The following is a 144,179-nucleotide window of genomic DNA, read 5'->3' as shown; positions in this document are numbered from 1 at the left end:
TTCTCCACCTCTCTCTCTCTCTGTGTCTCTCATGAATAAATAAAAACAAAAACAAAAAGCCAAAACACACCTGTAAATACAGAGAACAGATGGATAGCTGCCAGAGGTGAGGAAGTGGGGGGGATGGGTAAAATGGGTGATGGGGAGCAGGAGGTTCAGGCTTCCAGTTATGGAGTAAGGGGGATGAAAGGCAGAGCACAGGGAATATATTCTATGATATTGTAATAGTGTTGTATGATGACAGATGGGAGCTCCACTTGTGGTGAGCACGGCATAACATGTAGAAATGAATGTAACATTGGGTGTCAACCATACTTCAATTTAAAAAAAAAAAAGCCTGGGCAGCGCCAGTGGCTCAGCGGTTTGGCGCTGCCTTCAGCCTGGGGCGTGATCCTGGAGACCCGCGATTGAGTCCCATGTCGGGCTCCCTGAAAGGAGCCTGCTTCTCCCTCTGCCTGTCTCTCTTTCTCACTTTCTCTCTCTCTCTCTCTCTCTCTCTCTCTGTGTGTGTGTGTCTCTCAAGAATAAATAAGTAAAATATTTTTTAAAAAGACCAAAAAAAAAGAAGAAAGAAGAGGTCCCAGTAGAGGGGGAGGCCACTAGTGACCTACAGTGCAGAGGCTAAAGTAGACAAGGAACAAGAGTGTCAGTTTGCAATTCGAAGCTCACTGATGGTGTCTCTTTTATACTATCATTTGTGTTGATGGGTTCTTTTTGGTTTTGCTTTTGGATTTCACATGGATAGCTTTTGTAGTAACAACAACAACAACAACAAAAATTACTAATGATTTCAAAGAGGTATAAGTCAGATTGTAAGGGCCCAAGAGAGACTTCAGTGTTAGGAAATATAAGCAGTGATTGTGGATCGCTCCTTGAGAAGGTCTACAATACAGAGAAGGAGAAAGATAGCTCAAAGTTAAGGGCAGAATCAATGGAAGGTTGCAGCGATGCCCCAGAACCCTCTACCTTTGGGAGAGCTGGTTATTGAATTTTCAGGAGTTATGTGAGCTTCTTGTTAAACTGACTTAAAATACTCCCACAGTGGATGTGTTTACACTACAGACACCAGCAAATACTAGCCACCGGCCACCTGCCCTCACCCCCAGCCAGTGGTGAAACACTTCACCTCTGGTAAGATGGAGAAGGCAAGTGTGTTTCTAGCCCAGGAGATTGAAAAGTGGATTAAGTAGAGGGCTAGGAGGTGGGGAGAAGGGAGAGGAAGCAGTTGCAGGGGCTTGGGAAGTCCAGATGCCTCCATGCCAGGCAGGGATATAGAGACTGTGGAGGAGGACAGCATGTTGGCAGCATCACTGCATGATCTCTGAGGGAAAGAGCTAAGAGACTGTCTGATCCACCTGTCTCAACGGAGCTGATAAGTATCACCTCCATATTGCAGCAGCTGAAGGAAATTAGTCAAATGACAACAACAAAAAGACCCAAAATATATCCTTGAGGAAAAAATCATTTTAACTGAGGTCGGAAAACCACGCATTGTACTTCTTTGGGTTGTTGAGCTTCATGTCTTAGAAGTTTCATCAACATTGAGCCTGTGTTTTGTAGGATAACTCAATCTCATGCCCCATGAGAGTGTTTCAGTCATCCCAAACTAGAACTGGGCAAGAAAGTACATTATGAATTTGGGTAAACATGACTCCCAAATATAACATGCTCTGTGTTCTCTTACTCAGGAGAAAGTGAACAATCCAGCTAAACACAGCCATCATCATTGGAATTTGGGGCTAAAATTTGAAACTTAGTTCTATAGGGGCTGTACCCTCAAAACCAGATTTGAAGGTTCTTTTCTCAAATAAGATGTTTGAGATTCGCTCTTCCCTGATGCTGCTGTGATACATTCCTGACCTTTCAGAATTTTAATTTAAAAGGAGTTACCACAAAAGTACATTTTATCCTAAACATATTTAACCTTCATTATAGGTTTTATTAAAGTTCTGTGTGGGTACACACACAAGAAAAGAAAGTACAAGGGAGGGTGGCAGAGAGAGAGACAGAAAGATAGAGGGAAGGACAGACAAGAATGTGCTTGGCCGGCTCTCGGGGCCCGGAACCAGGTGTGATTTAAGCATTCTGTAATGACCCGTTGTCCCACATTCTCAGGGCCCCTGTGCTGGCTGTCCAAAAACAACGGAATTTCACAACATTTCAGGGCTGATTGTGGGAGAGAGCTACCAGCTGCTTCCTTGCTTAAGACGGCAGTCCCCCAGGCTCCCTTGCAAATGTCAGAAATGTCAGACCTACTTCCAGACAAATATCTCAGGAAAGACATTCTCGGGGCAGCTGAGGACACTTGGTGCTATTCCCTTGTATCAATAGCGTCTTTGACTAATGCACTCGGCCCTTGGCTGCTGAGACGTCCAGTGGGAAATTCTTTGCAACTCTATATGATACATCATCTGGCCCATAAATAAAAACTTGCTTTTCTTTCCTTTGAGGATAAACAGTGTCATCAGTGGGCTGCAGTGAGAGTGGGGGTGGGGTGGGGAAGGAGGGTTCATTCTCAAAGTTGGACAGAGCCCCAGATCTTGGACTCAAAAATAAGGAGGGGGTCACTCTCTCTGGCTGAAGGTTTAAATTAAGGAGACTTTCACTATCACAGCTCAGTGGGAATTAGCTTGGAAATGTGACATACTGTGGAAAGAAGTTAAAATGACACAGCAAAGACAGGAATAATAGTCATGACAGAATCTAAAAAATGTGAGGTGGGTAATGAGAATTTCTCAATATGTCCCTGGCACTGTCCCCACCCATAGTGTCTGGTCTGTTTGGTACTCTTATCATGAACTAATAATTTGGCATCCAGGTTTCTCAAGTGGTATGAATCTTTTCACCAGGACTTGAATAATCTAGGAAATTTCTGAATCTATTTTTAAAAAAAAAATCAGGAAAAGTGACAGTTTATATATAAAGAGACTTTACTGTGCGCCAGGCACCATGCAAAGAGCTTTGTATACATGGTCTCATTTGGATGTCAGAACATTATCGCTTACCTTTCCATTATACTGCCACCTCCATCATCACTCCCATGTCATAAATAATGAGACTGAGGCTGCAAAAGTTTAAATAACTTGCCTAAGGACAGCAGCTTGTAGCTGGTAAGTGGTGGACCTGGAATTTGAGTCCAGGGTTTATCTGGCTTTGAAATCCGTGCACTTAATCACTTCCTGAGATCCTGAGGCTCAAAAGAACTGGGTGTAAAGACACAGAATAGAAAGAGACTGAGGGTCCTGGGAGCTGTGAGCCAGGAACGATGGACAAAGACCAAATACATATTAGAACTATATATCCTGGTCATCTGAATGACCAAATATATATTTGTTATAAATTACAATATTGCAGCAGCCAACTCTGTTGTGACATGATTATTCTTTGATGGAAGTGTGAGAGAGCATAGCAGGAACTAACAGAAGGAGCCACTATGTGTGCCTGGGAGAGCCAGAAAGAGCTTAAAAAATGAATGGAAGTAGCCAGACAGAAATGGGGAAGGCTCCTTCCAAGAAGACATGAGAGCAAATGCAGGGAGATAGAAAGAGCTAGAAGAATCTGAGGAATTAACAACAGTCTGAGACAGCTGAAAGGCAACCTTGGGGGCAGTGGTTGGAAGACAAACAAGAGCGGGGGCTGGTGAATGTGTCACTAAAGGAGGTCACTAAAGTGCATGCTGTGGAGTGGACTGTCATACATAATATGTGTCTCTCCTATGGGTCTCTCCAGCTCTGATGGGCTGTTATTCCACAAGTAACACATGAGCTGAACTCTGTATTTCAATTCAGTTGAATAAATATCTATTGAGGGACCTATAGGTATAATCTTCACCCTTTCCTAAGTCTACAGGTAAAATCTTTGCCCTTTAACTTAACCATAAACAACTATTTCCAGCAAGTGGGAAAAATCCTAGAGGCTCTGCAATCCTCCTGGGCAGGAATCTTTTCCGGGCATGATCCCTGGAGAGTTTCCTGTTCCTCCTCCTCCAGGACATGAGCAAAACTCCCCAACGCATTTGTTAACCCTAAAAATAGAAACTGCCAGTTATTTTACCAGTAAAAGATGGGTTCATTCGGGGATGAAAGATAATTATAATCTGGGACAAACAAGCTGTAGCAAAACTGTATGCAAGTTCGGGGAACAAAAGAGAGCCACCTGTTTTTAAGGAGAAAGGGGGTAATTTAAGAAGCCTGTTGGAGTTAACTGGAACTCCGAAGTGTGTTGGCTTTTCACTGGGGAACTGTGGCCTGGAGGAGTCCAGTGGTATCCACATGCAAGGTCAAGTCCGTGCAAGATCAAGTTCAAGTCCATGTAAGGTCAAGTCTGGCTACTCCTGTGGGGTCTGCAATTGGCTACAAGCGGTAGGGGTGAGTGTCCCCCTGCCAGAAAACTCCCACATCCATTGTAGTGAGGTTCTCCATTACTAATCTTCATGTATTCTGTTTGGATCTAAGACCCCTAAAGATCTCCACATTTAGTTGCCCAGAACGTTGAGGCCAACAACACAGGCCCCTGTCTCTCATCCCCGCCATCTTGTCATCAGCCCAGGTGTGGGCCTCCAAGTGTCCTCTCTTGCCCAGACAATGCAGTGCTTCCTCTTCCCTCATTTTTCCAGCAGCTACTCCCTCCCTTCTAACAGATACCCTGCTATCACCCAGATTAGTTATATCCTCATCTCCAACTCTTCCACCTCCTAGCTTTTCAGGAAACTGGACTGAACCCCAAGAAAATCCCCTACCCACTCTCTGAAGTGGAGATCCCGTTTTCCCTTATGCCTTGAATGTCATAGAGTCCTCAGCTGGCAACAGCACCCCTGGTCTCTACTACTTCTTTCAGACCATTACTCTCCTACTCTCAGGTACAAACCTTGAGGTCCAGGTCACATTCACCAGACCTATGGCTGTCAGCTTCTGGCCTTATACTCACTTCTCTCATTCATTGAGGATTTTGATGCCTCACTCATCATACTCCCTTTCTACCCACATCATCCTGGGGACTTTAGCACTCATGGAAAGACTCACGCAACATCATAGATTGGGCACCAATGATCTTCCCTCTCTCTCACTTCAGGCTTCCACACCTTAAACATTGGCATTGCCCAGAACTGTCTTCCCTCTGAAGTCCTACACCTGAGGATCTTACTTTTGACTCTCATCTGCTATCATCCTGCTCTATCAGTTTGTTTGCTCACCAGAATCCCCTAAACCTCTGACCTGTTTTTCTGCCAATTTTACCAACATACCTCCACTTTTGCTCCGTTCAGTCTAGTTCCTGGGGTTCATCACTTACTCCATTCTGTTAAGAAGATGCTGGGATGCCTGGGTGGCTCAGCGGTTGTGTCTGCCTTCAGCTCAGGTCATGATCCCGGAGTTCCAGGATCGAGTCCCACAACGGGCTCCCCGCAGGTAGACTGCTTCTCCCTCTGCCTGTGTCTCTGCCTCTCTCTCTGTGTCTCTCATGAATAAATAAAATCTTTAAAAAAAGGGGGGGATCCCTGGGTGGCTCAGTGGTTTGGCACCTGCCTTTGGCCCAGGGCGCGATCCTGGAGACCCTGGATCGAGTCCCACGTTGGGCTCCCGGCATGGAGCCTGCTTCTCCCTCCTCCTGTGTCTCTGCCTCTTTCTCTCTCTCTCTCTCTCTCTCTCTGTGTGTGTCTATCATAAATAAAAATAAATAAATAAATCTTAAAAAAAAAAAAAAAAGAAAAACGGCAGTCCTGGTGGCCCAGCGGTTTGGCACCGCCTTCGGCCCGGGGTGTGATCCTGGAGACCTGGGATCAGGTCCCGTGTCGGGATCCCTGCATGGAGCCTGCTTCTCTCCCTCTGCCTGTGTCTCTGCCTCTCTCTCTGTCTGTCATGAATAAATAAATAAAATCTTAAAAAAAAAAAAAAAGAAGATGCTAAGTGTCCTCACCACCTTGCCTTCTACCACTTCCATCTTGTTACATCCATATCTTGGGTCAATCCAGCAATCTGTTTTCCTGGTAGCTACACATAGGGAGTTCAGTGCTGATGCAGGAAAATCATAACGATTATAGACAGATGACACTATGGACATATAGTATGACCTCCAGTGTCCTTGTAAATTCACAGATTTACTCCCTTTCCAATATTTTGTAATGGCATCCAACTTTCATTTCTTTTCTCAAAGCCATTGAGAAATGAATCTTCAGCCACAAACTCCCTCAATTTCTTTAAAGTTACCTCTATTTGGACCTGCCCTCTATGTCCTTTCTGAAGTCCCAGAGGAAAGGGTCCTCTCTTCATATTTCAGTCCTTTTCATCTCCTTCATGGCTACAATCTTTCTTCATTTGTCCACTCTTCCATATTTTCAACTTCTTCCATTCCACTGGTGTTTCCTTAACAGCCTATCAAATTTGACATTTTTTTCAATATTTTTAAAAATAAGTATTTTGATCCTACATCTCTCCCTAGCTACCCACTACTCTCTCTGTGTTCCATTTCAGAGCCAAACTGTCTGCTCACTGCCTCCATGTCCTTCCATCCCATTCATTGCTTGGCTTTCTAGTCGGGCCCTGCCGCCACAACTTCATAGCAACTACCTTGGCATATAACACCGACAGTTTCCCATTTGGCAATTCTAATGGACTCTTTCCTGTCTTCATCATGACTGACTTAGAAGTGGCATTTGGCAGTGTTGACCATCTCTTGCTCTAAAAGCTCACTTGTTCCTTCGCTTCTCTGCACTACGTTCTCTTGGGCCATCTCCATCTCTTTGACCATTATTTCTCAGCTTCTATTAAGGCTTCCTATTCTCTGATCATCCCTTCCATAATTACAAGCCCCCCTTGTCACTCTGTGTGATACCCCTCATTCACTCCTTGGCTTCAGGTGCCATCTGTGTGAGCATTATATTGAACCACACATCTAGTCTAGATCTCTTCTGAATTTTACTCTTGGGTATTCAGTGTCCTTGTAGACACTCCACCAGAATGGACCATATAAAAGACAACCATGAACTAAGCCAAATTCATCTTTCCCTCCCACACTTGCTCTTTCTTGGATCTGCCATCTTGAAAAATGTCATCACAGCCACCCAGAACCCAAGCCAGAATCCAAGGAGTCCTGTTTGACTCTCCATCATTCTCTAGGCAGCATCCTCCAACACAACCAGCTAGGTTCCCTTAATACCGGTCATGCCTCTTACCTCAACATTACTCCACAGACTAAAACTCATGGTTTATCTTCTATGAGTGACTGCAATAGTCTGTTAATTGGTTTCTTAGCCTCAGATCTAGCTGCCACCACCTTCCAATCTGTCTTCCAGCATATTTATAAAACACCAAACTGAGCCTGTTTATCAGAAATTATTTTTCAATAATTTCTCTTTGTTTATAGGCTGAAACTTGAGTGCCCAAGTATGTGGTATGAGACCCTCAACATTTTCATCTCCAGACATGCTCTTTCTGGAACCTTATGTTTTGACAACTACTTGTATTTCCTGGAACATGTCTAGCTATTTCCAGCTTGTGAGGTTTTGTTCTTGGGTTCTCACTGCTTGGAATTGCTTTTCTCTCCTTTATTACTTGGCAAATTGCTACCTATCTTTCAAGATTTGTCTCAAATACCATCTCGCTTGCTCTCCCTCCTATGGTGAGAATCAACTTCTTTTTGTTCTGTGTACAGTCTCTGTCACAGCATTTTCAATAATATGTCACACTTATTTTTTTTTAATTTACAAGCATTGCAGGTAGGCACCATGTCTGATTCATCCTGATATTGTTAGCATAGTGCCTGGCAAGCCAAAGACTCCAATATTTTTTTTGGTCAGCTTTCTTAAAGTATAATTTATATACAGTATAGCTTCCCAGTTTCAATTAAACTACTTACTGAGTTTTGACCAATATATACAGTTGTGTGCCATTACTGCAATCACAACATAGAATATCTCCATCTCTCCAATAGTTCTCTCAGGCTCCTCTGTATTTAATCCCCACTTCCCACCCCCTGGCTCTTGGCAACCTTTGATCTGCTTCCTATCAGTATAGTTTTGCCTTTTGTAGAATTTCACATAAGTGAAATCAAATAATATATAGTCTTGGTGTCTGGCTTCTTTCATTTAGTATATTTTAGCAATGCACACATTCTAGTAGATATGTCTCTAATTCATGCTTTTTTCTTTCTGAGTAGTATTTCATTGTATGGAGATGCCATAATTTCATAAGTTGTTTATTCATTCATAGGAGAGATGTGTGTGTGTGTGTGTGTGTGTGTGTGTGTGTGTGTATACCTCAACTATGGTTATCTAGTTGCTTTCATTAGTTGAAAGATTATCCCTTCACCATTAAACTGCTCTGTTAATTTTGTAAAAAGTCACATGGCCATATATATGGGGATCTATTTTGGGATTTAAGCCTCTATTTCATTGAACTACTTGCCTAGTTTTACACTGATATACTATCTTGATTACTGTTGCTTCGTAACCAGGGACTGTGAATACTCCAAGTCTGTACCTCTTTCTCAGAACTGTTTTGACTATTCAAGGTCCTTTGCATTTCCATGCAAATTTTAAATCTGCTTGTTGATTTCTGTAAAAAAAGTTTGCTGGCATTTTGATTGGTATCAATATTGCATGGAATCTATACATTAACTGGGTAAAAACTGACATATTTTTGTTGAATATGTCAATTCCTTTTCTACATGTAAGGTTCTTAAGCCCATTCAATTTGTATAGTGCTCTATAGTTTACAAAGCCAATTCCCATGCATGCAATTCACCTAACAACCCTGTAAGTCAGAGCGAAATGCTGGTCTCATTTTACAAATGAAAAGACTAAATCTCTGGAGACTTGACTCAGGTCCACTGGTGGGTGTACAGTGGTCCCAGCTGGCCTGGTGTTTTCATTTCGCTTCTACAGTGTATTTGATGCTTACTCCTGCAGATACCCATGCGGTGTATCTAAAATACTGGCATGTAGGCCTAGACAGAGAAGACTTGCCAAGACTGCAAATTCAACCCTACACTTTCACTCAGGTAAAGAGTTACTTGAGACCCATCACCCCTGCTTTCACATCAGCTCCAGGGGCTAAGCTCCAACCTTCTCATGCATCACAATCATCTGGGGAGCTTTACAAATGTCATGACCCCCAAATTTTGATTCAATTGTCTGGGGATAAGGCCTGAGTATCAATAATTTATAAGAGCTTCCTGGGTGATGCTAATATATAGCCAGGATTGAAAACTGTCACTCTGGGGTTTCCAGGAAAGGAAGAGCCAGAGTCAGAGAGGAAATTTCTGAGAGTTGGGCAAGAAGTGAAAGGCCCATGGGTCACTGGCATAAAGGGTCCCTGAGATGGGCAGGAAGGAAGATGAGAGAGCTGGCTGGAAGGTCTCACCAAATTCCATAAGCAGATTTAAGAAAAGATATTAAAATTATGGTAACTCCCCTTTGGGGGAATTGATCCGTATTCCTTCAAAAAATATTCTTACCCTTACTGAATAAGAAATTCAACTGGCATAGAATCAGATAAATTCATCACAGAAAAGGGCTAGGGATTATTTTATCCAATTTTTGTGTTTCACAGATAAGAAAACCAGTATCTGAATGCTGACACAACTGACAGCCTGTCCACCCACTACAAGCAAAGTCAAAACTGGAAGTCAGAGCCCTGGCTCCCTAGGGGGTTCTTTCTACTTCTCTGTGTGGCCTAGGCCAGTGGCTCACTTTTTTATGGGGAAGTAAAGGTTAACTGGGATGGAGAGCCTGATTTTCCAGTTCATGGGCCATTCCCACCAATGGCTCCCAAGTTTTGAAGCCATCAGAATAACCCCTCTGAGGAATTTAAAACAAAGATTCCTGAGTGCGGCCTGGAATCCAAATCTTTAGGTTGGGGATTAGAATTTGATTCTAACCATTCACTTCTCCCTCACTCCCTTTTGGCCTGTTTTGTTTAGTGTTTGTGAACTCCAGGGTCTGGTGAGGTCTGACACCAGAGCCCTCGGAAATTCCTAGGTTTGGTGATTATCTGTGGATTTTACTTATTGGAAAGTCTATGCCTCACTGCATAATTAGGAGTGAACAAGATTTGTAGACTTATGCAATCAAGATTTTTTCTCATTTCCACGAGCTAAAATACAGACATAGCAATCATTTTAAGGCCACCGAAAAGCTAACTCCAAGACCAGAGCTTTGGGCAACAATGGAAAAACAGGATCTGCCTCAGTTCCTGTGAGTCTGCTCTGCAGGGCAGGCAGGGATATAAGGGAGGTAGGCACTGCTCCCATTCCCCCTGCTCCCACCCCAGTGCGTGCATCTGAGACCCAGGTTTGAATCCCATGCTGCTACTGCTCTGGGGTGTCAGCTCTCAGCGCTCCTTTTTCCTTACCTGCCGAAGGGAGAGCTTACAGCCAGTTTCTGTGATGCTGCACAGCTTCAATGAGTCAGCGCTTGTGAAGCTCTGTGAGGGCCTACGGACAGACAATAGGGCTTGTGCTGGAGACACAAGGGCTGTCAGCATGAGTGTTTGCAAGTGCCCTGTCCCCTGGTCTCTGCATGTCCCCGAAGTGCCCTCCTTGCAGGGGTGTCCTGATTGTCTGCTCTCGGCCGCCCTGACCCCCTTCCCTGCTTTCCACTCTCCATTTGGGGGCCTCACTGAACTCCCTCCCTTCATTCTTGACTCACTCCTTCAAATCAGTGGTCCTCAATCCTTGTGCACATTTGAAGAACCTGGGGAGCATTTTCAAGTGCACCAATGCCTTAGGCCCCTCGTTACATGGCTTAGACCAGAATCAGGGGAAGGAAGGGGGCTCCAGGCATTGTGTTTTAAAATATGCTTTCTGGGCAATTATAATGTACAGCTGGGTGAGAACCAGCGCTTTAGACCTACAATTTCTGGGAATCCCTTGCGGGCACAGGGAGACCATATGCCCAGGGGCTTCTGGCCTCTAAGTTCCTGCTTCCAGGCCCAGAAATGAAAACCTTCTCTCACCCTCCTAGACACACTCACGCAATGATGGGGTGGTGGGAACCCTGAGAAGAGGTTTACATTACACCAATGCAATGACAAACTCAAGCATCTTAGTTCTTAAGTGGCTTTCACCCTGCACCCCCCCCCCCACACACACACATCCCTGGGCCCTGTAGCTCCACTAGCCGTCCTCCCCTCCTGCCTCTCTGCACCCTTTCTCCCACCCTCTTCACACAAGTCTCCTACTTGAGACTCTGCCCCCTGCTTTGTGGCCTCTGCCTCACCTTCCACTCAAGGGCCTGAGCAGAGCGGTTTCCTGAAGGCAGCTCCCTCCCTAAGATGTGCCAGCTCTTAAGGGAAACATTCACTAATGTCCTCTTCTGTGTACTCAGGTTCCACCCGAGTCCCTCGCACAGGCTGGGCTGGCTGCTAGGCCCCTCCTGGTGCTTCCTGAGTGCTCCAGGCCACCCTCGCCTACTGAACTGAGTTGAGAGCCTCAGGGAAGGCAGACAGGCCAGCTCCAACCTTCAACCTTCTGCGGCCATCACAGTGTCCTCGGTGCCTGCCCTTGAAAATGCCTGGCTAAGAGTCTCAGGGCTTGCACGTTGTGGAAGCAAAGAATGATACTCTCTCCATACCAGGCCTGAGACCCCCTTGCCCCTAACTAAGAAGCAGGTTAGACTACCCACAAATTGCTCAGAGTCTGGCAGATAGGCAAATGTATGGACAATTACAATCCAGAATATGGTGCTGTAGCCAACAGGCTGATGGCCTGGAAGCAGGGGTGGGGTAGGATCGCTGGTGTCACCAAACAGAAGTAACTGGAAGTGTTTTAAAGCTCGACCAGAAGTCTTTAAGGCAAAGAGGAAGGGCTGAGGGTGAGCATGCTAGGACTGTAAGTGTAAAAGGGCAGATTCCTGAGCGCGTCTGGCATGTTCAGAGATGCTGCAGTCACTGGTTTGGCTGGACTCGCCACTGCTCTGCCTGGCCTGGAAACAATCCCTCTGTCCTGTCAGGCTCCGCTGAACCAATCAGAGCAGCTGAAAAGTGTATTACATTTAAGAATGCTGTGATCTTTTATCTCCTGGGAAAACCAAGCAAATAAATGGTTTAATGAGACCCCACAGCACCTAGGAAACAGTCGGTGGGAGATGGCCGAGGATGCAGGAGATGTGAGCAGTGAGAGCCTGGGACAGGATGGGGACTCTGAGCATTTCATTCTTTGATTTGAGGCACTGGATCCCCGCAACCCTGAGAGTCACACAAAAGGGTTCCCTCCATGACCCATTTCGCCTAAAGAGAAGACTATCCAGCTGCCTGAGCAGCTGCAAACATGGTGGAGTTCTTGCGCTAATCCTGGTCTGCCTCCTCTCTCACCTCACAGTCAGATGGCACAGTATCATCAAGGGAGCCTCGTCCACACATTCCTTTCAGGAACTCATAGGTGGTATCTGTCTCAGCGTTCTAGAAGCCAAGATTCAGGAACTGTGTCCTGACCGGAGCAGCAGGGCGGTGGCTCCAATGCTCATCTTCTGAGGGCGCTCCCCACCTGCCTCTCAGGGGCTCAGCAGTCACACCCCCCTCAGGTCCTCTTTCCCTGGGCCCGTGTGCAAGCACGGCTTTGGAGGTGGCTGTACACAGAGGAGGAGCTGGGACATGGGGAAGCCGGCTTGGGACCTCACGAGCTCCTCAGGGCAGCCCTGAGGTAGGAGCCCGGGAGCCCACTCCCAAGGTTCTGGCCTGATTCTCACCAACCCACCCGACACCTGCCTGCCCACTGTCAACCTTAAAAATAAACTAGCCAGTTATTTAACAGGCAAACACGAGTTTACTCAGGAAGAGCAGAGGAATTATAGCTCAGGGTATGCAAACCACAGGGAAACCGGCAGAACAAAGGAAACAGCATCCTTTCATAGAGGAGAGAGAGGCATTGGAAGAGGTGCTTCAGAGTAAGAGTTCCTTAGAGGAGAGCCAGAGTTCTGGATTGTGGTGGCTCCTTATTGGCTGAGTCATTGCCAAGTTAAAGAAAACTCTCCTTCCTGCCGGGGCCTGTAAAATAAGCTACCCTTCATTGCTTCCCAACTCCATCTGGAGTTAGGTAGGTGTTCTTAACTCATTGTCACACTTCCTGATACCCGTGGCTGCTGGCTGGTGGAGGTCAGTGGTGTGGAGGGCCCTGCCTGGGTGTGGCTGTGCCATGGCCTTCGGGAGAGCCTCGGGACAAAGACAGGGGCTGGCTAGTGTAGTTGAGGGTCAGTCACGTCTCAGAGTGTGGGCCCAGGTCAAAGTGGGCCCTGGGGCCACATCCAGGAGCACCCCCTGCCCCCCGGTCAGCGGCTCTACACACACCTGGTGCCTTCTCTCTACACAGTGGAGGCAGCATTTGACCGCTCTGGGCTGTCGGTGGGCCCCAGGCTCAGAGGCTGCCTGGACCTCCTTCCTGCTCCAGTGCTCTAACCTCACTTCGTCCGGAGTGCTTGCCTTCTCTGGGTGGTAGGACCTATGTAGTGCTAAGGTGCTGTGAGGGTGCTCTCCACAGCCTCCGGCTCAGCACCGGCCAGGGGTGGTCCGGGCAGAGAAAGTGAAGGGTTCCTACGTGCCTCAGGATGGGCTCGGGAGGCTGGCGGTGTGGATGGCCCGTGGGGCTGGGCAGTGCAGCAGCCTCCCCATCTTCTCTGGCCCGCACCCCACATCCAATCAGCTAGGGCGTCCCACTGATTGGACCTCCTTACTATTTCACTTATTTATGGTAAAATATACATGAGTATCATCAACCATTTAAAAGTGTGCAACCATCACCACCATCCTTCTCCACAACTCTTTGTAATCTTTCCAAAGAGAAACTCTGTCCTCATTAAACACCAACTCACCCCACCCCACTGGCCACCCCCGTTAGCAACCACTCTCCTACTTCCTGTCTCTATAAGTTTGACTTATAAGACAAGAAAGACTAATTTCCATAAAATTTCTATTGATGAACTTTAACACATACTAGTGTAAACTAGACGGGTGGCTGGATCTAGGGCCTTCTGCTTCCTCTGGAGGAGCTAGGTGTGTGGCCTCAGAAGGTGCTCACTCTTCACCCCAAACACAGCAGACAGAACACCCAAACCAGGTAAGCTAAAGACTGTGCCCCACACAGGGCGCACACAGAGGATGGAGTGCTGCAGTTGGGCTGAGCCTATGGTTGTTCATTGGTCTTCCCCTTGTCTTCCCTACATCTACACTTCTTAAACTTTCCTAGTGCTTAGAAACTACTTGGTGGTGACCTTGCTGAGAGGCAGAGTCTGTGTTCTGAACAAGTTCCAGGTAATGTAGATGTGCTAACCCAGGGACCACACCTTGTTAGGCAAGGCCCCTTCCACCCAGGAACCCTGATGTCCAGGCCAAGCAGAACCTCTCTCAGGTTGAAAGAGCCCAGGGTCAATTCTTTGTCATCTTCTTCTTTTTTAAATCACTCAATATATTAAAAAAGAGATGCCAAGGCAGTCACAAAAATATTGGCATATTTTAAACATTCACAGTTTAACAGATTAGTGAACTCGTCATGCCTGCACAGATACAATGCTGTATAATTGGGTCAGTCACAAAATGTCTTAATTCCTGGTGCACCAAGGGCCGTGGCCTGGGAGTAGGACACAATGCAAAGGTTGTGGGATGAACATCTGCTCTCGTCCGTTTTCTCTGGGACTGAGTATGTGACAGATGATGTTGAAGTGTCTGAAATGAGGCTCCTGGAGTACAGGGTAGCCTGATGCTCCCATAGGCTCCAGTGTACGGACCTGAGTGAGTAAAGCTCTGAGACCTGGAGACCTGGCCTTTCCAGGAGAGCCCGCTGTCCTTGTCCTGGTTTGGGGCCTGCCTCTTGCCAGATGATTGTACCAAGGAAGGTCTAATTCCTCCAGGGTATTTTTTTTATAATAAATTTATTTTTTATTGGTGTTCAATTTTCCTCCAGGGTATTCTTACCCTCTTTCATCCACAGAGGTATGGGCCCACTGCATGACCTTAATTGGACATGGCAGGACACATCACAGTGAGTGGGGAGGTTCATGCAGAACAAGCCAGGAAGAGGACTTTGTGATGCAGGAAGTTAAAGGTGCCATCCTGTCATTCTCCAGGAGTTGAGTGGGATCTGGTCCCACATCTGTAGGGCTCCTTTTAAGGAATCTGAGAAGCTGAGTCTAGCTGTTCTAAGGCTTCCTAGCTCCTCAGATGTTTTTTGAACCCCCAATGTTTACAAACAGGATGACTTTGAATTATGTTTTCTCATTTTAGGAAAGGAATTACAACAATATTCCTTTGACTAAAAAGCTAGTTTAATATACTTAGAATATAAGAATATACTTATATTTTCCTTTTCCCACCCATCCACCCAACAAACATACACACTTACTCTCATTAATCCTTGGAACCTAGCACAGTGTCTGGCTGGCACACAGTAGGTCTCAGTGAATGAGTGAATGAAGTTTTAAGAGCAGTCCTATTAAACTCTAGTATCACAGCTGTGCCTACAATGGCCCTGTGTGAGCCCAGCTGAGCTCAGGGGACAGTGCCTTCCTAAGTTCCTGGTATATCAAGGCATATCAAGACTCCATGGGCCAGGTCAACTTTCTCAGTCAAGACTCTACCAGGCTACTTGTCCTCCCTGACACACCAGGTCCTGTCATCTTGTTCGGTGGCAGTACCTGTCCTTCTAGTGAGTTCATCTAAGCCAAAGTACTAGGGAAGTAATCCTCTGTGGCATGGGAGCCCCGTGCTGTCTACTCGCGGGTGCTGTGGTTGCTGTGAAGGCCTGCAGGCACCCAGGTCACACACACCCTGGGCACTGTTCCCTCATGATTGTTGTCCCTCCTGCCCCAGCTGGGGACAATTATAGCTGGGGACAAGACACCTCAAGTGTCCCCATTTGGGAGCATTCTGAATCCTTGCCTGCCCATCTAATTTCCCAGGCAGGCTGTGCAGATTCCTTAGTAAATAGGTTGGCATGACACCAAATCCTCACAGCCTTTAAAATCACTTTCTTCCAAGCTAGAGTTCAGTGGTGCTCACCTGGCTGTGCGATTGCCCTGCAGACTGCTGCTTCCTCCCATCCCTGGGGCTGGTAAACAAATCAGTGCTTCCTGGTAGACTGAGAAAGTGGACTCTGTTTAAGCATAAGAGCATCATTTAGACATAATCAAGGATGCGGAAGAGACTTCATCTTAGACAAAGACAGAGCATTTCTAAACCAGCCATTGCTCTCCGAATGTGGGAGACTCTCTTCCCACAAGGCTGGGATTGTGCAGCTCTCAAAGAAATAAATTAGCTTGGAAGTGAGTGATAAAGGGCTTTGTGATCAGAGAGTATGCTTGCAATGCACCATCAAGAAATAAATGTTACCTCTTTCTCAATGAGAGAGCCAGATACTTGCATAAACTCTTAGGGGCATGACATAAACACAGAAGTTAAATGTTGAAAAAAGAAAATTGATAAAAACAAAGGCATGTGAACTCATTTTTAAAAATCAGAAAGCCAATTTATTGGCATCTGAGTTCCAACTGGTACATGATAAATATGAATTAAAATTTCATTAAAGACTATGTTCCTACAGAAAAGAAGTATATCTGTAAGTAATTAGTAAGCAGAAAGAATCCCAGTGGGTGAAAAATCCCAGACCTAGCTTATCCAGTGTATCAATGAGCACTTTCCACTGCACATAGAAAAAAAAAAAATCAACTCAAAATGGCTTAAAGAGTGAGGATATTTATGTAACTTGAAAATCTAGAGGGGGCCAGACTTCTAGGCTGGTAGGTTGACATCCAACCCTGACTTGTGATGGTCTCTGCTCTGCCTCCCTCAGCATCAGCTTCGTCACAAGATTGCCGCTCCCCTTCTCACCTCCCTTCATTGACCTAATGTAGCAGTGTGCATTCACTAAATCACTGTGGAGGTAAAGAGCAAAGCTGTAGAGGCAGACGGGCCTAATTAGAATCCTGGCTCTGCCTGAGAGCTGTGTGTCTTGGACAAGAGGCGAACCACTTAAGTACTAGCCTCCTCATCTGGAAAATCAGAATAATAATATATGGGTCCTAAGACTGTAGTGAGGATTAAGTCAGATGGTGAAATGGTAGCTGACATATAGCAAGAGCTTAGTAAATTTAAGAACTCAGCCCTTGTCTTTATGGAATTTATTAAATTTATTAAATGCTTACAAGTCTAAGAGCACACAGAGAACCAGGCTGATTTGCCCCAATGTGCCCCAGGAGCCCACCTTAGGTCAGACTACAGTTCCACACTTCTTCAGAACCCACCAGTTCCTCAGGCTAGGAGATAATGGCCCATTTTTAGTTTGATTAAACCACACATCATCATTCAGTATAAAATACAGTGAAAGAAATCAAGAAAGACCATCGGGCATCTTTTCAAGTTGGCTTGGTAGTTCCTAGATGAGAGAGGATACTGTAAACACCTTGGCTCCAGGTGCACCTGCCCTTAAGAATGGGAAAAGCCAAGCCTGAAGGGAACGTCATTTGTTAAATTAATGTTTAAAAAAATTATCTTTCAGGATGCTCAACTCAGCACACGTGAAATTTTTCCTGTAAAAACAAACTAATGTGGGTGCAGAACTGGGTTGTGGGCTGGTCAAGCTCTGGTTCATATCAATGGTTTGGCTGATGGAGAAAGCATTGTTCTGGAAGGGAAGCAAGGGTGTTCTTTAGGGATAGGAATGTGCTGGGAGAAATTCCTTTTAAGCCAGGGTATAAAGGAGTTGCTGGAGCAAGCACTCTTGACCTCTCCATTACATCAGCCTCAAAGGCAGAGAGCGCTCTCATTTCCCTTGGAACAGCGGAGTCATCTGCCAACAAGAGCAGCAGCTGCTTTTCTGTGTCAAAAAGAAAGAAAGAAAGGGGAAAATCACTGACTTAAAGAGGGCAGTGGATATTTTCACTGTGCAGAAAGGATATTTTCAGCACATCTGGGCAGGATTCTAAACTTACCAATGGCTTAATGTAAGATCCTCCTGCCTCCTAGGGATGCTTTATTGGGTTACTTCCAAGTTTTTATCACTTTATTTCCAATTTGTATCCTTGGGGACAGAACAGAAATGCTTTTCTGAATCATAGGAAATGCTTCAAGCTGGGTACAATTTGATATTAACTGAGGATATCCAGGAGCCACAAAGGAACTTAACACTTTTTCATAGATTCTAAAATAGGATCCAAAGTAGCAACCGTTATTTTCCCCCCTAATTTAATAAAGTGACAGAACAAGTTAAGTTATTAAAGATCTGACACCCCACCAGGATTCCATAGTACTGAGCTAAATTGAATTACCCTTTCTAAATAATACAGCAGGGGAAAATGAAAGCATTATTGTTACTATGCTAAAAACCAATGAAGAAAACACATTTAGTTTTATGAAGAAATTCACTCCTCGAGACTTCTGTATTTTTTTAAACAGTCGATTTGATCAAAGGGATTCTTTAATCATAGATTTCTTTGTAGACACAACCATTTGCCATGTAAATTGCCTCACAAGCATGTGTGGCTTAGGGGTTACCTACAATCTGGGGGGTCAGGATGGTAGTAATAAAGATAACATTTACCTCTGAAAAATGCTGGGATGCCGAAAGACTCAGAGAAAATAAGTCCAAGAATGTGAAAAGAAAAATGAATATACGCATCTAGCCCAAACCCATTTAATGAATATCATAATTACTTTAATTAGTAAAGTGGGTTCTGGTGGCATACTCAGAAAATTGGTGAACACAGTCTTCCAATATTTGGTTCTCTGAATCAACAACCCCTCCCCTGCTCCAACCAAGGGAAGATACTTGGAAATATAGTCAAGACTGCTTATGGTATTACAACTTAGAAGAAAATGGTGAAAATTACTGCTATGCCCAGATATAAAGTGAGATTGTCTTTCAATATTATCACTCAAAAGAGAAGGAATCTGATAAGCAATATCTTATAAAGATTATCTGAGGAAGACATGGATCTAAAATAGGTTGTATCATCAACAGATGAATGGTTGAAGATGTGGTATATATATATATATATATATATATATATATATATATATATATATACAATGGAGTATTACTCAGCCATAAAAAGAATGTATGTCCAGTTAAATATGAATTTCAGATAAATACCTTTTTTAAAAATATAAGTATGTTCCATAAAATATTTGTGGCATTTTATGCTAAAATTTATTTACCATTTATCTGAAATTCAAATGTAAGTGGACACCTGTATGTTATCTTGCAACTCTAGTCTAAAATGATCTTAAAATGTTAATCTTGGATGATTACAGAGATCATGTGATGAAATGGATTTTTAAAAACAGAGACAAAGAAATTGACCAGGTTTAGCATTAAGTAATTATCTTTGGTGGTATGATACACCCAATTATAATTGTTGGATGTATGGTCAACAAGCCTTATAAAAGTCACTTACAAAAGCCACAAAGTAAGAGTTTTGCATGTGGTGATGCTAAATGAAAACAAGTTAACAAATAAACAAAAATAAGCACAGGATATAAACAAATAAACAAAAATAAGCACTTTTCTTTTTCTTAATCTTCTCATTGGGAAACCAGAGGATCACATTATATACCAGACTGCCAAACCAGATGTTTGGACATATACCTAAGTTTTAGGAAAATATATTGACTGTCTTATCAATATCAAACTCACTTATATCACAATGCTAATAAATCTTATGAATCTGCTTTATGTTTTACCCACCTAACAAACTGTATCTAGCTGTGACTTCTGCTTCTGGCCACAATAGGAAAATAGGACCAGATTTACTTTTCCTCCTTAAACAATTTGAAAATTGGACCAAATATATCCAAAAATTGGTTTTCATACATCAGAAAATAGGCAGCACGGTATGTACTGTGATCCTTGAGAAACAAAGTGAGTTTTACTCTTGCATGGACTTACTGCTTGAAAGCAGTTTCCAACACAAGAAAGGGGAATCCAGATAAAGTCCACTGGTCTTGGTGTGTTGAGCAGATAGAAGCTGCACTAGACAGATGCTAAAGTGGCTAGAATTTAAGGGCAATGTATTGGAATGAGGGACTGAATGGAAAGAGAGGGAGCCTGGAAGATCTATAGAGGAGTCCCTCCAAATCTTGCTGAGTAGTGATCTGTGCATGGATTACCTGAGGTCAGAGAAAACCACTTCGTGGAGCTCACATGGCACTGAGAATAGTCTATGTTCCCAGCAATCAGAGCAGTTAGGTGGGGCACCTGGCAGTATTTTCAGAAGGACATTTCTTTAGTATCACTACTTAATTAGCCCTAGGCAGTTCTGGACTGGACATATATGCTTAAAAGCAAGCATCAAAAGGATCCAGTTTATTTAACAGTATGCCAAAACAAAATCCAACATTAAATAAACATAACAAGTTCCACCTACCAACAAAGCAAAATTCATAGTATCCAGCATCAAAAAAACCCAAAAAAACAAAAAAACAAAACTTAACAGGTTGAGAAATTTATTTATTGAAGATTTTATTTATTTACTCATGAGAGACACACAGAGAGAGGCAGAGACACAGGCAGAGGGAGAAGCAGGCTCCCTGCAGGGAGCCCGATGCCAGGACCCCGGGATCATGACCAGAGCCGAAGGCAGACACTTAACCACTGAGCCACCAAGGTGTCCCAGGGTAAGAAATTTAAAAAGCAATCTCATTTACAATTGCATGAAAGGGAATGAAATACCCAGGAATAAATCTAGCCAAGGAAGTAAAAGACCTATACACTGAAAACTATAATACTGATGAAAGAAACGGAGGATGACAAAAATAAATAGAAAGATATCCCATGTTGGTTAAATGGAAGAATAAATATTGTTAAAATGTCCATACTACCTCAGAAATCTACAGATTTAATGCAATCCCTAATCAAGATTCCAGTGGCATTTTTCACAGAGATAGAGAAGACAATCCTGAAATGTGTATGGAACCACAGAAGACTCCAAATAGCAAGGAGAAAGAATGACAAAAATGGCATCACCCCTCCTGACTTCAGTTTATACTACAAGCTCAGAGTAAAATGGTGTGGTACTGGAGAAAGAATGGGGCCAAGAGGATTTTGAAGGCACACAAGAAGAGTCCAGTGTAATAATTTGGTATAGTAAGAGCCCCTGATTAAATCAGAGGAAATTGTTAGTTGCCTATTTTTGGCTACATAGAGCGTCTTTTCTGCCAATGAAGAAACTCAACTGGAAAAGCAGCTACTGCATATGAATCAACCCGATTTTAGGCTCTATTAAGCCAGCATCAGTTTTTATATCCATTAGCACTGTTAAATACACTTTCAACAGATATTATCGGTTAACTGGTTAAGATGCAAAGTTTTTGTACTTCATAACTTAAATGAAAAAACACCCTAAGATATAACTTTATATATTTATAAATAACAGTCCTCACTGGGAAGCCACAAGCTTATGAATTTCATCTCTGGCTATTGCTACCCAGGACAGGTTTTGTGCTCTGAACAGAGTGGCCACTTCACATCATGTATGACAATCCTAGCCTTACTCCCTTCTCTGGGGCCTGGAAGCTGAGGCAAACTGACTTTATCACATAACTGATTGACTTTGAAGAGGGCATAATCTCTCCAAACTTCATTTTTTTTCATTTGTAAAATGGGGAAAATAATACTTAACTCCCTCAATTTTTGTGAGGAATAATAACGTGTAAAATGCTTCACATAGGGCCTACAGTGTGGTAGGCAGTCCATGTTACTTTACGGTCCAGCTGAGATAATAAAGTTAATTATGCAACTTTGAATGCTCAGGAAATGTGAATTCAGTTCTATTGCTCTCTCAAAACACATTCAAATTATGAGAAAATTCATAGCTGTCCCTAGGTGAGATGAATATTTTGAGGAGAATTAATTGTTCGGTGACATTTTTGAAAGGCAGGAGTCCCTAACGTTCATAGAATTTAAAAAGAAAAAACTGGGATCCCTGGGTGGCTCAACGTTTTAGCGCCTGCCTTCAGCACAGGGCGTGATCCTGGAGTCCGGGATTGAGTCCCACATCAGGCTCCCTGCATGGAGCCTGCTTCTACCTCTGCCTGTGTCTCTGCCTCTCTCTCTCTCTCAGTGTCTCTCATAAATAAATAAATAAAATCTTAAAGAAAATACTTAATGAAGAAGGCTATTGAAGTCAGAGGGTACCTTTAAATATTTCAGCCCTGTAGTTACTATGTCTAGCATTCTGCTTGCGCTCATTTAATTGCTCTAAGTTGATTCATGAAAGGCTATGAAACATCTGGTCATGAAATGACCCAGAAAGTTCAACCTACCTGCTAGAACTAGGTCATATTGTAAGTCTTCCGAACAATTTTATCTCCATATGGAGAGAACGCTAATAATAGCTAACTTTAATGAATGCCTACATGCTAGGTGTGTGCTAAATGCTTGATGAATTATTAGATTTTAAACAAACTGACTTTAAGGCATCATTTACATACAATACAAATTGCCAATGTAAAGTGTGCAGTTCCATGAATTTTGAAAAATGTATACACATACCCATGTAACAACCATCACTACAATCAGATTCTACTGAGCATCCATTTTTTCTGCTGAGTAACATATCTCACTGCATGGATGTACTATAATTTGTTTACCTATTCATCTGTTGGTAGACATCCGTTTTGGTGCCGTAATAAATAAAGGTGATCTGAATATTGTGTGGACATGTTTTCATTTCTCTTGGGTAAATACACAAGAGCACAACTGCAAGGTCCAATGGGAAATACATGTTTAACTTTACAAGGAACTGTCAACTTGTTTTCCAAAGTGGCTGTTCTACATTATACTCCTACCAGTAATGTATGACAGTTCCAGTTGTTCCCTGTCCTAGCCAACACTAGATGTTGTTGGTCCTTCAGTCCCCCTTGTTTTTTTTTTTTTTTTTTTTTTACTATGATAGTGTTTAAAATCACTAAAATTCACCTGCAGAATTCTGTAAGTTTTGACACATACATTTGTGTAGCTATGACAAAAATACCTACATGTTTCAGTCGATCCCTCTCCTCCCTCCTGCCCCTGGCAACTAGTGATGTTTTCTGTCCTTCTAAGTTTACCTTTACCAGAATGTCATATAAATGAGATCACACAATATGGAGTCTGAGCCTGACTTCTTTCATTTAGCATAGGGAGCTGTGAATCATTCATGTTACGTCTATCAGTAATGCACTTCCTATTTCACTGTATCCGTTCACCATTTGGAGAATGTATGGATAGGTTTCTGGCTTTTAACAATTATAAATAAAGCCCTAGTAAAGATTTGTGTACAGATTTCTGTGTGAACATGTTCTTGCTTCACTTGGGATGGCTGAATTATATGACAAGAGTATGTTTAACTTTAAAAGAAACTGTTAGCCTTTTCCAAAATGACTGTCATTTTGCATTCCCACTAGCAATGTGAGAGTTCTAGTTACTGCACATCTTCACTGGCATTTGGTGCTCAGTTATTTTTAATTTTAACCATTTTAAAGGTACACAGTAGTATCTCATTGTGGCTTTAATCTGCATTTCTCTAATTAGCAATGATGTGGAGCATCTTTACATGAGCTCATCTGCTGTTTATCTTTTTTGATGAAATGTTTGTCCAAACCTTTTGAGTTTGAAGGGTTCTTTGTGTTTTCATGTGACTTGAGTATCTTCTCCCAGTCAATGCTTGTCCCATTCTCTAAATAGTCCATTGAAGAGCAGAAGTTCTTAATTGTGATAAAGTCCAACTTACCAATTCTTTTCTTTTTCTGCATCATGTTTTTGATATTATATCTAAGAAATTTTTGCCTAACACAAGGTCATAAGGTTTTTCCTGTTTTATTTGGCAGGTTTTATAAGTTTGTTTATTTATTTATTTAAAGATTTTATTTATTTATTAAAGACACAGAGAGAGAGAGAGAGGCAGAGACACAGGCAGAGGGAGAAGCAGGCTCCATGCAGGGAGCCTGACGTGGGACTTGATCCTGGGTCTCTAGGATCAGGCCCTGAGCCGAAGGTGGTGCTAAACCGCTGAGCCACCCGGGCTGCCCATAAGTTTTTAGTTTTAGATTTAAGTTTATGATCCATTTTGAGTTAATTTCTGTAGGAGTGCAAAGTCTGAATAGAAGCTTTGTTCAGTTGGTTTTTGCATAAGGATATCAAATTGCTCCAGCATCATTTGATGAAAAGACTATCCTTTCTCTGGTAAAATGCTTTCACGGTTCTGTGGACAATCAATTGCCTTTATATGTATCAGTATCTTTCTGGACTTACTGTATTCTATTGATTTATATCCCCATTCTTTTCCAATACCACAATGTCTTGATTACTGTAGGTTATGCATCTTTTAGGTACTCCCTTATCCTAGTTCTTTTGCTTTTCCATAAAAAAAGTTTATTGATATCTACCACCTATCCTCCTGGAAAAACATATAACCTCCTGAAACCAGGGAAAAACAGAAAATTTGAGGGACTGTCAGCAATAAAACTGAATTAGTAATAAAAAAAAAACTCTCCAGAAATAAAAGTCCAGGACCAAGACAATTTCACAGGTGAATTCTACCAAACATTTAAGGAAGAGTTAATATCTATGTTTCTCAAACTATTCCAAAAACTAAAGGAGGAAGAAAAGCTTCCAAATTCATTCTGTGACGCCAGCTTTAACCTGTTATCAAAACCAAGTAGACACTACAGAGACAGAGAGAGATAGAAAGAGCTAGAGAGAGAACTACAGGCCAATATCTCTGATGAACATAGATGCAAAAGTCTTCAACAAAATATTAGGAAACTGAATCCAGCAATAGATTAAAAAAATCATTCACCACAATCAAGTGGGATTTACTCTTGGAATGCAAGGGCGGTTCAATATTTGCATATCGATCAATGGGATACATTACATTAACTAAAAAAAGGATAAAAGCTGTATGATCATTTCAACAAATGCAGAAAAAGTGTTTGAGAAAGTACAACATCCTTTCATGGTAAAAACTTTCAACAGAGTAGGTTTAGAGAGAACATACCTCAACATAATACAATCCCATTTACATTTGCATCAAAAAGAAGAAAATACCTAGGAATAAACTTAACCAAGTACTCCAAAAACTATAAAACACTGATGAAAGAAATTGAAGAAGACACAAACAAATGGAAAGATATTTTATGCTCATGTACCGAAAGACCCAGTATTGTTATATATGTCCATACTACTCAAAGCAAGCTACAGATTCAATGTAATTCCCATCAAAACATGGACAGCATTTTTTACAGAACTCAACCCTAAACTTTGTATGGAACCACAGAAGACCCTAAATAGCCAAAGTAGTCTTCAAAAAGAACAAAGTTAATGGTATCACAATCCCAGATCTCAAGATACATTACAAAGCTATCCTAATTAAGACGGTATGGTACTAGCACAAAAACAGTGTTCAATGGGACAGAAAAGAGACCTCAGAAATAAACCCATATATGGTCAATTAATCTTTAACAAAGGAGGCAAGAATATGCAATGAGAAAAGGTAGTCTCTCTAACAAATGATGTTGGGAAAACTGGATAGCCATATGTAAAAAAATGAAACTGGACCACTTTCTTATACTATACACAAAAATAAACTCAAAACGGATATAAGACCTAAATGTGAGACCTGAAACCATAAAAGTCCTAGAAGAGAACATAGGCTGTATTTTCTGACATGAGCCATAGAAACATTTTTAACATTTTTCTAGATCTGTCTCCTGAGGCAATGGATACAAAAACAAAAATGAACTATTCGGACTACATCAAAATAAAAAGGAAACAATCAGCAAAACTAAAGATAACCTAAAGAATGGGGAAAATATTTGTAAATGACATACCCAATAAAGGACTAGTGTCCAAAATATATAAAGAACAATTACAACTCAATACCCCCAAAACAACCGCACTTAAAAATGGGCAAAGACATGAATAGCTATTTCTCCAAAGAAGACATTCAGATGGCCAACACACACACACATGAAAATGTGCTAGACATAACTCATCATCAGGGAAATGCAAAACAAAACCACAATGGGATATGACCTTACACCTGTCAGAATGGCTGAAATAAAAAATACAAGAAACAAGTGTTGGCAAGGATGTGGAGAAAAAGAAAGCCTCATGCACTGTTGGTGGGAATGCAAACTGGTGTAGCCACTGTGGAAAACAATATGGAGATTCCTCAAAAAGTTAAAAATATAATTACCATATGATTCAGCAATTCTACTACTGGGTATTTTACACAGAGAATACAAAAACATTAATTTGTAAAGACACATACACTTTACTGTAGCATTATTTACAATAGCCCAAACTATGGAAGCAGCCCAAGTGTCCATGGATAGTTGAATGGATAAATGCGAGATGTACATACAAAATGGATATTACTCAGTCACAATGTAATCTTGCCATTTCAACAACATGGAGGGTATAATTCTAAGTGAAGGCATAGCGAGAGAAATGAAAGAGTCTAAAATAATTGGACTAGAGTCATCGGTGGGGAGAAAGGAAATGAGATCGGAGAGGAAGCTAACAAACTGGAATATTTTAGGCAATGTTGAGAAATTCTGACTTTATTCTAAGTGTGACAGGAAGCCATTGAAGGATTAGGGGCATGTACAATGAACATTCTAGTTTATTCTTTAAAAGGACAACAAAGTCCTTACTCCATGGAGAAGACAGACAATAAACACACACAAAAAAGCATGTATGTATAAAAATGTCAAGTAGTGATCACTGTTCTGAAGAGAAAGGATCACTGCTATGTGGAAGGCAGGCTACAGAATGGTGTGAGTAGAAGCGTGAGAGACCCAGGAACCAGTTAGGAAGCTAGATGATGGGTAGGGAGTAAAGATAAGAAGTTCTCTTTCGAATATGCTGGGTGTGAGATACTATTTGTCATCCAAACACAAAGTCACTTAATTACTCATTCACTCAGTAAATATTTATAAACACTATTGTGTACAAGGCACTCTTCAAGTTGCTGGGATTATTATAGTACATAAAAAGCCTGCCTAGAGGTGTTAGGTAACTGGGGTGGTAATCATGTTGCAATACCTACACGTATCCAATCAACACCTCTTATCCATTAACAGACACAATGTTACATGTTGATTACATCTCAAGGAAGAAAGGCTGCCATTGTGGAGCTTATCTTCTGGTAGGGTGGGGAGAAACAGCAAGCAAGCGTAAATTAGTGGTGCTCAATATTAGGAGGGGAAAGTGAAGCAGGGTAGAGGGGATAAGGGATATGGTTGGGGTGGGAGGTAGGGAACAGGATACTATCTCAGAGTGGAAAGGAAAAGTCTAAGAAGACCTGAGCAGGCCTGAAGAAGTGAGGGAGTGAACCCAGAACTAGCTGAGGAGAGTAGGAGACAAATGCAGACAGAATGAGCCTCAGGGCTGTGAGACAAGACGTACTTGGCAGGCTCAAGGATCAGTGAAGGCCAGCAGAGCCTCTGGAGTGAAGCACATGAATGGTGACATAAGAGTCATAAGAAATGAGAGGCTACGATACGCAGATTTGCCTGGCTTTCACACTAAGCCAGAAGCCCTGGAGAAGTGCCATGACCTGTGTTCAGTGTTACTTGGGCTGCTGAGTCTGTGTCTAGGAGGCTGAGAGAGTTTAGGGTAAAAACAGGCAGGAAGTTTGTGACAGGCCAGGGAAGAGGTAGCTGTGGTTTGGTGTAGGGTGGCACAGTAAAGGTGGTGAGGGCAGTTGGGCTGGAACTAAAAAGGGAAAGCACCCAAGATTTACATATGGAATGGACGTGTGTGTGAGAGGACGATGCCAAGATTCTGTGTGGCCTGGATGACTAGGACATAAGGGTTCCTAGTCACCGAGACAATGAAGTCTGTAAAAGGAGCAGGGTGATGGTAGAGCAAGGAGTCCACTTTAGGTATCTTCAGTCTAGAGACAATCTGTATAATGAGTCAGATACAGCAGGTAATTCTGGATAGGAAATCTGGGAACCATCAGCCTCCCCAAGTCCCAAGCCTGAGTGAGATCACCTGGGGGCAAGTGGAAAGAGGAGAGGCTGAGATGGAACAGGAAGCTTCCATTCTACAGGGAAGACACAGAAAATAGTCAAACAGGTGACAGGTGCAATGTAGAGAAATAAAGCCAAGGCATGTCCTAGAGGATGATGGTTGGTGTGTGTCTGGGTTATGTTATTTATGTGTCAGAGATGCAATTAAATATGTGAATCTGGAATTATATATGAAATAGGCTCGATATGTAAATTTGATGGTCACCAACAAGTTGAACTCCTCAAGACCGTCCAGGATCACTCCAAGAATAGGGGTTAATAAAGAAATTTTAAAATCTGAGAACTGAGCCCTTGGAGTTTCCAACAGTTACAGTGGAACTTGTAATGGGCTCTGCTTTTAAAAATTTATGCAGGAGGGGATCCCTGGGTGGCGCAGCGGTTTGGCGCCTGCCTTTGGCCCAGGGCGTGATCCTGGAGACCCGGGATCGAATCCCATGTCAGGCTCCCGGTGCATGGAGCCTGCTTCTCCCTCTGCCTGTGTCTCTGCCTCTCTCTCTCTCTCTGTGACTATCATAAATAAATAAAAATTTAAAAAAAAATAAATAAAAAATAAAAAAATAAAAATTTATGCAGGAGAAGGTGGGTTGTCAACAGGGCAGCCATCTCTCCAAGCCACTGACAGAACTGCTACTGTCTGCTCAATCTTTAGAGCAGCTTGAAGGTGCTCTTCTTACTGTGTTCCACAGGCTACTGCATCAACTGAGGAGCTTGTTAAAAATGAAGATTCCAATTGAAAAAGAAAACCAGAGCCGGGGCATCACAATGCTGGATTCCAAGTTGTACTACAAAACTGTGACCATTAAGACAGTGTGGTACTGGCACAAAAACAGACACATAGATCAATGGAACAGAATAGAGAATCCAGAAATGGGCCCTCAACTCTATGGTCAACTAATATTTGACAAAGCAGGAAAGACTATCCACTGGAAAAAGGACAGTCTCTTCAATAAATGGTGCTGGGAAAATTGGACAGCCACGTGCAAAAGAATGAAACTAGACCATTCTCTTACACAGACACAAAGATAAACATAAAATGGATGAAAGATCTAAATGTGAAACAAGAATCCATCAAAATCCTAGAGAACACAGGCAACACCCTTTTTGAACTTGGCCACAGAAACTTCTTGCAAGATATATCTATGAAGGCAAGGGAAACAAGCAAAAATGAATTATTGGGACTTAAGATAAAAATCTTCTGCACAGCAAAAGAAACAGTCAACAAAACTAAAAGACAACCTACAGAATGGGAGAAGATATTTGCAAATGACCTATAAGATAAAGGGCTAGTATCTAAGATCTATAAAGCACTTATTAAATTCAATAGCAAAGAAACAATCCAATCATGAAATGGGCAAAAGACACGAACAGAAATTTCACTAAGATGACATACACATGGCCAACAAGCACATGAGAAAATACTCCCCATCACTTGCCATCAGGGAAATACAAATCAAAACCACAATGAGATACCACCTCACACCAGTGAGAATGGGGAAAATTAACAAGACGGGAAACAACAAATGTTGGAGAGGATGTGGAGAAAGGGAACCCTCTTGGACTGTTGGTGGGAATGTGAACTGGTGCAGCCACTCTGGAAAACTGTGTGGAGGTTCCTCAAAGAGTTAAAAATAGATCTGCCCTACGACCCAGCAATTGCCCTGCTGGGGATTTACCCCAAAGATATAGATGCAGTGAAAGACCGAGACACCTCACCCCAATGTTTATAGCAGCAATGTCCACAATAGCCAAATTGTGGAAGGAGCCTGAGTGCCCATCAAAAGATGAATGGATAGAGAAGCTGTGGTCTAGGTATACAATGGAATAGTACTCAGCCATTAGAAATGACAAATACCCACCATTTGCTTCAACGTGGATGGAGCTGGAGGGTATTATGCTGAGTGAAGTATGTCAGTCGGAGAAGGACAATCATTATATGGTTTCATTCATTTGGGGAATATAAAAAATAATGAAAGGGATTAAAGGTGAAAGGAGAGAAAATGAGTGGGAAATATCAGAGGGTGACAGAGCATGAGACTCCTAACTCTGGGAAATGAACAAGGGGTAGTGGAAAGGGAAGTGGGTGGAGGGGTTGGGGTGACTGGGTGATGGGCACTGAGGGGGGCACTTGACGGGATAAGCACTGGGTGTTATGCTATATTTTGGCAAACTGAACTCCAATCATAAAAATAAAAAAATAAAAAAATAAAAATAAAAATGAAGATTCCATGTCTCTCCCTATTCCCCTGACCCAACCTCTGGGACTAGACCCAGAGGCCACAAACCGCAGATGATTTTCATGCCCAGTAAGGTTGGAAGCCACTGTATCAAAGGCAGGGAGGAAAAACAGAAGACAATTTGAGTGAAGGGAAACAAGAAGACATGGTTAGGGTAAGATTGGCAAAAATGAGACTGTGACTCAGTCTGTGATCAGAGGGGAGCTCCTGACTGTGCTGAGAACGAAGCTCTAAGATCAGATCCATGTGCTGTGTGGAGGAGCTGCGGTGGGAAGACAACGTGGAAATTCAGCTCCTAAATTATCCCTATAGCCAGAGCTATAGTCAGACTTATCAGGACTGGAACTCTTCTGTGCTTCAAATGTTTTAGAATGTTTTTATATGAATGAGTTGAATTTTTAAGAAAAAAACTATGTTAGCCTTTTTTTAATCGTCTGTGTCTTACGCTGAAGGAGGGAGGAAAAGTAATTATTTGGGCTAAAAACAAACTGTTCTCAGTATAACACAGAATTAGGCCTTATTCTCGAAATGGAAGGTTCATCATAACTCTTTCAATTAGAAAGGTGTCTGTTCCACATCTATTATAGAACTAAGTGCAAGAGAGAAAAGAATCCATATCTAAAACATGTAACTCATTACTCCACTCTACTATGGAGGCAGAAAATATAGACATTATTAAGGAAAACAACTGAAGAGATTTACTTAGAGGCCACTTGGTAAGACATGCTTTAAAATAAAACACGTTTGTGTATATAAAAATAGAACTGACTCCATATTTTGATTTATGAAAAATAAATTTATTACATAACACCTTGTTTTTAACAATGTTCAATTTTTTTTAAATTCAGAATACTTGTGTCATTCATGTAAAATAGTTTGATACAGTACATTGTATGTTATAGGTTTTTTTTTTTCCTCAAAAATTCTAAGGCTCTCCTACACTTTCTCCTTTGCTGAAGTAAGGGCACCCTAAACAACGTGCGAACAAGTTTTAAAAAAGAAAATTAACTGAACAAAATTTTAATAGCACTACACCAACCAGCTTTAAAATCAGGACAAAATATCTGAATTGGATGCCGCACCTTTCAGAGGAAGTTATCATTCATGCTTTTTTCGTCTTAAAGCATGCTCACTAATCAGCAACACCAACAGGAAAAATAAAACACTGTCTATGACAATCATTTCAGTTTGTTTGCTGAACCAAACAGGTTTATATCAATGACAACATATTTAATTACTATCAAATAGCAGCTTTAATACCAGTCAAGTCATAGATTGAAAATAAAAACAAACTTATAAATTGGAAATTAATCTTTGGGAGTTTTGAAACCTTTCTGGAAAAACTATGTGGCGTTTATACTTTCAAAAAAACCCAAGCAATAGTCTTGGTCGAAAAACACTGATTAATGTAGAAAATGAATCAACCCACTGATAAGACACTAAAATGAAGGGTGTACCAAAATAATCTCATTTTGAGTCTTGATTATTCTGTTGAGTTAACATATACTGTGTATTTCAAGTACCAGTTAAACTTTTGTGTGTGTGTGTACTATTGGTCAGATAATGTTGTTACACTGAAAGAATTCACCACATACAACGACAAAATGCTCGCCCCTAGCACATTTCACAGCTTCAACTGCTACAGACTGTCACTGAAAAAAATGCATTGGTCAGTCTGAACCATGTCAAGTAAACTATGGAAGTAGCAAATCCACAACACAAACTGTGCTAGCACTTTCTTTCAAGTCTAACTCCAAAATAGGTACAACTTGGAAGCCACTACCCCGATCTGTGAAAAGTGGTGGAACTTGGCTACTGGACAGTTTGAGGATGTGGGTGTACAGTACATTCCCATGGCCCATCCCAGGTTCCCGCAGAGAGCTGCACCGTCAGAGTCCTGCAGCGCTAGCAACAGTGCATTGACAACAGTCCAGCGCAGCTCAGTACCGGTGTGTCTGATGTGAGTACTGTGGAGGCTGCTGGGAGGTAGTTGAGTATCCCATGCTGCTTTGTGGCTGTGATGTGCTTGGTCCAGGGTTGGGATAGGCAGCATGTGGATTGGAACGCTGGGGAAGAAGAAGGAAGGAGAAATGAGAGTCAGGTGTTTTTACAAGTTGGCTCTACCTCAAGCTAGCAAGGTGTAGGTTTGAAATGTCATTTATTTCAAGACAGTGAGAATTTAAAAGTCTTGTGCCATGTACTAGTTTTAGAATGAAAATGACAAAAACCCCAAATCTTTTAATACCAGTTTTCTTTAGGATGGTCAGAAGTAGTGCCAGTAAACAATACTAAGCTGAGTTTCATGACTCTGCTGTGCAGTTCTTTGTTTTTCTACAACAGTAATCCTCCCTTTAAGCTGTTTTGTAACTACCTGATAAGTAATAATTAATTCGGTTGAGATGTTTATACATGAACTTAATGATACATACCCTAAGAAATTCAAAGCTAACTTACATGCTAGTTTCTTCAACAGAAACCTCCCAACACACGTGTCACTAAAGGATAAAAATGAACAGGACAAGGAAAGGTACCGCAGAATCATTTGCTTTGGCATTAAATATTTTTATGCCCTTTAATGAATCTTATTTTCTGCTACAAATTACATACAAAATAGGTTTATAATTATAGAAATGTAAGAAGAATGTATTCTCAGTTCTAAAAAGAGCACAAAGGGAAAGAACAATGTGAGTATAAGAGTCCCGTGATTTTGGTCTGTTACATTGTTATCCCCATTCCTGCACCTCTCGCTCATATAAAGACAAATATGATAACTGATTTACCATAATTTATTACCTTCCTCTTTTAAAGTATATTCATATCATATAATTCTAAATTCTGCCAACTCTAGCAAAATAACATTTTAAGAAGAGTGGACACATGAAATTATAGTCAGAAATACTTTTTGGAATCACCTACAAAAACCAACCATAATGATAACATCAAGAAACAAAGAAGCAGAGCAATTTTTTGGTTTCAGAAGCAAAAGGCCGAGCACTGCTCTGCTTCATTCTAAGGATGCCATGACCTTAGTGTGCAAATACATTCTTGAGCCAAAAGGGATATACTCTTCCCATCTGGATAGGGAGAAAGAGATGCCAGAACAAACATCAACCTCCAGAGATGTCTGTCCTTGATTACCTTGTTTAGTTTCCTGGAAGAGACTTACTACCCAGGCAGACAAGAATTTCATGGTTTGGTAGACTGGACCTCTCCTTAACCAAAGCAAAGAGTTAAGATTTGACTCCTGATGGGTAGGAGCAAGCTCTGGGAACCTTACTAGTTCAGTAAGATCTTTTGTCTTTCAGTAGGTAAATAACTCTAAGTGGTCAAGTTTTCAGTGTCCTTTCCACACTGAGATCCGTAAGTTGGCAATATGGTTAGAATTAAGCAGGGAGGTATATGATTTTCCAAGTTGTGTTTCTGCAAAGAAACTGACAATACCACTTGATGGGATCCACAGGCAGGCAACAGAGCAGTCTTGGTTGTCAGATCTGAGCCTGTATCCTGGGTCTACCCCCAGCTCAACAGGTAAATATGTGATAGTTCTTTAACTTCTCTGAGCATCTCTGATATGACAATAACCCTTACTCACAGAGTTCCCATAATGATCAAAGGAAATAATTTAAGTTTCATGCTTAGTAAAAAAGCTGGCATAGTAAGCACCCAACAAACTCTTATTATTAGTTATCACCAGCACCACCACCACCACTTAGTAAATGCTTACTGCATACTATGAACACTACTAATAATTTTGATGATAATGATAATAAAAATGATAAAAAGTGGTAACATCTGTTAAGCACTATGGCATGCTAGCCACTGTGCCTTAGCGTACGTCCTCTCATTTAATCCTTGCTACCACCTCACACTTGCCATCATCACTTCTACAAATGAGAAAACTGAGAACATCTGAATTACTTTACTCAAGGTTACCCAAAGTCAGTGGCTAGGCTGGGATCTGAAAGCCTGTGTTTTTTTTTTTTTTAAAGATGCTATTCATTTACTTGAGAGAGAGCAAGCAAGAGAGAACATGAGCAGAGGGGAGAGGGAGAAGAAGAAGCAGGCTCCTTGCTGAGCACAGAACCTGATACGGGCTCAATCCCAGGACCCTGGAATCATGACCTGAGCCAAAGGCAGAAGCTTAACAGACCAAGCCACCCAGATGCCCCTGAAAGCCTTAGATGTAGCTTTCTTAATCATTCTTGATATACTGTTGTTTCAAAACAATGCACAATACTGATTGAGCTCCTACTATATGTCAGGTGCTAGGACTTATCATGTCTATTCCTATAACAACTACAAGCAAGGCTTGGCTAGTCTCATTTCACAGGTGAAAAGGCCAGGAAATTTTATTTGTCCAAGGTCACACAGTTCATAAATGGCATAATTTAAGTTTGATCATTCCAGGTCTGTTTAGTTCAAAAGTCGGCCCCCTGTCCGGTACCACAGTCAGTACTCTGCTGTGCCAGTAACACTCACATCACTATATTTTCCCGGGGACATGAAAGTCAGCATTTTCTTAGGTCACAAACCCATCTACAAATACTGATATGGCCAGTCAATACACAATGAACTGGAAATACCTGATAGTCTGAGGTCATGATGAGTCCACCTGAGGTAGTGGTAGGAGGAACAACTCTCACTTTTTTCAATGGGGGTCCCTGTGTATGACTGCTGTCTTGATTCCCTGGGTGACCGGTTCCATTAGTATGGTTATTGCCCTGCTGCTGCTGCTGGTTCTTCTCAATTGGTTAAACAGAAAAATAAAGTTCAACTCAGAAGGAGAACCAAATACAAACAAGAAAATGTTACGGTAGATGGAATAAAACAAGCAGCAGCCAAATGTACTTTAATACTTACTTTGTCTCCTTTGTCATCGGGTTCTTCTTCTGTTAAAAATTCTCGTTTTGGGTAAGGGATTTGACAACCGGCAAAAACGCTGCTCACAACAAAAAAAGAAAATTTCTAGTATGCTACTCAGTATCTCAGATGCTTCATTTTAATCTTTTAAGATGGACTTTGTGTCCTTATTTGTAAAATGAGTACCCTTCATGCAACTGTGCCAAAATGAATCTTTTCTTCTAACCAGGGACATTGTAGCAGGCCATGGGAAGGTTTTTCATTGTGTGAAAATAATCAATAATCATCGAATATGACTCAACTTGCTTTAATCCCAGACTCACTCTTTTATTATTACAATCCAAATATAGATTCCAGTGGAAATGTCACTATTTGAACACAATTTTTTTTTTTTTTTTTTTTACTCTCCCTTCTACACATAAGAGATGACATGGGGAACACAAATTTATTTGGGAATGGGATTTTGTAATTAAAACACAAAACTGTAACTGTAAGCAGTGGGCCATCTCAGTGAGTCTGAGTGAGCTACAGCATGCATAATTAACCTGTCACTGAATAATTGGGGCACGGCTGAAAATAAAGCTGGTAATGTTTCATAAAGCAAGACATGAACAGGAATGCCTTTTCACTGTAAAAGCCCTAAATGACACCTCAGTCACCATAGCTCATGTCACTAGGATTCCCCTAGGTCCCCATGTAACGCGAGTGGCAACTTGGAGTTGACAACTCAAACAAGCACACTCCAGAAAATTCTATCTTGCTGGTGAGTTAATAAACTGATCACTTACTCTGATGTAGGAAGTGGATCTTCTAAGAAATAGGGATCCTGCATAGCCTGTTCTGAGGTAATACGCTTTATTGGGTCCATAGTAAGTAACTTCTGAAGCTGAAATCATAAATCATAAAAACATTATTGTGTTACTTCTCATAGTTAATCCTTGGCCATATGTGGGATATACATGTTTTTTGATGAAACACTACAATTTGAAAGGTATTTATTCCCCCAAATTAACAAGAGAAAAACTGGATTATTACATTTAACATAGTAATTCACATTTAGTAATTCTAATAATCAAGATCTTACTTGGTTCTAAGAAGTAAACAAAACCTTTACCTTATTCTAAACCAATGATCTATACATTATGCAAATTGTTTTGTCCAATTTAGAACAAGACTAAACTCTTATATTTTCTATTCTTTTTCTATAAAGGGAAAAAAACTATTATAACACAAATAACAGACTAGTCACATGTGACTATTTAGATTTAAAACCAAATTAAACTTAAAAAAATCAATTTCTCAATCATATCAGGTACATTTCTAAAGCTCAAGAGCCACATGTGGCTAGGAGTTATCCTATTGCACAGCACAGATCATCAGAGAAAGCTCTCCTGGCCAATGTTATCCCCGTCTAAATAAATATGGTGCTTGATACAGAACTTGTGAAGTACAGAGGGGTTATGAATGGAGACTCGAAGAATACTACTTGGTTCAAGTCTTGACTTGACCTTTATTATCTGAGTGACTTTGGACAAGTTGCTTAATCTCTTTGCAACCTCATTTGTTAAATGGAGATTAAAAATAGTGCCAACTACCATAGGTTTGTTTTCAGAATTAAATGGGTTAATATATGGAAAGCAATTCTAAGGGTACCTGACACAAAGAAAGCACTATGTATTATTATTTTGCTACCTATAAAAATGTCACACTAATGTGAAAATTCAGTATTTTTTTGGTTAAAACATAGTTTATTTAAGACTTTATGAACAAAAATATTTGAGGTGATTTTTTATTTTATTTATTTATTTCAGAACATTTGATTTTAGTAGGGGATTTAAGAGCTAATCTAAATAGTGGTCTCTTAGTTTGTCCTCTTTGAGCTAACATGGTGATTTTCAGACTTCAGAGTACATCAAAATCGCCCCTGGAGCCCTTCTGAAACAGTCTGCTAGGCCCCACTCTCAGAACTCTGACTGGGATATCTGGGCAGGAGTCCGAGAAGCTGCCTTTCCACCAAGTACTATGGTGCTTGGACTAGGACCACTCTTGAACACTCACAGATGTGTTGAGACTCGATGGAAGAAGATACAATCAGAGGACAGAAGGACATGAAATATTTAAAAATACAGAAGAAATGATGGGATGGTGAGATTTAAATTTAATTTTGATGATCTGATGTTTTAGTGGAAGCACTTTATTTTATTTAGAGTTGAAAGGAAAAGCATGGATTTGCCATTTAAAATGCTCAACAGTTTTAATGGAGTTACATTAGAGCTTTCAGATGGGCCCACACAAGATAGGTAACCCCAGTAAAAAAGGAAATAAGCTGTGAGGGAATCTCTGGAATGTCAATATTGATGGTTGTGATCCCTTTAGACTACACTGAATAGCAGGTAAGTTGGGAGGAAGTAAGAGGAAGTCCCTTGAATTTTGACTTTCAGTCTACCACTATTATCGTTATTTTGTTAGAATAAATAAGTCCATAATTTTGAAGGATCTAACTTACTTTCCTATTTGGGTCCTGTTGTAAGCATACTAAAAGAATCCATTATTTGGATAATATATTGTGTGGTGATAAGGTAGGTTAGGCACTGCTTTTTAAGTTGTGATAAGATATGAAATATACGACATGATATAAAAATAAATAGAAGGTGTAGAAGCAGTAGACAGAGAAAAAAAGCAGAAAGAGAAGCAATGTTTGCAAGAGGCCTGGTACTGTAATAAAGGAAAATATAATACCTTCAAGGCAAAAAAAATTCCCATTTAATGAATTCATTTAAAAATACTGAGAATAAAGGATTAAAAGAATTTTAAACCAAATACAATACAACCAGCTCCCTGAAATTTCCCCATTGTATGTTATATAACTTTTTAAGAAAACATAAAACCAAAAATCATTTTTAACTGTTAAAATATAAAAGTGGAAATTTTATTGTAAACAAGTTTAAGTTGGCAACAGTTGAATATAATCTCATAAATTACAATAGTACATGGATTCATTTAGATTCTAGGTCAAACTATTTTTTCATTATACAGTAATAAATACTGAATCTCTCATATTCTTACAGAGAAAGCAAGTAACACACACCATCACTGACAGACTTCTAATACCCAAGCTTGTCAGAGTATCATAGGGGTTAAATATTTTATAAACAATCTTTCAAAGAGTTAAAATACAAAATAATCTGTAAAACCTATTTCTGAGTAATGGGATGGTTTTCTTTTAGATTCTTCTCTGAAATATTTGAAATTTTTAAATAACTGATGAAAACCAATAAATATAATTTTAAAAATATTCTTGACAGACATGGTACAATAACTATCTTCTAAAAATCAAATGACCAAACATTAGTCTGTTAAAAACCATGTTATGGGTTTGGAAAAACAAGTATTTTCATGCCTTTACTAATATGTACCAACAAGATGTCCGCATTAAAGTACTCTAAGAGTGCTAAGTAACCATGTAAATGACCCAAAAAACCTCTGGTTAGCTAACCAGGGGAAAAAAAATTTATTATTGTTCTCTAAAGCTTACCAAGTGGAATGCTTTACTATCTGGTTTAACTTTATGTTTTTCCATATACTTGATAAGGCTGCAGTTGGTATACCTGAAAGAGAAATACTATGAAATATCTATATTAGATTTTGAAGTTAATTTTACATTGGCTGAAGGTTTTACAAACAATTATTTTAATCACAACCAATACAGAATATACATATTGAAAATGGAATAATCAGCATAGCATTATCAGTTTCATATTTCATTCAATATTCACACTAGTCACTTATGAATGGATGCCACTAAGTAAAGACAAGATAATTTAATATATAATGTATACTAAATAGCATTTTTTTTATATGACTGCTATTTCAAAAATTCTCTTAAATAACATATGGGTTAGATGTTTAATTCAGCCTTACTAGGAAGTTTAAAATAAATGTAAAATTTTAAAAAATTTGTTATAGGCCTATAAACTATCCTCTCCCAATGTTCTGATCTTGCATTGTAAATAAACAAAACATTTCTTCTTCTCTATTACAACTTGCTTAAAATGACTACACAATTCAGGTGGGTGGGCAAGTAACTATTAGCAAGGCTGCTTATTCTAGTCTAGTCTAGTGATCCTTTCCACTGATGTTCACTTTCAGAAAGTAATAAATATGGAAAGTTTTTTTTCTCATATCCAAATCAGCTGCTAAAATCAGCTGTTTACCTTCTTTATATATCATTTAAACATCTTAAAAAAGAAAATATTTGTTAATAAATAAAATTATTTATTAGAATAAGCTTATATTCAGTATTCTCTTGAGTGTTCAACTTATATTGAATATTCCAGAAAAGCAAAAACCAACAAAGGATCTACTTTATTTCCAACTTACGTATTTCTTCTGAAATCTTTCATTAATGTTGAATGTTCAGGCATCTTTTTTATATCTTCCCAATCTTTATCTGTGAAATACATTGATAAAATTTTATGTTGTCTAAGTTCCTATTCTCAAGAATTTTAACAAAAGTTGCCTCAATTTTCATTACATGTCCTATATACTTTGAACCTCCAGGAAAACACAGACCTCAAATAAATAATTAACTATAGTAAGCATCGTATCTTGACCTATAAATACAATTCTGATCCCTGGTATAGCATTAGATCTCTATAAGTCTATCTTTTTAGTGCCTACTTTCTATGTAATTTACTATAAGTTACCACAATTTCTATAAGTAGAGAGAAATAAGTTATTAATAAGTATTTCTATTACTAAATAATTCCACTTTTGTTTGTAAAACCACTTTTTCCCCCTTTCCACCCAATTTCTTGGTTAAATCAACATCCAGTCTCTTCAAAGACAAATGTAGTATCTTTCCTCTCCATAGGTGTAAGTTGCCCTTTTTTTTTTTTAAACATGGCTCTCCTTACTTTCACTTTACTAAATATACTGCTTTACAACAGCAAGCAATGTAAGAAGCAAAAACTGGAATAGAACAGGGCAGGACAGAACTAGTATGTAAATAAGTCAGCTGGTGGCTTGGCTAGTTTCAGTAACATTAACAAAAACAGTCCCAGCTCCTTACATTAGGTAGAACATGTTTTCAGTTAGTCTTGCTGGCCTTAGAGTTGCTCATGCTAGATGGCTGCTTTTCTCCATTACTATCAATGGACTTGTACTGAAAGACTACCTGATGCAGTGGTACAACAACAGGTAGCTTAATTAACCACACCACTAGCCTTTAAATGGCCTTTAGAGGTTTGCCTTCGAATTACTTATACAAATACGTGCTACCTCTCCCCCAAAGATATCACACTGTAAAGTCAACTGAATATATACTTTAAACTCCTTGATGGGGCTTTCTCCTTAATTATTTCCATGCTCCAATTTCTCTATTTTGTCAATTTCTCAAGCTAGATTGAGCAATCTTTTACTTTTCCCTCAATTATATACTTCCTATTAAAAAAAAAAGTCCCTATTTGTCCTTTATTCTCCATCTCATTTATCACTTTACACCTGGAGTACTGTTATGCAGGCAAACAGCTGGCTTCCCTGACTTCAGTTACCTCTCTTTAATTGATTTGTACCTACCATTACCATAGTAATCTAAAATATAACAAACCATGTCACTAGTTCTCAAGAACTTATCATGGATTCTCATTCTTCTGCACATTAAATCTAAACCCTACTGTCTGCTTTTCAAATTTCTTATAAGCTGAGCCTCCCCTAACTGTTGAACTACACATTAAGAATTATCCCTACAGAGGCCACCCCCTCTTCCATCCCCTTGTAAACCATGTTCCTTTCCCTCGGGCCTTAGAAATGGTGGACACATTCAGAAGTGGAAAGAAAAGGTCATTCTTCTCCATCTACTCAAACCATAGCTATTATTTAAACATTTCTATTTAGAGCAGTACAATATAAACTCCAAGAAGGCAAGAATCATGCCTGTTATATCAACATTATTTTATGCATAACACAGTGCCTGGCACATGATGGCAGGTCCTCAAATATTCAGTGAACAAATAAAATTCTCATCACAATAAAGTAGTCTTCACAGACCCATTGACCAATTCTGCAGAAAGGTAGTATCTGTGTTAACACTCCTATAAGGGAATATGAAATTATAACTCCCAAGTATTTCTGTATTAGTCTAGAGTTATTCTGACCCGAGAATAATTCCTAGTAAGAAACAATTTCTAATAAATACCTGGCTAGCCATTTTCATTATTCTAGACTTCTGGGGAGAGTTTTGGTGACTGATGAACTACCATGCTATGGCATAACAAGGGACGGGGATATAGTTGGAGAGGTCTAACGCCTGTGATGAGACACCTAAATAACTTTCTCCCTGCTGCCAATCAGTACAGGCAAGGTGGCTGTTCTAACAGAACACTCAAAAGAATGTTCTTAGCAGCAAGGGTTATAGGATAAAAAATTCTATTATTCAATATAATGTGATTCTGTACAGTGCCCTAAATATAAAAAATGTTCAAAATTTGTATTCAAATCCCAAATATTGGCATTATTATATGTGTTGCCAGACAGAAATACGTACTACTGAATTTTATTTAGTTTCCTTTTGTAAGAATTAAAGGCACCTTTTAATACAGAGATCGTAAATATTTTATCATTTCAAATATTAAACAAAACAAAACAAAAAATAAAATGAAACAAAAATATACTCCTCAAATTCAGAAAACCCATAAATATCTTTATGTTAATATGTGAACTCTATAAATTTTGCTATTCCTAAGGATCTTTGATTAATGCAAGTCATAAATATAAAGAATTGAGTAAGAGTAGCTTCCATTAGCTAAAGATATACACCTTTCCAATGAAGATATCTAGGTTCAAACAACAGTGATTTAAAAACAAAAACAAAAACATAATGTGTACCTGCAGGAAATCCCATTACATTGAATATTCTGTCCAGCTGGTCATGGTGATAAGGATTACTAGTTTTGATGTCCTCTTGTCGACAGTGAAATATTGGTTCTGACGTTAGTAGTTCTGCAAATATACACCCTATAGCCCAAATATCTTTAAAAAAAAAAGAAAAAAAAAAGAAAAGAAAAAAAAAAGGAAAGGAAAAAAGAAAAAGAAAGGAGGAAAATAAAGTGGTTCTTTCCAAAAGAAAATGCATTTTTATCTTGGTGGGGAGTGTTTTTTCTTTCTTTTCTTTTCCTAATAAGTCATATTAATTTCTAAAGCAATTATAATTAAAATATCATGGAATATTATTTGTAAATATATATTCCCACCCAACCCACCCCAATTTTTCATTCCCTATTACATCTCCATTATACCCAGTGGCTTCATTCCAAGTTCAAATCAAATTTATTAGCTAAATTTTTGGCAATTTTTAAATGCTTCAAACATACCTTATCTATGAAATACACGCAAAGTTGCATATGGAGCATAGGAACCACAAACAAACAAAATTAAACAAAAAATAAAACCAAAACAGAAAACCCAAATAGCCTTTGAAATTGGGCATACTTGCCAAAAACAATCAGCACCAATTTTTTAAGGTAGAAATATTTTTTCTTTAGTTTATGTACATGCTAATTTGTAAAGTCTAATAATTATCCCCTCATGCTAGCACTAATTAGCAAGGTGTTATACCAATAGGAGAAAGACAATGCCTCACCTAATCAAACTGCATTTCTACTTGAACAGTTTTTCCTTCAACGTATTTCTTTATGATACGATAGTGTCAGGTTTTGCAATTTAATAAGGACAAGAAAACAGGGAGCAAAATCCTACCTTAAGACAGGTGGAAAGGGTACAAATTCACTAGACTTACTTATAAAAAGCCAGGCAAATGGATTCCTCTGTAGTACAACAAACTGCTTTCATTCACTTTAAGATTTAAGCTAATTTTCATTCATATTAAACTTTTACTCAATAGAACTGTTATTAACAGAGGAAAGATCTACATGCCACTTTAGAATTTAAAACTGAAATTACTCAGTTTCTACTTTAACAAAGTCCTAAACCAACAAAGTTAACTTCTCTACACTAAGTACAATGGTGTGCACACAGCAGAGATTCAATGAGTGTGAGTGTGTTTTGACTGATCTAACCAAAACCTGTGGTAAATACAAATAACTATAGAGGGAAAAATAAAAACCACTATTTTATTAAAGCGAATTACCCAGGTCTGTTAATAACTGTCACATACATAGAAAATGAGAAAAAAATGTTAATTTATAAAATAACTCAGAATTCCTAAACTCTAAAATTAGAATATAGATCTTTAATGTAAAATTATCACATTTCTATTTAATACTAACAAGTCAGTAATCTTTTTAGTAAGATTAAACACCCTGACCACAAGCAAGTGATTTTTAAAAAGGACACTGTGTTTGCATATCAGTTTTCTCCCACATCAGAGAACCAAGTTAGCCAATACCATCATATGGAAAAGTATCAAGAGATACAAGCCAAACTATTTTGTTTTTAGTAACAGAAAAATTATTTTGTGATTATTCTTTTTACATATGTACCCCATATGATAACTTGACTTATGATAATCTTACTTAAAAGGTAAGCTAAGGAGCATCACAAAGAGAGCCTATGGGTCAGTTTGCATGTTTAAAACTCTACTCCTAGCACCCAAAAGACACCATAACAACACATTCTGGTTAGCTACGAAAAATTCTAAAGAAGAAAACTATGTAAAAGCAGATGAAACGTAAGTGGTGTAACTATCCTTAGAGCGATATTGCTTCTAAAATAAAAGGTCAGATAATAGGAAGAAATTAGTTTATTAAATCTTGCTTATTAACCTTGCCCTCATAACCTCTTTCTCTGCATATTTTTTATTATCTCTTACTTTTAGCAATCTCATCATTCTTCCTTTCTTCAAAATCCTGATCCAGACATTAATCAGGAAGTTAAGTTAGCTAAGCAGGCTATTATTTCAGACAAATTTTTAAATCTGTGTACATTAGTCTCTCTTTCCTATCTTGCCTATTTTTTTCCAGAATGTGCCAATTTCATGGTAAAGTCCTTCCTTGTTCACCTGCCTACCTCCTTCAGGAAAAGACTTTCCAAAATAAAAATACATAAATCTCATCTATTTCTCAAAATCTGGGATGCTTTGTGTAGCTATTGAGCTAACTAGGCAAAGTAGACAGCAATTAGCATGCTATGTAGATCCAAATTTGGCGGGGGGTAGAGCTTGATATTTTATAGTATACTTCCCACTTAATAGAATGCCACATAATTAGTGGGCATTCAGTTATTTGAGAACAAACATCTGAGTTTAAAAGTCCATAAAACTTTAAAACTGCTTTAGTGATGATTAACTAAAAACTGAAACTCCTCTTTCAGCCTCTATGAAGTCAACCAAACAAAACCCCAAAACACTCAAAACTGAATTAAACTTTGTTACTGGGAGTACAATGTTTACTAGCCTATTATTGACTCTCTTTGGCTTAATTATTTGGCTTGCAGTTTGGTACAAGTGAATAAAAAACCGCAGCACTAAAATCTGTTTGTAATAGAGGGTAGGAACATTTTTCTCCTATGCTCTTTCCGCTGCTTCTTAGTAGCCTCGGTTTATCATAATCCACTAAACTCCACTAGCAGATTTCACTCTTCTAAATGATGCTATTAAAATCAACTACTGAACAAGTAATCTGTGCATTCAACTACAAAGGTTCTTCTATCAGCCACTCAAACTACACAACTATCTGACAAGTAAGTAAAAATGCTAAGCAAGTTCTTGATAAGCAGCTTTCACTGTGGCTGGGGAACTTTAATGCACCCTCAGGCTACTTACATAAGTAATACGCAGAATGGGATTGTGTGGGAGAGACTGGATTTAAGGAAGAAGTTTCATTTTTATTCCTTTATTCTGTTTTTAAATATTTATATTAAAAATGGTTTATGTACAATTTTTCTCTCAAAAAAAGTGATTTAAAAGATATTTTTGACATTTTTGACAAATGTCTTCATAAAAGAAAAGTGCTTTCAAGACATTTTTGAGCCAATGTCTTCATAAGAGAAAATGCTTTCCAAGATTGCTCTTGGCCAAGTCAGGTGTACATGGGGTGGGGATCACCACTGCAGAGGGTCTGATTGGTTTCAATCTGCACCCTAGTGTCCTCTGTAATCTCTCTACCTCAGAAGCAGTTGTTTTTCCAAGGTCACAGAACTTTTGAAGTTAAAGGGGATCTAAGAGATGACTGAAGCTAAATTCTCACTTTCAAAAAATGAGGCTAAAGAACTAAATGGTTTGCATGAGGGTGAGCATGCGTGTGTGCACACACCCTCAGTGATAGAGCTAGGGCTATAAATCAGATTAATTTGTGTACATTTCAGTTTCTCTTAAGTTTTAAAAAGTTTACCTAATAGTTATCCAATAAATTTTGATGAGGAAGAGGAAGAGAGGAAAAATATGAAGAAAGGGCTTCTCTTTTCCAAATTACAAAGCCATTTGAACAAGGGGATCTACTAAATTGCTGCTAGTTTAGCTTTGTGAGAAAGAGCCCCACATCAAAAATGCCACACTGCAGATTGTCCTAGTGAATAACAAGTTATAGGAATTTCAATATTCAAAATATAAGTTTATTTAGAAAAAGATAAACAGAGTCACAAGCCTCTAAGATGGCAAATTTTTTACTTAATTTAAATCAATTCAAAGTCTCAAGTTTTCAAGTTAATAACAGCTAAGATTAAGCAATCACTTCCTTATCTTTGTAGTCTGTTAATATGTCTTATCAAAAGTAACAATGTTTTTAAATACTCACTTTTTTTTTAAATTTTTATTTATGATAGTCACACAGAGAGAGAGAGAGAGGCAGAGACATAGGCAGAGGGAGAAGCAGGCTCCATGCACCGGGAGCCCGACGTGGGATTCGATCCCAGGTCTCCGGGATCGCGCCCTGGGCCAAAGGCAGGCGCTAAACCGCTGCGCCACCCAGGGATCCCTTAAATACTCACTTTTAAGTGGAAAAAATAGTTATACATCGTATTAGTTTATATGCTAAAGACTTAAAATACTTTTTTTAAGATTTTATTTATTTATTCATGAGAGACACACACAGAGAGAGGCAGAGACACAGGCAGAGGGAGAAGCACGCTCCATGCAGGGAGCCTGATGTGGGACTCGATCCTGGAACTCCAGGATCATGCCCTGAGCCGAAGACAGACACATAACTGCTGAGTCACCCTGGCATCCCTTAAAATATACTTATAAAAAAGATAACCAAATGTATACACAGGTAATTATATGTATTCAAAAACAGGACTAGTTTAATAATTTTCACTTTTCCTTCTGGTTGACTTTTTAAAAAATAAGCATTTTATTCTGGAGTAATTTTAGTTTTATAGAAAAATTGTAAATATAGTACAGAGAAGTCCTGTATCTAACTGACTTAACTTTATCTACCTTTACTTTTCTATAAAATGAAATGTGATCTCAAAGTAGTTATGAAGATTAGTGAATATAAAGATTTTCTTAAGAAAGACATGTTGGGTTCAAGATTAAGATGGGGGAATGAGGGCAGCCTCGGTGGCTCAGTCAGTTGAGCATCTGCCTTCAGCTCAGGTCATAATCCCAGGGCCCTGGGATCAAGCCCCACATCACATTCTCTGCTTAGAGCTTGCTTCTCCCTCTCTCTCTGCCTGCCACTCTGTCTACTGTGTTCTCTCTCTGCCAAATAAATAAATAAATAAATAAATAAATGAATGAATGAATAAAGTTTTTTTTTAATGGGGGAATGATCATAAGTATTTCTTCTTTTCCCTTCTTGGGTATACACTGAAATGGCAGCAAAATAATAAAGGCATATATCCATAGTAATAAAAAGAACAGGAGGAGATTACTGAGGACAAGATTCATTCATTAATTCATTCAACAGAGTACTAAGTTATCATTGTGTACCATGTAGGCACTGGCCTAGTAGGGTGACCAGCGAGGCAAGGTCTATCTATTTTACTGGATTTTAGATATTATTCAATGCTGTTAATGCAGTAAGATAGAAGTGGGATAGGGAAGGCAGGATGACTACTTTAGACTGTGATCACTAAGATTCTCTCTGAAGAGGTAGTATTTTGATTAAGATCTGAATGAAAGAAAAAAAAAAAGAGACTGGCCATATGAAGACCTGATCTAGGCAGAGATACATAAGAACACTTTACTTCAGGAAGATGGAAGGCAGACAGAATAGCTCAGAGAAGGCCCTAGACACAGTATTATCACTAAGTGTGAAGCAGGATTGTCCTGTACAATTTGGAAGATTTTGTCCTTAGAGGACCAGCTATAAAGTCTGTGTTTTGAACAGTTGATCCTTCCCCAACGCTCCCTTCACCGCCCTGGGGCTACCAGGTACATGAAACTTAGGCCCAAAATTGGAAGACTCTTCCCTTAAGGAATCTGAATGTCCTCAGGACAAAGACTTGTGCATGCTAAGCATTTGGGGATCCCCTCATTAATGGTATTCTCTGCTAGATCATGAGAAAATCTGCCAGCCAACGAGCCCTATGATCTATGTACACAAAGCTCCTAAGCACTTTTCTGTAACCTGATTCTTAAATATCAAGAGACAATCAAGGGTCAAGAAACAGGGGAAGAACACTTGCCACGTGGAAGGGAGAAACCAAGCCATATAAATAAAAAGAGAGCCTATAAAGAAAACACAAAAAATTATTCCAGGAATACAGCAAATTACAAACAATTAAAAAACACTGTTACCACTGTCCTCACAGACCTCTGAGAAGCTTTTCTTTACATAAAATAATATAAAAAACTGATAGAGCATAAGAAGGGGTTCTTTAAAAAAAAAAAAAAAAGGACAGAAGAACATAAGAAAAGTGGTAAAAAGGGTCAACCTGAGGCATCCAACATCTGCTCACACTCAGTTTAGGAAAGACAGACATAGAAAACAGCAGGAAATCAAAAGACTAGTGTAGGAGTTTTCCACAGACATGGAATATGGGATATGACCTTCAGACTGAATGTGCCTACCAAGAGGCCAGCACATTACTGTGAGATATAAAGATAAGAGATCCTATTTGTTTTTAGAAAGAAAAACCACCCAGGTAGTCCATCAAGGAATAAGAATAAGATTGGCACGAGTCTTCATTAGCAACACTGATGCTACAAGACAATGGAAGAGCATCACCAAATACTGAGGGAAAGTCCTTTTATACTTAGAATTTTAAACTTGGTCAAACTGCATGATATAGTAAGACAAAGGCATTTTTCAGAAATATAAGAACTAGGAAATTTACCTCCAACACACCCTTCCAAAGCAAGCTGAGATATTGTTATAGCAAAATAATAAAGCCCAGAAGGAAATATATCCAACTCAGAGGAATTAAAAAAAAGAAAAGCCAGGATAAAAATAAATCCATAATTCAGCAAACCATAGAAGACTTCAGGATGGAGTTAACCAAAAAAAAAACAAAAGCAGGCTCAATGCCATTCTGGAGAACACAGAACAAGTTAGGTAAACAGTAAAGACATACAACACAGGGAAAAAGAAAAGCAAAGCACTTAAGTATGCAATGATAAAGTTCAATGAAATAACATGAGGCAGAATAAAGATGTTAGTAATGGGAAAGATGCGGTAAAAGGACTGTGGTAGTTGAACACCGAATCCATTACAGTATATAATCTGAGTATGAACTGTGGGAATTACGGTTTGCAAACAGAAAATAAATGTCGTAAACATTAACAAAGTAGTAGTAATGATAATAATGATGACAACGATATTTCTCACATAGCTTATAAATTGAGAGGTAGGTGGGGAAGTAAAAGAGTACTAATTTCCTAATTCTTCCTAGAGGGAGGTAATCAACACAATCAAAAATTGAAAAGTGAATTAAGATATCCTAAATTCCTACTGTTTCCCATAATTTCCCCCCCTTAACTCTAAGGGGATCTTTTAGAAATAAATATTTCTTTTGGTGAAACAAACATCAGTCTGCAGTTTAATGGCTTAGAAATTTTACTGTGCTTATTTCTCTTTCAAGTAAAATTTAAAATACATTTTTACTTAGCATGCATCGTATGATCCCATATATTTAAAAAGCTTTAAAACATCTATTTATCTATCAGAGAGAGATGCCTGGAATAATACACTCCTAACGCTAATAGTGGTGTTTATAGGCAGTGGGATTGTAGGACAGATTTTGCTTGTACTTTATAACCTTCTGTATTATTTGACTTAATATATAGAAATATGTGTATTTTACAACAACAAAGTCATTTCTGAAAGGTGATAGATTTTTTGTGAGCTGCACTCACCAATAGCTTTGGTATAGTGTCTTGCCCCCAGGAGTAGCTCTGGGGCTCGGTACCAGAACGTCACAACCACCGGATCCAAATCTGCTAAAGGCTTCAAAGGTGAATTAAATAACCGGGCAAAGCCCATATCAGCTGGAAAACAGATAATAATAAGGTCAAGTCAACAGATTTTACCAATACAATTAATTTTACCACTACTATTTAGGAAGATGGGGAAACTGCTGAACTCTTCAACCTGGTTTATGGACACGCTCTGCTGCTAGAGGCAGGGTGACCCTTTGCCTCTGGGCAGATTTCTTCCCACCTGTCATGCCACTACTGGAGACAGGGTAGTTAAGGTGCGTGTCCATTCCTTGTACTGGTTGCAAGCACTGACAAACTACATCCGTTACAGTACAGCTTCCCATTATTTGAATCAATAAGCCTGTTCGCCAGGGAATCAGACATTGACTATACAGTAAGTTAACACCACTATCTCCCCCCATTTATTTGGGTTGAATACTATTAATTTTAAAGAATCATAGTAAAATTTTTAAGCTGGAAAAGACCTTTTAAAAGATCATTATAGTTCAATCACTTCCTTTTTCTAGAGGAAAAAAAATTTTCTCAAAAGAAGAAATTAAATGATTTGACAAATGTCACAAAACCCTAGCTCACAACTAGAGCTGTGGCATTTGACACAGTTTAATATATAGTGTAGTTATTCAGGCATGGCTGTTCATCCTATTACACTGTAATCTTAAAGGCAAAAACAGTCTTCATCTTAGTATCTAGTGTCATTACACATTGCTTTTATCAAATACACATGAATGAATAATCACTTATTCATACCATCTATCAAAAATTTCGAGATTCATCAATCATTTGTTTCGTTTTGCTTTCTTAATATGTATTTTTAATGAAGTAGGCCCTCGTCTAATCTACGTAATTATAGAGGTTAAAAGAAAAACCACAGAAATTTGGTAAAGATAAAACCATGACTCAGATTACTAAATATTGGTTTATATAAAAAATAGTATTTCTTCTTAAATGTGAATGCTTTAAGCATTAATATCCTCCCAAACCTAACATCATATGCATTACATATAATTCCAAACTAGATTTTGTTGTATAAAATTTCCTCAAATCTTATAGTAAAAATACATCTGTAACTACTGTTTGACTAGGTCTTTTCCAATTTGCACACTTTGAACTTACATTTGAACTTGATGCAACCAAACTGGACTTTTTAAAAACACAAATAAGGACTTAACAGTCATCTGATGACTCTAGAGAGTAAGTACTGACAGGGCCTGGCTCTCAAAGGGAGTCAATGACCAGGAGTACTTTGAGGTGCATCAAATTTTTGTGATATTTAAAATTTGCAAGGTTGTATGATAAAAGAGTATTCTGAGAGTCTAAGTGGAAAGTGAGATTTGGGAAATTTACTGGGGAGGAGGAAGGAGGCGTTAGGAATACCTAGGTTTTTCTTTGTTGGGGAAGTAGTACAAATTAGCTGATAATTTGAATTTATATTCAATGTTGCAATCAGAAATTACTTTGTAAAAATACTCCCAGAATCCTGCTGCCTTTAAATTAACATAATTTCGTTACAACATTTCTTCTACCCACACAGGAAACAAACTAAATAAATGTGACAGACACAACTTAGAAATGACAATGGAAAAAACCAGTTAGAATAAATAAATTCAGTTCTATCCTTATAGGTGCCAGGCCAGAACTGGGTAAAATTTTGTTTTGATATATAAAGAAACAGAGCTATTAGAAAATATGCCAAGGTACAGAATGTTTGTTATTTTCTTTTCCTATTAGGCAGAGGCCCTCTATCAGCAGGCTCATTCACACTTGAGAGTCTATACCTATCCAGCCTTCATGGTTTTCCTAGTTTATAATTTCCAATGTTGACAAGGTCAACAGAAGTACATGTTCTGATGTAATCTGGCTCAGGTGAACAGAAGTGATGCTATAATCACTAATGTGCTGTATAAGCCCTTGTGACTAAAGGTGAGGCTGGCCTCTAATGTGGATAGAAGCCACTAACCTTGATAGGCTATCTTTAATGAAGGCAAAGGTTTCTAAGAAACATCCACAGCTTGTTTTATAATTAGAACACTTCAAGCCCTAAAGATTGTCTGACACCTTTTAAGAGTGTGAAACATTTTTCATTTTTAACATAAACTCTTTAGAAATGGCTTTGATCAAGCAGGAACTACATGAATATACACATATTATTACAGCAAAAGTTAGAAATGATACAGGTGCCTGCAAAAGTTTTACAAGAGTGCTACACTGTGACTTATCAAAGATAAAACATACCAATTTTTACTCTTCCTCGCTCAGGACCTTCACCCATAACTAAAATATTAGCAGGTTTCTGTGGAAACAAAATAGTGATTTTTTTTTCAGTAGACAGTAGTGGTTTCTTTACAACAGAAAATATATCAATATAACATAAATCCACCTTTACAAAATCTCATTTACTCAAAAATTAAAATCAAACACAGGAAGTCACCAAAGAAACTTTATGCAAAGCGATATTCAAACTTCATGAAGGCCCAATGAGACAGGACTTTTCTCCAGGTAGAGTTAATAAGGCTTTTCTTGGCCCTTTTTTCAGTCTGTGCTCACTACTGTGAAGCATCTGACAGGAAGCTATAATGTTGTGGTTACTTCCAACTCTTTCAATTATATAAAATGTCCTGCAATTTTAAGGGAAAATGTATCTTCACAAATGGCTTAATTCTGAATAGCGAAGGATGGAGCCAGCTGGTTATCCTTTTATTTTTGGAAATGCAAAGTATGCACCTATGTTTAAACAAATAAATTACAGAAAAATCAATTTATTAAAGTCTTTTCTAAAGGGATTAGTGAAGAGGAATTTTCTATGATCTGGTTTTGAGATTTTTTACGTTTAAATAAAAAAAGAAGCTAAAACTTAAAATAAGATTTTATAGAAGTAAAATTTCAAACAGTGTTAAAAGTCTCTAAAAATATACAGGATTAACTATCATCTACAATCTGCTATGTGGTACCTACTACACTGACATGTGAGATTTTTTTTTTTTTTTAAATTTATGATAGTCACAGAGAGAGAGAGAGAGAGAGAGAGGCAGAGACATTGGCAGAGGGAGAAGCAGGCTCCATGCACTGAGAGCCTGATGTGGGACTCGATCCCGGGTCTCCAGGATCGCGCCCTGGGCCAAAGGCAGGCACCAAACTGCTGCGCCACCCAGGGATCCCCTGACATGTGAGATTTGTGCCCTCCTCAGCAAGAAGGAAGAAGAGGGAAGAAGAGAAGAGGGTGGGACAGACAGATAGGAAGTGGTGGGGGGAGAGCAACCCCCAAAACTTTCTCACTCTGCTAGCCTGTTTACTTGGTCTTTAATTCTACTAATCTGCTAAATAACAGTGAAATTAGGTTAGAATGCCCTTCAAAGCAACCTTAAAATTAAAAATGTTAATGAAGACTATCTACAGTGGTAACTAGTTCATAGGCTTCCCTAGCCATATTCAGTAACAGCCTCGATGTTATTACTGACAAAATGTAACTTACAGATGAAAAAATTTTTTGTACCTAGCAAAAAAAGCAAAGAATTGCTGAAACGGTAGCATATACATTTCAGAGGTTACAAATTCCTACATTTTTCAGGGTGAAGAAACTGGGCACTAGAGACATTACATGACTTGCCCTGTAAGTATAATCATCTATAAGAGTAGGCAGCAGCAGAATCTACCCCATGTTTTAAGTCAAGTGCTCCCTTCCTAATATATCATTTTGAAAGTAACTTTACATAGCAAGTTTTTCAGTCAACAACAATAGTTTCATTCAAAAAAATTTTGAGAACCTCTATCAGTACTGTACACACACACACACACACACACACACACACACACACACTCCTGGCCACTAGAATAACTGGCAAAATACCTAAAGGAAGTACAGAATTAATGCTATTCCTTGTGGGCTACCTGCAAGTGCTGCCTAGCACAAGTAAAATTGCTTTCGTGCACTGTGTCAGTCACCACTGGGTTAGACTCTGCAGAGACTCTCAGCTCAGCCTACTTCAAAATGAAATCATATCTCTGAGACTAGTGTACAATATTGAAGGCAGAGGAGGGCTTTCCAAAGAGGCATCTGGCAGCATTTCTATTCGGCTGAGAAACAGAGCTTGCTCTCAACCACCAATGTGGGATCAGGGGGAAACTTCCATTTCTCTGCTAGAACTCTCTTCTTATGGTCTATTGGGGCAGAATTCCCTAAATATCTCTTGAACACATTCTCTACTCTTTAAACCCATTACGATTCTTCTCCCATCCAAACTATCTTCTGTAATGTTGCCAGGGTAACATTTCTAAAAGACAAAGCTGATCATATCACTCCCTTGCTTAAAAACTTCCATAGTAGTTATCATGGAAAATTACTGAAAGATTGAGTGAAAACAGAACACAAAATGATATACAGACTGTGATTACCAATAGGTTAAAAAAAAAAAAAGTACCATGAGTAGAAGAACAAAGTTAGTGAGAGTGGTATGGATGAACCTTTTAAAAAATGTCTTTGAATGCTCTTGCTATGCTTTATTATTACTAAAACATTATTTCTACTTTAACTGGTCTCTCACCACCTGTGAATAAGATCCAATGTCCTTCTGAGGGGATGCAAGGCATCTGCAAGCTTATTCCCATCAATTTGTTCCACCCCCCTGCCATCACCCACACCCCCCTGCCATTTTCCGAGTCCTGTGACTAGACCTTTCAAAACCAAGTCATTGGTATCCCATTATTTCTGCCCCCAAAGATCCTTCCTCTGTGTTACTTGGCATAATTTGATTCTCTGTCCCCCTACTTAATGACATAAATAATACTTGAATACATTCTGATTATAAACAATTCAAACTATAAAGTCACATATAATTAAAAGTTAAAGACCCTTTTGCCACCCATTGCTCTTCCACTACATCCCAAATCCTACTCCCTTCTCCAAAGGTGTAAACTTGTTAACTGGTTTGCTGTGATGGACTGTTCCAGGACTTAAGTGCTCAATTCTAAAATACTATCTCTGTAGCTGGCAAGAGCAGAGCACAACATGGATATCTCTCTTCTTTTCTGCTTTCCTACTCATTCAGTAGTGGGGCCCATATCGAAGAAGCCCTAGGGTGAGTGGTATAGATCAGTTTACTACGAGGTATAGGTGGAAAACTTCTCTTGTTCTTCCTTTTGTTGGGTAACTTACCAGACTGTCAAGTTCCAAAACAGGGTTTTAGCACTGGTTGGGGGAATAAACAGTTTCTCTGTCAAGGATTTGGGGCCAAAGAGCTAGTTAATAGCTAAAAATCACTTTCCTAGGCAACTTGCTGCCTTTTGTATGATCTGAAGCAGAGCTCAGGGCTAAAAGCCAACACCAACACCACTTCTATAAGTGAATTTAAAATTCAGTTTGGGCATGTTATATAGTCACAAAGGAGAATGGTGCTATGTTGTTTCAATGACACTATTTATAAACAATGGGTCCCTCCTCCTGTTATTTTCATGGCATGCAGCAGTGATGGCAAAGTGGTTTCATTTAAGGGGTCAATCCTGACTTAAAAAAAAAAAAGTTGGGACGCCTGGGTGGCTCAGTGGTTGAGTGTCTGCCTTTGGCTCAGGTCGTGATCCCAGAGTCCTGGGATTGAGTTCCCCATCAGGCTCCCTGCGAGGAGCCTGCTTCTCCCTTTGCCTATGTCTCTGCCCCCCGCCCCCCCCCTCTCTGTGGCTCTCATGAATAAATAAATAAAATCTTAAATACTTTACCACATTAAAAAAAAAAGTTAAGGACTATAGGGAGCTCTATCTTGAGAAAAATAGGAACTGGGCTGATCAGGAAGCCACCATTATCAATCAGAAATATCTGACTTAGGTGCAGAAGTGGAGAATGATGGCATACAACCTAGATAACTACTAAGACCTTTTTATTCTGGGAGTGAAAATGGGGTCTTCATATGTGCACTAAGGTGTCAAGGCAAGATAGAAACTTCGAGTCAACAGGAAAATTTCATTCTTGATAGATCTATGAAAAAAATAGCAATCCATAAGAAACCATTATTAGTGCTGTTCTCTAAGATTTATTCAGAATTTAACTTTCACAAACATTGTAAACACCACAATCTAGTGGCACATTTTCTAGATACTCAGTAAATTTCAGTTTGGTTGTTAATCATTTTTTACTATCATACATGCTGAAAAAAATGAACTGTGATACATACATATGAGAGATTCAAACCTGGGCAACAAAGACTTAAGTAGGCATATATTCAGTAATTTAAAAAATTGTTTTAATGAAATGTTCTAAGTAGTTGAGTCAGAAATTTGGAAACCCAGTGAATGAGATCTGGAAGATATCTTTGTAATAGTTTTCCCTTATTCTTCTGATCTATGAATTTCTTGAGCTATGAATTCTGAGCTATGAATTTCACCTCTAATACTAAATTTATAGGCACAGCCATATTTATTCCTAATAAAAATGTGCACATATTAATATATACATGTATATTTTCTTGTACATAGAAATGTATTTTCCAAGTTAGATTTATTTAATTGTATTTTGTAAAACAAAAATAGGTGTAAGGTAAGGTATAACACAGTTCAAGCAAAAAATCTAATAAAATGTCCACTAAGAAAAAAAAAAGGTAACTTTAAGTAATCTTGAAGACTAGAAAGCTGAATAATATTGAGATCACACATCTCAAGGGAGAGAGATTAAGTGGCAGAGACAGGCTATCAAAAATCTCTTAGTTTTCAAAAAAAAAAAAATCTCTTAGTTTTCAGAACAGTTCCAGTGTCATTATTAGGAATTTAACCAAATTTTACCAAAAAAATTATAGTTTGTATTCAAATCTGAAAATCACTAACTCCAAAAACTATTCTAAACAATATTAATTTATATATTTGCTAGTATAACAGTGATGAGTGAATAGTACAAACTATTGTTTGTACTGTTTTGTGTTCTGTCTTCTCAAGTATTATTTTCTGGACAAATCTGGATGTTTGTACATTACTTTTACTAACTAAATTGTATTCCTCTATTACTAGACAGCTGGTTGTATCTCCCCCAAACCTCCACTTCTGGCACCAACCCTGACTATGCTCTCATTGACAATATTTGTATAATTTATACTTGCCTCCCTGTTACCCCCAAAACACCCTGACATATACACCAGGTAATTTCCTTGAGATGAAATCCCAAAGCAGAATTATCAGATAAAAAAATATCAATAGCATTATTGTTCTAAAACTAGAAGTTTGTTTTGTTTTTTAAATTTCAAAAGCGGGTATGTGCTCAATGGACATAACCTGGGAAATGAAGAAAAAGGACAATGTGCTTGATAACAGATGACTGAAAACAAAGCATCTATAGTCTCTAAACTAACAGATGACCACCTCAAACATTTCAAATTACCTTTTTGGTTTTTTTTCCTCTTTATAAAACTAAAAAATAGCATGATACTAAATAAATTGTTTGTACCCCTTCGGCACTAGTATATCATGAAGATTTTATAATTTGGAAATTACTTTTCTCACATAATCCTTATGAATCCTATGGATTCACTGTAACTTACATCCATTAGCTCCTATTAAATGTTTAGGTTGTTCCTAGTTCCTTATTAAAAGAAAAATAATGCCATAACAAACATTTCTGAATCTGCCTATGATTGATTTCTAGAAAGTCAAATTGCTTTGTAAAGGTTATAAACATTTTTAAAGTTTTTTGATACACATTAACAAATTTTGCCCTTTAAGGGTTTAAGTATCGGTTTTTTTTTTTTTATTTTTTTTTATTTTTTAAGTATCGGTTTTATAAACATTCTTTTATAAAAACAATACCATTAAGTGTGATAAAACCAATCTGCAAAACCAAAGGCAATGTGTACCTGTAAGATTTTATAATTTTTATTAGCTTAAGTGATACATAGTAGTAACTTAATCTAGATAGTAAAGTTATAGTTATTTTTGCCACTTTTCTAATATATTGCTTTCCTCTTCCTAAAAACTGTACATTTTATATTCTCTAAGAGTATTTTTACTAGTGTTTTTACATTTCAGCAGGTCTACTGTATCTTTAGTAATAGTTACAAATTTATTGTTAGGAATTTACCTCCAGCTAAAGCTAGAATAAATACCCTAATTTTTAAATATACATTTTACATCCTATGATCTCTATGGGTTTTAGTGTAGTTTTAAGAAATAAGTAAGAAAAAAAATTTGTTATAGACAAGAAAATACTTCTCCCTACTATACTAAGGAGTGATGCCTTTGTTTATTGTAAATAACTTCTGGTTTATTACATAGTAAGTTCTTATAACAGTGTGAATGTATTCATTCAATTTTTTAAATACTTTTGATACTTAAGAAAAACACATTGTTTTCCTTCTAGAATATATGATCTTTTAGAAAAGTTTATTCTTTTTCAAATATGATTAAGAAAGCACAATTTACTATCCAGATTTAATCATAATATATTGGTACATTTTCTTTTGTTGATGTATTTTTCATTGAGTATTGCCACTCTGTTGTGGTCTGCTTTTTCTTGTAACAACATAACAATATTACTTAAACTTACCATAAACATAATTTTAAATGGCAACAACAGTTCATCTTTCCTGCATGTAATAATTTGCACAATTATTTTCTGTTAGACATGTATTTTTTTTTTCAATTTGTCACTATTATCAATAATGCTGGGATGGCCTTTCACCATTTTTTATAATCTCCTTAAGAGAGTTTATTAAAAGTAGGATTGCTAGATCAAAAGGAATGAATATTTTTTAAAGCTCTTGATAGATTCTAGGTTTAACTCATGTCATAGTAGTTAATGTTCATTCATTCAACATACTGAGGACATATCACCTATCATGCACTATCCTTGGCATGAGATAGTAAGAAATAGACATGGTCCGGGTCTCTAGGGAAGTCAGACATTAGATAAAGATCAACAAATACATAAAAAATTAGAAATTTACCAAATGCTATTTTTAAAAAAAGCAAAAAAAAAAAAAAATGCTATTCCATTAGAGAGAATGAGGGTCCTATTCTGAATAGGTGGTGAGGGAAGGACAAATGGGGGCATTACTTTGGATAGGATGGTGAGGGAAGGCCTTTCAAGGTGACACTTAGGCTGGAATTTGAAGGATGAGAAGAAAGGATTATTTATGTAGGTGTTATGTTATGAATGAACTTTGCAGTTCAAAGGAAAAACAAGAAGTCTCTGAGGTAACTCCATAGCTTGGTTTATTCAAGAAAGCATTTATTTCTTTGACAGAGAAACCACAAGCAGGGGAAAGTGGAAGGGAAAGGGAGAGGGAGAGGAAGAAACAGGCTCCCCACTGAGCAGGGAGCCCCATATGGGGCTTGAGCCCAGGACCCTGGGATCACGTCCTGAGCCAGAGGCAGATGTCTAACTGACTGAGCCACCCAGGCACCTTGAGAAGGCCTTTGTGAGTAGAGTATGATAAGCAGGGGCAGACTGGCAGGAAAGGTAGTTATAAAGGCAGGTGGGGGGCCAATTAATATATGGTCTAGTTTGCAGATAAAATATCTTTATCTCTAAAATGACAATAGTATTAGAAGCAACAGTATGACAACAGCAACATACACGTTAGTTATATGCTAGGTCCTCTACATAGATTAACTCATTTAATCCTCACAATTACTCCATATCAGCATGTATTATTATTCCAATCTATAAATGAGATGACAAAGGCTATAAAAGCCTCAGCTGAACTGAGTTAGTTCATGTTAACCATTTCATACTGACTTGTCAATAGAACACGAGTTAAAATACAGGTAGTTTGGTTCCAGAGTCTGTCCTCTTAAACCACTACATTAGACTGCTAGTGTACAACTGAGCACTATTATTTGATAGGCAAAAATGGCAGCTCCTAAATATTGTTGCATTACTTTCCCAGTGAAACTGGACTCTTAAAAATGTTTATACACACACTTCATATATCTGTGTGTTAAGTATGTATAGTGAATTAACTGCTAATGTCATTTGTGGTCTGATTTTTGGTTAATCTTGGTGTTTTTAACTTATATAATGTTATTATTACTCACTTTTCTAACATGTTTCTAAAGTTCTTCTGGTTTTTTTATTTGCCTTTCAAACAATTGGTATGAAGCGATATATTTCTGCTTGCTTGTATGATTTCAAAAATTCTGACAGTGACTGTGTCTTGCAATCTGCAATGGATGTATACATTTAACTCAAGAATATCTTTTGTACTTCCAAATTCTGTGTTTTAAACAGCATATTTTTTCAATTGATGATGTCTAATAGTTAAGGAAATATAGTTCTGGGTTTATTTCTAACTTTATCTTATTGTGTTCTCAAAGACTGATGCAGAATTTGTGCCTTTGTAAGTACTTACCACAAATCTTTATCTTCTAGTACACACTGGCTAGAAGTATAATTTTGTGAGTGAATGTTTATTTAAAAAATATATATTTTTAGGCAGTTCTAATTGCCAAGCAACTCTATCACATCACTTGCTTTATTCTACAATATTTGTTCATTCTTTACTTTTCTCATAATCTGAGAGAAAAAAGGCAAGGTATACAATTATATATATTTCTATATCTTTTTGTACAATTGTCAAATTGAACAAACCATAAATTCTTTGCTGTATTTTAATCACTGTGTCATTAAAAAACGTGTTTCAATCTTTTGAAATAAAATATACTTTATCTGATACTATAATTTTGTTTTTGAACAGACACAGATTTGAGACAAATGTTTCTCAACTTTTTTTTTCCCCCTAAACATTTTCAGAATATGATAGATTTCTTTAGAAAATGAGGAAGTGGTTAAGAATAAGGCTGAAAAAACTGAGGGGTGTCACCAATCATTAAATTGTGTGTCCTTAACCTCTACTTCATCATTTATAAAATATGAATAAAAATAATGACAACTATCATTGCAGATATTAAATGTAACAAATGTTCATAAAAGGCTTATAAGCATGATGCCTGATATGTAAGGTCCTAAATATATTATAATGAGAATTACGATGGCAGCTAGCATTATAATATGTCAACAGTGATTCACTGCTATAGTGATTCTGAAGTAAAAATTTCCTGGGGTTGGGCTGCCCTTCTTTGAGTGGACAGTGCCCCCAAAGTTATTTTTCTAAATGGCCCTATGAAACACCCCTGGTAGTTTTGATCTTCTAGATTTTAGTCATTTATACCTTTTAGACATTAAAAAAATGCTTATTCTTAGTATCAGCTTTTAAAAGTTAAAGTAATAAAATACAGTGTTGTAGAAAATTAAAATATAGGATAGTAGAAAGGAAATGAAATTTACCTGAAATCTCATCTTATAGAGTTAAACCATTACAAACATCTTGATGGACATAATTCTAGATATCTCTAAATCTATATTATTTAGATTTAATACAAATATCTTATAAAGGCTCTTTTGCTTCCTGTTCACTGTCAAGTGAACAAATAATAAATGCACAGTACTACTGCATTTACCCTATTTTATGAAGCTTCCCCTATAAGAGTTATCTAGGTTATTTCTGGTCCAGAACAGCTCCAGAACATTGTTAAATGAGTAGTGACAGAAGGTCAGAAGGTTAATGGCTGTTGATTTGATATACGTACTTCTCGTGTTTGGAGATTTCCTTCTTTTATTATTTTATTATTTCAATCAGAAATGAATATTAAATTTTGTCAAATAATACTCCATACTGAATTTTGCCAAAGTTTTACAACTATTGAAATAATCAGTGTTCTCTTAGCACTAGTATTTTGAACTCTGTTAATAGGTTTCCAAATACTAAATCAACCTAGCATTCTTTAAATAAGCTTCATTTACTTAGAGCATAGTATTCTTTTAATGTCGCTCTGGATCTTATTTGCTAACAATTTACTTAAGAAATATGCACAAATATTTACATGACACTGGTCCAGGGCTACATGCATTATCTTTACCAGCTTTGTGTCAGTGTTATGCTTTCTTCCTACAAAGTTATTAAGGAAATTTTCTTTTGCACTACTCTAGAATAATTTATACAGTGTAGTATTAGCTGTTGCTTGAGGGTTGAAGCAACTGTGAAACGATTCACAATTGTATTTTATAGAGATATTCCTGTGACAAATGTCTTTATTTCTTCCGTAATTATTGGTCTCTTTAGTTTTTCTACTTCTTCCAGTGTCGATTATGGTAATTTGTATTTATTTTAAAATGCTTATTTAATCTAGGGCTTTGTAGAACACTAGAATAGTTCAATAACCATTAAAAAAATTTAAATAGTAGTCAAAAGTCATCAATCACCATTTCAATGCACCAGAATTGGAGTTTTACAGATGACTTTCACCAATCTTTCAAGAATAAATAATGCCTACAATGCACACACTATCCCAGGGACTACAATCATTTTCTGAAGCTGATAATCATGAAAACAAAACAGAACAAAGACAATATACAAACAGATAATTAAAGATCAATCTCCTTGTCAATAAAGATGAAATAAAATATAAGCAAAGGGAATCCAATAGTGACTGAAAATACAGTCAAGACCAAGTAGAATGTAAAGATGGTTCAACTTCAAAAAGAACCAAAACCATATAAATATTAAGTTTCTAAAATAGCTACTAAAATAGCTCTATTTCCATCTCAAAAGGTACAGAGAAAGTACTAAATAAAATCCATTTTTGATTTAGGAACAACTTAATTAGATATAGAAGTAAACATCTTTAACTTGATAAAAGGTATTCACAGAAACTCAGAACAAACATCACATATAATGTTGAAACTTAGGAATTCCCACTAAAGACTGAAAAAAGTCACCTCGATTATTTGCCACTGCACCAGTAAATAGATTCTAGCCATTTACCATTACCAAATAACAAGGGGAAAAATGTATTTCATACATTCCAATTTTTATGTTCCTTTAAAATTTTAGTGTCCCATAACTGGGTTCTATCTTATACTTTCTGTGTGACAGTCACGTTGGCAAAATGTTTTCTTTCTTAGTGATATATAAAACAATGCTGAAGCTTTCTGCTTTCCAGTCTGCAGTACAAAGACATAATATGATATGTGAAGGACAGATTTTGTGTATCAGTCTCAGAGATAGAAAGCTACAGAGGCATTTTAGGTAGTAGAATAGGATTTGATTTACTTTTTATAGGAATTATTCTCACGGCTATATTAATATTAGACCATATAAACCACAAGACTACAATGTTAGATTGCTTGGGAGTTTTTACAGTAATCCAGGCACCCTGCATCAGAACAGCAGTAAAAGAAATGATAAGAAGCAAAGCCACAAGGCAATAAGTGGAGTCCAAAAAATTCAATAGTGTAAACTGGAAAGTCAGGTTATTGTGGGGTAAATAAACAGAAATTAATGAAATAAAGTGAACCTATACAACTAGCAGTCCTGGAAGTCCACCTAGAAAATCCAAATCCATGTCCTGCCAGCAAAGAATTTTGGAATCTATTTGTGGCTCCTGATTGATCTAGAGATAGCTGAGCTACAAGAATGCAGAATCTCTGCTGAATTTTGCCCTTCCCTTCATAGTTAATTCTCTCCACAACTGCTTCTCCCTGACAATAAGCACCAGTTTACTCTTCTTTGATAAATGGCACTAGTCAGATGAGTGGGACCAATGGCCAATATGCTATATTCAAATCTGAGTTACTAGACGGTCTTATTGTAGTTTGATCTAAGATATGTTTGAAAGGGGGACTTGACAAGAATCCATTTATTTACTCAATAAATATTTATTGTGCTATTCTGGGTATTAATCATATAGCACTAAAGGAAATGGATAAAGTTCCTGCCCTTAAGGTATACTTATATTCCCAGGGCAACGTGATGATGAATTGGAAGTAAAATGTAGTAAAATGAACATTATTATGTGTCAGTCACAGTCCTAACTTTAAATGAATCTCAATTTACAAGAGATAAAAATAGAGGTTTGGCTCCATTTATAAATGAGAAAGTAACACTTAGGTTAATCTTACCAAAGTTACATAATTAAGTGGTGGAGTCAAGATTCGAACAAATTTTAGGCCCACAATAATAGGGGCTTAATTTTTTTAGGAGGCATAACCCAAGATCCCTTATTGGTTCTTGCCACATGCAACTCATTCTTATTTTTCTTCTTAACTTTTCCTGTTATTTTTTACTTTTTCCTACCTTTTACCTACTTTTTTTTTAACTTGTAGACTCCCCTCTTCCTCCTTTCCATGAAGGCCCAGACAACATCTGATTTTACCAGCTGGTGTTCATCAGATGGGAGAAAAATAAAGGGGAGATCAATCAGAAGAGAGGGGCCAAAGAATGAGTGTTAATGCATTCCAAATATTTTACCTTATCTTCTAAGGCATACATCTGTGTAATAACAAGTCTACCATAATAAAAACACTAGTCACTCTTGGCAATGTTGAATGGTGACGGGATGGTTATCTGCTACAAGCATTACCAAGAATTAACACACCATGTAAGGAATGGGAATGGTCAGTTCCAAGAGGCTTTCCAACTTTACGGTCTACTAGTCTATGAAATTAGGGAACACCAAGAAATGGTCTTCATTTCAAATGGTACATGGTATTTACATAAACACATTTTAAAACTAATGATTAAAAAAAATTAGCAGTCTTCTCTCCCATCATTTACATTTTTATTAAACAGGCATCTTAACAGGCACTGACCTAAATTATACAAGCCTGTCTACAATTTGAGAAGACCATACATTCTAGAGAAAAGAAATGAATCTTAGAAATTCAGACATCTATTTTATTTTTTTAAAAGATTTATTTATTTTAGGGAGACAGAGAGAACCCATGTGTCATGTGAGTGGGGGTAGGGGCAGAGGGAGAAAATCCTAAAGCTGCCTCTCTGCTGAGCCTGGAGCCTGTAGCTCCATCTCTCCACCCTTGAGATTATGACCTGAGCCTGCAAACAAGAGCCCAGATGCTTAACTGACCACCACCCAGGCACCCCTCAGCGATGTATTTAGCACAGAGTTAGGAATCCTCAGATTATGTAACTATTTAAGAGTAGTATATCTATGACATGGTATTTATCTGAAGGCAAATTATATATAAATTAAACAATAAAAACAGACATTGGTAATTACAACAAAGTGATACCCTATGAAGAAAAAGTAAAATCCCAGCTGTACCGCAAGTAAGAAACTTTAATAAAGAAATATTTTTCAAGAGGATCCCTGGGTGGCGCAGTGGTTTGGCGCCTGCCTTTGGCCCAGGGTGCAATCCTGGAGACCCGGGATCGAATCCCACGTCGGGCTCCCGGTGCATGGAGCCTGCTTCTCCCTCTGCCTATGTCTCTGCCTCTCTCTCTCTCTCTGTGACTATCATAAATAAATAAAAAAATTAAAAAAAAAAAAAGGAAAAAAAGAAATATTTTTCAATAGTTAATTTAATAACTATTGCTAACAATATCTTATTCTACCTGAAGGAACTTTCATTTTTACTAAAAAATTCCTATGTGTTGATTAGAACATTTACAAGCATTTACATAAAATCTTGACCTTTTATGTTGAACTGACTTTGAAATGTGGCTAACTGCATATGCTTATTTCTTTAGGAAGATTTCCTCTTCCCCTCCGATAAGACCGCTTCTCATCTGCTTATATCTGCTAAAGACATACAGTTGTCAAACTGAAAAAGACTTACTTAAAAATATATGTGGCCACAGGAGCCTGTGATTTAAACAGGTTTATAGTAACAATTATAGCTGACATAAGACAAAACTTTATATAATATATTCTATCTTTAAAGCTTAAAATACTTTGGTAAATCTTCACCAGTCTAGAAAACAATTTAATACTCTAATACTTCAAGGCCTGAGTCTACAATTAGAAAATCAGACTGGAATATTAATTTTCATATGCTCTTTCAAAGTATAATTCAGAGAACTATGAAACTTTTTTTTGGAAAAGCTGTTTCTTGATATTTTGACTACAGTGTATTTGTCTCTTCCACATGTAAAAGTCTAAAGGCCACAAGCGAAAAAAAGTAGGAATTCAACATTAATACTACATACAGTAGTAATAACTTATATCTGATGCAGGCCGAGACCTGATAAATTCTTGTCTTTAATATGATTCAAAAGTCCTTTAAACAAAACCTTCCCAAATCTGTCCTGTTTTTGGAAATACACTGCTCTGGATGATAGTAAATTTTGTTTATAAAAATGGAAGTGGTTATATTAATGATATAATGATTTATCACATCAATTATGTTGAAAGTAGTGAAAAGATATTTCTGACTTAAAACTGATGGTCCTCTACTTCTACTAAATTTTCAGGATCACTCAAAAAGTCTCACATTCTAAAACAAACAAACAAATGACAACCTTAATGAGATTATTTAGAATAACCATTCTTGATTGGTGAGAAATTTGACTAAAAATATTCTAGTAGTGTGTTGATAAAGTGTCTGAAAGGACTCATTCAGAATCTAAGAAAAAGTAGTCTACAAGCAAGATGCAAACCAAATAACAATATTTTTATTAACAACTTGTAACCTGCCCATATAAACATGTGTATTTGCAGTTGTGTCATTTAGTAAAAATAAATAGGCTACTTTTCATTATTTATGAAAAACTGAATACAGTCCATTGGGTATACTCAATATTAAGAACAAAATTAAGCAAATTTAGCATTTGTCAAGCAACCAAACAGACTGTTTACAATCAAATATTTTCAAGGAAAATTGCCCAGTTGGTCATTTAAGTAAACATACTTTAGAATAAGCACAAAATTCACAATATTAATTAAAATCAATGCAAACCTCATTTAAGTTTGCCTTAATCAGTTATCATCAGTAAAACTCATGTTTTATCCTCAAGCCTAAATTTCATGGATGCAAACTTAATGCTAAACAATTAAACAAACAAGAAAATTAGAGTAAATCCTTGGTAGTTCCCAATAAACGAAGCAAATCTCAAGCAATAAGCATGATTAAACCTGACATTTCCCAAAGTATTTTTCTTCCCCAAAACTCTGGGTTTTTGGTTTTGTTTTGAAAGAGAGAGACAGAGAGTGTGCAGGGGAGGAGAGAGGCAACAGAGGGAGAAGGAGAATCCCAAGCAGGCTCCATGCCCAGCATAGAACCGGAAGGGGGGGAGGGTCCATCTCACCACCCTGAGATCATGACCTGAGCAGAAATCAAGGGTTAGACCCTTAACCAACTGAGCCACCCCTCGCAAAAGTTCTGTTTTAAAGAAATACACTTAACATCTCCCCCACATTCATCTTACAGAAGCTAAAGTATACAGAAGGGGCAAAAAACACAACAGAGGCTGTGAATGCCAGCTCCTTTCTTCCCAACTGTTCAATTATTTTGTTGCTTGCCTGTTCTAGCATATGAGTAAATCTCAGAGTCCTTTCTGCTTGTTCCCCATCACCACCAAAGAATTTACCCACCCAAGAGTGCCTGGGTCGCTCAGCTGGTTAAGCATCTAAACCTTCAGCTGGGGTCTTGATCTCTGGGTCCCCTTGCTCGGACTCTGTCTCTCTCAAATATATAAATAAAATCTTTAAAAAATTGAATTAGCTGGCCCTTCTTTTTAGGCAGAAAGAAAACATCACACTTAAACAAAAACATCCCAAGCCACACTGAATAGCATGTGTGAACTTTTAATAAGACTAAATAGACATTTTCCTGTTTCTAGTTCAGATGACTTTTTTCTCACTATAACAATAATATAAGTTAACTGCAAACTATTCAATTTTAAAAAGTTATTAAAGAAAGTGAAACTTGCCTGAAATTCTTCCACCCATAAATAAACCCTACTTAGAAAAATTTATTCCCAAAAGGCGACTACTACTTAAAATAATTTAATCATCACTGTCAAGAAGTTTGTGTAAAACTTCAGTTTGCACTAAGTATTTTCTAAAGATTTAAGCAAGTTTTTTCTTCTTTTCCTAACTATATCAAATACCTTTTGGGAAATTGTATAGCGCAGTGGCTTTCAAACCTTTATTAAGACAACCCACAGGAAAAAAATCATTTAATATTAAATGACAATATTCACATATAAATATATATGAAACAAAAGTCTCATGACAATAACTGCCCTTAATATGTATAATGTACTCTGATATTTTTTATATTCTATTCCATTAAAAAAATAAAAAATAAAAAGGCTGGCTGAATTGTGTGCTTTCCTGATTCACTTATGGCTTACAACCTTCAATTTAAAACTCACTAACCTAGAAGAAAAACCCCTACATTTAGGGATCCTGCTGTGTTACAGTTCTCCAAGTAACCAGAACCGAGGTATTTAACATCTTTGCTTCTTAGTTTCTCCACTTATTAGTGACAGAATTCAACAGACAATAAAACATCCACCTCAAAACAAACCGTATCACCAAGAGCAAATATTAGTATTGGTAAACAAAACTAAGAAACCAGGCACTCTTTCTCTCAAATAAAGAGAATCAGACCCAGAATACCCCCATAATTCATTATGCTACCATCAATACATGATAAGATGCCTTAATAAAGAAGGCTCTCTGAAATTGAGTTTGAGTCCATGGCTCACTCAGAGATTTTGATCTTATATGACTGTTGCTAGGAAACCAACCCATCCTTCCCCAAGAACAGAGGAAGCCCCACCAATTGATTCCAAGTTACTGGGACTGCAGGGCAGCAGCACTATTAGACATTTTTTTTTAAGTCATATTAAAACTTCGAAATGACTTGCACCTCTTTTAAATATGTATATACAGTGGCCCACTGGGCTATTTCACTTCTCACAGTAGCACATCTCCATTGGCATACTCCTAAAGGAAATCTCTGTAGAGATTTATTTTCTAAGAAACTTTAGGCATAAAGAACTATTCTGAATTGGTTTAGGGCAGGAGTGCTTACAGCTGACAGTTGCAATACTACAACAAAGCACTCCAAATTTCATATACAGCCTTGTAATTCAGCTTGAATAATAATAATAATAATAACAATAATAATAATAATAATAGCTATGATGAAAAATTACAGAATCTCTCACTTAATATTACACTTCACTTAGTCCTGTTGGGATGAAAATACAACCTTTATGTGCCTGGTAGTTCCAAGTTAATTACCACTATGATAAAACCATTAAAGTCTTAATTAAAATGAAATTCTGAGTATCAGTTTTTTTTAAAGTGGGACACATTAATGACCATATGAGAATTTGATACACACTTAACAAAAATTAATGGTCAATTGGCCAGGCTTATTAACTACTACTCTATTTTCCTATGTTCCTTTGCAAATATGTTTAAAGTCCAGGTCTTTAGAGTCCAATTTAAGTGTAAACCACTTCTATAGTGTGTCTGATATAGCTGGATGAATTTTTTTTTTTAAGATTTTATTTATTTATTCATGAGAGACACAGGCAGAGGGAGAAGCAGGCTCCATGCAGGAGGCCTAATGTAGGACTCCATCCCGGGACTCTGGGATCACGTCCTGAGCCAAAGGCAGATGCTCAACTGCTGAGCCAGCCAGGCATCCCAAGGATGAATATTTTCAACCAAAAGCATAAAATTCAGCCAGCACTGAGTGCACTAGAAAATTAAAAATGAATAAATATTAGCTAGAAATTAAAGTATTTACATTGTGACTAGTAATGAACTGTGTTAAATGTAGTATAAAAGTGAAATAAGAGTTGCAAATTCAGAACAGCTGGTTTGTTCAAAAGGCAGGTACTGCTGCCTTATCTACAATTAAAGAATAATTCACACAGAAGGGACTCTTAAGATGTTTTTGAAAAAACTAAGGGACCCATGATGGAGATGTTCTAACATTAAGGTTAAAGAAAAACATTTGAAAAAACAAATGACATAAGAAGAACGTGAACAAACAGGTAAATGGTCAGGAAACAGGTTTCACTGGGTGTAACAAAAATATTAGGTAGAGGAAGAGTGTGATAAAAAAGAAATCAACAGATCAATATCATTAGCTGAATGGTCTTTGGACTGACTGATAAGAGCTGAGTTCTTTTAGGTAGAAAGAGGTAGGCTCCTGAAAACTAAAGATGTAGTATGAGAAGTATTTTTGGACAGCTCCACTGCAGTAAATCACAGTAGCGCTAAGATGGTGGGCAGTAGAAAAAAGAAATGCAACAGAGTACGCACATGTCTGTATCTACAGACAAACATCCAGCAGCAGAAATAACCTATAGAGAATCACCTTGGAAGCCACTTTGTTTCTGTTACAAATGAGCTAATTTGTCCATTCAACAAATATAAGCAGTATTGTATACACTGTGTATTTTGCTAAGTCATTGGGAAGGATACAAACATATTAAGCCAGTCTCTGATCTCAGGAACTTATAATCAGATAGAAAAATTAACAAAACTAGTTTAAGTACCCATGAGAAGTTCCAAGTAACTCCTATAGGACTTTAGATATATACACTCTCACTTCCAGCCAGGGTGATATGGGGGGACTTTATTGCTGAGGTAGTAGGAGCAGAGCTTTAAAGGCTGAATAGAATTTTAAACACTAGAGAGGAAGGGAAAAAAGGATTCGAGTAGGCAGGGCAATCTCTGAGTTAGCTGGAAGTAGGTATATTGAGTGAGAAGGAAGAAAAAGATTAAAACCAGCTATCACTTCAATTCATATACTGGCATGCATATACCTGATAGATTTTCAAATTTTAATCTAATCACAGAACTCTTAAAAACAAAAAAAAACTTTCAAATTTATTTCATGACTGTACAAAAAAAATCCTAAATTTAGAAAGTTATATAAAAAACAATCATTTCTACTGAAAGAAGTCAGACAGACAAGCGAGTGAACTGGCTGGATGTCCTAAAATGGTCATAGAAGAGGCACTAGTAGTGACAGCTTCTCATGATCTTGCCAATGTGCTTTAACTCAATCAAGGAGGACTACCATTTCAGAGGAAAAACTTCAGACACCACTGCCAAATGAAACTCTGGCTTCTACACAAAAAAAGTATCAAATACAATTTTGATTGTTTACTGTCTTTTTATTTGTGCTCAGAAAAAAACCCAAACTCAACCCAATCAGGCTAAAAGACTTCAAACATTTCCTTATTTTGAGTCACTTAAATTTATTATCTTTATTTGAAGTTTTCATTAAGATTTCAAACTTAGTTCCTCTCTAGAGTAGTAGGTAAAAAACTTAATATTCCTTAACCCAACACTCTTATTTTATAAAAGCAGATAACTGGGGGGTAAAAATGAATTAACTGGTCCCATATTGTTTATCTATCTATCTATCTATCTATCTATCTATCTATCTATCATCTATCTATCTATCTATCTATGAGAGACACGGAGAGAGAGAAATAAAGGCAGACACACAGGCAGAGGGAGAAGCAGGCTCCATGCAGGGAGCCCGATGTGGGACTTGATCCCAGGTCTCCAGGATCATGCCCTGGGCTGAAGGCAGGTGCTAAACCGCTGAGCCACCCAGGCTGCCCGGTCCCATATTGTTTCAATTTTGCACCTGTTTACTCATTTGTATAGGATGGTTATTTTACATGTCAACCTGGCTGGGCCATGGTGCCCACATATTTGGTCAAACTTTTTTTTTTTTGTCAAACATTTTTCTGAATGTTTCCATGAGGGTGTTTCTGGATAAGGTTAACAATTAAGTTGGTAGACTTTGAGAAATGCAGCTCACCCTCCATAGCACTGGTGGGCCTTATACAATCAGTTGAAGACCTTAATAGAACAAAGACTGATGCCCCTTGAGCAAGGAGAGAGAATTCTGCCAGCAGACTGCCTCTGGACTTGACTGCAACTCTTCCCTCCAGGCTCCAGCCTTCTGGCCTATCCTGCAGATTTTGGACTTACGAAGCCTCCACAATTTGCATGAGCAAACTCCTTAAAATAAATCAATCTCCCTCTCTGTCTACACACACACACACACACACACACACACACACACTTTGTTTCTCTGGAGAATCCCAATACATATGGTAATGACAGAACCAGGACTATGGCCTGTTGGTCAGACTATTTTCATTTCCCATGGAGAAGAGAATAAAAGAAAGGGAAAGAGTGTAGCCAAGGGAAAAATAAAGCAAACATCTTTGTTTTTATTTATCTGTGCTTACAACAAAGTATAAATGTAAACTAAATTATACACACATATTTTAATGTTCTAAAACTAAAAACGTTTGGCTTAGATTCATAAATTATCTCACAAAAATAAATATTGCATGTGCTTCCTTTCAGGCCCAATCTTCTTAAAACATCCACACACACATATGCATTTATTATGGACTTCAGTCCAACCACAGTTCCAGAGTTTATGAATCTCTATTTCCTTTTTTTTTTTTTTTTTTTTTTATGAATCTCTATTTCCTACCAAGGATGAGACCCCAGTTACTAATCTGCTACTATGTGATGATTAATAATGACAAAATGAATATTTATTATATAGGATTATTGTTAAAGTTCAACTGCACATATCAAAGAATTTTGTAACTATCATCTCAAACCAGTATGTCTATTAATAATGAAAACAATTTTACTAAGCAAAAGCTTCTAAAACATTCTGGGGCATTATTAAAATGATGTTTTTAGAGAGTCTGTGGCAACTATCCATCTTACTATGATGTTTCTTTGGCAAGTCAGCAATTCAACCCATTGGTCCAATTCATGACGTTAGAAATCTATATAGGTCTTTTAAGATCAATATTGGCACATTTAATCTAAACCAGACTGAAAAGCAGCAAGGAATGAAATTAACTATTAATTATATTTGTTCTTATAGGGTACATATTTCATCTGCAAATAATAACAAGTATTTGAGGTACAATTTTTTTTTAATTTTTTTTTTGAGGTACAGTTTTAAAAAGTGAAGTTATACAGCTTCTGAAGAACATTTTTCAAAGTAAATACTTTTTTGCTATATAAGTATATATATGAATTTTTAATGTAATTACAGTTGAACATCATACAACATCAAAACTCCAAAATTTAGTTTTCAATTAACAGAAGGTAGGCACATTTAAAAAAAAACAAACCGTGATAATGAATCTTTCTTTCAAAACTTGAGAACATATTCAAGAAGCAAGCATCTGAACCAGTAAGATCCAGACTGGGGGCAGAGGAAGTTACCACTTTAATGACACAATGATTCAATGTGCTGCTATGTGCCTGCAATGCACAAAAGATTTAGGTGTAAGGAGTCACACCCAGACAAAACAAGAACTCTCACTCCAAATGGGGAAATCAAAGGAGGTAGCAGTACACAATATATTACAGTTCAGAAAATATTTTTGATAAATTGACTATCAAACAGATAGCAGTGGCAAATAAGGGGGATAACAGGGGTGGGAATGGTTTGCTTAGTGAATAGGAATATTTTATCTTTGATATTGTTCATAACTGCCAGCATATCATGCCAATAGAATGTAACTATTTTTCATCTGTTTCTTATTTATTTATTTATTTATTTATTTATTTATTTATTTATTTATGAGAGAGAGAGAGAGAGAGAGAGAGGCAGAGACACAGGAGGAGGGAGAAACAGGCTCCATGTTGGGAGCCCGATGTGGGACTCAATCCCGGGACTCCAGGATTGTGCCCTTGGCCAAAGGCAGGCGCTAAACCACTGAGCTACCCACGGATCCCCTATTTATTTATTTTTTTAAAGACTTTATTTATTTATTCATGAGAGACACAGAGAGAGAGAGAGAGGCAGAGACACAGGGAGAGGGAGAAGCAGGCTCCATGCAGGGAGCCCAACGTGGGACTTGATCCCGGGTCTCCAGGATCAGGCCCTGGAGTGAAGGCGGCGCTAAACCACTGAGCCACCTGGGCTGCCCTCATTATTATTTTTAAATCATCTACACACATTGCATCCCTTTGATACTGGCATCTTGAGTGCACTGCTCCCACTGCCGGCCCCCCCACCCACCCCGTTGGCACACAACTGACAGAGACCTTTGAAGTGACATGTCCTACACTATCCCTAGGTCAAAGAGAACTTGTTTAGGCTGTGTCAATAGAAAGATTTCCCAAAAGAGAAATAAAAAAACAAATTAAACTTTATAACTATCCTCAGTACTGTAGGTAACATTACTGTAAGTGGTTGAAGTCTAATATACATTAACTTATTTTAAATGCTGCTTTGTATTATCTGCATTCATCTAAAAGACATACATATTTTAATGATATAAAAGAAAATGTAGTGTCATCTCAGCATAATTAGGGAAAAATGCCAGAATTTATTTTCTTAGCTATCACAAGCAATGGTCAGCAGCTCAAAAGTAGTAATAGTGGTTTCCCTAAGTTGACTCCACCCCTAAAGGTTGAAATTTACTTTCAGCTTCATAAAGAGCCAACAGATTTGTCCTACTTCTGTTCTATAAATTCACTGTAAATACTCTAATAATATTGAAAATAAATTTTACAAGGGAAAAAGTTCTTTCAACTATTTTTTTTTATTGGTCCCAATCTAAATGCTTTCTAGGTATGAGAACAGGAGATAAAATAAGTACCATTAAACATACTGAAAGGAGATTTATTGGAGGCAGATGAAAGAACGAGAAACTATGAAACTGGAACATCTGATTTGAAGGTATTAAATATACAGCAGCTTGGAAAGAATATGTGCAAGGGGCAGATCAGCGCTGCCTCAAAGTCTACAGGTTTTTCCTATGTAACACATATGATTAGAGACCAAATCATCATTTCCAGCATTGTGTCTATAGTTGTTCAGAATGAAGGTATTGTTATAAACTTTACTATACCATCTTTACCATCTCTTTACCATATACTTTACCATCTCTACAATGAAAAAAAAAACAAAAGGGCAATGTACTTACATTCAATAGGGGAATTTGATATTTTAATTAACTTACATCCATGAAGATAAATGAACAATGCACAACTTAATGCTAGATAGGTTTTTAAAAAGGCATAAATTATTCTGCCATGTAAAACAAAAAATCAGAAAGCCAATTTCTGAAGTTTCTAAATTCTCAAAAATTTAATGGACCTTAATATGGCAAGGCTTCTGAATAATGTACTCAATTATGATTAATAAATGTACTAATATAGTGAGGATTAAAAAATAACCAGATTGAATTAGCATCTCCTCTTCTAATATATGTAACTTAGTATGCAGCAGGCTCCAAAAGTTTCATTTTCAAGTTATTCATAAATATATCAATTTCTAGTGTTTGCCTACCATGCAATCATCAATGTAAAGCAAGTCAATACTTTATTTGTAGACTTAAAAGTAAACAAAAGCTTAGGGAAATCAATGTGCCCTTTCACCTTGTCAGTGAACACTAGTCAGTGTATGTCCAAGTATGCATCATATAAAAAAGCACAAGGCTATACTATGTTATGAGACTACAGCACTCTCACTCTAAGGTTTGCAGTTCTATGCAGCACTAATATCTAGAGACAACTAGAAAATCATCCAACTATAAATGCATCTTTCTTGCTTAGACCAAGCTACATATCAACTTACCAAATCCCTGTGCAACACCCAGTTAGCATGCAGGTAGTGAATCCCATCTAGGATCTGATATAATAGTGACTTCACCATTCCCCGAGGTAACTGAACTGGCTTCTTGTTTGCTTTAGAAGCTCTGTGAAACTTGATTATATGCTGAAAGAAAGAGAAATATCACCAGAAGCTTAAAAGAGAAAAGAGGGAAAGATAATTTGAAGTATAATAATTTCCTGACAGAAAAAGAAACACTCAGGGATTCCCAAAGATGTTGAAAATATAATTTCACATTCTGCTGGATAACACAAATTTACAATTTCCTAATAACTGGAGCTAAAATTTCATTTCCTAAGCATATGATCATGTCTCAGAGAATAAATGACTGCAACAGAGAAGTAGAGAATAATGTGATTTTATTTTGAAAGTATAATTAAAAATTTCTTTCAGAATTTGACTGTTTACCTGGTGAAAATTTTCAAGAATATTATCTTTTTTATCTGTAGTGATTAAATGAAAAGAAAAAGAATAGAACAAATTTCAAGATATACTTCGGTTGGCTGATCCAGCATAGATATAGTAACTATTTATAATACAAGGGTTACAAACAAAAGCAAAAAGGAAAATTATTTCAATAAAATACATAGAAACCTAAAGAATAACATGTAAATGACCAGTTCACAGTGAAAATATTAGAAATATGAATCAGATGAGAAAAAAACAGCCTTGTACTATCCACTAAGAGCTTTCTAGGGATAGTATCAGTGGACATCTGGTAAACACAATACCACTTTATTTTTTTTATTTTTTTTTTTTTTTTACAATACCACTTTATAAACAGAAAAATCACTTTATAAATAAATATACCTCAACAGAAATCAGATCCAATGTTTCAAACTCTCTTGACAGGTTTCTTCATTTTAATTAAAGCACTTTTACTGTAAGAACACCTAAAGTCAGCTGAAGTCAACTCTGCTGTAACACAGAGGTATATATGTGGCATCTTATGTGAACATGAACAGACTCTTGAGCAGTATTTCTGAGTGAAAACATATTCTTGAAATTGATAAACATAATTAAAAGAGTGACATATTTTATATTAGAGGTCAACATTTCCACTTCCTACTTTCTTTTGAAATAGAAAGTAGAACATGGATAAGGAATAACTAATAATGAGTGAAGAACTTTTACTTTCCAAAGAAAAAATATACAGCAAAGACTACCTGGTGGGAAGGTAAAATGTATTATTCAGCATGCATGCAGTATGATTAATCTATACTTTAGTACAGCATTACACTATTTTAATTTTCTTCTCAGTTATTTTTCCAAAGTGTTTAAAAGCAGTCAAACAAAACAGAACTACAACTCAATAATCTAGAATGTTCTGTCACCTATCCTAAGAAATGGTATGACAGTAAAGTCTGTTTACCTTAATAAGAACCAGTGATTCTCAGAGCTTAATAAAAACAGCTTTTTAAAATTAATTTTTAAAATTAAAATCTGCCAGAATAAAATAATATGTAGGGGAGGTACAATAAATAATGCCATATGCATTTCTTCAGTTAACATTTTCATTAGGATTTAACAAAATACTGTTTTATACTAATATTTTATAACTACAAAAACTACACTGGGTAAGAAATCTCTTACCCTCATTTTTATTCCAGGGCTATTTAACAAATATGTGATGTGCTCACCATGAAATTTCACCAGCACTTTAGTGATTTTTTTTAAAAGGACTCCTTTTACTAGAACTGTTTTGTTACCCTCTGCCGCCTTACCCCAGTTAATTCATTTCAATATTCCAATTAAAATAAGAAAGTAAAATGGATAAAGGAGGTTTTTCAATAAACTGAATGATTTTTATTAAAATGAACATTAAAAGTACTTACTTGACTCAAACGAGTATTAATAAGATGACAATAAAGCCAATGAGGACTATGTGTTTGTATCTGGCAACAATGCATGTAGCATAATTTGTAAAAGCATAAATATTATATACCTACATGGAAAATTAGATATCACATATGAGCCTGCTAGGAATTATACTGAATATAGTACTATCTCTTATGTTCAACTATTACAAATCATGTTTTAATACAAATCATGTTTATCAACCAGCCTAGAAAATTTCTCATAAGTTTGGGTTGTATCAATATTGGCACCCTAATTTAAAAATTTTTATCAACAGAATCCCAATTCAATTTGATTAGATTTATTTTAGAACAGAAGCTAACAACAGTAACAAAAATATTTACAACCAGCATTGACCTTGGACAGAAGTTTCATAAAACAGAAAATTTGATGTCTATTTTCAGTTCTAAAAATTATTTCCAAATAACTTATAAAAACAATTTGAATCAAATTGCATTTACTTGTGGAAAACAGGCATCTACAGAGTGAAAATACTTCTTGTAAACCTGAAAGTATATGAAACCCATATAAGTTTCAATCTCTGAAATCTGAAGTTAAAATTCCGTAAATGAGGCTAATTTTGGACATTAGTGAGTTTAAAACTATTTGACTGTTTTTAGAAGATGAACTTACTTCTGAGCAGTTTTACTGGACTTTATACTAGTTTTATTTCAAATTTTATATTTCTATTTACAAACTATAGCTGAATGAAAAATGTAAATTATTTTGAAGATATCTGAAATTGAGCCAGAATATTATAATCCCTTGCATATCAGTATCAATGGTTTTGATTTATAATGGTTCAACTTGTGATTTTTTTACTTTATTATGGAGTAAAAGCAATAAGATTTCAGCAGAAACCATACTTTGAATTTTGAAATTTGATCTTTGCCCAGGCTGGTGACACAGTACAATACTTGCTCGTGATGCTGGACAGCAGCAGCTACTGCACCCAGTAAGGATAAACAACCAACACATTTTCAACCATTCCATACTCATACAACCAATCTGTTTTTCATTTTCAGTAGTGTATTCAATAACTTACATGAGATATTCTAACACTTTATTATATAACAAGCTTTGTATTAGATGATTTTGTCCAACTGGAGGTTGATTTAAATGTTCTCAGCACATTTAAGGTAGGCTAGGCTACCCTATGATGTTCAATAGGTTAGGTGTATTACATGTATTTCTGACTTAATTATATTTTCAATTTGTGATGAGTTTATTACAATGCAACCCCATGTAAGCCAAGGAAGATCTGTACATATGTTTTCTTTTTTATTTATCTCAATAAATACACAACAAATATAAATATAGACTAGTAAATAAAACATAATGAAATACTTCAAGATCTTATTAAATTACTTATTAAATACTAGAAAAAAATATAGTTCACAGAAGTGAAGTACTTGCTAATTAATTAATTCAATGTAATACTGGTTTTTACTTGTTTCATTTTCTAAACTATAGTCTGTATTAACATATTCTTTATATAAGACTAATCAGGATATAAGTTTTGTGAATATATTTCAAAATTATTTTGGCTATCCTGCTATAGATTTTCATTATATATATCATAAACTCCCAAGATGGTATTTCAGACTTTCAAAGAATATAACTGTTACATTTAATAAAGGAGTAAATTTTATAGTTACCCAAAACTTATGTAAATACAAATTTTAAAAACAATCCACTGAGCAAATGCAAAGCACTGTTAACTGTCTATAATTCAGCTATCTAGCCAAAATAAATTCTCAGTTTATAATAATTTTTATCAGTGTAACATTATTTTTGTCATTATATTAGGTAATCTAATAAAACTAATCTACTAGGCTGTAATTACTTGACTTTGAGAATCAAGGATTTAATAGGGGACTCTCTTCCAAAAATAATTCTTCCTATACAAGAATATGCTCAATTCAAGTAAGTACAATATTGAATTTCTGATGGAAATAAGAAATACATTAGAATATGGAGTATTAAGTGTAAATAATATCCAATAAATGATTAATAGTATGCTACATTTGTATAGTACACTTACAATAAAGTTTTTCAAATACAAGTTGCTTTTCAGAAAAATCTCATTAAAAAGCAGGAAAAGTATCACATTTTACAGATGGGGATAGGAGAACTACAACTTCAGAGCTATTAAGAAACTTGCTTAATATCAGATGACAAGTAACAGAACCATTAGACCTCAGTCTAGTCTTCTAAATATATTTGTCTTCCTACACAAGGATATTATTTTCTCATTTTATATTCCTTTATAGAAGTAAAAAGAAACATGCTACTTTGAAATTCTCTAACAAAACAGCTATAACAGTTACTTTTTAAAATTTTATCAACAATCTATAGCTAGGAAACAATACTGAATTGTTTATACTCTTCATATTCTACTATTTTCTGTAGTATGTTACAAAGTTCAAACTGATACGATCAAAATGTAATAATACAAGGCAAAATGCCCTAGCCTTGGTAATTCATTAACCACATTCTATGAGGTACTTTTATTTTAAAAATATAAATCTCACAGTAAGATAAACTCCTAAAATTGTTTTTAGTCACTCTTAATCCCCGACTGAAACCAATGGCTCAATGTCTACCAGTAATTCACCTTACCCAGAGGTCATGTTCAGCGTAGTCAAACAGAAGCCATACTTTCCTATCAGCATGAGACAGAAATACCTTTTGAAGAGAGATGACATTTGGATGCTTAAGCTCTCGAAGTAACTGCAAAACAAGGAAGATCCATTAAAAAATCTTTGCCATGAAAATAATGTTAAATAAACCACACCATTTATAATTCACAGGCAATACAAACCTAATGGTAATATCCTAAAAATCTAATATGCACCCAAACTGTTTTGAAAGTGTCCATATAGGTGCTTCAGTAACAAATGTAGGCAAACTCTGAAAGATATAAGTGAGTAAATCTATTTTGTTATTGTTTAGTTGGTTTTTTGTGATAAAATATACATCAAAAGCACCATTTTAACGATATTAAGTGTACAATTCAATAGCTTTTAAAAAACTAACTGTAACCTCAGAAAATATAACCTTTGTCAATACCAAATATCAGATGAGAATTTAGATCTGTAATTCTGTGAGATATTTTTTTCAGGCACTTAAATTTTACATTTCATTAAAATTTTGCAAACTTTTAATAAAAAAATAAAGAAGTTACAGACAGAAGCACCTAAGTAGAACACATTTTAGGGTTTAAGTTTTCTCATTTCCTTTTTTTTTTTTTTAAGTTTTCTCATTTCCTAAAAGGACAATCTTCTATTTAAAATCTTTTATCTCCTTATTTTATTCCATTTACTAACCAAAGTGGCCCTAATAATCTATCAGTTAAAAAGTATTCCAACCCCACTGAATAAAAAAAAAAAGAAAGAAACATTAGTAAAAGTAAAAAAAAAATTTCTCATGAGGCCTCTGAGATATTATGTCTTTATCAGTTAAAACTGACTTACATATAGTGCCTTCCAAATGTGTTCCAAATACATGACAGCCATGTGAGAAAGTCAAGGTCTTAGAACTTACGACTTCAGTACCTTTTATAAGAACACTGCTATCAAAACAAGAATATAAATGCAATGTTAACAATATAGCAGGGGATCCCTGGATGGCTCAGCAGTTTGGTGCCTGCCTTTGGCCCAGGGCGTGATCCCGGAGTCCCGCGATCAAGTCCCACATCCGGCTCCCTGCATGAAGCCTGCTTCTCCCTCTGCCTGTGTCTCTGCTTCTCTCTCTGTGTCTCTCATGAATAAATAAATAAAATCTTAAAAAAAAACACAACAATATGGCAAGGACACTGAAATGAATTTAGCCAAGGAAAGACTATGAATGGACTACCTATTAAGTCATTTATATTATTAACAATTATTCTCTGGAAAGTAATAATTATTCAGGAGCAAGATTAAATTCAAGTTATATATTTCTGCTTTTAGAATTTCAAACTTACGAGATTTTAGAGATTATACACAAAACCTCAGAAACCTAAAGGCCAGTATCTAAGATTAACCATTTCCTCATAAACAAACAAGGCAAAGAATCTGATAGAGAAAGTCTAGACTCCAGGATCACCTAGGATCATCCAGCTGGCTCCAGAGCTAAACCTAGTGCTAAGTTCATCTTACTTCTGGGTCAGTGTTTTTCTCCATTACCTCATGATTGGAACACACTTCCAGGCACTATTTCAAATCCTTTCTGGAAACTGGCAGGGTAGAAATTATAACAAACTCCAAAGCTCTGGCAAAAGTTCTTTCCAATTATTAGAAACCTACATATAAAGCTATTCTTAGATGCCTCTTCAATTTCACCTCCAAGATGAGGCTTAGCTCCTGTGTTGAATAAACAAAACAAAACAGAACAAAAAGCCCAGCAGCAACTATTTTATTAAGTTCTTCCTAAGGGCCAAGTATGGGACTAAGCATATGGCGTGCATTATCTCACTTAATCATGAACTGCCCTATGAAATATTTATATTACTTCTATTTTATAAATGAGGAAATAGTGGTTTGAGGAGATTAAATAATTTGCTTATGATCATAGTCCTAGACAGTGGTTCAAATCAGAATTTTAATGCTTTTAAAATTAACTGACTTTTAAAATACAAAGTCAGTGCTCTAAGGTCTAGTACCAACACTTTCCAAGACATAATACCTGGGGAACTATTTCTCGTTTCTTTCCAGAGGCACAGATATTTTAAGTATGTACTAGGTTGCAAAATGGACAATAGCAGGCACCATGTTTTGCTCACAATGGCACTGCTACCTTCTAGCACCCTGCCTGGGCACCTGGCAGGCACACATTAAGTATTTGGTGAATAATTAATTTGTGAATAAACAAAATATACAAATTAAAAGGCATCATACAACACACCCTTTGGCTTCTGATCTGTAGACTAAGATCACTGCTTTCCTCATAAGAACAATCCACTTCTTTTAAAAAAAATCTATTTCTTAAAAAAACTAACCCACATCTATTTTTAAAACATCCATCTGATGAGTCAGACAACAAATCTCTGAGGATAATGATTTAGTAATATACCAACAGTAAGAGATAATCATTATCATAGTAAGTAATAGTGTTATAGACTGATTTATGTTCTCTCCAAATCCCTACGTTGAAGCCCTAACCCCCAGTACCTCCAAATGTGACTGTTTTTGAAGATAAGGCCTTTATAGAGGCAATTAAGTTAAAACAAGGTCATTAGGGTGGCCCTAATCTAATTTGAATGGTGACCTTATAATGAGGAGGAGGTTGGGACACACAGAGAGATACCAGGGCAGCTTGTACATAGATGACCACTAAAGAGGCCACAAGAGGGTGGTTGTCTGCAAACCCAGGAGAAGCCACAGAGGAAATCAACTGCAGATTCTCTGATCTTGGACTTATAGGTTCCATCCCTGAGAAAGGAAGTTTCTGTTGTTTAAGCCACTCAGTCCATAGTATTTTGTTACAGCAGCCTTGGTAAACCAATACAGTAAGTAACTACTATTATTGAGTAAGTAAAACACACTATGCTGGGTATTTTTTTAAGGGAGATTTATCAGGAGATGGGTCACCGTGGGGTCAAAGATGGAACTGAGTCTCGGTGGGGAATCAGGTCCAAGTAAATATTTCTATTGAAGCACTTCCAAAAAACCAGGGAGCTGGGCTACATTTAGCAGGGCTAACATTAACCAAATGCCTTCTCCTGCATGCCAGTCACTGTGGTAGAAGTACTAGGTCCTGGGATATAAAATGTGTTAAGTAAGACTTGCTGAAGTCCTCTAGTAGGAGACAAATTCAAGTAAGCACACAATCCTAATGCGGTGACTGCAGTAGTGGTAACTGATTTTTATTGAGAGTAGCTAACATTTACCTAGGACCCTTCTAAGGTTTTGGGGGGATGTGGGTTTTTTTTTTCCTTTTTGAAGATATTATGTTAAAAAATAATTTAAAGAAAAGGTTTGAATTAAAAATTTTTAAAGATTTTATTTATTTATTCATGAGAGACACACAGAGAGAGGCAGAGACACAAGGCAGAGGGAAAAGCAGGCTCCCTGCAGGGAGCCCTATGTGGTACTCGATCCCAGAACCCTGGAATCACCACTCAAGGCAGACAGAGCCTAAGGCAGACACTCAACCACTGAGCCTTCCAGGCATCCCAGGTTTAAATTAATTTAAGCAATGGTTTCCAACACAGAAACCACCTAAATTCTTCTAATTCTACTGGGAATAAAATCTTATAATTTCCTGTATTAAGATCACTGCTAAAAATACAAATGTCTTAATACATCATTCATCATAAACTTAACTCATTCTAATTGTACCATATAATATTACAACATTTAATCTGAACTCTTAAAGTACAAATAAATAAAAAATAACATAATAACATTTAAAACTGTATCTGAAGGCAGATAGCACCGCCTTCAGCCCAGGGCCTGATCCTGGAGACCCGAGATGGAGTCCCACACTGGGCTTCCTGCATGGAGCCTGCTTCTCCCTCAGCCTGTGTCTCTGCCTGTCTCTGCCTCCCTCCCTCTCTCTCTCTCTCTCTCTCTCTCTCTCTCTCTCTCTCTCTCTCTCTCTCTCATAAATAAATAAAATCTTTAAAAAATAAATAAAATAAAACTGTATCTGGGGGGGCCCCCTGGAGGGCTCAGCTGGTTGGACATCTGCCTTCATTCAGGTCATGAGCCCGTGGTTCTGTGATTGAGCCCAGCATTGGGCTCCCTGCTCAATGGGGAGTTTGCTTCTCCCTCTCCCTCTCCTCCCACTTGTGCTCTCTCTTACTCTGTCTCTCTCAAAAAAATAAAATCTTTTAAAAAATAAATAAAACTGTATCTAGTCAATAAATATCACTTAGAGCAAGTGAGAAAATAAGAAAGAAAACCTCTGATATCCTCTAAATGACACTGATTTCTAGTATTAAAATTTTACAACATGACAAAAATAATATTCTGAATTTATGCCATGGTATGATGATAGCTAAGTTGAAATTACCACAAAAGTATACAGCATATTATTCTTAAATTATTTCAATTATTTTGTTAAAGCTGTGGAAACTTTCTTCAATCAAATTTTTACAAGTCGATAAAAACAAAACTGAAAACAAACGCTGAGGTGCCTAAATTAGAGTAGACGTGAGCCTTAAAAGTAAAGCCTGGAGCTTTATCTCTCTGCTCCCTTACCCTTACCCCAACTACAAGGCTGCCTCTTAGAATACTGACAGTCCACCAAAGCAGTTTGAAAAGCACTATGCTAAAGGGATTGTAGCTCACAAAAGATTGTGGAAATACCAAACGAACCACTTACAATACAATGAGGATGAAGATATGCAATGCTCTTTAACTTTAGAAGAAATGCTCAAGAGTTCTTTCTTCCTTCTATTTTACAAGGATTTACTGAGCAAAGACTTTGTCATGCCTGGTGAAGAAATGAGTTACAGTCTAGTGAAAAGAGAAAACAAACTAACAAAAAGAAACACCTTATAATTTTCTATAAGTGCTATGAAAGAAAATAAACTGGGGCGGACTGTAAGAGAAAAAAGGAAATGAGTGGTGGGGAAATATCTTTTCTTCCTTCTCAGAGGTAGATTTAATAAATGGAAGGGAGAGAAGACTGATAAGATATGCCAAAATAGATGGCATATCCTTTTTTCTTTTTAATTTTTTATTATAGAAAATTTTCAAAAGTAAATAAAATAGAATAGTAAAACAGACCCTCCCCCATGTATCAACATCCACTCTCAGTCTATCTCATTTATTCAACATTCATACCCACTCCTCCCATCTCACCCCTGGATTATTTTTAAATAAATCCTAGACTGATATGATTTCACCTGTAAATATTTCAGTATATATCTCTAAAATATAGGATCTCTTTTCTCTGACCACATGGAAATAGCAATCAATGACAATAAATTATTTCAAGACTCACATGTTTAAAAAAATGTTTTTATTAAGTATTTTATTATAATTCCAGTATAGTTAACATACAGTGTTATATTAGTTTCAGGTGTACAATATAGTGATTCAACAATTCTATACATTACTCGGTGTTCATCAAGGTAAGTGTACTCTAATCCCCATAACCTATTTTCCCCATCTCCAATCTACCTCCCCTCTGGTAACCATCAGTTTGTTCTCTATAGTTAAGAGTCTGTTTCTTCGTTTGGCTCTCTCTTTTTCCCCTTTGCTTATTTGTTTTGTTTCTTAAATTCCACATGAGTGAAATCATATGGTACTTGTCCTTCTCTGCCTGACTTACTTCACTTAGCATTATACTCTCTCGCTCCATCCATGTTGGTGCAAACAGCAAGATTCCATTTTTTTTTAATGACTGTATTCCTCTCTCACACCAATACACATTCCACGTCTTCTCTATCCATTAATCTATTGATGGACACTTGGGCTGCTTACATAATTTGGATATTGTAAATGACATTGCAATAAACAGAGGAATGCAAGCATCCCTTTGAATAAATGTTTTTGCATTTTGGGGCAATAGTGTGATTACTAGATGGTAGGGTAGTTCTATTTTTAACTTTTTGAGGAACCACCATACTGTTTTCTACAATGGCTGCACCAGTTTGTATTCCCACCAACAGTTTTTTCTCCACATTCTCACCAACAGTTGTTTCCTGTGTTGTTGATTTTAGCCATCCTGACAGGTATAAGGTGGTATATCTCACTGTAGTTTTGATTTGCATTTCCCTGATCATGAGTGATGTTGGGCAATCTTTTTTGTGTGTCTGTTGGCCATCTGGATGTCTTCTTTGGAGAAATGATTGTTCAGGTCTTCTGCCCAACTTTTAATTGGGTTATTTGTTTTTTGGGTGTTGTATCAGTTCTTTATATATTTTTGATATATTAATCTTTATCAGATATATGATTTGCAAATATCTTTTCCCATTAAGTAGGTTGCCTTTTAGTATTGTTGATTGCTTCCTTCACTGTGCAGAAACTTTTTATTTTGATGTAGTCCCAATAGATTACTTTGGCTTTTATATCTCTTGCCTCAAGAGACAGAGAAAAATGATGCTTTAGCCAATGTTAGAGAAATTAGTGCCTGTGCCCTCTTTAAGGAATTTTATGGTTTCAGATCTCACATCTAGGTCTTCAATCCATTTTGAGTTTATTTTGTGTATAGTGAAAGAACATGGTCCAGTTTACCCAACATCATTTGCTGAAGAGACTTTTTCCCATTACATATCCATTCCTTCTCTGACAAAGATTAACTAACCATATAATATTGTGGGCTCATTTCTAGGTTTTTCTATTCTACTTCATGTTTAAAAATAAATTATATTTAATTAATGTATTTATCTGAGAAAGAGAGTGAGAGACAATGCACAAACTAGAAGGGCAGAGGAAGAAGGACAAGCAGACTCCACAGTGAGCAAGGAGCCTGGCACAGGGCTTGATCTCACAACCCTGAAATCATGACTTGAGCTGAAATCAAGAGTTGGACATTTAACCAAGCCACCCAGGCGGCCCTAAAAATTAAACAATATATTTCTAAACAATCTAGGAATAAAAGAAAAAAAAATCACAAAACTGAAAATATTCTGTACTAAATGATAATGAAAATACAATGTAATAAAACTTCAGAATGAAAGTAGAATACAGCTTGGAGGGAAATTTATAGTTTAATTGTTTATTGAAAAGAATAATATAGGGCAGCCCGGATGACTCAGTGGTTTAGTGCCACCTTCAGCCCAGGGCCTGATCCTGGAGACCCCGGGATACAGTCCCACGTCAGGCTCCCTGTATGGAGCCTGCTTCTCCCTCTGCCTGTGTCTCTGCCCCTCCCCCCCATCTCTCATGAATAAATAAATAAAATCTTTAAAAAAAAAAAAAAAGAAACGAATAATTTAAAATCAATGACCTAAAGTTCTACCTTAAGAAGATAAAAAAGAACCGTAAGCCAAGAATAGAAGGAAAAAAATAATAATAAAGATTTAAGAGCAGAGATCAATGATAGAGACAGAAAACACAAACCTGCAATAAATAGGACATCATTACAGAAGTTACAGATGTGAAAAGATTAATGAAATATTATGAACAATTTTGTGCTAATAAATTCAACAACTTAAACGAAATAGACAAATTCCATAAAAAATACAATATATCAAACACAGGATGAAATATAAAATCTGAAGAGCTCTTTATCTATTAAGTAAATAATATTGGTTGGTGAATTCTATCAAACATTTAAGGAAGAAAAACTACTATTCTTACAGAAATTGTCAGGGGATGCCTACATTCTGACAATTGGGAATGCCTAGTGTGTTTCATGAGGGCAGCATAATCTTGATACCAAAGACAAAGATATTACAGTAAAGATAATTATAGACCAACATCCTTCAAACTCATACTTAAAACCCCTTAATAACACACTAGTAAATCAAATCTAACAATATATAACCAAGTAGGGATTATTTTGAGAATGCAAAATTGGATAAACATTAAAAATCAATGTAGCCTATCAATGTAACAGAATAAAAGAGAACTATAGGATCATTTCAGTACACACAGAAAAAAGCATCCAATAAAATCTGATACCACTTATGAAAAAACTAGAAGGAACCTCCTTAGTCTGACTGATGCCATCTATAAAAAAACGTAGAGCTGGCATTTTACCTAATAGTTAAACACTGAAAACACTTTCCCCATGACTGGGAACAAGTCAAAGACCTTCATCGTCATTATCTTCAACATTTTTTTTTTAAGATTTTTAAGATTTTAAGATGAGAGAGAAAGAGAGAGAGAGAGAGAGAGAGAGAAAGAAAGAGAACACATGCATATAACCAAGGGGAGAGGCAGGCAGAGGGAGAAGAAGAAGAAGAAGGGGAGAAGAAGCAGGATCCCCAATGAGCAAGGACTTGATCCTAGAACCCTGGGATCATGACCTGAGCTGAAGGCAGACGCTTAACCGACTGAGCCACCCAGGCACTCCTACCCTTCAACATTATATGAAGGCCCAGCCAGTGCAATAAGAAATAAAAATTAAGAAGTGGAAAACAGTAAACTATTCCAAATCACATGACATAATTTTTTATGTAGAAAATCTGCATATTATCACCTAAATCTACCAGTGAATTTAGACATACAACATATATGAAATGTGTAATATTTTAAAAATTGTTTCCTTTTTTAAGGTTCTATTTCTAAATATAGAAGCAAACAAATAGGAAATAAAATTTTTTAAATAATCCCATTTACAATAGCGCCAGAACGCATGAAGTCCCTAGACATGAATTTAACAGAAGGTATGCAAAATCTCTACAACTAAAAACTACAAAACATTGTTGAGAAAAATTAAAGAAAATCTTTAGAAATAGAAAGTATATCTTTTTAGATTCATGGTTTGGATGCTTCAAAATTATTAAGATATCAATTTTCCCTGAACTGATCCAAACTATAATCCCAGTAGGCATATTTTAGAAGTAAAAATTGACTAGCTGATTCAAAAATTTCTATGATAATGCAAAGGACCTAAAATAGCCCAAACAATCCTGAAATAGAAGTATAAGGCTGATGGCCTTCAAATCTTGCTGTAAAGCTGGAGTGACCGCAGACTGGCGTAAAGATGGACAAAGAGATGGAACAGAATAGAGACCAACAATAGTCCATACTTACATAGTCATTTAAGTTTTTACAAAGGTGCCAAACAAATTCAATGAGGAAGAATCTTTTTTAAAAAATGATCCCACAATTGTACACTTACATAGGGTGAAGTGGGGGAGAAGCTCTAACCTAACATTACACCCATACAAACAAAACTGAATTAAGTATAACATAAACTAAAAAGTAAAACCAAAATTACCCAGCTATTAGAAGAAAACATGAGAAAATTTCTTCACAATCAATAAGTAAAGATTTCTTCAGCCAGACACAGAAATTAATAGTCATAAAAAGGAAAAATTAGTAAATTTCATTAAAAATAAAAATTTCTGCCCCTTTTAGGTTAGAAGAGCTATAATCAAACACATTAAAAATAAGTTTTCATATTTCTTTCTGTGCTTAATTGCATTTACAGTTATCAACATATACATGAATGTCTGTTCCTAAAATGAAGAGTTGTTAGTTTTTAAAATATTTTGTTGAAATTTAATAAACAGAGATAAGCACACACACCGTAAGTGCACAGCTCAGTGAGTTCTCACACAATAAGCCTATATAACCAGACCCAGAACAAAATCAAGAAACAGAACATTACTAGAATCCTGCAAGTTCCCTTGTTTCCCCTTTCTGTCACTCCCTGACCCCTCCAAAGGTGATCTCTAACAGGACATCTAATATCACTAACCACGGTGTGATGGATTTTAATTCTTTAAAAGTAACTAGAATATGTAGAACTGTAGATGTTGAAGAACTGAAAAGGTACAGATATCCTTCCTCTAGATTCAAGAGCAATAAAAATCTATCAATTACATGAAATACAATTTCCAACATGGCATACCTTTGGTTAAGAAAGAACGCTCTCCACCTCACCTCTACTCTGCCCTCATGTAAGTAATTCTTATGTATCTTCCAAAACATGCAACCTTCTTTGATTCTCTTGCTTAGATGTAGATCACATTCTTATTCTCACACACTTTTATCACTGTGATCGGTATATTATTATTAAAAAATTGATTAGTGTTTTTTTTCCTCATCGGTGTGTAAATATTTAAGGCCAGGGATCCTCACTTGTTCTGTTTTTCTTACTTTTACCTACTCTACTTCCCATCAATATGACACACAACAAATGGCTACTAAGTGAAAACCCAACAGCACAGATTCTGTTAAACAGGTAAAATTATTCAAATTAATATATTAATTAATTCAATCAAAAAAGCCTATGATCTGTGGATAGATACAAGGGCTAAAAGCCACAAAAGCAAAGATTATAATATATATTCTAGAATATTTTGATTATAACCAGAAAAGATAAATTTGGATCCATAGTGTTACAACAGTAAAAACTGAAGTAATATCTCATGGAAGCAATACTCTGTTTAAATGTGTGAATAATTATTTAGTAATGCATTAACATGAATATTTTCCTTTGGAATCAAAATGAAATTCCACAGCTACCACATGGAAAGCTGTTTCCAAAAGAAAACAGCACGTATTTTTACATATTCAAATGAACAAACAAATACAATGAAAATCAAATAATACAATCTCATTTTAAGTATGACATAATCTCATCTTATTAAAATAGAAATATTAATTTTAATGAACTACATATAGATTCATACAAATTTACTTTTATTGCACCTAATGAAATAATAACTGGACCCTTCATATTCAGTGACATTTATTGGCAAAATATACATTTATATAAACAACTAAGATTGACTTACTCCCAAATAAATGATTTATAGATCTTTTGATAGAACTATATACCACCTTTACTTCTCTTAGGAAACAAATATATTTTTCCATAGTCAATATGAAAAATATTTAGCAACTTTCAATTAATGTGTATATGTGACAAATACAATTCAGAGACTTACACAGTTGACACTCGTAAGTCAATTGATAATAATGATTATAAAAAGAACTTCACTTACTGCTATTTCTCTACATGCCGACATAGAGATCCCAGTTCCTTCTATTTGTTTTAAAGCATAGTCTTTATCATCTTTCCTGTAAAAACAAAGTTATTTTAATATACAGACAAAACTAAATTTATGTGCATTTTTAATACATAAGTAACATTTAATACATTTCGGATGTTTTTCATATGTAATCATATGGGGAAAGTATTTATTTAAGGAAAAACGTTTTTAGATAATCTAGTTCAATTCCACTATTTGATGAAGAAAGTTAGATTCAAAGTAATAAAAAGAATTGTTCAAGGCTCCATGGTTTGGGAAGTCAAAGATTCAGAAATAGGTTCTTTCTGCTCTAACATGTACACATTTCCTTTCTACATATGCTCATGTGTGTATTATACACTATGCACTGAACACAAATACACACACACAAACACACACACACAGAGCTTAGTTTCTAAAATCCATTCAGATATTGGTGGGTCAAAAAAAAAAAAAAAAAGAAAGAAAGAAATGCATTACTATAGTACAAAATGGTTATAATTTCAAACATGTTATAGTCCTCATATCCCCCAAATACCTTTGATGAGAGTCGCTCAACATGTGTTTTTTTTTTTTTTTAATTTTTTATTTATTTATGATAGTCACAGAGAGAGAGAGAGAGGCAGAGACACAGGCGGAGGGAGAAGCAGGCTCCATGCACCGGGAGCCTGATGTGGGATTCGATCCCGGGTCTCCAGGATCGTGCCCTGGGCCAAAGGCAGGCGCCAAACCACTGCGCCACCCAGGGATCCCTCAAACTTTTTTGATTCAGGATCCCTTTACTCTTTTAGATATTACTGAACACCTTCAAGAGTTTTTATTTGTTGTATCTATCACTATTTACCCTATTATATCTTTTAAATGAGAACTTTTAAAAACATAGAATGCAAAAGCATGTATCTATTAGCCACCAGAGCAATGACCTCATCACGTTATGATATCTTTGGGAAAAAACCCACTGTACATTCATGAGACAATGAGAAAAGGAAATACCACTGACCCTTGAACAACATGGGTTTGAATTGCATGGTCCACTTAATACGTAGATTTTTTTTTTGATAAATACAATTCAGTATTATAAATGTATTTTATGATTCTAATATTTTTCAAGCTTACTTTATTATAAGAATACAGTATATAACTCATGTGACATACAAAATATGTATTAATCTACTGTTTATGTTATCTGTAAGGCTATTAGTAGTTAAGTTCTCGGGAAGTAAAAGTTATATGTGAATTTTAGACTGTAGTCATAGTAGTGGGCTGTCAATACTCCCCCAGCCCCCACACTATTCAAGGGTCAACTGTAATATCATAGCACTACTATGAAAAGTATCAACTTTATGGACCTTCTGAAAGATTGTGGGGTAACTAGCGGTTCCCAGATCAGATTCAAGAACTGCTGGTGTGTGTGTGTGTGTGTGTGTGTGTGAGAGAGAGAGTGAGAGAGAGAGAGAGAGAGAGAGAGAGAGATGAGTTTAGGGGGAAACACAATGTGAAAACAAATGAGGTGAGAGAAATCATTTGAGGGAGAAGAGACACAGAAAACAATGAGGCATGTGGCTGACGACGTTAATTAGGAATCAGAACATAAAAGTCTTTTTTACTCCAAGAATAACAGGAAGCACTCCATTAAAGATTTCTTTAAAAAGAAAATATTAGTTATATTTCGTTTGAAAAAAAGTATCTTTGGTTGCCTTTTGAATGCTTAAGGGGAGTAGCCAGTTAAAGGCAGAGGCAGAGAAGCCAGTTAAAAGTAAGCAGCATTAAAATTACTCAGGTTGAGAGATGATGGCGGTAGCTGTAGAATGGTGGTTGTCCCACAGGGCAGACAGACTGGAACAATATATGTTAGAACCAAGAGCACTTGGTGACTGGATATTGGGCAGAAGAAGGAGTCAAAGAAAATGATTTCTGCCCCAGCAACCGGTTAACGGCAATATTACTACCTGAAATAAAAAGCAGCAAGAAGAAACGATCTGAGGGAACAAGAACACAAAAGTCTGTTTTGTATAGGTTAAGTCTGCAATACATATGAGACACCTAAATGAGGATGGCAAGCTGAATAAACACGTGTAAAGCTCAAGAAAAAGCTGAAGACACGGATTTACTATAATTAGCATATACACGGCAATCAAAGCCATGAGAGCAAAGTGACACCAAAAAGGAGGACCGTCAAAAAAAAAAAAAAAAAAGATTTTGAAAAAGGGCAGAATAGTAAATAGTATCAAAAGGTGCAAAGAAGGCTAGTAAGGTGAGGACGGAGAAGTGTTCACTGAATTTAGCAATGATGAAGTCACCAGAGAGTAGACTAGGCAAAAATAGTTGGGAGTGATGTTGTGGCAGAGTCTATTGCAGAAGGCTGAGGAATGACTAGGGCATAAAAGCAAACTAAGACAATAGGTGTAGGTATTTGAAGGGGAAAAAGTACAACAGTAGCTGGAATCATACACAAGGTTAAAGAATTACTATTTTTTTTAAGATGGAAGAGACTTGAATAGGCTAAGCATTGACAGGAAGAACCCAGAGAAATGGAGCTGCTGCTACAAGAGAGAGAGAGACGTAAAAAATTAGGAAAGCAAAGACTGAAATGCTGGAGGAAAATTAGATAGGGCTAGAAGGAGAAATGCTTTTTGGAAGAGTTCTCATCTAGATGGACTTCCTATTTTCCTGATGTTGGAAATTAGGTCATATACTAAAAGTAAGGGCAAAGGTGGTAAAGTTCAAGATCTGAACAGAGTAAAAGAAGGTTTGGTTGAATAACTCATATAAAACCAATTCATTTAAGTTCATTTAATACTACATTATCTTAAATTATTAAGACTCACATAGCTTTATCTTTGTTTCTACAACATATTTACACCAAATCCTTAGCTGTGGAAAAAAATCCCAATACCAACATTATTTCTCTGAAAAAAGATTTGTTGTACCACAACCAGCTTTACAATATATTTTCTAGTAAAGCACCATGGGTACTCATTATTTTAAAACTACATTAAGTGAATCTATGCTTAATGTTCACTAAGTCTGAATGATTTCTGAAAAAGTTAAAAAAAAAAGTTAAAGAGGGTGACACAAAAATAAAATGAAGTCGAGGGGCACCTGCATGGCTCAGTCAGCTGAGCAACTCATTCTTGGTTTTAGCTAAGGTCCTGATCTTAGGGTCATGAGAATGAGCCCTGAGTGGGGTTCCACAGTCAGTGGGAGGTTTGCTTGAAATTGCCTCTCCCTCTTCTTCTGCCCCTCCCCCTGTTCTCACACATTCTCTCTCTCAAAATAAATAAATCTTTAAAAACAAATAAATAAAATGAAGTCAGGGTCAGAATAAGTCTATTAGACACTTTTACGTGCATGTTACTGATTTAATCAGATGGTGAACCCAGGAGCGTAAGAGACTGTTTATATGTATTATCTGAGGATAGCATCCTAGATCTGAGCGCCCTAAGGAGAAAGAGAGTGGTGGGGAAAAAAATATTAAACCAAAGGCTTACCCATTTACCTACTTCCTTAACAATGACCCTGAATTTCTCTTACTTAATAATAGCCAAGTTGCTATATGCAAATGTCTTCTCAATGAACTGAAAAATTCTAATCTGCATAGTCCTCTCCCTCATCCCAAGCAATTGTATGTCTTATATTTTATAAACGTAAATGATGAGAAAGAAAGGTGAAATGGGAGAATAAAAAAGATGTTTGATTAGCGAAAAGGCAACCTCCTCTTGAAAATCACTGAATATAATTACCATCATAATATAATAATGCCCTGTGATTTATAATACACATTTACTTATATATCCATCCACACAGTCACTTTTTAGTAAAAAGGCACATTGGAGAGGAAAAGGATTTGTTCCCTAGTTTCAGTCATGATCCAGTTGAAGAAGGTAGACTGTATAAATAAATAATTGCAATATAGTGTTCTAAGTGCTATAAATAGAGAGGATGAACAACTATAGCTTGAAGGGTTGAAGCAAGATGAAAGCAAGCTTCAGAAACAGGCTTCATAAGCAGAGATTCTTAAGACTTCAGAAGTTTGTCAGGAAAGGAGGGAGGAGCTGGGGAGATAAATCAGTAGTTAGAGCAGACATCCCAGAAAGTAGGAACAACATGTACAAAAATACAGAAGCATGGGGAAGGTGAGACATACTCAGGGAACAGCAGAGAGTAGCAGTAGCAATTTAACATCATGAAACATGCTGACAGCCCTGAGGACAGATGTGATTTTAGAAACAGGCAGAAGTAAGATGGGAGGGGGTCTTCTAGGTCAGCTGTCTCCATAGAGGGGGATAGAATATATGTGATAGCTTCACTTCAGGGAGAGTAGAAAACATATGAGAAGAAAATATTACATTAGAAAAATAATAAATAAAGCTGAGGAAAAGTGTGTTATGTGAGAAAACCAAAAGAAGAGAAGAGGATGGAACCATGATGAACACTTGCCTTTAATCATCAGGAGGAGTAAGTCAATTATATAAAATGGCTGTAAAGTAGTCAAAAAAAATGAGCAGTGTTTTGGTAAAATAGAGTATTGAACATACGTTATGAAATTTCACTTCCCTCCTAAAACCCTGCTAAAACTATGGTAAAGAAATGTTTTAAAGATAGAAACTCATATGGATAAAAAATGGAAAGGCAGTGGCATAAAATTTTGGAAACTCCAAAGTAAGTGGACAGACACTAATTGATTGAGAGGATCCAAGAAAACTAACTCAGAAGCTGACAGTGAAGAAAGATGAGAACAAATTAGATGTACACAGCAAAATCCTCCAAAAGTAGCAAACGAAGAAGATATCTCTGGAAGTAGAACTGGTTGGATGGAAGATAAAATTGAAGAGATATTCTAGAAAATAGAACAATAAAGTAAGAAAAACATGAAAGAAAAACAGAAAAATTAGACAACCAGTCCATGAAATCCAATATACAAATAATTAAGAGTTCCAGAAAGAAAGAAAAAAGAAAGAAAATTTATAAAGTAATTCAAGGAAACTTCCTAAACTGAATGACAGGGTTTATAAAACCGAAAGGGTCCAATGAGTTCCCATCACAAACAGCTGAAAATAAGCCATCCAGACACAATATTTAGACATTTCAGAAAAGTTGAGATGAGTAGATTTTACAAGCTTCCAGTGGAGATAGGGGAACAGGTCACTTAGAAATAGTAAATATTACTCAGCTATGACAGAAGGAAATCCTGTCATTTTGTGACATGGATGAACCTGAGGACATTAAGCTAAGTGAGAGAAATCAGAGAAAGACAAATACTGTATGGTATCACTTACATGTGGATTTCCAAAACTCATAAAAACAAAGTACAGGGTGGTTACCAGGGTCTGAGCTCAGTGGAGAGACTTGTTTAAAGGTACAAACTTGCAACCAGCAGACAAAAATGTCCTGGAGACCCAATGTACAGCACAGTGATTATAGACAACAACACTGTATTATACACTTCAAAGTTACTAAAAGACTATATCTTAATTTTCCCCACCAAAAAAAGAAATGATAATTATGTGACATGACAGAAGTGTTAGCTACATTACAGTGGTAATCATATTGCAATGTATATATTTTATCAGTCAAGTTGTACACCTTCAACTTACACAATGCTATATGTAAATTATATCTCAATAAAACTAAATTTTAAAAAAGGATCAGAAATCAGGATATCTATGGACTTCTCAATAGCAGAAGTTAGAAGTTCTAATCTAACTGGATTACATGAAATCATGAATATTGATTACAGTGTCAATAGATGTGGTTTGGAGGGGATCCCTGGGTGGCGCAGCGGTTTGGCGCCTGCCTTTGGCCCAGGGCGTGATCCTGGAGACCCGGGATCGAATCCCACGTCGGGCTCCCGGTGCGTGGAGCCTGCTTCTCCCTCTGCCTGTGTCTCTGCCTCTCTCTCTCTCTCTCTGTATGACTATCATAAGTAAATAATAATAATAAAATATATTTAAAAAAAAAAAAAAAAAGATGTGGTTTGGAGTTTAAGAGTCTGTTCTGGAAAATTATACTGTCAGCTGCAATGACAGGAAAATATTATGGAGTAGTCAGCCAGATCAAGGAGCTTGAGCCAGAATATAAATCAGTGCACTGCTTCCTTCATGGAAAAAGTCATGCTTTAGGGGGGAGAAAAAAAAGAAAAAGAAAGAAACCACTGAACTAATCACTATTTAGTTATGTAGTTAAAATTGTGAATTACATAAAATCTAATGTGTTAAAGATGTAATTATCTTTATTATGCAATAATTTGGAAGCAGATCATAAGCAACTATCATTGAATGCTACAGTTTGATGGTTACTGTGGGGAAAACGTCTGGGAGGATGCCAGACTACACACAGCATGGAATCTTAGTGATTGTGCAAGACAACAAGTTTACCCGGCCAAATGCTATAGAGATGTGAACTCAACAACCTAACTTGCTTTAGTGTGACATCTTAGGTATTTTTAATAATCTTAACATTTCCAATTCGGGAAAGAATGCTCTTAAATATGTATCATTGGGCCATAACTATAGTTTAAATCATTTTTAATAAAATCTACTTTAAAAAGATTAAAGGTCCTAATAATTACTGTTCCTATTGCTATAGGAGTTTCAAATATTCCTTAGAACTACTTTTTACCTTTAGATACCCTAAGGTTCATGTATTATTATCATTTAAAATTCTTGATTTTATCTTTTGTGAACTTAAGTCCCAAAATCAAAATAATAAAACTGATGGCATCTTTTACACTTAAAATAACTTTGTATTTCCTATTCTGAAAACTCAATCTCTAAATTGATTTGACAAATCCAAAAGAAGTTCAATCTTTATAGATTAAATGCAAATAAAATATATTCATGTATGTGTGTATATATATTAAACATATTTATATGAAAAACTGATACAATAACTTTCAATTTCATTTTTGTTTCTAGGTTTTAATATCCTTATCAATCAGGAACAGGCACAGCACCCTTGATGGTAGAAATCAAGGAGGCTTGCAGGTTGGTTAAAGTCCTCACAGTTCACAATACATTCTAGCTCTGTGGGTAATCACAGAATCCTTATAAATTAATTGTGTATAATATATATATATGTCAATAGAGAAGCCGTTCTCTGCCATTCTAATAATTCAGGTTAACATAATAATTTTCCAGAACTGTTCAATCTTCTCTTCTTTTGCTAGATACTTAATCAGCTCCACATGCTCTTAGATTAGGTGACTGGCTATTTTTGCAGCATCGTTAGGGGAAAACTGCACGTGAACCCCCATGGAAATGACCTTGCCATATTCTGTTGACAACTAAAATAGCAGTAAAACTCCTTCAATGCACAGCTCTCAATTACAGTGATATAACACATCCTCAAATTACTGGAAGACCATCCCAGCCAGAGATCTCACACTGAGGATTCCTAAGAATCCTCTAGAAGATGATTCTAGAGATAGCTTCTATCCAGGACCCACGGAACAAGATCTAAATGGCCAGAACCAAAGACAGGCTGAAATCTCCATGCTCTCATTTTCCCCTCCAGTCTCTTTTCTATCTTCTATGCTGGTTTATATTTCTGAATTGTTAACAGAGACCTATTATGTCAATAACAATACCCATAATACTGCTCTTTGTATCCCTAGTTACTTTTTGTATGAATCCAATTCCTGGCTACAATTTGCTCATGATTTCACTAAAATATGCAAACAAACTAATTACTAAGATTGTAGCCACCTTCTTTTGGGTGCAACTCAGCTCACTCTGGTTCCTGGGCAATCATACTCAACTACTAAGCAACTCCTGAAATAGTAAACTCAAAATAAACAGGACAGGCAGCCCCTGGGATGTCAAACCTAGGAAAGTTTCTGTCTACACATTTGGGACTTGGCTTTTTGCTTAGAAATAGATTACTTAACAATCTTTCTTAATCTTCCCAAAATGTCATATTTTTCTGAGCACTACTCTACAAAGAGTAAAGTTACTATGGTCATTGCATCTTGACTTCAAGAACTGTATCTTGGCATAGTCACTTATAATCATTTTTCTTCTCCTTAATAGTCATGGTCGAAGAAATAAGCAACACTAAGACCAGAAATTAATGCATAGTATTTTTCTCCCAAATGGTTGGTCTTTCCTATTTCACATATCCACTAATTTATTCCGATTTGGCCCTAAATATTTATTTTCTTAAAAGTACTATTACATCAGGCATGTGAATATACCCAAATGTTTCTTAAATGTTCATATATTATACTCCACTTATTACTGTCAATAAATATTCAAGATTCATGTTATTAAGATACCGTAAAAATGTCTTTTTGTCCCTCAATCTACACTCTACCCTGTCAACAACACTCTGCAAGTGAAAAGAATGTTATGAATGCTCACTGTTGAACAAATAAAATGGATGGGATCTGAAGTCATTACATTACAGCTCGGTTTCTCACATGCAGAGTCTTAATTCTATCATTAGTAACACAGTGTTAAACCTGAATTTATAAAGAAAAATCTGGCCACAAAAGTTTTTCTACATAAGTTAATAAATATCTACCCTCTCATTCTTGCATTCTATTTTTGTTTTCAGTATTTTTAAAGATTAATATTTAATATTATTTAATGCTTCTCATTTAAACTGGTGAAAACATAAAGGAAAGGTAACCCTTGTGTACTATTACTAAGAGTATAAACTGGCACAAACATTTTAGAAAGCAATCTGGAATAGTGATATTAAGTATGTGTACTTCCTACACCAGCAATTCCTCTCCTGACTGTATACCACAGGAAGGGTTTCAGATAGCTACAAAAAATGACATAGTTATAGAAGCAAATAGAGGTATACTAAGTGCGCATCACTGGGAAGAGAGAAGTAATAACACATGGTGTATGCACATATTGAGAATATACGGTAAAAAGCAATGAATGGGGTTTATGTATAGTTAAGTAGAAACAGATAATTTTTAAAAGGAATGAGAATTATACCAGAGTTTTTTACATAAAAACTTATAACCAGGGCACTGGGTGGCTCAGTGGTTGAGCATCTGCCTTTGGCTTAGGTCATGATCCTGAGGTCCTGGAATCAAGTCGCACAACAGGCTCCCCAAAGAGAGTCTGCTTATGTCTCTGCTTCTCTGTGTCTCACATGAATAAATAAAATCTTTAAAAAAAAACATAACCATACACAAACAATATTTTCAGGGATTTAAGTATGTTATAAGATATTTAGATTGAAATAGGGGATGAAAGGATAAAATTGAAAAAATAAGATTGGGAGCTGATTATACTGGGAAAAGAGAATGGGGCCGTAATAGGAGAATGAAAAATAAAGAATACAGAGTCTTGCACAGATTGACAATGACAGTATGCCATGTATCAACCAATATTTTTTTTTCTTTTATTAATAAGAGAGAAAAAGAGAGATGCAGAGACGCAGGCAGAGGGAGAAGCAGGCTCCGTGCAGGGAGCCCAATATGGGACTTGATCCCGGGACCCCAGGATCAGGCCCTGGGCTGAAGGTGGTGCTAAATGGCTGAGCCACCCGGGCTGCCCCCAACCAGTATTTTCAATTCAATTGCATGTACAAAAACCAAGAAACAACCAGTTAAATGGAACTATCCCTACTCAAGTACAAAAATAGGATTTCCTAAAAGTCTGGGGGAAAAAAATTATAGTGGGAGAAGAGTTAAATTTGGTATAAGCCAAAGATAAAAAATATTATGAAAATTTCAACAGAATTACACAGATATTTGACAGTATTAAACAATAAAATTTAAGATGTGATTAGACTAAACTTAAGGACGATCACACATCAGCACACACTGAAGGGTCAATGCAAGGCAAGAAGGGTAATTGGGAAGTTATTGTCAATAATCTAAAAGTCGAATAACAAGTGCCCAAACTAAAATTTTGCTAGTTTCAATACATTAACAGGAGTAAAATTAGGGAGTAATAAACTCACTTTGCCTAATGCAGTCCTACATACAGGCACAGTGCTTCACAGGAGTTAAAAACTGGCAAGAAGAAACCTGCCTCTTACCTGTTTCCTTCCACCCACTGTTCCAACACCAATTACACATAAGGTAGAAATGGATAGAGTCTCATTGTAATTAGGTAAATACATATCCTCTTACCAGAAACAGGGGCCACATAGAGTAATAAAATATGCAGAATATTTCTGAGTGGATGAAAGGTGAAGGGGAGGTTATCAGCTGCCAGTGAGTCTCTCCTCACAAAGCAGGTTCCTGCCAGACTAGAGAAGTTTAAGTCCCGCAGCAATATTAACATTAACCTGTTATATCTGACACTTTCATAGCATTCTATTAAAAATTACTCTATTAGTAGATTTATAAGCCCTGGGTTTTCTTAGTTCTTGGGCAAACTCAGTGTTAATCTAAGGGGAAAAAGCAGAATCATTTCCCAGGAGTGGGACCTATATACCTTTGCCTCCAACTTTCCAAAATACCAGAAAGCCCTTTCTCCACAAGTGAATATATTCAATAAATGCAACTTCCGCAGGCAAAGAATGGGATTCCTAGAAGAATATGATAATATGTACCAAGCCCTTTCCATAGCCAAGTACTACATTAAGCATTTGAAATAAATGTTAAAAGTCCATGCCACACATGCACTGGATTTATACAAAATATGATTTTACATGTATGTAGTTATGTATAGTTATGCATAACCACATACTTTCTCTGCAAAAATATTTATAAACATACATAAGCACATTTCAAAAACATATTTATGTATGTGTACATAAATACAAATACACATGTACACTTATATGTCTGCACATATACATAGAGATATACAGATATGCATCTAAATATATACACACAGAAGAAGAAGAAATCATTTTTAGGATAAATAAGTTACTGACTGCCACAGTATTGTTTTAACTCAGATAGTAATGAGAAGAATTTTATAGGTGGCTTACAAAAAATAAAGTATCAATTATGTAGTTTATACTGCTTATGACACAGATTGTCCTTTATTTGCAAGCACTGTTTAATAATGACATCACAATGCATTATCAGTATCCCAATTTACACAAAAGGAAACAAAGAATCTGAGTCACAAGGCTAGAGAGCAGCACACCAGGACCTCGAATCCATGCAGTCTGATTCCTAAAGCATGATTCCACACACTATATTAGCTCTGTTCAGGAAATTATGACTACCAACTCTTTTACAAATTGCTTCCAGGTAAAACACTCTTAGGCATTTTCCACCACAGCAATAAATGGGTCATATGTAAATGAACAAATCTCCTCTACCTACGTGAGCTAATAAACAGATTATTTTTGCTTTTTACTTACACACACACATTCAAATTCCCGCCTAATAACTCATATGGCAAAGCACAGATAACGAGCTATCAGAAACTCTTCATTTAAAGCTGCTGTTATTATATAAGCAAGGAGGACGAAAAGATCTTAAAACAAAAGACTACCTGAAGTTTAAAGTTTTACGTGTAGCATTCACAGATCTACGATCTTTTAATTTATTACATAAAACTAAAAAATAGCAAAGAAGTAAAAAAATGTAAACTGTGTATAAATAAAACTGTGTATGATTTAGCAAATTATATACTTGAGCGATTTGAAGCTAAGAGACAAGACACAAAATACTATATAAAAGAGGGAAAACACGATTATCAGAATTAGATTAATCACAAAATGTAAATAAAGTTAGTGGGGAAAACCAATTTCCAACTCACAAAATGAGAGGTACAAATTTAGATTCTAATAAACTCTTAACATCTCCTACATGTTAGATAAGCTTTGCTACAACAGATAAATTGATTTTTTACACCTTTAAAGAGCTAAATACTTCTAAATGACACATCACATGAAATAGTTCATAACATTTTGTGAAATAATCTGTATCGTGTAACATGTCCGCTGATACAATTTCTGTAATTAATCACCTATAAAATTGTTCTTGAATTAGACATCTGGAGAAAAGATCAATTGTGAGAAGACAGTTATCTGATTATAATGAAAAGTGAATATATTTTTATGACTGCAGACCAAATATAGCAGGCACTAATGCAATGACAAATTTTCTCATACTACATACACATCACTGCACTTGCAAGACTTAGCTTGGTGACTCTATGAATAACTGCTGTCTTCATTCGCACTACTATAAAGTCCTAAGATGAAAATATAACATATACTTTATAAATCTGACATCAAAGAATGAGAATACCTGCATGAAGGCCAATTTTACAATTATAAATCTATTCTGAGTCTGAAGCAGTGATCTAGATATGAAACAGACTTATAAGGAGCTATAAACACATAAGCTATTTCATCCTAGTAACCCAATTTTCCAAAACATAGTAGCCATAGCTTTAGAGTTAACTTGGATTCTAACGTTTGATTTCTTTCTTTAACATGAATTAAAAGGGGATCCCTGGGTGGCTCAGCAGTTTAGCGCCTGCCTTTGGCCCAGAGTGCGATCCTGGAGTCCTGGGATCGAGTCCCACATCAGGCTCCTGGCATGGAGCCTGCTTCTTCCTCCTCCTGTGTCTCTGCCTCTCTCTCTCTCTCTCATAAATAAATAAATAAATAAATAAATAAATAAATAAATAAATAAATAAATAATAAAATCTTTAAAAAATAAATATTAAGATGAATTAAAAGCAAAAGTATTTAAATTGACAATGTTTACAGAAACTTGGAAATGTTCTTTGGCTTGTATTTCCGCGTTATATTTCTCAGAAGAGATCTATCTATACTGACAGTTATATGTAGAAAGTCTAAGATAAAATTACCTCAGATTTATCTCCAAAATGAAATGTGAGATAAGGAAAAAATAAATAAATAAATATCTGGTGAATAAGAGGTTAAGGTGATGGACACATAAAACCATCAGAAAATGTACACCTGTGAAAGCTCTGAGATCTTTCCCCTCTCCTGTAAATGCTGGACTACCGAAGAAAGCAGGTGAAGTGAAAAGATGCAAGAATCCAGAGGATCTGCTTCTATGCTTGGAAATTCTAAACCACTGTCCTATCCCCACTATCACCCTTAGTCCTGATCCTTAGACCTTCACAACTCACCAAACTCTGTGGTTCACCATTTGTCCAATTAGGAAATTATTCTATTTTTTTCTCTTCATTTCACCTACCCAGTTATTAGCCCTGCTCTCCAGCTTTACTGCCACCCCTTGTCCATATCATTTCCCTTCTAAATTACAGGAGCAGATATTTAACCAGCTCTTGACCCCTCTTTGGGGCCTTTTGTGGTTCCATACAAATTTCAGGATTGTTTTCTATTTCCATGAAAAATGCTACTGGAATTTTGACAGGGATTGCAATGAATCTATAGATTGCTTGGGTAGTATGGACATCTTAATATTTTCTTCCATTTACCCAATATGGGATATCTTTCCATTTATTTGTGTCTTCTTTCATTTCTTTCATTGAAGTTTTATCGTTTTCATAGTACAAATCTTCACATTAAATTTACTAAGTATTTTATTGTTTTTGATGCTATTTTAAATGAGACTGTTTCGTTAATTTCTTTCTAGATGCTTTGTCGTTAGTACATAGAAATGCAAATTATTTCTTGGGGCACCTGAGTGGCACAGTTGGTTAAGCCTCGATTCTTGGTTTCAGCTCAGGTCCTGAGATCAAGCCCCTAATGCTCCCGTGCTATAAAATGAATAAATATTTTTAAAACTGCAATTGACTTCTGTATGTTGATTTGTATCCTGCAACTTGACTGAATCCACCAATTCTAACAGTTTCTTAGTGGAGTCTCTAGAATATTCTATATGTAGGATCATGTCATTTGCAAACGGAAGCAAGTTTACTCATTCCTTTCTGAACTGAATGCCTTTTTATCTTTTCTTGCCTAATTGCTCTGGCTAGGATTTCTGATAGTATGTTGAACAGGAATGGTAAGAGCAGGCACCCTGATCTTAAAGGAAAAGTGTTTTGCTTTTCACTACTGAGTATGATGTTAGCTATGGTCTTTATATGGCCTTTATTATTCTGAGGCATATTTCCTCTATATCTGCTTTGTCAACAATTTTTAATCAGGAAAGGAGGTTGCAATTGGCAAATGCTTTTTCTCTATCTATTGAGATGATCATATGATTATTTCTTTAATCTATTTTAATCTTTCATTCCGTTAACATGATGTATCACAATTATTGATTTGTGTATATTACAAGATCCTTATATCCCAGGGATAATTCTTACTTGAATATAGCATGTGATCCTTTTAATAGTGATGCTGAAATCAGCTGGCTAATATTATGTCCAGAATTTTTGGATCTCTATTCAGGAAAGATATTGGCCCGTTTTCTTTTCTTGTCGTGTCCTCATCTTGCTTGATTTCAGGGTAAAGCTGGCCTCGCAAAATGAGTTTAAGAGTGTTCCCTCCTCCTCAAATTTTGGGAAAAGTTTGAGAAGGATTGGCGTTAATTCTTTTTTAAAGGTTTACTTTAAATAGGAAAACTATTTGGTACTAAGTTTTTCTTTGTTGAGAGGTTTTGGTTACTGATTCAATCTCCTTTGTTACTATGAACAGATTCTCTATTTCTTCCAGAATTAAGTCTTGATAAACTGTATGTTTCTAGGAATTTATCCTTTTCTTCTAGGCTATCTAATTTGTTAGCATATAATCATTCATAGTAATCTCTTATGAACCTCTGTATTTCTTTGATATCACTTGTCTCCTGTTTTATTTCTGTTATTTGAATCTTTCTTTGTAGTTAGTCTAGTTAAAAGTTTGTCTATTTTTTTTGTTTAGTTTTAAAAAAAAAAAACCTCTTAGTTTCTTTGATATTCTCTATTACTTTTTGGTCTCCATGTCATTACTTCTGCACCAATCTTTGGTATTTTCTCCTTTCTGTTAACTTTGGGTGTAGTTTGTTCTTTTTCTAGTTCCTTGAGTTATAAAGGAAGGTTATTCCAGATCTTTCTGGTTTCTTAATGAAGGCATTTATCAATATAAAACTCCCCTCACAGAACTGCTTTTGCTGCATCCCAAAGTTTTGGTATACTACTTCCATTTTTGTTTGTTTCAACATATTTCTTTATTTCCCTTTTGAGATCTTCTTTGTTTCATTAGTTGCTCAGGAGTATGTTGTTTAATTTCCATATAACTTTGGATTTTCCAGGTTTCTACTTCTTGTTGATTTCTAATTTCATTCCATTGTGATCTGGAATGATACTGGGTATGATTTCAATCTTCTTAAATTTGCTAAGATATGTTTTGCGATTTAACATATGATCTATCAAAAAAAAAAAACATATGATCTATCCTGGAGAATGATCTACATGGGCTTGAGAAGAATGTATATTCTGTTGTTAGGTGGAATGCTATATATATATAACATTGTCATATAGATATACATATACTTACATAATACACATATATGTTACATACATTATATATAAAACATTGATTCAAATCCAATGTTTCCTAATTGATTTCTGCCTGGATGATGTATTCACTGTTCAAAGTGAAATACTGAAGTTCCCTACTATATTATATTGTTGTCCATTTCTCCCATCACATCTGTTAGCATATGCTTAATACATTTGGGTGCTCCAGTGGGGTCATATATATTTACAATTGTTATGACTCTCTAAAGACATAATTCCCTCATCATTATATAATGGCCTTCTTTACCTCATGTTATAGCTTATGAGTTAAAGTCTATTTTGTCTGACATTAAGTATGGCTACTTCTGCTCTCTTTTCGTTTCCTCTTGCATGGAATATTTTTTTCCCTCAGTTCACTTTCAGTCTATGAATATCCTTGAAGTTAAAGTGAGTCTCTTGTAGGCAAAATACATCTGGGTCTATTTTTCTTACATTCAGTCATTCTATGTTTTTTGAATGGAGAATTTAATCCGTATTTTCAAAAATGTATTTGTGGGGTGATCCCTGGGTGGCTCAGCAGTTTGGCACCTGCCTTCGGCCCAGGGCGTGATCCTGGAGGCCCGGGATCAAGTCCCAGTTGGGTTCCTTGCATGGAACCTGCTTCTCCCTCTGTCTGTGTCCCTGCCTCTCTCTCTTGCTCTGTCTCTCATGAATAAAATCTTAAAAAAAAAAAAAAAATGTATTTGTGGAATAAAAGAAAGGGCAAAGAGAAGAAGGGGTAGAGAAAAAGAATGCAGAGAAAGGGTAAGGAGAATAGAAAGAAACAATAAAGAACAAAGAGGATATTTAACAGGTATTCTACCAAAAATTAAGGTGAAAACCTACATATAGCTCACAATTACTGTGATCCCACTTCTATTAGGTACCTGGAACAATCCAATTCATAGAGATAGAAAGTAAAATGGTGTTGCCAAAGGCTGGCAGGAGGGGGATGTGGAATTGCTATTTAATAGGTACAGAGTTTTAGTTTTGCAGAATGAAAAGAGTTCTGTGGATGAATGGTGGTGATGGTAGCACAAGTGAATCTACTTAATACTACTGAATGGTACATGTGAAAATGCTGTACAGTGGAGTATACTTAAATTTTATGTTATGTATATTTTACCACAATTAAAAAAAACTTCTATGGCTATTTTCTAGCCAAGGGATAATAGTGGCTTGGTCTAGATTAACAGCAGAGAAGATGCAACTGACTGGATAGTAAGGGTGGACAGACTGGAATTATATTTTGAAGATAAGGACTGACAGGTCTTTGTGACTGACTAGAGGCTGAAAGAGAAAGATATCCACAATTAATTTCCAAATTACTGACATAGTAATTTCGTTGGATAAACTGCCAATTGTAAAGAAGAATACAGAGAAACAAATCAAATTTGAGTATGTTCAGTTTGAGAAACTTGTACATCAAAATGGAAGTGAGTAGATGAGAGTATAAATGGGTCTTGAGCTCAGAACAGATGTCTGGCCTGGAGATGTAAATCACACAGTCCTCAATATTTCAAAGGCATCTGATGCCTACAAGTTGATGACATTACCTGGAAAAAGAATATAAGAGTTAAAAAAGAAAGGCCTGAAATACAGGCTTTGAAGGATCTAGTTATGGGGAACTCTCACTTTTACATTGGAGAAAAGATAAGAAATTCCCACAGATGAATGAAAAAGAGAAGCCATACATATAAAATAAAAGTATAATAAATTAAGAGCTTACAGAAGAAAAAGAAAATGTGTTAGAATCAAGAATGATGATGATGATAATGGTAGGAGGTATTCATTAAATAACTACAATATTCCCAGAACTATTTTAAGCACCGTAAAGGTTCATTCATTTTTCACAACACCCTATAAGATAGCTGCTTTATCCCCTTTTTAAAGGTGAACAAATTAAGGCCTAGAAAAAGCACGTAACTTTTCAGGGCCATGTATCTAGCAAACTAGGGAGAATCCAGAACCTGAATTCGTGACCACTGTGTGATACTGGCTCCATAAGTGTCCACTGGGTTTAGCAACATACAGATCCGGGATGTTAGCCAAGTGGACTTAAATGGAATGGTGGGGGCAAAAGCCAGACTGGAGTGCACTGAAGAATAAGTGGAGAGTGAGGAATTAATGGTAATATGAACAAATAACTCTTAATAAATATGCCTATAAGCTCAGTCAATTAAGCATCTGACTCTTGATTTTGGCTCAGGTCATGATCTCAGGGTGTGACTTCGAGCCCCACAATGGGTTCTGTGCTGGGCATGAAGACTGGCTTAAGAGACTCTCTCTCTCTCCTTCCCCTTGCTGTTTAAGGAAAAAAAAATGCCTATGAGAAAGGTGAAACATAGGATGGTAACTGGAAGGGGATTCAGTATCTAGAAAGTTTCATTATTACTGAACTTGCTACTAAAGGCAAGGCAGCACACTCAAGTATACAGAGAGATCAGACAGGTAATTTACACAATAATAAGGACAACCTGTACTTACATTTAATGTACTAGGTACTCTTCTAAGCATTTCTTATATATTAATACATGTAATGCCAGGGACAGCTAATTAGCTCCATTTTACAGATGAGAAAACTGATATACCAAAAGGTCTGGTATGACCAAAGTCACACAACTGACTGTGATTCAAACCTTCCTGAGCAAGGACCTTCTATCAGAGAGCGGGCCAAAAATGTACATGTGATATGGGAGCTTTGGGATCTATGACTCCACTAGCCACGCAGGGTCCAATAGAGCATTCTGTGAGACAGAAATATTCTATGCTCTGTCCAAGGTAGTAGCTATCAGCCTTGTATGAGAACTGAGCATTTGAAATAAAGGTGGTATGACAGATACTGAACTTTAAATTTTATTTAACAAATTTAAACTTAAACAGCCACATGTGGCTAGTGGCTATCATACTGGATAGCACAACTTCAAAACATTGTTTATGAACATTCTAATTTTTTAAAGGTGAGCCAAAAATAGATTTTTTAAAAAAGATTTATTTATGTTAGACAGAAAGAGAGCAAGCAAAATGGGACAGGGGCAGAGGGAGAGAAATTCTCAAGCAGACTCTGCAAAGACTGTGTAGCTCGATGTGGGGCTTGATCCCAGGGCCCTGAGATCATGACCTAAGCTGAAATCAAAATCCAAGGCCTTGGGACGCCTTGGAGGCTCAGCGGTTGAGCATCTCCCTTTGGCTCAGGACATGATCCTGGAGTCTGGGATCAAGTCTCACATTGGGCTTCCTGCATGAAGCCTGCTTCTTCCTCTGCCTATGTCTCTGCCTCTCTCTCTCTGTGTCTCATGAATAAATAAATAAAATCTTAAAAAAGAAAAAAAAAAAGCCATGGCCTGACTGTGGCACCAGGTACCCTCCAGCAATAGATTTTAATGTGAAATCTTCTAATTTTAAAATGTTAGTTCCCTTAAAAAAATGTTTATCAAACAATCCAAATGTATATTGAGAATATATAATTTTCACAAGTTACAATGGCATTTTACAGCAATAAAATAAATAAGTTATAAATATTTGTTTCAACATATTGTATCTCAAAAACAATGTTTACCAAAAGGCAAAGAATGAAAAGTACCATTCAATACCATTTATATCAAGTTTAAACATATGCACATTACTTAACATACATACTGTACTTAAAAAACATACATGTGGGGCAGCCCAGGTGGCTCAGCGGTTTAGCGCCACCTTCAGCCCAGGGCCTGATCCTGGAGACCCAGGATCTAGTCCTGGGTCAGGCTCCCTGCATGGAGCCCACTTCTCCCTCTGCCTGTGTCTCTACCTCTCTCTCTCTCTCTGTCTCTCTCATGAATAAATAAATAAAATCTTAAAAAAAAAAAAATACATGTGGTAATAGCCATATAAAGGCATTCACAAGAATTGTAACACCAATGTGTTGGTTACTTCTAGGGTGAGAGATGTAAATCTGATCAGAGAGTGTATATTAGTTTCTTACTTCTGCTGTAACAAATTACCATAAACATGGCTTAAAACAACACAAATTTTTTATGGTACACATCTGTAGATTGAAAGCCAACATGGGTCTTGGTAGCTAAAATCAAAGTGCCAACAGGACAATATTTTTCTAGAGGCCCTAAGGGAGAATGAGTTTCCCTGCCTTTTCCAGTTTATAGAGGCAACCACGTGTCTTTGCTCACGGACCTCTTCCTCCATCTTCAAAACAAGAAGTAACAGGTGAAATCCTTCTCATGTCACATTACTCTAACCATGCTTCTGTTGTCACATCTCTTTCTCTAACAACTGGGACCTCCCTCTTCCACTTTTAGTACTACTGTGATTACCCTGGGCCCACTCAAATTAGCCAGAATAATCTTCCTATTTTAAGGACAGCTGATTAGAAACTTTAATTCCATCTGCAACTTTAATATCCCTTTGCCACATAATTTAACATATCCAAAGGTTCCAGGGGTTAAGATATGGATATCTTTGGGGGGGACCGTTATTCTCCCACAAAAGATACACAAGAAGCTTTAATTTTGTAATGTTTTATTCCTTAATTAGAAGATAAAAGTATTCATTATGTTTTTTTTTATTATATGTCTTTCTATGACTCAAATATATTTAAAATTGATGTGAAATTCTCTTGCAAGGTAAGTTTTTCAAACTTGCATACAGACTTAAAATTTTAATGAGATGACTCAGGAGCAGTAAGGGGTAAAGGGAGAAAAATATGGAAGAATCAAGGCATTAGCCCTGCCTCAACCTAAACAGATCCTCTTTTTATTGCCTTTTACTTTTCTATAAAACATTTCATTTGAAAAGAAAAAAGGATTCCAATTATTCAAACAAACAAAAAATGGAGAATATAACTGGCATGTGACTAAAAAAAACTATAATATAACATATGGTATAAAAAATAAACAGTTAATAAGGTAACTCAGGATTTAATGATAGTCGAAGAGATATGTTCAGTCCTACAGTGAGGCTACTGGGGAGCCGAATGAGGTTTTGGATAACCTTACAGGGCTAAGGAGATAAAGCTTATAGTTAGTCTAAGGACCACTGAAGCCAAGAAGAAAGAAGGAAAGGTTGCAAGGAAATGCCCATGCACTTTGGGCAATACCATAAAGAACAGTAATCTAAGAATGATATGAACAAGAAGTATACTGACTCTCATGGGGACTGCTTCAAATATCAAAGCTTGAAAACAGATCAATATAGTCATAGACTGCTAGCTCCTTTAGGCACTCCTGGAAGTGTTGTTAGAAGATACCATCTCCTAGGTATAAGTTATTTCTAAAGAAAGATTTCAAATACAAGGTCTAAACCTAAAAAAACAAAACAAAAACAAAAACAAAAACCAGGAAACTGAGGAGACAAGACAATTAGCAAAAACCACAAGCAATAGAAATAGACTTGTAACGGCTCCAGATAGTCTCTGCCATTTTTAACTACGCACAGAATGCTTAAGGTAACAAGAAACTAAAGGGCACCTGGGTAGCTCAGTTGGTTGTTTCTGACTTCAGCTCAGGTCAGGATCTCAGGGTCCTGAGATCAAGCCTCGCACTTCTCTCCCCACTCAGTGGGGAGTCTGCTTCTCCCTTTCCCTCTGCCCCTCCTGCCAGTCCTGCATGTGCACTCTCTCTCAAATGAATAAAATCTTAAAAAAAAAAAAATTTAAAAAGACTCAGAAAAAGACTCAGAATTCTGAAAGTCTCAAAAGCCCAGGAATAGGACACAACAGATTTTTGAGGAGAAAATAAATTATTAAAAAACAAAACTGTATTTAATAACACAATGGATGGGTTTAAAAACACAGAAGTACAACAGGAGGGATTATTAATGAACTGGAAGAGATATCATAGGAAAATATTCAAAATAAAGACTGGAATGATAAAATGATGAAAATCATGAAGGACAGGATAAGAAACATAGATAATACAGATGAGAGGGTCTAAAATACATGTAACTGGATCCCATGAGGAAGGAGAGAGAAACAAGAGAGGAGGCGGGCACAAATAATATTTAAAGAGACAATGGCTAAGAATTTTCTAAAACTAACAGCAAATTACAGATTCAAGAAACATTATGAATCACAGAGCCATAAGTAAAAAAGGTATTCTTCAGGTAGAACAAAAATGACCCAAAAAGGAAGTACAATAATGCAGAAAGGAATAAGAAACGGTAACAGTGGTAGTAATTCTAAATGAATATTGACTATATACAACAATGATAATATCTTGTAGAGTATTAAACATAAAGCATTAAAAGATACAACAATACAGTCATAAGTCAGGGATAAGAGGAGTAAGTGGATTTGAAACATTTTAATATTCTTTCAATGTTTGGGAAAGGGTAAATGCACCAGAATTACACACTGATAGAGTAAAAAATGCATGTTTTAATCTCTAGGATAACCATTAAAAAGGAGTAGCCAGGATGTGGAACTTCTGAATTAATAAAGTGAATCTTTTGATACAGACACTTGTAGATATTATAAACAGGAAAGACAATGGAAAAACAATAGTTCTGCCATTGCTAACAAAGTGAAGGAAAAAAATAAAATAGGTGGGGGATCCCTGGGTGGCTCAGCGGTTTGGCGCCTGCCTTTGGCCCAGGGGGCGGTCCTAGAGTACCAGGATCGAGTCTCGCGTCGGGCTCCCTGCATGGGGCCTGCTTCTCCCTCTGCCTGCCTTCTCTTCTGCCTCTCTCTCTATGTCTATCATGAATAAATAAATAAATAAATCTTAAAAAAAATAAAATAGGTGATCAAGGAAGGTGATATGATGGGAGAATATCCTACTTTATCCTTAAACTCAGAAGGACAAATTTCTATAATATTGAAGGGAAACCCTATAAGATCTGTGTTAATACTGATCCTATACCAACCTTAAACCCTACCACTATTACAGAACCTCTCCCTTGGAGTTGACAAACTACTTCAGTGATGGTATCTATAATAAACCTCAGACATTCTCAAGTACTACCCTCAGTCTACTAGCAGGCTTTTAACAAAGGAACATTTTTTCCTCCTTTTGTGATATCACTCCAGGTAATTTAATAGGGAAAGACCTACTGCACAAAACACTTACCATATTAAGTGTTCTCCTAATGGCCCTTTCCTTGAAATCTAGAGGTCTTCCTATTCAATAATCAGGTCACAGCTAATTGGGACATTGATTTACTAGTGTCCCTTTATTTAAATCAAACCCAAGCTCAACATCTCCAGGAAGTATGCCTTTTTGTGGAAAAACAAAAAGTTTACTGACATTGGCAGATTTATTGGGGCTGAAGCCATCAAGGCTCCACTGACCCATCCAAATACCTACTCACATTTGGACATGCTCTCAAAAAGCAGCAGCTACAGAAAGGACTAAAAAACATATCTGAAAACTTTACATAGAAAGGACTCATCGTACTTACATTATATTCCTGTCCTCATTATTTAGGAAAAAAAAAAAAGAATAATAGAAAAGAATGTAGATCTATTCAGGATTTAAGGCCCATAAATAGAATATACATCTTCCCTCTCATCTTTTCAAGATTTTGCTTTTTATTTTTATTTATTTACTTGATTTGTCTGTGTCAAATAAATAGCACAAGCAGGGGGAGTGGCAAACAGAGAGGGAGAAGAAGGCTCTCTGCTGAGCAGGGAGCTCAATGCAAGGCTCAATCCCGGGACTCTGGGATCATGACCTGAGCCAAAGGCAGACATTTAATCAACTGAGCCACCCAGGTGGCCCTCATCTCAATTTCATACAGAGCCATATCAAAATAATATTTTATCTTCACTACTGCCTGAGGGTACATATTTCACACCTATGTATCTGTGTCTTTCTATGGTCTTTCTTTTCTTTCCTTTTCTTTTTATTGGAGTTCAATTTGCCAACATATAGCATAACACCCAGTGCTTATCCTGTCAAGTGCCCCACTCAGTGCATGGTGTTTCTTTAGATCAAAATAGTCCATACTTGTTTGTCTCGGGAAAATCAATAATATATCTTGGACAGTTAGGTCCTAGAGGTTTCCTAGGGTACCCCCAATTTTTTAACAAGTCCTCAATCTGTACCTCAAGGATCTTAAATTTCCCTGGGTTTCTACTGTAGTCTAACATGTGAATGATCTTTTGTTGTGTTTGAAAGATATGGTAAGGCCAAAGGCTGTTGTATCTTTTGGTTTTAGCTCAGAAAAGACATACGATTTCCAAAGAGAAGTTATAACTTTATTCAAGTATACTAACTAGCACATGATTTATCCTAAGGAGATATCCCTTACTCTTGACAGATTACAAATTGTTCGAATCTTTCCAACACAAATAACTAAGAGACAGTTACAAGGATTCCTAGATCTCACTGACCAAAGCAGGCAATGGGTCCCAACTTTTCCAAAATGGTGTGATTATTAAATAATTTAGCCAAGACCTCAATAACCAAATCTCTTCCATGTAAACCTAAACATGAACAGATCTTTTGCAATATAAAATGAGCACCTCAGTCACTTCCTACTAAGTTAATTATAATGAATTTTTCTACCTATTCATCCATGAGAGATCTGAACAAGCCACTGGTGTTCTGACTTAACTTCATGAGAATCATCAGAAATCAAGAGGTTACTGAAATTTCTCTTGACCCAGTGGCAAAAGACTACCCAGTTTATCTAAAAATAGGCACAGTAGTTAAAGACTTCCGCTCACTTCATTTAAGGATATTCTTCCAACCCCAAGGTCCTTCATACTGTACAATCTTTGTTGCTCACTGCAAAGATAGAACATGTCTCAGCAAGGAGGCTTAGCTCACATAAAATCCAATTACTTTATCCCTCACATATTTCTATTCATTGTAATACTTAAGGGGTCAGCAAAATATGGCCCATGGGCCAAATACCACCCACAGGATGGCCTATGAGCTAAGAATACTTTTTATACTGTTAAATGATTATTAAAAACAGTATGCTGAAACAGATCTCAATTCTCCCCTAAAATATGACTCCTTTGACAAGACTCTCCCAGATGACAGAACTCACCATGAAATCACCAGTTTGCCCGTTAGTGAACTGGTTAGCTGGAGTTAAAAGGGTTAATACACATAGGTTCACAGAGTGGATCACTTTTGGGATAGTCCATAATTTTGAAATGCTTTGGAAACAATGAGGGTTCTTGACTTCAGCATTAATACTTCCTAAAAGAGACAATGATTATAAAGATAGAAGCCCATTAAAAAAAAGAGAGAGAGAGAGAGATAACATAAAGATCAAAGAACATGCCCTGGCTGATCTTTATGGCAATAGGTATCCCTTACTAAGATCTTAGCCCTCCTGATAGGAAAAATTCAAGTCTTTTAATAGGCTCAAAGAGGCTGCATTACAATGCCAGCAATTACCTTCGGAGTGGGTTTGGGGGAGAAATCTGGGTGATTACCCATGTTAGCTTCTGGTGCTCTCAAGGAAGTTTCTTTATGGCATCAAAGGTTCTCAAAAGAAACAGAAATATTTTACATAAAATTATACACTCTGGTAAAGACAAACTTGGTTAGTGAACTCACTCAATGGGAAAACTTTACTAAAATTGCTGAGCATGTTGTTTTATGTCTCACCTCTCACCAACATAATCCTTGGTTAAAAATAATAAAAGTGAAACATGGACAAGAGTCAAACCTCAAGGTCTCTTTGAATACCTCCAAATGGTTTTCACACAAGGGTTGTGAATATGTCCTGGTCATCATTTGCTTATTCTTGGGATAGACATAGATTTCTTGTTGGAAATCTACATCTCAAATAGTAGCAAAAACTTTATTCAGGGGCACCTGGGTGACTCACTCAGTTAAGCATTTGCCTTCGGCTCATGATCCCAGCATCAGGCTCCCAGAGAACTGACTTCTCCCTCTCTCCCCTGCTCGTGTGTGAGCGCTCTCTTTCACTCATTCTACCTTAAATAAAATAAAATAAAATAAAATAAAATAAAATAAAATAAAATAAAAAACTTTATTCAATGTGTTTCCAACCTCTCTCTGATGAGAGGTACCCATCTTGCTGAAGCTATTATTAGAGTTTTCAAAGCCCTTCCACTTGCTCAGAAACTTTACTGCCCAATCTTCAAGAAGGTAGAAAGAACAAAGGGAATTCTGAAACTATACTTGCTACCTATTAGCAAAGATCTTAGAGACTCTCAAACTTCCAAGGCCCAAGATACTGCCACTGGCTTTAATGACAATGAAATCAATTCGTTCCGGGGCTCAACCACTCTCCAATTATGAATTAATAAAGACTAGCCTATACATTTAGGAACGTTATCTCTGATACTAGATTCTACACAACTATAAGCAGACATGGCCAAATACTATTTGTCAGGAATTCATGCAATGTACCCAGTATTTCCTCAACATCCTCCTAAACAATCCCTATCTAACTTAAAACTTAGAGACATGGTCTTTTGGAAAAGACAGAGAAAAATAGTCTTTGGCCCTGAGAAAAAGAACTATCTACTGTTAACAACTAGTACAATGAAACTCCTTGGAATCATGTCTCTCAATTCAGTAGGCATAAATCAGCCTTGAATCACTGGAAGACTGATGGCACCCAGAAACCTCAAGCTGAGTATTCTTAGGAGTCTTCTAGAACTAGATAAATCCCTCAACAGAAGGTTCACTCCTTCTAGAAGCAGGCTTTGGAAGGAGAGAACTTAACCAAAGGCCTTTAGACCAAGATCCACAGAACAAGACTAGTAACTGTCAGGCTTTATCATCTCTAGTATTCTGCTCTTTATTTTCTTCACTATCTTCTTTCCTCTTTTGTTGTTAAGGTTACCTTTAACTATGTTACCCATAAGGACCTATACTTAAAACTCTCCATTTTTTTTTAGTCACTTCCTCTTATAAACCCAAAACCTGGCTAAAATTTACTTTTGATTTGACTAAAGCATACAAACTGACCATCTTAGTCCATTCCAGTTGCTATAACAAAATACCATTGCCCCGAGGGCCTGTTAAGCATCTAATTCTTGATTTTGGCTCAGGTCATAATCTCAGGGTCATTGAGACTGAGCCTTGCATCCAGCTCCACTCTGGGTGTGAAGCCTACTTAAGATTCTCTCTCTCCCCCCTGCCCCTCTCCCCAACCACCTGCGCACGCATATGCACATACTCTCTAAAAAATAAATGGCTGTTGGAGGGGAAAGAGGTGGGAAGATGGGGTAACTTGGTGATGAACATTATGGGGGAGGGCACATGACGTAATGACCACTGATTCATCACTAAATTCTGCCTCTGAAACTAATCAATACACTCTATGTTAATTAATTGAATTTAAAAAAAAAAAAAAAAAACAGCCTGGGTGGCTTACAAACAACACATATTTATTTTTCACAATACTGGAAGCTAGGTCCAAGATCAAGATTCTGACTGTTAGGGAGCCTGCTTCCTGGTTCATAAACAACTGTCTTCCAGCTATATACTCAAGTGGCAAAACAGGTGAGTGAGCTCTCTAGAGTCTCTTTTTTGAGGGTACTAATCCCATTCAGGAGGGCTTGCCTCCTTGTCCTAATCATCTCCCAAAGGATCCACTTCCAAATGCAAACACACCTGGGATTAGGTTTCAATGTATAAATTCAGGGAGGACACAAACATTCAGTCTGTAGCACTGACTACTGGGTTTATACACTTTCTTTTGATATTCATGCAGCTCCACTCAGTACCAGTACTTTGTTAATGAATCAATTTGTGTTCTGGGTAAGGGTAACTGGACTCAATTTTTTTTTTTAAAGATTTCTTTATCTATTCATGGGAGACGGAGACAGAGACAGAGAGAGAGAGAGAGAGAGAGAGGCAGAGACACTGGAAGAGGGAGAAGCAGGCTCCCTGCAAGAAGCCCGATGTGGGACTCCGGGATCTTGGGATCATGCCCTGAGCCGAAAGCAGATGCTCAACTGCTAAGCCACCCAGGCATTCCTTGGACTCGATTTTTAAGTAACTTTTTAAATGGTATGTTCCACAAAAGACCATCTATCATATCTTTTCATGGGATAGGATAGGAGGTTCCTATCTTCACCAAAACATTATTCAGGGATCTTTCACAGGGGCTAGCTTCTGTAACTTTACTTTCACAGAAATAAACCTTGGGAAAAGACAAGAGAATAGAGGGTGTGTATATGAAGGCTCTCTCATTTTCACAGACCCCACTACTTAAGTTCAACCCCAAGTTCCTCCACTTTAGAGCTACCTGATGATATTGACACTGAAAATTTCATTACCTGGTATGGGAACCAGGTAATGAAATGGGAACCATCTTGGGAAGAGATATCAAAATGTTACAGTACTCTTAGACAACTCCCACACACTTTAGTCATCTTTTGGGAAAGCCCAGGAGAAAAGATTTACAGAAATTAAAATCTAGGGGGTCCATAAAAAATGGCCTATTCCTTCCTGATCTTTTTTACAAGAAAAGATCTGCTTCCACAGCAGATATTTTAATGTTTTGGTGCTTTATGAGATTTTCAACAACATGGGTGAACCTAGAATATGTCAGAGAGAGAAAGGCAAATACCAAATGACTTTACTTATATGTGGAGTCTAAAAAACAAGACATGTGTGAACAAATAAACAAAGCAGAAACAGACCCATAAGCACAGAGAACAAATTGGTAGTTGCCGGAGGGGAGGCAGGGAGAGGGATGGGCCAAATAGATACAGGGGATCAAGGGGCACAAACTTCCAGTTATAAAATATATAAGTCACAGGGCTGATAAGTATAGCATAAGGAATAGTCAATGATATTGTAATAATATGGTGACAGTGACTACACTTATCATGGTGAGCATGGAGTAAGGAAAAGAACTGTCAAATCAATATGTTGTACACTTAAAACTAACAGAACATTGTGTACATCAATTATGTTTCCATAATTTAGAATTTTTTGATTGAATTAAAATTAAAAAATTCTTAAAAAGATGTTTAAGAACTTCACTGTAAAGTATGAAAAGCAGAGAAGTTAAAGACCTACATAAATGGAGGGTATACCATGGTCATGGACTGGAAGATGTGTGTGCATGCTTGGCAGAAACTGATAAGCAAATTCTAAAATGTGTAAATAAATAAAAAGGAATTAGAACAGCCAAGATCATCTAAAAAACAAATTGAAAGACTTATATTATCTGACTTATTACACTTATTATAAGGTCACAGTAATTATGACTATGTAAAATAAATCTTGATTTTAGCTAACAAAACATTTAAAAATCAATCCAGAATGATCTAAATGCTAAAAAAGCAACTTTGTGGTAGAACACAAAGTTTCTTAAATAGGACGCAAAAAAAGGTTGCTCACCAAAAAAATTAATTAAACTGTGTTAAAATTATTAACTTCCTTTAATCAAAAGACATTGTTATGTAGGCAAAACTGCAAGTCACAGAATGACAAACTTTCTGTAATGTGTGTATTTTCAACAAAGCACAGGAATTCCTACAAATCAGTGAGAGACACAATCCAGTAGAAAAAGGGGCAAAAGATTTGAACACTATCTCAGAAAAGAAGATATTCAAATGGCCGTCAATCATATGAAAGGATACTCACATTCACTAGTTATCAGTGAAAGAAAACTAAGATCACACTGAGGTACAGCACTATAGACCACCAGTGGCTTTAATGGCTTAAATTCATAAATAGCTAACACCAAGTTCCCATGGGAGTCACGCTGAGTTACTTACTATTATAGAACCACAGGACTTGTAGAGTTGCCAGTGTCTCCATCTCACTATTCCATATCCTTCCTCATCCATTCAGTCTTCTAAAATGCTCTTAATGAAGAGTCTCCAATGAAAGCTCCAAGGAGCAATAGGTGAAATGTTCACAAAGTTACAGTCATTCAAGATTACTACGTCTGTATTTTTGATACAGATTTAAATGAATATTTGAGTTTAAGTCCTAAATCACCATTTATAAAAAAATCACCCCTAAATAATCTCACTGGCAGATTTACATTTAATTAATTAACAAATTGTCATACAGGATTTATAATGGTCGTTAAAAATCATTCTTTCAAAACATTTATTTAAAAATGCTTAAACCGGGGATCCCTGGGTGGCTCAGCGGTTTAGTGCCTGCCTTTGGCCCAGGGCGCAATCCTGGAGTCCCGGGATCGAGTCCCACGTCAGGCTCCCGGCATGGAGCCTGCTTCTCCCTCCTCCTGTGTCTCTGCCTCTCTTTCTCTATCATAAATAAATAAATAAATCTTTTAAAAAATAAAAATAAAAATAAAAATAAATAAAAATGCTTAAACCTAATGAAAAATTGAAGGGAAGTGTAATAAACAACTATAGATTTGAGTTAAACATTGTAGGCAAGAATAATTCAGAGATGATTTTTTAAATTTTCTAATTGTATCACAACAGATAGGGATGGGCTCTCCCACTATTTCTGATGCTAAGATTGATCATTTTGTTAAACTGGGGACTACCAGATCTCTCCATACATAAAGATATATTTTCTTCTTTGCAATTAGTAAATTATTCATGAGATAATACTTGAAGGTGAAAGGAATATTCTATATTCCAACAAACTTTCATCAAATGACTTTAGTATCCATAAATGATTCTTGCCTGAATCAATTATTATACTGGAAGTCTCAAAATGCTTTTTTTCTAATTCCATCACTCCTTCTACATTTATGAATTGGCATTCTTCTGTAAAAAACTCTTCCTCCCTTTTTTACTGTCTGTAGGGATTCATGGATTCTTTTTTGACATATTATAATCTATTATTTTTTGATGCTCAAATTGCACTAAATTTGTCCAGTAAAAACCTCTTCAAGTCTGCTCCTATCCCTTTTGAAATAATTTGACATCTTTGAAGACAAAATGTCAGTAGAAGGCAAATAAAATTTGAGGCCTAAATAATTAAATAAGACAAACAATGTTAGACAATTCAGTAAGACTGTCCCACACAGCTTCCTGTTTTTCCAAGAGTTACTCCATTTCTCCATTAATGGCACCACCAGCAACTCAATTATTCAAAGCCAGAAACCTCAGAATAATTCTCAACCCTCCCTTTCCCTCACCACTAGCTGGAGAAGGAAACAGAGTGGTTGGAAGAATGGAGCACTATTACTTTCCAGTTCATATTCTTCTATGTATTATGTATATATTGTTTATACTTCTATCACTTCATTAATTTAAAAAAATTTAAAGAATTGCTTAAAAAATGTAAACATGTGGGTGCCATCTGGGTGGCACAGTCACTTAAGCATCTGACTCTTGGTTTCTGCTCAGGTTGTGATCTCAGGGTCCTGAGACTGAACCCTGTGTTGGGCTCCACACTCAGTGTGGAGTCTGCTTAAGATTCTCTCCCCCTCTTCTCTCTGCTCCCCACACCATGCACTCATGCACCAGCACACGCATGCAATCACCCTAATAAATAAATAAATCTTTAAAAAATGTGATGCTTATCAACTTTGAAGGGCAAACAAGTCATCTCCAGGTTTCAGCATAATTTACTATATATTTTCTAGATCTAGCCCATTCAGTCCAATGTTCTCTAACTGATCATCATTCCTTGTATTTTATAATAAAATCTTAGAGCTGATAGGACCATACAAATTGGACAAATTATCTCGTCCAAACATCCACCCAATACTTGAGTTTCCTTTATCACAATTCCATCAAGTTGTCATTTAAGGTATGCTGAAACCATGTGTATAAGGAGGCAGAGAATTCTTTCTTATGTTTGGACAACTTTGTCTGTTACTAAACTGCTCCTTATGTTATGGTGCCAAAGTGTGTCTGTCTTCTTCAGTTTCAGTTATCAGTCATAGTTCTATATATTGGGTCACAAAGAAGTTTTGTTAGTCTTCCATATATTTAAAGTAGCACCCATATGGGAAGGTATGCTTATACCTCTGGATCATCAGAAGACTGAGGATAAAACCTTAAGTTCCATTTAGTAACTAGTTGTAGATCTATCACTCATGAATATACCTAAATTTTTCTAGAAATTCATTATGTTTTTGGCAGCAAAATAAAGTATTATAGAGCTTCTATTAATTGTCCTATTTCAAGATTGGAAAAGGAAGAAACAAGAGCTCGTAAGCCTGAGACTCAGAAATAAGGTCATATTCAACTTACCTGTATAGTCACAGTTTTCTATACTTTAAATACATTCCGTTAAATTCTAAGCTGAAAGACCCAAACCCTCTCAGTTTATAGAACATCCTTCTCTCAATCATTTTACTTGCCTTTCTCCAAACCTGTTCTAGTTCTTATCTTCCTACAAAGTGACAACACTTGTAAAAAGTAAAAAGGTACTATGATTTTGTTCAATAGTAGAATTACATTCTTTACTTTGTTTTTAATACAGGGTCCAAGTGATAACAGTGAGTACCTGCTTCATCTGCCCAACTCCTACCTTTGCACATATGTTTTCTAGAGATACACTACCTCTACAATTTTCTGGAACCCATTCAAATGCTTATAACAAGAACAAACATTTATACACCCAGATCCCATTCAATAGGCACAGTTTACTGAGCCAAGCTTGAACACCTGCACTGAGCCAGAGCAACAACAGTGTATCTCAATATATGAAATGGGTCACCTGGCCAATTATAGTCAATGAGTACTGACAGTACTTATTATTTATTCTGTACTAGCAAATATAAGCAATTCTCTTACTGCATGAGTTTTTTTTGTAACAACATGATTATAACATCACCAATTAATTAGGGGGAAAAAAATCAGTACACAAAGCCATGGTTATTACAATGCAAAACGGAATCAGCATCGAGTAAGTAGGAAAAATAATAGTTGTGTGCAAACAATAGGCATGCATAGATGCACTGTTTGAGTGTATGGCTGTTCTTCTGTAATAGAATTGTTCTGTTTACCCAAGCATTGTTTTGTTTTATGCCAGTAGTAAACAAAAGAATGCATGGTCAAGGGCAAAGGAGATAGGGGTATCTAAGAACCTTCTAAGTGAATGGACTAAATGATAAAGGAGTAAACATATGGTTTGTTTCTATTAAGTTTAGTCAATAGACATAATACTTTTACATTACAGCTATAAAAATATGCATATTACAGCAAGACAACAGAATCCCAGCAGCCCCCTTTCCCTAATGAAACAGCTGTTTTTATGAGATTTTTCATAATAAAATATTTCTCAGGAACACAACCGTGACATTATTGCAGAAGCACTACAGGTTATTATCTACAGACGTATCTAGGAAAATCATCTACTAATAAACACCTCAAATTCTTCACAAACATGAATTAGCATAATTGAGTGCTGGAGAAATAGAGAATCACGAATGACTGAACAAGTGAGATTAATTTAATAAATATATTAAAATACATGAAACCTAGATGGCCTTACAAGAGCTTGAAAACTTCATTTCCATGCTTTATCTTACCATATTATACAAAAGATCTCTGTGGGATGAATTCATTTTACAGATGAGAAATCTGAAGTGCTCTGACAGATTAAATTGTTCAAGCTCATAAAGATAGTATATTGCATATATCAATCTGATATCTAATAATGCTATGAAAATAAAAATTAATAAAAGGTCTCACCTAACAAAAAACTTCGTAATATTACCATTTAAAATAAAAAGTAAGGCAAAAATACCCCACCCCCAACACTGGCATTATTAAAAAGTTATAGCCAATGCAGTAACATCAGATTTTCTAAAGTTGAAGTACTATAAAGAAATTAGTAATAAAAGCAAAAAATGTAACATGAAAGAGTCACAAATGGAATAAAAAATTTTAACTACACAGGAACAGAAAGTTTATGGCTTTTTTAGCAACATGGTAGATTAATGGGGATTCAAGGAACTACCTTTACTCTGAATATGTTTTTTAAATTCCATAACAAATAGTTAATGAAAAATTGTTCGTATGTCACAAATACTGCATGAGGCATGTGACACACAAAGCTACACATAAAATTACAAAAATAAAATATCTAGTAATAAACAAGTAGGATCTATATAAATAAGACTACAAGGCTTTATCAACATTCATTAGATACAATTTGAACAAATAAAAAAAAATATCCATAATGCTGAATATGGGAATTAATCAACACAACACAATTTAAACACAAGTCAAAAAATATTTTTCAGAACTTGAATTGTTGATTTTACTTTTTTAAATAGTTATTTATTTATTTTAGAGAGAGCATATGTGGAAGCATGAGGGGGAGGGGCAGAAGGAGAGAGAGAAAGAGTGAATCTCAAGCAGAAGCAGACACTGAGCACAGAGCCAGATGTGGGTCTCATAGGCCTTGATCTCAGGACACTGAGATGGTAACCTGAGCCGAAACCAAGAATTTGGATGCTTAACCAATTGAGCCATCAGGAGCCTCTGAATTACTGATTTTCAAGTTTACTTGGAATAAATGGCAAAAACAACCATAATTTTTAAAAAGAGTAATGAAAAGGTACCTCACCAGCTATTATAATCTATGACTCAAAACAAGAGGGGAGTAACACAAGAATAGAGAGATCAATGAACTAGCAGAGAAGGTTCAGAAAAAAACAGAAGTATACTTGGGAATTGAGGGTAATGATAAGGTGGCATTTCAAATCAATTGTGAAAGAATTATTTAACAGTATTAAAAGGACTAGAAAATTCACCCATTAGAACCCTATATAACGTGCTATAACAAATTGAAGATTATATCAAAATTCAACTGCAAAAATTTTAAGACCCACAAAAATGTTAGAAAACATTTAAAAATGTATATAATGGAGAAAAGTCAGAAGCAATAAGACAATAATAAATTTTATTACAAATTAAAATTTCACAAATGTAAAAACAGACAAAAATTAGAAATATTTGCAATATGAAGAGTTGATATCCCAATAAAACATTTTACAAAAAAAATTTTTAAAGAAGAATATTAGAGTAAAACAGGCAAAATATCAACAATTCACAAGACACTAAATAATGACTAACAAGGTATAAATTTAAATATTAATGAAACAAACATAAATAAAACGATGATTCCATAGGTTTCCTATTAAATTTGCAAAGATTTAAAGAAAGTTATTTTTAAAATTAAACAATAAAGATACTAACCAAGAAAGTGGTAAATATTAACTCCTGTTTATTATGAATGAGATTACCAATAAGTTCAAACTTTCTTGGAGAAAATCAGGCCTTATATATCAAAAACCTTAAAAACTGACCCAGCAAAGCCACTTCTAGAAATTTTCTTACAGATAAAATCATGGATATCTACAAAGATGGAGCAACAAAATTTCAAAATTGCAAAGAAAAACTGGAATGTAAAACTTAAATGTTAAAAAAAAAAAAAACCCTAACAGAAAGATGGTTAATAACATGGAATATGCACAATCTATTGGTGAGGGAATGAAGCAGGTTTTAAAATAATAGGTACAATATAATTTGACTTTAAAACATGTTTAGAAGAAAAAAGTCTGGCTAAATTAGGGTGAATTTTATTATCTTCTTAAAATTTATCCACATTTTCTACAACTGATACTCCATTACTCCCATAATCTAAAAAGCATTAAGTTCTTTTTTTAGGTGAGAGCTGACAAGAGAGGAATAAAAGAAAACAACACAGGCAGATGAATTATGAAAACTCAACTATTTGGTACAGAAGCCAATACATACAAAATACATATAAATTAAATAATACATTTTAAAAGGATTTTCATCCACAATGATTAAAAAAAAAAAAGTTTGGCAAATAAAAAGTGAACCAGTGAACCAGTTACCTAGAAAGCTTAGTAATAACCTAGACCCATTCACAAACATACATCTCTAAGGTATCCTAAACCTATTAGAAAAGTTAAAAATACCAAATATAATCAGAATTTAAACTTTATGAGCCACAGAATAGTCTAAACAATCTTGAAAAAGAAGAAGGCTAGAGAGAACTTACACTCCTGATTTCAAAACTTACTACAATGTTACAATTCTCAAAAAGGTCTAGTAATGATATAAAGACAAACATACACCAAAAGAACAGAATAAAGAGTCCAGAAATAAACTCTTACATGTATGGTCAAATGATTTTTGATAAGGGTGCTAAGAACACTTGATGGAGGAAAAGATCTTTTCAACAAGTGGAGGAAAAGATCTTTTCAACAAGTGGTTGAAATATGGACATCCACATGCAAATGTGGATATCCATGCAAATGAAGCTGGACCACCACCTAACACCATATACAAAAATTAACCCAAAATAGATCCATGACCTCAATGTAATACCTAAAACTATAAAACTCGTAGAAGAAAACATGGGATGAAGGCTTCACAACATCGGATTTAGCAGTAATTTCTTGGATATAACACCAAAGGCACAGAAAACAAAACAAAACAAATAGAAAATAGATAAACCAAAATAGGGGCACCTGGGTGGCTCAGAAGTTGAGCATCTGCCTTTGGCCCAGGTCATGATTCCGGGGTCCTGGGATCAAGTCCTGCGTTGGGCTCCCCAGAGGGAGCCTGTTTCATCCTCTGCCTATGTCTGGGCCTCTCTCTGTGTGTCTCTCATTAATAAATAAATAAATAAATAAATAAATAAATAAATAAATAATTTTTTTTTTTTTAAAAAGGAAAATCCAAAATAGCCATTGGACTTCATAAAAAATTTTTAAATCTGTGTATCAAAAGATAATATCCATAGAGTAAAAAGGCAACCTGTAAAATGGCAGAAAATATTTACAATTCATTTATAAGGAATCAATACCCAGAATATAGAGAGAACTCCTAAAACTCAACAACAAAAAATAAAGCACCAATTCAAAAATGAGGAAAGGATCTAAACAGACATTTCTCCAAAGAACTTACACGATGGCTAATAAAAACATGAAAAGATGTTCAACACCACTAATCATCAGGGAAATGAAAATCAAAGGTATCACCTGATACCCATTAAGATGGCTACTATAAAAGCAAACAAAAACCAGAAAATAATATGTATTGACAAGGATGTGGAGAAACAAGCCCCTATGCTCTATTGGTGGAGATGTAAAATGGTAGAGTCACTGTGGAAAACAGTATGGCAATGCCTCAAAAAATTAAAAACAGAATTACCACATGATCCAGCAATTCCACTTCTGGTTTTACATTCAAGAGAACTGAAAGGAGGGTCTTGAGGGACTATCCGTATAGCTATGTTCACAGTAGCTAAAATGTGGAAGCTACCCCAAGTGTTTTTCAATGGATGAATGGGTAAGTAAGATGTGGTCTATAAGTTCAATGAGATATGACTTAGCCTTAGAAAGAAAGTTCTGATATATGCTAAAGTATGGATGAATTTTGAGGCTACTCTAAGTGAAATTAACCAGTTACAAAAAGATAAATATTGTATGATTCCACTTATATGAGGTACTTAAAGCAGTAAAATCATAGATGCAAAAAGCAGAATGAAGGTTTCCAGGCTGGGATGAGATGTGAAGGGGGAGTTATTTTTGACCAGATACAGAATTTCTATTTTGTAAGATGAAACAGTTCTGGAGATGGATGATGAGAGATGGCTGAACATAAGAATGTACTTAATATCCGTGAATTGTATACTTAAAAATGGTTAAAATAGTAAATTTTCTATTATGTGTATTTTACTGCAAATAAAAAAATGAAAAAAATCTTGGAAGAAAAGCACAAAATTGGAGCACTCAAACTTCCCAATTTCAAAACGGACAATAATCAATGTAGTGTAATACTGGCTAATGAACAAACATATAGATCAGTAAAACTAACTGAGAGTGCAGGAAAAAAATCCTACATTTAGGAGCAACTGATTTTTAACAAAGGTGCCCAGACAATTCAAAGATCCTGGGATGTCCACAAGCAGCAAAAGAACAAAGTTAGGACCCCAATCCCACAATATTCAAATTTTATCACAGATCTAAATCTAACAGTTAAAATTATAAAACTCTTAGGAAAAAACATTAAGTCTTTGTGACCTTGGGTCGGCCAGTAGGTTTTGAATACAACAGCAAAAGCACAAGTGGCAAAAGGAAAAATAAGTACACTAGATTGCATCAAAATTAAAAACTTAAAAACTTCTAAAAAAAAAAAAAATTAAAAAAAAAAAAATTAAAAACTTCTGTGCTATAAAGAACACCAAAAAGAAAGTAGAAAGACAATTCAGAGTGGGAAAAATATTTGCAAATCATGTATGTGATAAGGATCTAGTATCCAGAATATTAAAAAGAACTCCTATAACTCAATAATGGAAAGATAACTGAATCTTAAAATGAGCAAAGAATTTGATGTTTTCGCAAAAAGATATACAAATGGTCAATACACGACAAGATGCTCAACATCACTGTCATTCGGGAAATGCAAATCAAACCACAATAAAAAAAAAACCCCACAACCCCACAATGAGATACCGCTTAATACTCATATGGATCGCTATACTTTAAAAAAAAAAAAAAAAAAAGGAAAATATGTGTTGGCCAAGAATATGGAGAAATTGGAACCCTAGTGCATTGCTGGTAGGGATGTAAAATGGTGCAGCCGCTGTGGAAATAGTTTGGCAGTTACTCAAAAATTAAGCAGAGTACCATATGATCCATCAATTCCATTCCTAGGTATATACCTAAGGAACTGAAGTCAGGAACTCAAATAGTTGTACACCAATGTCTGTATTAGCATTACTCCTGATAACCAAAAAGTGCTAACAAATCAAATATCCATCAACTGATAAATGACTAAACAAAATGTGATACATGCTAAATCATTGAGGAGCCTTGAAAACATTATGTTAAGTGAAAGAAGGCAGTCACAAAAGACCACATACTGTGTGATTTCATTTAAATGAAATGTCTACCATAGGCAAATCAAGACGCAGAAAGCAGATTTGTGGTTGCAAAGGGCTAGAGGACTGAAGGGAAAGGGGGAATGACTGCTAATGGGTACAAGGTTTCTTTTAGAAGGGCCAAAAACATTCTGGCCCTTTAATTCTTTAATTCTAATTAAAATTAGATTGTGGTGATAACTGCACAACCCTCTAAATATGTTAAAAAAAAAACAAAACAGTGAATTGTACACTTAAAATAAGTTAAGTGTATAGTATGTGAATTTTATCTCCATAAAGCTATAACAAACTTTTATGGGGGTGCCTGGGTGGCTCAGTCGGTTTGTCTGACTTTTGATCTCAGTTCAGGTCTTGGTCTCAGGGTTGTGGGTTCAAACCCCACATGGAGCCTACTTAAAAAAAAAAAAATTACAAACTATAAATTTGTAACTTCTTGGAAGGTATCATTAATATTTTCCCCATAAAGATAACTGGGATTTAATATCCCTACTTAGTACACTGCAACTTAATCAAAAGTACTTTTAAACACTTTTAAAATAAATAACTAGTGGCAAATGTTATCTTACATTCCAAAATGTTCTGGGATAATTATAGTACAAGATTTCACCAAGGCAAAATGTAATTGTACCGCATTTTGATGTGGAAACCAGCAAACATATTTCCACTCCAGTGAGTCCAGTTACACAAAGTGCAATAGAAACAAAGACTTTCCATGATCAGAATCAATAAGGTTTAAAAGTGTTATACTTAGTTTTTGATTGCTCTGAAAACCTAAAGTGCTTAAAGAACATCAGGCTGAAATACCTTTTAGAATTGAATGGTCCAAACCAAAAAAACAAAAACAAAAACAAAAACCCAGAAGACAAACAGATGAACTATGAGATGTGCATGCTACTTTGATAGATTTCCTTGTTTTTGTTTTTTTTTTTCCACTTATGTACTTCCAAGTCTAACTCATCACAAGGCTAATGAGGATATGCAAAGGTCAGCTAGTCTTGGCTAAAACAGGACAATAGTAACTTTTCAGCTTCATGATATCTGGTCTAAGTTTTCAAGTAGAGCTGGACTCATTTATACTAATAGATTTTAAGATAAGAAGATAGGTGCACCTGGGTGGCTCAGTCGGTTAAGTGTCTGCCTTTGGCTCAGGACATGGTCCCAGAATCCTGGGACTGAGCCCCATGAGCCCCATGTCAGGCTCCCTGCTCAGTGGGGAGTCTCCTTCTCCCTCTCCCTCTGGTGCTCCCCCTGCTTATGCTCTCTCTCTCTAATAAATAAATACATTTAAAAAAAGATAAAATGTTTGTGCATTTCTTAGCTTTGTATCTCTGTATACAGAGTAAATACCTTCCCAACTTCTGTCCAGCAGAAATATCTATAAAGAATTATTTTTTACAGTACTTAAAACTTTTAATAAAAATCACTTCAAAATTTAAATGCATCAGAATTATCTTACAGATAATCATCTGCCTGCTTATCTACCATGAATGATTACCTCTGCTGAACACACAAAGTCAAGCAATTCCATTGGCAGCATAATGAGCTCCAGTTTCTCAGTCTATGGAGGCAAGCCAAGAGGTCACCAAGACAGGTGACAAAGCACAAGACCAACACCAGAATCAGTACAAAAGAGAAGCAAATTGGGACTTCATTAAAATAAAAAGCTTTTGCACAGGAAGGAAACAGTCAACAAAACCAAAAGACAATCTACGGAATGGGACTAGATATTTACAAATATCTTATCAGATAAAGGACTAGTATCCAAAATCTATAAACTTATCAAACTCAACACTCAAAAGACAAATAATCCAGTCAAATGGGCAGAAGATATAAACATATTTCTCCAAAGAAGACATAGAAATGGCCAACAGACGCCTGAAAAATGTCCAACATCACTTGACCTCAGGGAAATACAAATCAAAACCATAGTGAGATACCACTCTACACCAGTCAGAATGGCTAAAATTAACAAGTAAGGAAACAACAAATGTTGGTGAGGATGTGGAGAAAGGTGAACCCTCTTACACTGCTTGTGGGAACGCAAGCTGGTACAGCCACTCTGGAAAAGAGTATTGAGATTCCTCAAAAAGTTAAAAATAGAGCTACCCTATGACCCAGCAATTGCACTAAGTATTTATCCAAAAGATACAAATGTAGTGATCCGAAGGGGCACTTGCACCCCAATGTTTACAGCAGCAATGTCCACAATAGCCAAACTATGGAAAGAGCTCAGATGAACGGGTAGAAAAGATGGGGTTTACTCAGCCATCAGAAAAAATGAAATAAATAAAATCTTTAAAAAAAAGTCTCTTGTGGTTTGTCTCCTCTAATTACATCTTTTTTTAAAAAAGATTTTATTTATTTATTCATGAGAAACAGAGAGAGAGAGAGAGAGAGAGAGGAGAAGCAGAGACAGGCAAAGGGAGAAGCAGGCTCCATGCAGGGAGCCCAATGTGGGGCTCGATCCCAGGACTCCAGGATCATGCCTCAGGCTGAAGGCAGACCTTCAACTGCTGAGCCACCCAGGCATCCCCCACAAGAGACTTTTAACCATAGAAAACAAACTGAGGGCTGCTGGGGGGGGGGGGGGGGGGGGGGGGCGAGGGAAGAGTGGGAGGATGGGGTAACTGGGTGATGGACATTAAAGAGGGCATGTGATGTAATGAGTACTTGGTGTTATGTGCAACTGATGAATCACTGAACTCTACCTCTGAAATTAATAATATACTATATGTTAATTAACTGACTTTAAATAAAATGAAATTAAAACACACAGACACACACAGAAAAAGTAAGCCAAAAAGGGGGAGAAAGGAAAAGACTGGGTGAAGCTCAGTGCTGGGCAACAATGAAAGGATGACCAAAGCCAAGTAACAGGAAACGGAAGGAATCTTCTAGTAAAAGTCAGTGTTAAGTGGCTAGAGGTAGAACACATCCAGAACATTAGTTACTTGTAATAGGAACAAAGTGTACCAGCAGAATTAAGTGGGAATACAGAAATTTGATAAAATGAACATAAAATAAAATGTAAACATAATAAGGACTATAACTTTAAACATCCACATGGCTCTTAAATTTTTCTATCCCAACAAATAATCTAAAATACACAGGACTATGTGGGGAAAGAAAACTCAAAGCAAAAGTTCCCAAAGAATAATCTAAACTTTACAATGTGTTTAACCCCCATGATTCAAACACATCATTACTGTATCTATTCCCACTTCTTCCTTTCAGATAAGTTTTGCTTTTGGAGTTTTGATGTGAATGTAATTGGTGGAACCTTTTTAGAAGACTAAGATTGGCCCACAGAAGAGCCTTAACCCAGGTCTATTAAGACTTATTCCTGAGAAACTGACCTGCACTTCACTAGTCCTGCAGTGATGTACCAGAGTTATTATCAGTGACTTGTGTATGGGCATAATGACCAGCTTCTAGGACCACTGAGAGAAAGCCAGGAGGACTGAAAGTCTCTGTAGATAGGGCAAAGGAGCTTCTTTTGCTTCATGAAAACTTTACTCTTTGCAAGGGGTATCAGCCACAGCAAATATCTCTGTGGGAAATTTTGGGGACTTGAGAAGCTCTGTTCCCATCTGAGAGAATGCTGTGTGCACAGACAGATGTAAAGGACATTTATTGAAGTGCTTTTATGGAGCACAAAAAAGTGAAAGAATCTAAATGTCCTTCAAGTAGACCAATATATTTCATTATATCCATAAAATGAGATGATGAGGGATGCCTGGGTGGCTCAGCAGTTGAGTGTCTGCCTTTGGCTCAGGTCATGATCCCGGGGTCCTGGGATTGAGTCCCACATCAACCTCCTTGTAGGGAGCCTGCTTCTCCCTATGCCTATGTCTCTCCCTGTCTCTGTGTCTCTCATGAAGAAATAAATAAAATCTTTAAAAACAACAACAAAAAAACGAGATTATGAGCTGATGCAATGAACTGTGTCGTATGTGCAGGTACTGATCACCAAAACATATAAACTGGAAAAAGGCACAGAATTATATACACAGTACCATACAATTTGTGTTTAAAGATAATGACATACAGACCTTTCTAACTAATTCTGACAAATAACCCAGCAGCCATTAAAGAAATGAATGATAAATGTGTCTTCATAAAAATAAGAGTTGTACATGAAAAATAGTAACATAAACAAAGTCAAAAGATGTTTGTTTCCACAAACTGGAGAGCATACACAAGAAAACTATCAGTGAACAGCTCTGGAAAGAGGACCTGAGTGGCTAGAGGAGACAGAGTGAGAACTCTTCAGTTTAAACTTCCTCAGTGTACTTACATTTTTTTTCATATGCATGTACTGTCTGCTCAAAATGAATGATGTATCATAATAAATTTTAAAGTCTACCCATACATATATATGCTTCTATATGCATATATTTAAGGGGCCACTGACAATGATTGTCCTAAAGAGGAAGACTTAGATTTTCTTAGTTATCCTTATGTACGATTTGAGTTTTTATCATGAGGATATATGACCTATATATCCCAATCTTATTTTATAATAAAAAGACAGTTGTTTGAAGTATAAAACCTTTGACCCTGAAACTGGTTCAAGGACTTGCTACAGTTGGAGAACTGCAGACACATTTTCTAGGAGATCCTTTGATAACTAATGGGTAAAATTTGGAGACTAGTTAAATTTTTTCTATCACTAGAGAACTGTTTCACCAGATATATATTTACATTCATACATGTGTAATGACTGCAATAATTAAAACTGATTATTTAGAGCTGTAATTATTAACAGGAAAAGGAAAAGATGCATAATATTTTTGAATGAAAAAAAAGCAAGATCATAATAGATTTCATTAATCTCTACTTACAGTGTTATCTGTGAAGATGATAAAGAAAATAGTAATTGTCTCCTAGTAGTAGAGTTAGGGCTTTTAGTTTCTGTATACAGTTCTGGACTATGAATTTTTTTTTTAAGATTTTATTTATTTATTCATGAGAAACACAGAGAGAGAGGCAGAGACAAAGGCAGCGGGAGAAGCAGGCTCCCTGTGGGGATCCCAATGCAGGACTCATTCCCAAGACCCCGAGATCACAACCTGAACCAAAGGCGGATGCTCAAGCACTGAGCCACCCAGGTCTCCCTGGACTATGAATTCTCTACAATGAACTTGTATCACTTTTATAATCAGAGGGGAAAAAAGTTATTTTACTTAAAAAATAAACTGTCTTGAAGAGTATGGAATGAAAGAACAAACTAACAAAGAAATAGCAAGCTAGTATCTACAGGTTTAGCTTCAATAATACAGCTAATATAGAACAAAGATGGAAGTAAAGTTTTTCACTGCTTGGCCCTGAATGATAATACCCATAAAAGTACCACAAAACATTTTGGATAAAATCTACAAAGTGAGATATAATTTCAGGTCTAGTGTCCAAAAATCTTTCACTGAATTTTTCTTTTGTTTAAAATACATTACTTAGCCTGAACAACATTATCTCCCCTGCTCTGTGTGTGGCATAAGGTATGCCTACCACTCCTTCTGAAAACACTCTCTCCTTAGCTATTATGCTTCTACTGACAAGGTCCTGGTTTTTCTCCAAGTTTATAGCCAATAAGCTATACACTGCACAAATCCTGTTGCACAATGTGGTTGATCCTGAGTTTTGTCCTCCTCAGGACTCAACTTACTGGCCTCCTGGATGAACCATCTTTTTTCCTACATTCTATCCTAGGACTTCTTCTCACTCTACACTTTCCCTAGGCAATTTTAAGATCTTGTGAAGCTTCAAGTACCTGGTAACTCCCAAATTTATCTCTACCCAGCTCTCTCTCTTGCACTAGACTCATGTACCTGCCTAATGGACATTTCTTCTTACATGTTTAACAGGTACACAAAATTTAATACATCAAAACTCAAACTTGCTCCTTTTCTTGTTTTGGCTGTGTGAATGGCAACATCCCACAGCTCATACCAGAAACCTAGGGCCTTCTCCTCAGTCCTTACCTCTTTCTCTCACACATCCAGTAAATTAACAAATCCTATCAATTGTTCCTCGTTCCCTTAATCATATCCTAATTCAAACCTCCAAAATCTCCCACCTAGATTACTATTACATTCTCCTAACCCCAGTTCCCTGAAGTTATTCTGAATGTATTGCCAAGCAATCTTTTAAAATACTTAATCTGAACTTGTTACTAGCTGCTTAAAATCCTACAAATAAATGGTCCTATTGTCTTCAGTATAAAAGAAAAAGAAAAACGAAGACCCTGACGTGATTTCTAAGACCCCACTTCTCCAACTGATTTTTTTATACCTCCACCTCATCCATTACTACTAAGATCTGGCATTGGAACTCTTTCAATTTCTTTACCATACTATCTTTCCTTCATAAATGCTGCTCAGCAGTGGCTCCAAAGGGTTGTGGAGAGAACTTTATTTAGCCTTTCCTCCTACAACACGACATCAAAGTTCCTGAAATCACTTCAAATAAATAATTTAAATTAAAACGTGTTTACTACACACCATACAACCCCTACACACTCCCTTTTCAACCAGATAGAAACCCTTCCTTTATAAACAATTCTGGAACCAGATGCTGCCCCTCTAGCCTGTACTGTAACTCCCCAACCCTCACTCATTCTTGTGCACTGTCCATTCACTTGTGTAACTTCTAACTATATTTCAAGTCACAACTGAAATACCATCCTTGAACCCCCAGAACTGGTCAGGTACCCTATGGTAACCTATGTATTCTCCCTACCACAGCCCTATCCCTCGGTGCTCTCATTAACTTTTTATTTGTCTGTATCACTCAAGTCTCTAAGTTCCCTAAGGACTTAGACCATGGCCTACTGACTGCTGAATCACTCACATCTGGCACACAACCTGACATATTACAGATATTAGGAAAATAATGTTTTTTAAACACGTTAAAAAAATTTTTTTTTACCAAAAATAAAACAAAAACTACAGCTAAAGGGAAACTATAATGAAATGTCAAATATTCTTTGTAATGGTTCAATTTTTCAAATACCTACGATTTTATTTTTAAAGATTTTTTTTTTTTTTTTTCATGAGAGACCAAGAGAGAGAGGCAGAGACACAGGCAGAGGGAGAAGCAGGCTCCACGCAGGGAGCCAGATTCGGGAATCGATCCTGGAACTCCAGGATCAAGCCCTGGGCCGAAGGCAGGAGCTAAACCGCTGAGCCACCCAGGGATCCCTAAATACCTACGATTTGTATTTAGTTCAACTGATTAACAAAATTTGCCCTGCCCTTGGTTTTTGGTTTTCTTCAATTCTGCTCCTGGTACCAAATTCTGCTTCTCTGAGTATTTTCACAAGATGTTTAGTCTCCTGTAATATGCTCAAGTTTTTAATTTCAGCAAACTTAAAAGGAAGACTTTCAAATATGAATTTCATGTACACCAAAAAAAAAAAAGTATTAAATACCTGTCAACATTTGGCAATATGCCAGGAACTGAGGGGAACACAATTATACTGCCCTAGAGGAAATCTATAATATCTAACCCATAAACATTCACCAGATAGACCCAAAGGACATATAAACATTAACCACATATACACTGAAGTAGTTACATAATACATCTATGAAGGACTAAATATGTTTTGTGAGGTGATGAGTGAAGAGGGAATTATTGGAGTTGTATGTTAAGATAAAGTAGTTAGGATTTCTGAATCTAAATGTTAGAACCTACCTCAGTTGGAGGGAAAATTTTCCAGCACAAGGTCCTGCCTGAGACAAAGTTCAGAATGATAGTCTGATTTGATGAAGGAGCACCTGTATTAATCTGTTATTTCAGAATCACTACAACGGACAAAGGTGTGAACAATATTCTGGGAATAAGATAGGATAGTCAGGTCTCACAAATGACAAAGACCTTGGTCCTAAACTAAAGACAAGATAAAGCTACTCAAAAGTGGTTCTTTGCTGCCTTGAAAAATTTGGTGGTTCTCTCAAAAAGCTAAACAGAGAGTTAAACATACCTGAGTATATGCCCAAGAGAACTGAAAACAAATACTCACACAACTCAAACATGAATGTTATAGCAGCATTATTCATAATAACCAAAAAATAGAAGTAAAACAAACATCTACCAATTAACGAATGGGTAAACAAAATGTATATTCATACGATTCAGTATTATTCAATCATAAAAGGGAATGAAATACTAATACATACACAAGATAGATGAACCTTAAAGACATTATGCTAAGTAAAAAAACAAAACAAAACAAAAAAAAAAGCCACACACTGTATAATTCCATTTATATGAAATGTTTGGAATAGGTAAATCCATAGAAAAAGAAAGTGTATTATAGTGGTTGCCAGAAGCTGGGAAGACAAGGGATGTGGAGTGACAGCTAACTGATATGGGGTTTCTTTTTGGGGCAATAAAAATGGTCCGGAATTAGAGAGGGGTAATGAGTGCACAGCCTTGGGAATGTACCAAAAAGCAGTAGATTGTACCCTTTAAAAGGGTGAATATTATGGTATGTAATATATATCAATTTTAAAAAGGGGGTTCTCAGCCATTTTTTTTTTCTGCCATAACACATCTGAAGGACATGATATAATTCCATCAGTAAAGGAAGCTTACTACAGCACGGACTGGTTTTGTGACTTTGACAATAACCATACTGAAGAATCTTAAGAATCATGACACTAAAATCAAGGTCTTCAAGTATTAAGATCAAAATAACAGCTGATGGTCACTTTTTAGTGACAAGAACCACCTTGAAGTAACAAGCCATATGTAAAAACAAAAAATATCTTAGTAGTTTCTAAGTAACAAAGAGATGAACAAGGCCTACCTAAGCTGGTGTGAAGGAAAGGATTTACAAATTGTTCTGAAGAAGGAAAGGGCAAAGGATTTTCATTATCTAGCAGCAACTAAGAACAGAAAAACAATAAAAAAAAGAATAAAGAGAGAATGAGGACTAGATTCAACAACAAAAGGCACTACAAGAAAGATGACACCAGCCATAGGAGATAATATTTGGCATATACTGATTTGGCATATACAGTTCCCAACTTACATATGGGTAACATTTTAAATGTTTATAAATCATAATTCTAAACACATTTGCTAAGAGAAATAATTTTTTTTAAAGTAGGTAAGTTTGCAAATAGCCTATAATAATTTATAATAATCTTTCATTATTTCTATTTTCCTAGCTGAAATCCAGGATGCTGGAAGCCATCTCCCCTACCTCCCTCCCATCTCTTCTTCACACATCAGATTCCAACAAGAGAAATTCCCCTCCAATTTGTTGCCACCACCATCTTGCAGCATAGAAAATTCTGGCTCCCTGCTCTTCATGAAGGTGAGACCAAGGTAGAATCATCTGCTATCCAGAGCTGTAACCAAAATGGAGTTCCGCCATGACAGCTTTACACATGAGAGAGAAATTCTTAAGTCAGACAGTTGAATTTCAGAGGCTGCTTGTACTCTGATTCAGCAACACTCTTCTGATGGAAAACTGCCACACAAAGAATTAAGGTGTTCACTGTGAAATAACAGAAACCTCATCGTGTGCAGTGGGTACAACGGACCATCTGTAGTGCATGTACATAATACAACACATACAGCAGGAGTTCAAAGGCAGAAAGATGTGAAGAGGTAAGGCGTGAGAAGAAAAAATTCAAATGCACAAAATTTGCTGGGATCTGTAAGAGCATAATAAAAAAGCAAAAGCATTCCTTTTTATCCCAGTCCTCTTAAAACATCCTTCCTGATGAGATCTTCCCCATCTTTTAGGAGTCAAACAAAATGTTGCCTTCTTTGAGAAGCTTTCCTTAAAAACCCTAAGCAGTTGGGACTTTCCATCTCTGTGTTCCAAAAGCACCTTGTATTAATTATTATAGTGCTTATTAAATTGCTACCGTTTATTTACATTTTTTAAAGATTTTTATTTATTCATGAGAGACACACACACACAAAGAGATCGAGAGAGAGAGAGTGAGAGAGAGAGAGAGAGAGAGGCAGAAACACAGACAGACAGAGGGAGAAGCAGGCTCCATGCAGGGAGCCTGACACGGAACTCGATTCCTGGGTCTCCAGGATCACACCCTGGGCTGAAGGCAGCCCAGGTGGCTATACCACTGAGCCACCCGGGCTGCCTCGTTTATTTTACATTTATTTCCCCATTAGATACCTCCTCAATTAATGGAATATTTTACTCATCTTTGTATTCCCAATACTTTGGACAGTGCTTGGCACGTAAAAGGGTCCAATAAATACTGGTTAATGAATGACTGAATGGGTTTCTTCAAATATTGAAAGAAACAAAAAGTAGGGGCGCCTGGGTGCTCAGTAGGTTAAGTGTCTGCCTTCGGTTCAGGTCATTGTCCCAGGGTCCTGGGATCGAGCCCCATGTCAGGTTCTCTACTCAGCGGAGAACCTGCTTTTTGCTCTCCCTCTACCTGCCTCTCCCCCTGCTTGTGCTCTGTCAAAATAAATAAAATCTTAAAAAAAAAAAAAAGAAAGAAAAAGAAAAGGAAAAGTCAAATGAACAAATCCCAAATGAATGAATGTGCCAGTCTGGCTACTAAGAAAATGAGACATAAGCATGAAACCTCCAAGTGGCCTAAACAGTGGATCTGAATGCACTGAATATCTAAGGTAGATGAATTCAACAGCAAGTAACACAGAGTGCATAGTAAATATTCTGCTTGTTCCTTTCAATCATATTTTTTTAGAAGTTATAAGGAATATTCCTTATTGGGCATGCAAAATCCTCAGTAATGGGTATATATGTTGTATCTGGCATTTTGACATCTAAAGAAATACTTAAATCAAATTGAACACAGATATAGAGTTCAACAAAATTCAGAAGAAAAACTATTAGATTCTGTCAGTGGAAATAAAGGGTACCATCAAGTTCTGATCATAATTAAGGAATTAAAACTGAGTTAAAGCTCCAAAGCAGACTGAATCAGAAGAGTTCCTTGTGCTAGCTATCAAATGAATGGTTCACAGGAGTGGGAGCAAGTGCTAGCCAGTAAATCCTGACATCTGAAGAAATAAAGATGATGGAATGCTACAGTAGTAAGACAGGTAAAGTAGCTGGCAAGTCTTTGGAAGTTAACTTCTTTTAGGAAGCTGGTAAGAACGCATGTTAAAGCACAACACTAAGAAACATAAAAGTGTATCATTGTTTAAAGTAAAATTTGTTTCAGTAGTTGTTTATCTCATCTTGCAAAAGTATTACATATTCATAATTTTTACTTTCTGAAATCATAATACTAGAAAAGATCTTAAAAATTATCAAATCAAATCTTCCAGTCTTACAAATAAGGAAACCAAGGTCTTACAAAAGGCAAGTGACTTGCCCAAGGTCATACTGGTAATCAATCAGAGGCTGAATCTGAACTCAAACTCCATTTTCTAGTCTCTCAAACTTAAGAGTTTTCCCACTAGATAAAGAACTTTCTTATCTTAACATCCCTTATTAGAGGTTTGGTTTCCCCTCTACACACATATATACACGTGTATATCTGTAGACATACACATGTATGTGTGTACATAAAAATACACCCACATATCTACATACACACTTGCCGCACTTGAAAAAACCAGGGCTGTTCAGAAATGTATTAAAAAAGTATTTTTTAAATTAATTGAAAAGACTAGTACTATGATAAGGTATTCATGTTTTCTGAATGACCAACTAAAACACCAAATCACCATGTCTAGGTTTACATTTATCTTAATGTATTAATTATATGAAGCATAATGGTTAAGAGCATGGGCTCTGGAGTAAGAGACCTGTTTGTAATCCCCTAATTGCAGCTCTGACATTTAATTAGTCATATAACCATGAACAAATTTAACCTTTCTAATAGTTTAACCTTTCTTACAGTTTCCTCACCTGTAAAACTGCAAAACAGAACTGTCCTGATAGGGTACTTGTGAGGATTAAATGGATGATGAATATAAAGGGCTTTGCCGAGGACCTCGTTCTTACTCAATAATTTAGCTATTATCAATATTACTGCCTACTAATCTCTGCATTGCCTACAAAAGTACCCCAACAAAAGTTTTCTTTGTATTTCTCACTCTCTCACAAATACAACCCCAATTATATATTATCTGTTCTTCTGAACAGAGTCCAGCAAACTAAGAATACTATTTAAGAGAATTTCTTTTGCTTTTCTCTTTTAGAGATCACTCTTATCTCAAATTGATTTTTAAATTCTAGAAATGTCCAGTCCCTACAAATAGAGTTTAAAATTTAAAAATACAAACTGTTTTCTATCTTCTTGCACTTTTCCATTCTTTCGAACAAAATGAGTTTGGTTGCCTAAATTCTGCAAAGAGGAAATGCAACTGACTCAGAAAGAAAATGAATCTCCTTGCTTCCTACTGAGTACCGTACCCTTTTGGTGTTCAGACACAAAGGACACTCTCTATCTCATTTATGGTGACAGTGAGAGCAAATTATTTCCAAGATTTATTGTGCATTTATGTTTTAACTCTATTAGAATCTGAAATTAACACAATTATAAAAGACCCTTTTTCCATATATATAATCATGCCTCAAATAAAATATTTCCTCATTCCCCATATTCCTTAAAATGTGAAGTTTAACATAAGTGTAGGATCCTGGCAGGACTGTATTAATAACTCTTTAAGTGAAAGAAATGACCCTGAGAGCTGTTTTATTTCCTAAAACTTAGTAATTTAAGATGCTAACTCCTCTGGTCTAAATTCTTTTACTACGTACTCATGTTCTGTGATGCTTGCTGGACAACCGAAAGGATACAACATTTACATATGTTCATTTTAATAGGCAAATATGTCTAAACAAAACCTATTTTATTGTAAATCTCAGGATTCTCTTTGAAGGTGTAATTGTCTGGGTTCCTAGAGTACTCTGAAATTTCAGTTACAGAATGTATAATTTAATTTGAAAGTAAATCAATACTAGAAACAAATTATTTCATCATCATCTTTTTACAAAAGATTAAACAGCCACAGATTTTATTTTACCAGGACTAAAATGCATTAAATTACATTTCACTGACATAAGATCAAAAGAACCTCATAAATACAATGCAGTATTTTACCAGAGGGAGGTTATAAGAAGCCAAACCAAAAATATTCCCTCTGGAAAACAAAAGCTGTCTTAAGTAATTCTAAAACTCTCTTGACATTTGATCCTTTTGTATGTTTTTAAAGTTCATCCTATAAACAAAATCATTAAAGGTTGCTGGAAAACAAGCCCAAAGAATTATAAATAAAGTTATTTTTTTTCCCAAAATGCAATGCTACTTTTCAGCTTTCACAAATGCCTAAGAAATGTTTACATAGTATATACATTTAGCTATTTTCAAATTGTATAATTCTTCTAAAACTATTCTTAGTCTAAATTAAAACCTAACCATGAGGTATAAAATGTGGTTAAAAGTACCTCTTGGCAATAAACAGTATCATAGGTTTAAAATAAAATATAAAATCAAAGTTAATAAATTTATGTATTTTATTAGCTTAAACTATTAATTTATGAAAATAAAACTGGCTTCTCTCAGAGAGATTAAAAATAATTTAAGGTCACCATAATTTTATAAAGAAGATGACAGACTAGTTAGATGTCCTACTATGTCTACTCTCATGGGATTGGGGATTTTCTGAATATGCCCCAAATTACATAATATTGGGGGAAAGGGAGATGGTTTAAGGATTTTGAAAAATATTATATGAGAAAGGTGATTTTAAAAAAATGTTATTAGAATTTTTCAATTAAAAATATAAACAACAGAGTCAACAGGCATCTCCAGTCTACGATTTCTCAAATGTCACCAGATTATCTTCCACTAAGTACTTTTAAATACATGCAGCACACAGAGTATCAAGTTTTCAAATCCAGACCTTTTGCAGATATCTGTACTGCTTTAATTGCTGCATATAAGCACTGAAATGCACCATACTAAATTTATTAGAATCACTATCTTCCTCTAAGAGTCCCTTTTAAGTTATTTTAAAAAGATATCTTACTAAATCTAAGAAAAATGTCGAATATACACTTCCTTTTCCAATATCCAGAATATTAAAGTATTTATAAATATGGCTCCCCCCAACTTACTTCAGCTTTATGAATGGTTTCATTTTTCTAGCGCTAATATAGTTCTGAACATACCCTCCTACCTAATTTGGGGAGGGGAAAAAAAAAAAGCAATCATTTTAAATGTTGAAAGGTAGCTAACAAATTAACAGTGATATTCAAATAAACCTACTTTGTTTACACTGAAATCTAAAGATTATATAATAAGCTCTGACATTATCTTTCCAGCAATTTTCCGTACGGTCAAAGGCGATAGAGGCAACATACGTTTTTACAAGAGGAAAACAAGGAGTTAATAAAATATATTTTCCCCTCAACTAAGAATTGCCTTCTCTTTTGTCAATATTACACGACATTCATCTACTGACAAAGGAAAAATGAACACTTCACTTGCCTGTTTAAAAAACTAAATTGAGAGCATTACCAGTCGTAGACTTAATTAAGTTATTTCTAGGGGAAAATATTTAAAGCAAAGGGACTATTTACAGTTCATTGCCGACTGCTACATTTTGGGGGAACAGGCCTGAACAAGATAGTCCCCTATTTGTCCCTTGCCTTTTTTTCCCCACCACCCACCCTGCACCAAACCCCCATTGTTCTATGTAAAACTCAGGTTAATGATCTCTAAATAGCAACTGCTACATTTATATCCGATTATCACTACGAAGAACTCTGCAGCATCACCTTTACCTGCTGCTTTCTCTCCCCCCCCCAAATAAAATCCAAATTTGGTAATAAATCAATCACACCGTGGTGGGGGGCAAGGATCGCAGCTTCCCTTCCAGACTGACGGATCTCACTCCAGAGGCGTGAGGAAACCCCCCAGAAGGTCACCATAATAAATCGAGGCACCCCCCCCCACGACGAAAATCATTTAAGCTGACGTTTTACTACAATTCTTTGAAAATCTATAACCGAAATCCTGGAAAAGTGTACAGCCCATGGAGTAGATGCTGCTTCTCCCTATTAGCCAGCAAAGTAGAAGACGAAGGCGGCGGCGGCAGGCAGGGTTTCGCGTGGGCTTGGATCCCTCGTACGGCACTTCCTCCCCAAACCTGGCTGGCAGGACCCGATGCTGGTGCCGAGGAAGTGGGAGCCCGGCACGCCGGCGCCCCAGCCCCCCCCCCCCCCCCGGGCTACCTGCCTCGGCCTGCGGGAGCGCCGCCCAGCGCGGACACCGGCCCCGACACAAACACTCACCCATCTTTCCTCTTGGCTTTGTAGACGTGACCATAAGTGCCGCGGCCAACTTTGCAGCCCTCGTATTCAAACAGGTCCTCGACCCGCTCCCGCTCGCTGCTCAGCTTCACTTTAAAGTCATAGTCCATTGTCACAGCCTCCGGGGCCGGGCAGCTGGGTCGGGGGGCCGGGGGGCAGGGGTGGGGACCGGGGAGGCACCGGCAGCCGCAGCCCCCGGGAACCCGCCCGCTCTACGCCCGGCGGCCGCAGCACCAGCCTGACTGATGCGGCAAGAGCAGGAGGAGGCCCCGCGAGAGCGCCGGGGACATCCAGGGGGACGGCGGGGCAGAGGCCGGCCGGGAGGGGGGGGCACGGGGAGGCTCCCCCGGGCGCGGCGCAGCGGAGGGACGAGGGCTGGGGGTGGGGAGCGGCGTCTCTGCCCTTGTCCCCGCGGGCTCCCGGGGCGCCGGCTCTCCGGCTCGCTCCTGCTGCGCGTTCTGCTCCCGCGGCGGGGAGCGGCGGGGCGGCCGCGGCGG

The 144,179-nt window shown here is 36.6% G+C and overlaps 1 protein-coding gene across 3 annotated transcripts; it reads right to left on the bottom strand.

Moving 5' to 3' along the window:
* Window positions 1-31,004: 31,004 nt before the first annotated feature.
* Window positions 31,005-143,838, bottom strand: CDK8 (cyclin dependent kinase 8). Of its 3 annotated transcripts, none has more exons than XM_041766464.1 (13): window positions 143,665-143,838; window positions 90,263-90,338; window positions 79,324-79,434; window positions 74,809-74,949; window positions 51,657-51,714; window positions 49,341-49,472; window positions 41,975-42,118; window positions 39,470-39,539; window positions 38,625-38,697; window positions 35,878-35,975; window positions 35,090-35,168; window positions 34,813-34,971; window positions 31,005-32,295 (listed from the first exon to the last, which is right to left on the bottom strand). In XM_041766464.1, exons 1-13 carry the CDS (start codon window positions 143,790-143,792, stop codon window positions 32,170-32,172), a joined length of 1,395 nt encoding a protein of 464 aa, XP_041622398.1. In that variant the 5' UTR covers window positions 143,793-143,838; the 3' UTR covers window positions 31,005-32,169. The 3 variants fall into 3 exon arrangements, with proteins under 3 accessions (XP_041622398.1, XP_041622399.1, XP_041622400.1); XM_041766465.1 differs by having other exon boundaries at window positions 34,813-34,968; XM_041766466.1 differs by lacking the exon at window positions 90,263-90,338 and having other exon boundaries at window positions 143,665-143,780.
* Window positions 143,839-144,179: the final 341 nt, after the last annotated feature.

The sequence above is a fragment of the Vulpes lagopus genome, chromosome 8 (genome assembly GCF_018345385.1).
Source record: "Vulpes lagopus strain Blue_001 chromosome 8, ASM1834538v1, whole genome shotgun sequence".
In the NCBI taxonomy this organism is placed as follows: Eukaryota; Metazoa; Chordata; class Mammalia; order Carnivora; family Canidae; genus Vulpes; species Vulpes lagopus.
The sequence above is the reverse complement of the archived record's forward strand: the minus strand, read 5'-3'. Positions and strand labels throughout refer to the sequence as shown.

Coding starts and splice junctions, on each gene's coding strand:
- CDK8 (XM_041766464.1), bottom strand. CDS start 143,792: ATGGACTATGACTTTAAAGTGAAGCTGAGCAGCGAGCGGGAGCGGGTC. Junction 39,540..41,974: donor TGTAATGGGATTTCCTGCAG/GTACACATTATG, acceptor TGTATTTCACAG/ATAAAGATTGGGAAGATATA. Junction 32,296..34,812: donor TCATGACCTCAGACTATCAG/GTATTTCCAGTT, acceptor CTTCTTCCCCAG/CGTTCCAATCCACATGCTGC.